The 141,025-nt window shown below is 42.1% G+C and overlaps 1 protein-coding gene across 1 annotated transcript; it reads left to right on the forward strand.

The window, feature by feature from the left end:
• Positions 1-62,400: 62,400 nt before the first annotated feature.
• On the forward strand, positions 62,401-107,393 carry LOC142947661 (PDZ domain-containing RING finger protein 4). The gene is made up of 8 exons (XM_076089402.1): positions 62,401-62,469; positions 90,728-90,981; positions 93,840-93,942; positions 99,787-99,885; positions 102,069-102,131; positions 103,843-103,944; positions 104,770-104,909; positions 105,929-107,393. Exons 1-8 carry the CDS (start codon positions 62,401-62,403, stop codon positions 107,391-107,393), a joined length of 2,295 nt encoding a protein of 764 aa, XP_075945517.1.
• The last annotated feature ends 33,632 nt before the right edge of the window (positions 107,394-141,025 follow it).

Below are 141,025 nucleotides of genomic sequence, written 5' to 3' on the forward strand. Positions count from 1 at the left end.
GAGAGGATTCTAGAGAGAGTATTAAACTGACAAAAGGAATCTCACTCATTCAAGGTCAGAAATGGTGCTGCAGTCCAGAGCATGGTGAGGATCTGATAGCATCACTGGTGGCAGTGGCGACATGTTTGGTTGTTTGCTGGACGTTCAGTGCTTCGCTGGACTTGTGAGGGATGAAACTGGAACCTCTCATTGGCTGGACAAGATACAATAAAAGTGTAGTTAACTATTAAAGTGCTCTGGTGTTTCTTTTTTTTTGCTGTAACTTTTCTGACATGAGTGCTCAACACTGAGTTTACTGTGAGTGTGAGAGCAGCTAAACACTGACAGTGTCTGTCTGAGGTTTACAGTCCATGGTGGAAGAAGTAGCAAAACAACAATGTAGAAATATTCCATTACATTGACAAGATTAAAGTTAAAGTGTATAATTATCAGGAAAATGTAATAATTAGAAGTACTGGTTAAACTTAAATGGCTCCTCTCTCTATTTAAAGTCTTAATTGATATGATACAACTTGTCATCTCTTTATAAAGAATGCATTAATATAAATCTGTACCCGGTACTTTAATGTTGGAGCTGGTTGCGGTACCAACATTGTTTACATACAAGGAATACCTAACCGTATGCTAATAAGAAACAACCATATAGTAAAAATTGTAACTTATCTCTTCTCAAAACAATTGTGTTGTAATAAATGTCATATGAAGAAAAAAAACATTACTTTTATTTTAGGAAAGTTACAGGAAATTTCCATACTGTGTAAAGTGAAAATATACAGAGCTGCAGTTGAGCACTTTTGGGCCTTTAATACATTTGTATTTTTAAAAAGCACAAATTAAAGGTACAGAAAGATAGAAAACAATGATATGAAGTCATTGGGAACAAGTTGATTGACACGGTGATGAGAAATTGGAATGAAAGAGTAAAACACCTGTGAGATCCACAACAGTTCATAAGGAAACACTCCACCATAAGCAAAAGGTTGTCGTCACTGTTCAGGATAAAGATGTCTCAAATATGACTTTGACTCTCAATCTGAAATTTTAATTTGAACACAGTATGTTACACCAACCATAAATGCCATTTTTATTGTTATAATGAACAAGAATATACAGATGAGGAGCTTAAACAGATGCATGATGCTTATGATAGACCTCTGAAGAACAATATTAGTCGTGGAAACACAATCTCACCACTATTTAGTTTAGCAGCTTTCGTTCATATCACATGATCTTCAACAGCAGATGGAGTTGAGGTCCAAAGTGAATTCTTGAGCAGTTGAGAAGAGAAGATCTCACCACCGGGTCCATTGAGTAGCCCGTCTTGAGCTTTGCATCACGTCACATGATCTTTATCATATTGATTTGCACTGAATAAAGTTTGTGGATTTGTGAAGGACGGATGACTGAAAATGTCATGAGAAAGTCCCAGTTAAAGGTTTTAGCTCGCAGCGAGTCAGCCTGAATGAATTATGAATTGAGTCTGAAATAGTGATGTTACTTCTACATCGAAAGTCCGTCCATGAAAGCCAAAGCAATGCAGACACCCCGGGAGAATATTTCCAGACAGTTTCACTTTAAACACACACACACCGAAAAGCAAATGTGTCAAAGGTTGTAAGAAGTGTTATCAAATCCAGACAGATTCTCCACTGGGGTCGGACAACTGGTGGTCTCAGGTGCTTTTCCCTCTGCTCTTAGATGTGCCCACACTCCTGAGGTGGATTTAAATTTAAAAAAAAATCTGCAAAAAGGAAGCTTTGTTGAAAAAAAAAACAACCCCCACCAGTCATTAGTGCTTTGGGATTAAAGTATTGTATGACTGTAACTTTAGACTGGACGTGTGACACATTCAGTGCTTCAGCTCTCACGTAGCAAAAACACGAGACTAGAGCTCCATTTATAATCTATGAGTATGTCTTCCGTTATCAACTCAAGCATTTGCAACAAGTGTTGAATTTATGAGTCGATTTTTCCTTTTCATTAGAACCATATCTGTCTCCAGGAGACGGCTATTATTTACCGGTACCAAACATGTCAGAGAAAGCCTTTCAATCTGTCCTCCATTACAGATAAGGCCAACTCTGTCAATGTCTGGCTTTTCAGGCAGAAACAGCTGTTGGAGTTGTGTGCAGATGAAAAGTAGATTGATATCACTTCTCTTCATGGATTAGGTCAGGCCAAATCAATCCCATTTCTGATTGTTTTTGAGCTTTAGGCCATCTCTCCGTTTCAATCAGGGCTCTTAATGGTAATTCACTGAAGTCAGCTCACAAAGAAAACAAACGACAGAGATAACTTCTCAGTGTCGGTGGCTTATCGGTCCCAGCATACGGCCTGTGTGATAGCTCTGATCCCAGGTGGCTGAGTAACAATTTACCCCAAAAACACCCTCGCAATCACTGTTACCCTGGCAGCTGCTTGGTTGAGTCTGACTGCTCCTCCAGATCCCATCCTCCACACTATAAACTGTTCTGGAAATATAGCTACTTGCTGACAGCCGACTTAAAAATAATTTAATTTAATATCAAATCATAAATACAAGAGCTACTATTTCATCTGCAGTGATTGCCATGAGGAAAAACATGCTCCTCTTTGTGCGTGTCTTTTGGCAGACAGGTGTGCAGTCCCAGGACAGATTGTGCTATTGTCTTTGTAATTCTACACCTGTTCTTTGACAGCTCAGACAACACAAAACATACTTTAAAGTGGTGCACAGCAGACTAGAACCAGACTGCTGCTCTGGGAGAGCTGAAACGTGACGCCCTCTCTGAGAGGCCTGCAGTATGTCATGCTGTGTCAGGCAGCGAGGCCGGCCCAGACTCATGCAGGAAGGCTTTATTAGTGAAGGTCTCCGTGCAGATATTGTGTTTCAAGCCGAGGGTTTAACCACCGAAGGACCATCATCCCCCTGAGACAAGTTCCCCTGACATGTCATCACTGCAGAACCTGTAACAGAGGCAGACTGAATTCATTTAACGGGGTTAAGATGAGGCACAATAAAACCCCACTGATAACGCCAATCATGATGGGGACTGTTACATTTGAGGGATCTGTTGCTAAGTAACCCCTTTGAGAGTATATAAGGGAATAAGCGACCTCTGCTGGAGAGGTTTTAGAACACACATCAAGTGCACAGCGCCAATCTCTGCGCACAAAGATTGATGTCTTTAATAAATTGCACGAAAAACACCACTAGAGCGTAAAGATGCCTTTACACCTGACGTCAAACTAAAGTCAAACACATGATATCAGTTTATGTGAACAGCAGGAAAAACACACTGACCAGAGAGAGAGAGAGAGAGAGAGCGAGAGAGAGAGCGAGAGAGAGAGAGAGAGAGAGAGAAGGAGTGCGTCAGCGGGGAGAAGTTTTCTCCTCAGAGCAACATCTCATCATATGTGTGAGAAGTGGCGCTGCCCCTCTCAGCTCAGCGCGAGCGGCGCAGACAAACTTTTAGCGCACGCTTCCATGCGTTCACACTTGTAACGCAACTCCCCCCCCCCCCCCCCCCGTCTCCTTGTGGCGCACGGTAAAAGTTGCCTAGCGCAAACTATGTGCGCTGATTGCCAAAACTTCTTTCAAGTTTCGAACCACAGGCGCGATGGAGTCACACACCGAGCCGGAGACGGGTCACCGTGCTGAAGGTGTTTGCCAGAGAGGATGCAGGCTCCTGCTGTCCGGCGAGGACTTCGACAAAGGGGACCACCGTTGTGTGGACGCGCTCCGCGCGGTCACCGACGCGCTGGAGGAAAGGAGCACCGCTCTGGAGCACGAAACCCGGATGGCGAGGCTCAGGTGGAACAGGAGGGAGCAGTCCTTGCTGGCCCAGGTGTCGACTCTGCAGAACGAGGCCCAGCTGTCGGCTCTGAGGTACCAACGCAGGCTGCACCAATACATGCTGCACATCAACAGCATCGCAGAGCAGGTCGCCGGGTACTACAAGGTGAGAGGGATGTGTTTTACGCGAGCATGGGGTGCAACAACCGTATGCTAATTGGGATGGAAAAGTGTGATTGGTGTTTTTTTTAAAACTTTGAGTCAAGACTGGATGTCGTACTCGTACACAGCAAAAACACGGCAGATAAACTTAACACACTTCTGTGTTTTGTTGGCTGGTTTTAGAGAGATGCGAAGACAACTGATGGCACGCAGAGCCAGATATCAGACACAGCAACACGTGCAGAGGAAGAGCCACAGGAGCAGCTCCAAGCACCTGAGGTAAGAAGAGAAACACACTCTCACAGCTCATCTGTACTCTTTACTGCTGGAAACACTGACATTTATCATGGCTCATTCATAAAGCTGTCAGATCACAAGCTCGGTTGTGCTCATCCAAAAAGCAGCAGCAGTCAGAATCCCTGTTGGTGAAACACTTCCCAAATGTTGTTGATATTAGGATTTGGATTTGGGTGTTTTTTTAAAAAAGCACAGCGATAATGTGTGTTTATTGAATTGGATTTGTAAATATTTTAGCTTATATATATATATATTTGTAGTCGGTGTATATGTTTGCAAGTAATATACGTGATAACCTCTGTGCTGTGATTGCAGCTTTTGCCACAGACCTCTGTGGAGCAATCCGTCCTGAATTTCAACTTGTTTTGTGTCCGTCCTGTGTGACTTGAGAAATCCTTCTAAAGTGGTCTTTGTCCTTTTCTTCGTCTTCTTCGGGTCCCAGCTGATCTGATGTCCTTGTCTGTGTAGTGTTGAGGTCACAACACCGTATCACATTTCACTTAGTATCACTGCATCCTCACTGGCAAAAGAAAAAACGGACCAAAACTTCTTCGGAGACAATTCAATGACATTAAATGCAACTTATGGATTGTAGTTTATTCAAACAGGATGTGAGTGAGCATCTTCTCGAGGTGCTCTTTGCCTCGAGCCCCATATGGACACTTTGCACATGCCTGCTGTAGTCACGCCAGAATGAAAAATGACTAAAGAACAAAAAAAAACTGTCTTTTGGTGTTAACAGCTTGTGTTAAATGTTAAACATCATTTGCTTCTGTGCTTTTGCGTAATGTGTTTGGTGCATGTAATGATGATGGGCTGAACTACGTGGACACGGCTTTCTAACTGCTCCACAATCTTTGTTATTGCAGGGAATCGTTTATTAAACCTCTCCCATGTGGCTGGCAAATCTAAATCTAGCTGTTTCAGAAAGCTCAGAAGGTATAGCCTGAACGTTTGTGTAAATCACCCTCCAGCCACAGAGTGTGTTGTGTTTGGGCTGCTGCTGAGGGTGGATGGGTTTAACCGAGGGGACGGTCACGTAAAGGATCTCTCCAATTGCCTACAGCATGCTGTGAGTGCAACAGACTCACTTTTGATGAATGTGGAAAACGGTTCACTCTCCTCTGCTTGTGCTGGGCAGAAACACAGCAAGCATCTATTTTCAGCTCCTTTTTTTAATCTCTTTGGTCCAACGTCTCCACTGTAATGCCTCTTTAATAGTCTTCTCACTGTGCCTTTTTCTTCTTTCGTTTTCCAAATGGGTTTTCCAACACTTTGGGAGAGCTGGGGTTTGCAGTTCATCAAACGGAGTTTTACAGTTTAGCAGAATTCCACTTTGTTAAAAGATTAATGGGCTTTCTGTCTGTAACGGACAACAGAGTTGGATGACGAGTAAACACCCCCGGTAGCAGTTATGGATCGTCCCGTTCAAGGTCCCTTTGTGTGGCTGGAAACTCTAATTGGCCCTTTAGCTGCTGTTACGTCGGTCACGCCCTCCGTACTGGCATGGCACACATGCAATGTTAAAGGGAAATGTGATTTCCGGCAGGTAGATAAAAAAACAGGTTTCTCAACTATAGCCAGCAGATTTCACAATTGTGCCAGTTCTACCGCACAAACCAATGTAGTAGCGTTAAAGATATGCTCCTTGACTTCTGAGGTACACTTGCTTGCTGCTGTGTGTGTGTGTATGTATGTAAGCTGGGAATGCGGAAGTTTGCAGCTTACGAACAAGCAGAGAGACATTTTTATTCCATTCCTAACAATTGCTACTTGTGTTTTGGTTTTGGGAAAGCTAAAAAAACACCCTCCAAACTCTATAAATGCTGAGTATCGGTCTTACTACAGATCCATTCACGCCCCTCCACCATTAGGGGAAATCCTTTTACAGCTTTACAGGCCTGCCGTGTCCAGTTACCGTTGCTAAGTTATGATTAGTTATGAGGACAATCGTTGTTCAGGGGACGCGTTTAGCAAACCGTCCATTGATGTTCCGATTGGCTTAATTAATTGAGTTACATCTTGCCTGATGGGTTTGTGGACAATGACATTATTGTGAAAAAAATGAACAAAGAAGCCTTTGAGTGTATTGTTGAAGTGGCTCCAACAACTTACGCAGTTCCACAGATGCCAGTTGTTCTTTATTGTCAATGAACCTGATGGCTGCTGCAGGAAACAGCTTGCTGAGAGCTGCTTCAGTAACGTGTGTGAAAGGAGAGAAACACAGAGACTGTCACTGAGTGCCAATCGCAGCATGTGTTCCCATGCACCTTTTTAGAGATGTACTGCTCTAGATCCAGCTGATCTGTTCACTGGGCCCGACAGTTGAACACAGTCGCCGGCCGTGTGTGAGTCAGCCTGTTCTGCTACGTTGAAAAGGGATAATGGAAGCACAACATTGAAACGGTAACAGGATTAGTCACCTTTGCAAAAACATACAGTTGTCTCCCGTATGTTTGATTCAAACCAGATGAATACACAAATGAAACCGCAGTTGAGGTAAAACAGTCCCACTTTCCCTCTTGTCTGCAGCAAACATCCTCCCAATCCTAAACTTGAAGTCAGTCCGGAAACTAAGGAAACGGATCGTTCGTTTCATCGTCCATTACCAGAGCTGTAGAAAGTGTCTACTGCACAGGAGGGTAAAAAAAAAAATCTATTTTACTGACCCGAACTGTGCCTGTGACATTTGAACGAAGGGCAGAAACACCAAGGCCTTTTTCCCCCTCTGTGTGAGAGTGAGCTCAGCAGCTTCAGGTAATTCTGCTTTTTGTTCAGATCAAGAGAAAAGAAAGGGGGAAAGCAAGGAGCAAATAGTACACAGCTCGAGTATCGGTCTCATCAAAATCCAATCTTGCGTGACAGTCGGGGATGAAAGCAGGCCAGTTTGTTTGCTTCCATAACAAAAGATGGCAAGAAAAGATTGCTTGGCGACAAGAGGAAAGATGGATTTATGACCTCGGCTTTTATGTCAGTTGATTTGATTCTTTTCTTGCACCGACTGAGCCCCGAAATAAAATGCTAAACTCGTGAATATACATTTTTTTTTTTCTCATTGAAGTTGGACATTTGTGTGGTTGAGGGGGGGGGATCAAGTTTAACTACTTGAGAAATATGGAAAAAACATTTTTATACGTTGCTGCAAACAAAGGCAGATGTCTAACGGCCAAATCAGTTGGGCGCACTGTTGTACACATCTTTTTACTGCTCGTCTAGACAGCTTTATAGTCCTTGTGCTCCAATTCTCCAAAGCACTCTGCCGAAAATGGAAGAAATGGAACGCTTGTATCCAGATAAAATGGCATAAAGTCATTGGTTTACTGCTTGCTGTCTGTTTCCCTCACAGCTGACGGATCAAGAAAATGGGATTGGTGGATATGGAAATTGAGTCGATCCAACAGTCCCTTTCAGCTTCAGCTTGAATACATGGTGGTCATGTCCTGTGTGCTTTAACCCTCTGGAGGTGTTTTCTCTACCTGTTCTGCTCTGTTTGGGACGTCATTTGCCCCGGAATTTACACGGCAGCTGTTTATCCTTTGCCTGCTAGACAGGGACCGCCCTGATCACCATTTCCTATTTCCTCTCCAATTCCACACACACTAAGCTAAGCGAAAACAAACTTCAGCTTGCATTAATTTAGATTTATATCAGTTAAAATGAATTCAATTTAGATAAGCACGTCATTACTCAATGCCTCTTTAGCAGCATTTAGACTTCTTGTTTAATGTCTTGCTCTTTCTTATCTCCATGCATTTTTATAGGAATTAATTTAGTTCAAGTTTCAGGTGTCGTTTTGCCAAACAATATGTTTTTCCAAAGTTCTTGACATGTGCCTGTGTTTGCTAATAAGGCAGATGTTGAGATTAGGATATTCCAGATTCCAAGGCTGTGGATTTGTGCCAACCAAGAGCAGTGTCTGTGGAGTAAATCATGCACCGTTTGTGGGTTTTGTCCTTAGCTGTGAACATCTGTTTGTGTGTGTTTTCATGTATTTACTTAAATAGCCCAGGTCTGTTGTTTTAGGCAGGAGGTGTGAAAAAGAAAACCGTTCCGCTAAAGACCACCACGCTCGTAGAAGAGGAGCACTCTGGGTAAATTTGTCCCTACCTGCTGAAAGGCCCCCTTTTGAATGTCAGTGGGATGTTGGTTAGTTTGGTCTGTGGGAGTTTGGACAGTAAATCATCAAAACCTGAGCTCGGATGAACCGATTTTATTTTCACACTTTTATGTCAAACAAGATGGCTTCATTGAAAACATCTGCTGAGTGAAATATACAACCATAGTACACAGCAGCCCCTTTGTGTTGCTGGTTTATTAGATACACCGAGCTAATATTAATGCAGCCAGCAGTACATACTTTCTTTATGAAGGTTATAACGGTCAGTTTTTGTTGAGGTGTTTCTTGTATTTACTCTTACCTCATTCATGTAAATGGGGTGGACAAACTTCATTTGTGTGCTTGTGTGTGTGTGTGTGTGTACGCATGTGCCTGCTTCTCTGTTACAATGTGGTCCCAGTATCGACCTTTCTATCTGAGTATCTGCGGACAGTTTCTATGCGTGTTTTCCCAGGAACAAGGCTTGAGCAGATGTTCATGTATTGCAGCTCAGTCTTATATTGTGGCTCCGGGTCTCGGGTGTACTGCAGGAAGCACTCGGTGACGGGAGCGATTCATCATTTCGGTTATCCAGGAGGAGAACGCTTGGCTTTATTCACACCTTAATGACTGTAGCCCACCGCCCTCTGCTGCGTTTCTATAGTGAGAGCCACGAGTTCAGGATTCATCAGCCGACATCTGGGGAAAAAAAAAAAGAAGCCTCGTGTCAAAGAGGCCGTAAACTGGGAGGTTGAATAGAAACTGATGAACTTTCCAGGTCACTTCCTTGTGTGGTAGGAATCCCACTGCGTACATGTAGCTGCTTATTTATACTCGGGCAAAAGAAACAGAAATTTGTGATATATATATATATATATATATATGCACTGTTCTGATACACACACACTTATTATGCACAGCTGGCACACATGATGTATACCTCTTATAAATGACGTCACGGAAAGCTCCACTGTACACAAAAGGGCTCTCGTGCAACCAAACGCTCCCGTCTGTCTCTTTGTGTGATGAGAAAATGGCTTGTTGTGAAGTTGATTCACCAACTAAATACCTGCGGTCCAGTCTAAATCGCCCCCTCTGTTCCCATCTTTACCACCACTGGGGGGGGTTTGGTTAGTCAGTGACCTGATGCCTTTTGAACTCTCACGGACCTACTGGTTTCCCCTCTAGTCTTGATAAACATGTGGTGGCTTTAACCTACAGCTGTTACAGGGAGATTACAGCAAAAGCCTTGAGTCAGCATGTGCACACATGTACACAACCAGCTGCACGTGTACACACACACACACACACACAGCAGTGGCCACTCATCACTCATCATCAGGGTTCTCCGCACAGCTTGTAATGAGTGTGTAAATGAGGTGAAGTTGTGGCTAGACCTTCCACAGGGCGACTACCAAGATCAACTCAACATGGCCAGTGCGTGTCTCACGGGACAGTTATTCGTGATCAAGTATTCTAATAATCAGTTTGATAGTTAATCAATAAAAATCTCAAGTATATTTTTTTAAAGAACCAGGGTAAATATGACCAAGTCTCTTTAAAGCTCCTTTAAGTAGATATTTTATGTATTTATGTATTACTTCCACCAAGGTTTGTTGTTTGTTTGGCAGCAGGATTACGGAAAAACGACCGGCTTTATTTCGGGCTAGGCAATATATTCAAATCATATTGATATTGTGACATGAGACAAGATATCATCTTTGATTTTGCATATCATAATATGGCGCAAGTGTTACAGCATTACAGTGAAGTGATTTAATTCTCTGAACCTATCAGACTGCTTTAGCTCTTCTATTATTTTCCGTTTCCCTCTTAGTCATAATATCCACTTTACTCATGTTAAGGAGAAAATCAAAAATATTGTGAGATTTGATTTTCTCCATGTCACCCAGCCCTTGCTTGATTTTCATGGAGCTTGGTGGAAGGGTCAGCACATTCTTGCTCCCAACTTGTCAATTACCAACGTTTGGTCAAACATGGTACCTCTCTAGCTCAATACATGCATAGTGTCTCTTCACAATAAACCTCCGTCTTCACAGGAAGTTGGGTTTAGGAAATCAAACCACGTAGTTGGGTTTAGGAATAGAGTGGGGTTGAAATTAACGTGAATGAATTCAGGTGTCTAATGACTCGCGTGACTAACGACTTCCTTGACATTTACGTTTAGATTGGCACAGGACACAAACAGCTGTCTCCTGTATTAGTTTGACCCATCCAGCTCCCCTCCATCTCGCGCCGTGTGGACTATCTGGCTCTTTATACTACGTCAGCTGCTTTGACCGTCTAATGTTGATGCAGGTGGGTTTACAGTGGAGTTAATTGAAAGTGCTGTGCTTTTGGTATCAAACACAGAGGGTCGCTTAACAACTGTTGGCATTCTACGAGTTGAGTGTGAGACCGTGTGAGAAGGTTGTAGCATGGGCCAAGGAAGAACGGATCTCAATTAGTTATTTTTCCCTTTTGTTAACATTGCGAGATAAGGCATGTATTATTACTGTACTGTCATATCATTATATAACAGTCAACGAATCAAAGACTTTCATTAGTCGTGGTCACTATTACATAAAACAAGCTGGAGTAGCAGCCAGAGCTGTCCGCACGTTTATTGTAGTTAAGCCTGAACCCATAAAAAACTGGGGCCTCACACTGTTGAATCCATTACACATAATCTGGAGAGTTTGAAATGCCTCTGTGGATCATGTTGGGCTGCACATCATGGCCTTTGTCAGAGAGGACCGTGACATTACCTTTGGCCTTTTTTTTACTGTAAGCGCAGTGTCATCAAAGCACCATGCCTGCAGACTGTATTTACTGCACATTCATCTGCAAACTGAATTAAGGCTCTGCCTCTGCTTTTGTCGACAGGAGGATTAGGATTTAATTACATCTGGGCAGAGGCTGCCATATAGTCGGGGAGACAACTGTACAGTGGGAGACCGGTGCAGTACATTAGGGAGGTGTTGAGGAGAGGGATAAGCCTGTGTAATATGCCAGGTGCGTCCAGGGTATTAGCAAACACTGGCACGGCACTGTGCGCATGCCAAGACAAGGGATCAAAACAAGCCTACCCCTTTTGAATCCTCGCTCCGATGTCCTCGAGAAGGCCAACACTCGCCTGTGTCGGGCATTGTTGGGTGGAAAAAAACAGTACAAAAAAAAAACCCGGTATCTGAACCAACTCTTTAGAAGTTGCATCTTTCATCAGGTGAATCATTTATGAACAAGACTAAGAGTCTATAGCTGCGCTAGAAGCTCTGTGAGGCTGCACTTAGCCACAGTGGTGCTTTGAGCTAAATGATAGCATTAGCATACAATCATGCTCACAGTGAGATAAAGTGGATGTTTAGCTGGTGTAATGTTTACATGACATGTTTGCTAATTAGCAAATCTTAGCATGCTAACATTAGCTAATTAGCTCTGGACACACAGCTGAGTCTGATGGTATTGTCAGTGGTTTAGCAGGTTTTTATTTTGTCAAACCAAAGTATTAAAACTTTGATTCTGATGGTGCTCAATTCCAAATGTAAACCTCATGATGGCGACAGATTAAAAAGTCTCAAAATCACCAAAGTTGTTGTGATTCATCCTCTGGGCACCATGAATGTTGGGACAGAATTTCGTGGCAATGAGATATTTCAATACCAAAGTGACACACTGACCAACCAGCATTGCCATCTCTAGAGCCGCAGTCAGCATGGCTAAACATGTTACAATACAGTGATTTCAATATTTCCATTGCATGCCGTACAAAGTGAAATTCTTTCCTATAAAGATAGTTATTGCATATTTTACCACCTGTCTTGCTTGTCCTAACAAACAGTCTTTTGTTTGATCCCCTGTCAGACAAAATAACAAGCGCCACTCCTCAATTTCTACCTCGTGAAAACATAGGCTTCCTCTTTCAGAGACGCTACCTCGTGAATATTACTTTTGTTCTGTTATTTTCGGACCGTTATTTCTGTTTTAAAGACTCATTCCATGATAATAATATTATTATTACCAGCAGCATTAAATCTCAAGTCTCCATCACAGTGAATGAGCGGGCTCCCTCGCGGAGTGGTGTTTGCCTGTTGTAGCGTGACCTCTTAGGAGCTAGTTAGTGACGGGCTCAGAGTATTATTTTTACAGCCTGATGGAGCTCTTTAATTCTATTCCAATCATCGCCGTCGTGTTATTGCTGGAATTGAGACGGGAAGCTCTGACGGATGTTTTTTAATCAGCTATAAGGGCTCGCAGAGAAGTATGAATATTCATGGTGATCACTGTTCTCATACAGATGGAGCTTAGTTTTAATCATAATAGTTTAGATATCTTAAGAGGAATTGTTTCAAATAAACATATTAAATTATATTTTTTTCCAGTCAAGCACATAAATGAAATCGTAGGCAGCATGTAGTCCTTTCATCACCATTGACTATATTATTTACAGAATTTAAAGTCTCAGAAATAATCATGTGGGCTTATTGATTGCACTGTTAATTTACAGGCACTTAAATCAAGTCTCAAATCTTCTAATAACAAGTGTCAATTAGAGTCTCAAGTCTAACAGGAAAAGCCATAAGTCACGAGTCACTGAATGCACTGGAACATTCTTCTTTCAAAGCTCTGTTACATATTGTTACAGAAGTGAGACTGAGACCTTTCATTGCATGAGCCCTAATGATTAGTTCTCAGAAATCATGGCACGTTTTAACACCCACAATTCAATGGCAACGGAGAAAACTCCAGCTTTTAATGAGGACTGTGTGACACTATTAAAAGCTCCAGAGCAAGTTGACCTTTAGATGAAATGGTTTTGCCAATTAGATGCCACTAATTAGTTTGATCACTTTGGGAGTTTATCAGGTTGAAGCTTGACGCTTGAATATTTTCGCTTTCAAGTCTCACAGCATTTTTTTTTGTCTCCAGTTCATAGTTCTGCTCACAAGTGCATGATATATTGTTTTTTTATACCACTTAGTAGAAGCTCATTGTCAAGCTTCCTGCAACATGCGGCGTCAAAGTTTCATCCCAGTTGTAATCACTGTGAATCCTGTTTAGTTTTCTTGCAAAGTTATATTCACATTCAGTATTTAAAGCCGATTGGAAGTGTTCCTGAGGTCCAAAAATAGTGTTAAAAGCATTTCCTTTCTCGTAAAACGTTTTTTACTAGTACTTGCTTTTGCATTGCTGCATTTCTTGGCGTGTAACTACCGCCAGTTGTGGAATAGAACAAAACATTTAGCAAGAGTGTGTCTTGTGTTGCTGCATACTGGTGCACACACATGACATGAAAAAGAAAACGGGGATCCACTCGTAAAAACATAGCTCCTTAGCGCTGCCGGTGGCCAAACTCCAAGTGAGAGCAAAGACTTTTCATTACAAGAAAGTCATTTTTTTTGGTTCTCTATAAGCAGCACCTGTGCAAATGCTTTAAGAGAAACTAATGTTGGTGTGTTCCCTCAAAGGGAATATCACTGCAAAAATCACGTTTCTTCATCAGTAAGGGAGCACGTGAGAGTGTGGCAGCCTGGAAATGCGTATCTGAGTGTGAATTTGCAGCGTTTTCACAGGGCAGGGCACATACGTCGGTTTTTACTCTGCTTCATTTCCTGCTAATTGATCTCCAGCATGCAGAGCAGGAGGCCGATGGCAATCTGCATGTGTGTGTGTGTGTGTGTGTGTGTGTGCGTGTGTTGTGTAACTACCGCCAACAGTGAGCCAGATCTATTGGACCACAGTACAGCTGGTGGTGTTGAGTCAGCATGTTGAGGTCACAGTACTGGTGTTGGTACCAGCCCTCCATCTGGTCGTGCCAGCACAGAGCGACGCCAATCTCTCACCGAATCTGATTCCATCTCCGCGCTCCAGATTGGGTCTGGCTTCGCTGCAGCCTCCCCACTTTGAGAACACATTGTTTTTGCACGTCATGTGTTTCTCATTAAGTGCTGTTTGTTTGGCAGAATAGAAAGAAACTGAGTAAAGCAAGTGCAATGGTGGATATTTCTCCTGTGCACTGACTTGAGATCACTATCTACTACTCAAAAACTAACCTGTACGTCTGAATGCACGTGGGAGGTGTAACAGCGGTATCTCGCCAGCAGATGGCAGAAAGCACATGTGTGCAGTCTTTATGTGCGGCCTGCTACAGATGTTGGCAGGCTGTTGATTTGTAGTTGCTGAACTAATTAGGAGGGATGGGAATAGATTGCATCATGAGAACTTGTTTGGATGTTTTTCTACACATCTGACAGCTGTGTGCATTTGCTGTGTTTTTGCCTTTTTGCTGCAAGTGTGGTCCTCAGTGACAACTTATCATTCGGAGTTGAATATATAAATAGGTTTGAATATTAAAAATGGGTAAAATCCAGCTAAAATATTTATTTAAACAGACTTTTAAAAGTCAAAATTTAAAAATATACTATTAGCGGGGCTGAGGTTTAACCATTTATTTTGTATAAACTGCTGATAAGGACCATGTGATGCAGTCAAAAGCTCCAGAACAGCCTTGAGTTGAGACAGTTTTCAAGAGAAACCTGTCAAAATTAAGGATTTCTTTTTCTGCATCATGAAGGAACATTTAGATGCATAAAGACATACAAATCAATCCAAAAGTGGTGTAACTAATCTGCTCTTTTCCATGTATTTTGTGAGAATTGATAAAAATTAGAATTGAAAAACAGCACACGTACATAAATAAACCTGTGTCTGTTTGCACATGTTTGTGAAACGTACTCCCTCTGAGCATTGAATTGTGCGTCTTTGCTCCTGGTTTCCTCTGTACAGGAAAACCTCTTCAAGACAACCGAACACAGAAGAGCACCATCTCTCCAATAACTTGAAAGGATTTGGTGCCGATGTGCTGCTCTGCTCTCCCTCATCTCCCGTCTTCTCTCGCAGTGTGACTCATCTAAGCTATGCACTCTGCTTCTGTTCTGTGCGTTTGTATGAAGGGGATCGTATAGCGCTCGCAGAGCGGCACGCCATGCCTTTCATGTTATACATTTCACAGAAAGAGGGTGTATATGCGGTGTTGCATCGCTTTGATCAGCACAAATAAACTACCTAATAGATTATTGATAGAAAACACGCTGGAGTGTTGATTTCTAGTTGTTTAACAGCTTCCACCGGCCTGATTGACCCGCTGGGAGAACCAAGACAAACTCGCCTGTTGTTCTCCCCATTAACCTCCACCAGTTGTTGATTAAGTTTCAATAGACTTTCACTTGCTGGTTTCCTCCGCTTAGCCTCCTAATAAATGCCAGGGACAATTTGGCTGCGATTGTCTTCCCTCATCACTGCAAATGACCGCTGAGTGCTGCTGCACTGTGAAATCAATAGCCTTGGACTATCAGAGCCTCAAACCCTGGCAGATTACTAATGAGAGTGATTTTGTTTTAGGTGTTTAGTTGTGAATGTGAGTATATGTGTGTGTGTGTGTGTGTGTGTGTGTGTGTGTGTGTGTGTGTGTGTGTGTGTGTTTTGGCTGGAGATAAAGATACTGATTGTGTGCAAGAAAGAGCTTGACACAAAAGAAAGAGAAAATGAGAAATAACGATGGTATGCATTTTATTTGCACGCTTTCTTTTTGTTTACATGCATGATTGTTTTCCTCCATGATAATGATTTGGCTTCTCTTTGGAAATCTCCTTCCATACAAATGACAGCAACGTCCTCCTCCCTACAGAGCATGGGCGAAAATCGATGTCAGCGAGCAGTCGGTGGCTAATCAAAGTGAGTAGTTGGCCCCCAGTTGCAGAAGGCAGCTTTGCTCCTTATTGTTTTTAGGGCTGTGTAATTGGCTTGAGCCGATACGCGCTGGAAAGAACACAGAGACAATGCTGTTTTTTTTGTCCATAATTCTGTGTTGTTTTGTGGTGCATGCAATTCACCAGGCCGGTAGCAGATGAGGATGTCAGTGGAGAGAATAAGATGATATTTCTCACCCTCATTCAGTGCGTGATATTGAGCGATTCTATAATGTGCTATTCTCTTTGTCTTGAGTCAGCTGCTCGTGGACGGAGAACTTGCCTTGCGAGGCTGAGGCAGCGTGATTCATCATTTTAGTCGCATACTCATAGAATTTTCATTCCAGTTTCACCGTCTATCTCTCTTATTTTTTTTTTTTTCTGCATTAAGAAGCCACATTATTTCAAATATTTTTTCCCATCTTATCAATGTGTGTGTTTGTACACAACAAAAGGCCATAAATCAGACCTGCATTTGCACTCTGCATAATGTATCCCGTGTTTGAATGAGGACATGTGGGTGATCTTATGAATAATACAAGCTGCTCAGTCGTCGATGCCAGTGCAGATAATAATAAAGCAAGCTTCTATCAACATGGGCCAACCAGGAGAGCCAGAGAGCCCGGTACATTAGCTGTGGATGGCTGGTGATAAATCAGGCATTCACAGAGAGGATTGCTTGGCACATGGAGCTCCCTCCGGAGGCCTCCCGGAGCGCTGCCATACGGTGAGGCAAGGCATTCAGAATGCCCTCCTTACCCGCTACCACAGGTCTCCAGGGTGGCTTTTAATCGCCACAAATGGGTGGTGATAACAACTGGCCGTATTTCACGCGCTGTCCGATAGTTACGGCCTCCTGTAGCTTTTACGACAAGGGGATGTCAGGTTCCTGGCATAATTGGCTCCTCTATGGGGATTTTATGAGTCTGTTTACTCTGTGAGGAGTACTTGTCTCTTGGATGCGAAGCTCTCCTAAGGGCCCACTGGGTTGGCTGCTTGATATACTTTCAGCTTGTGTCTGTGCTGGGGGAGGGTGTCTAATGATCAGCTACTGTATCGCCTACTGATTGATGTGCCTAGGGCCAAAGCTCGGGGTGGTTAGAGTTATCTGAGCCCAAAATCTGGCCGTCTTCATTCACACGCTCAGAGTGGGGGGACAATGGAGTGGAGACTCTCCTCTGTCACTGTGCTGATGGATGGCTGCTGTCTGGGCCAATCCAGGGCTATTTTTCATGCATTTCCATACAGCAGTAGCGGTTGTGGGAGGAGTTTGCCTCACTGCCTTGGAGTGAAGCATCCTGGTAGAGTGAGTGAAGCGTAAGTAACCTCTTTTCTTGTCTTTAACCAGGCAAGCTGGTAGTTTATCCTCCCAGCACATGTTTCTGTCACAATGCAAAGCTCCTACAACCCACGTCGATGTATACACTCATCTCTCTGGGGCGAGTTGTAATAATTCATAAGCTCAGCGTTGACCGGCCGCGCACAGAAACATCATGAGCAGATCAGGAAACATTAAACCATAATCTGCGTCTGCGAAGAAAATTGCGACGCATCTTTCAACTCAACGAGCCGTGGCAGAATTAGCATTTCTCGTTTGATGTTTAAGTACGATGATGTGATGAAAGAGCTCGTCTTCAAATGTTTGTCTGTGAAGTCAGCCAAGTTATTATCTCATATTTCCTTTAATCTCCTTTCTTACTGTCAGTAAGAGTGTTCCGGGCCGGTCACTATTGGCTAATCACCGACGCAATGAAAGGACTGCAGTGGGCCACGGGGGAAGCCAGTGATGGTGAAAGTGTTCGGACTGGCAACATTATGGCCCTGTTAATAATCATCCTATGAGCAGAAAATCACAAATAGGCAGAAACAATTACTTGCAGAACTAATTAAAAAAGGTCCTTGGAACAACAGAAGAGTGCAGAAACAATACACACTGTTGCTCCATGACCTGATACATTCTCTACACGTTGAAGTCAGGCATTTTCAAGTTCTGCACATAGCGGGTTTAATGCACACTGTTTCCAGTTTATTAGGTACAGGTATAGCGAAAACTAATGCCATCGAATGCAACAGTCCTGCAATTAATCCTACCTTTATGAAGGTTCTAATGCTCAGTTTTTGTTCATTAGTTGTTGATTAGAGAGATGTTGAGTCAACTTTATGGTCATTTTGGAGGCTTTAGTTTGTGGTGCCGTTAAATTATATATATATTATATCAGTATAACACAACACGGTTCAACGGCACAAAAGCTACAGCCTTCAAAATGACCATAAAGTTGAATCAGCACCTCTCTAATCATCAAATCACGTTTAGCTAATTGTGCTTTGTAAACTGGGAACAGTTTATATAGTGTATATATATATTAAAAAGGCTCCTATCCAATTACTGGTTTATCTGTCACAGTCATCATTGCTTGATGATGAAAGTATTTGATAGTTGCAGACGTAGTGATAGTACCTAAAGCGGGACTGGTTGAAGTGTCCTGCTGCTGTCCTCTGACCACTTCTTCTGATGAATTGTGTAAATGTGCATAAATAAAGAGTGTGGTTGGTTCAACACACATTCACAAGTCATTTCCTTTTTGGTTCCTTTTCCTTCTTTTTCTTTTTTTTTAACGGTGTTGTTGTTTTGCCTTCACCAAAACACGTCTCTGCACTCCCCTCTAATCTCCAGCATGGTAGTGCTTTGGTAACCGCACAGTCCCAGCACACCTCATTTATTATTTATGGTGATAAATTTCTATGATGTTGGAAGAAAGGAGTGCGTGTGTGTTTGAGTGTACCCGTGTGTTTGTGCAGATGTCTATATATCTGTTTGAAGGTGACGGGATGTTCTCGGCTTGTCAACTGCGATCACTGGAGACCCTGGCTGATGCCACAGAGCAGACAGCAGAAAGACGGCACATTGTTGTGTGTGTGTGTGTGTGTGTGTGTGTGTGTGTGTGTGAGAGCCCCAGTGCTCCAACAGCAGTCACCCTATTGTCTTCTTATTTCCTCACACCCCTTCCCTGCATGACACCATCAAACTGATACACTCCCCTGTGCTTTGTAAGACACAGTTGTCTATCGGTGACACGTGCATGTGCATTTGTTTACCCTACTGTGTGTATGTGTGTGTGTGTGTGTCTGATTGTGTCTGTGTGTGTGTGGTCACATGCTGTGCTGGGGCGCCGCTGCACCTGTTTCATGTGTCTTAACGTGCTCATCATTTCAGGAAGCCTTTACAGGTCCCAGTGCCCCAGAAATAAATACACACACACACACACACACACACACACACACACACACACACACACACACACACCTTGATGAATAATTAAGAAGGCAGCCACGTAGATAAGAGGCCAGTGTACCTGAAGGAGCATCTCACTCACAGCCGTCATGTCGAACACGCTTGGATTAAACGTTCTTTGTTTCCGCAGTCATACGTTTGGCTTCTCGTCTGTCAGTCGTGTCGAGGTTCAGGAAAAGACGCATTTTTTTTTAATGGGCGTGCACTCACACACGCACACACTGCATGTGACTACATACACTAACCAGTTAGTTGGCAGTTATTCATTTAATAGTTAGTCGTTAGTTAATAGTTGCTTAATAGTTATTTAGTTAGTTAATACATCTCTGAGATTTCTTCTTTCACCCCAATTCAATGGGGGTGAATACTTGTTTGTGGTACAGACGGCATTGAACCAACATCTCTTGCCAAAAACTGGTTTCTCTGGATAATTGACAGACCTCACTGTCAACCGTTTTCACTGTCGAAACTCACACTATCCAAAAACTGTGAGCACAAATACAAGTGTGTGTGGTGTGGTGGCAGAAATCTATCTATATATAACAAAACTATCTGCATTAGATACCATAGCAGCAAGTGAAGAAACAGGGTTTTGTTGTAGTTTTTCTATTTTATCAAAACTAATTGCTATTCCCCCAAATCCCACGCCATTAAAATGCATAATTACGATAACTAATAAATGCAAAGCTGCCGTGCTGAGACTGCAAACATTTCAAAGGAGATAGCGGTGTGTTTGCATATCTAGTTGTAGCATGTCGTCAGTGTGTAATTGAGGATGCTGTTATCATGGCAGTCAGAGCACTGAGAGCCATTAACAGGGCCAGTCTTTTATGACATTCTGTATTATGGATGCCTTGTGCGTGCAGTTTCATCAGAGGCCATAAACATTGGCCCAGTCAGCAAACTCCACTCATTAAGAGACATTTAAATGTAATTATTTATTGATGCCTCTTATGATCTATTGTCCTGGCTGCACTAGTGTGGGTTTTTATTTTTCATGTCATGAGGCCTGGTTGCTCAGATTACAGAGGTTAACAGCTGTCTTAACTGTTGCAGAGCTAATTAACGTGCCCTTTCGGCGATGTTCGAAAGGGCAACAGAAGAGTATTGTCTGTGAAACAAAAAATGAAGAAAAACATTTTTTTTTTTTGGTCTTGATGATAATATTTGAGGTACTCTAACAAGCTGCAGTCTGTTATGGAAAAAACTCTCCAGTGGCTGTCGTTTGTCCATGTTTTTGGGAAGGTTTGTGCCCTCCAACACCACAGATCCAATGAAAGATTCGGAAAATCACTTGCGATTACTAACTTAAGCGTGTGAGCTAAGATTTAAATAATTTCTACAAACTGTATTGCTCAGTAATTCCTGAAGGGTTTAAGAAATCAACACAGATTTGACTAGTGTAACTACATCCGTAATAAATAGATGATTTCATGGATCATGTAAAGCTTTATTGGCCATTTTACGAGAGACTTTGATAGAGTGCCAATGAAACTCTCCCGTTTGACATTTGCTACAGCCAGGAAGATAAAGCTGTTGAACCGACACATTTTATGAAAGACATTTTTGCTCACTTAAGGTTTTATTAGAGTACAGAAAGACAAGAGACCAGCTCACACAGCCACGAAGGGCCGTGTGAACTGGAGCTCAGGAAAAGTCATTAAGAGTTCAAGAGGTATCAAGGCCATAAATAAAACCGTTTTCTGAGAACAAGAGCTCATATTCCCACTCGCTGTGGATCCTTTGTGTGGACATGTCTGCAGACAGCACCGTGGTGCCCTGTAGCTAATGAGATGTATATGGTCTCACTTGTGTAGTTTGAAGAACCTAATTCAAATAATCAATGAAGTCCAAACTATTGGTGTAGGGTCTACAGCCATGCCAGCTGTTCTGTCAGGGCACTGTGGTGACCTCACCTAAATTCTAATGTCAGCAAGTTTGTCATTTTAGTTTAGTGTGTTAACATGCTAGAATTGTATTACCAGCACTAAAAACAAAGCACAGCTAAGGCTGATGGGAATGCCATTAGTATGACCAAATACCTGCAAAAGTGTTGGACAAATTGAAATTGTGTCTTGATGACTGTGCTAGATGAGAAGTTAAGAGTTTTTACGATTCATCCCGAGGGGAACACGAGTGTCTGTACCAAATTTCCTGGCAATCCATCCAATAGTTGCTGTGATATTTCAATCTGGACCAAAGTAAAAGATTTAGTGCCACGCCGCCAACACGGCTATAACCAACATGAATTAATGCAAAGGATGGAAAAAACATGTGAACTTTTGTTGGGGTCGACTTCCTCCCACTTGATTCATCTGTAGCTACTTAATTCCAGTATCACCAGTGGTAGTCATGGCCTATTTCTGCCAGAGCAAGCCTCCTACTGTTCCTTCAGGTGCTGGAGGTTTAGATCACCAAAGACCAGAAGGCACCTGCTGGATCTAAAATTAGATAAGGTCCTGCAGGGACATGCATGCCCTAATCTCCATTCCCACTGCTCACAGCTTGCAATGCCTCCAGATGTATTACCACATTGTGTTATCACAGGAAACTGAAGCAAAGGTAATCACAAACACAATAGGGGTGTTGGCATCTCGGTGTGTATAAATGCTTGGTAGTGGAATGTGTTAAGCAAAGTGCATGCTCGGCCTTCTTGAGGAGTGTTTTGAGCTCATGTTGCACCTCAAGACGACACATTAGCACCCATGATTTCATATCTCCCACACACTCCCTGCCCCTCCTCCTCTCGCTACTACATGTCAAACTGGTCACCAACAGTAGCAAGTCTATTTTCAGTCTCTTCTGGCCCACTATTGCTGTGCCGTCTCTATCAAGGTTAACTAAGCAATCAAATCAATCAAAAAAACGGCAGAGAAATACACTAAACCGGGTTGAAGACCTGTCATTTTTCAAAAAGAGCTCCCCATACACGGGCTATATGTTACACAAACAATTTCTTATCTGACATTTAGCATGAATAGATGTGAAGTTGGGGTCTAGCTGATTATAAACGGATCCAGAGGGATTGGCCTGCCTCAGCAGATAAAAGAGGCTAGCAGTACAGAGACGGGCTCCATCCATCAGACACAGAGGTGGCACGTCAGCCACTTTCTCACAGTACTGCAGGCTGACGGATGGCTCTGTCGCTGACATGAAGACATCTGAGGGGCTGTCATTACCAACGTTCCCCTGTAGCCAACTGGGGGGGGACAGTGGCTAATCAAAATCAATGGGAGCGGGTAGCCAGGGAGAAGCTGGACAGACAGGCACTGAAGTTAACCTTGGCATGCCAGGAAGTTATTCTAAAGTTTGTAGCTGCAGTTGTCTTTGCACACTGCTGGGAAGAGTACTAGCTCAGTACATTCCCTTAACAGCCTGCCAATGCAGACAAATTGAAACTGTAAGAGACCCTCTCCGTACGCTGCTAAAGAATCAGTGGGTTATCACGATTGTATTGATGCTGTTGTGCATGCTTAGCTGCATGGAAGCAAAATAATGGAAAATAATATCGATGTGATGTTAGAATTCTTTTTAATTAGGCAATCAGTGGTAGTGCATGCCCATTTACCATCTGTAGAGTGTGTGGATCATTACATTACTGTGCCAGGTTTTGTCATAATTCTGAATGGAGACGTGCAAAATACCTCACATGCGATGGTCCTAATGCACTGCATAATTGAGATGGATATGTTTTTAATGATTGGCATCGTTTGCTTGCCGGCTCGAGTGATATTATGTGGAAAGAGAGGAGAGTGAATGCAGCGCTAATAAGGATGCTGTGGCCGAAGGTTAGCGGTAAAGCTCATATTTGTGTTTCATTTGATTTCTGCGGCTGAGACGGACCATTTTTAACGGGGGATGGCAGTAATTGCGAGTCTAATGGAGGTTCACTAGCTGCCGAGCTAGTTGGCTCGGCAGCAGTGGCTTGCTGCTCATTTATAGAGCTAAGAGAGGGCAAGGGGTGTTCATAGTTAGAAATTGACATTAAGAGATAATTTCACTGTACGCTGTTTGACAGAGAGCTAAACCCTCCTTGTTATCGACAGAACTGGGAGCCCAGGAGTTTATTGCTCCTGCTCCTTTAGGGGCATGCACACAGTTCCATTTGAGGATTAAAAGATAAACATAATTAATCCTCTTCGGTTCGATAAATTGCAATATTAATGTTGATAGTATCTCGCCCAGTCCGAGGCGCCAACAATCCGCCGTCATTAAACAGTCTGAACCGTTGTATAATCAATCTGTTGTGCCGAGCTGTTTGCTGTTTTGCCACAATTTATTTCATTTTTTTGTTGTTGTGGGGCGCCTTAATTGTGACCTGCAGAGAAATGGTGGACCCACAACATATGGCTGTGCTCTGACCGATGGACCAGAGCGTTGAGTATGTCACAGGGCCTCATGTACCACAAGAGATATGGGAGTGTGACGGCTGCAGATCATTAGGGTCCCACAGCTAGGAGAATAGCCTTCAGTCAAACATTTATCTCTGCTCGTAGGCACCAGAAGTCTTTGTTCGCCCTCAGTACCACTGATGGAAGCCATTCCTTTTCCATGTCCTCTGAAATCAATGTAAAGAATGATTCTGTCAACCTCTTTTTCACCTCATTCCACGTGAGGAGAAAGGAAAAGAAAGTACCGTCCCATTTTTAAGATAATCCAATTTTCCCTAAAAACGTTCCACCTCAGCCTCGTCACGGATGCACATGTCCTGTCACTTCATTTTCCGAGCCATCAGATCTTCCTGCGCTCCGTCACAAACTACCCTTCAATTAGCTGCGTCATCAGGAGTCCGAGGCCTAACCTGAGATAGCGACCAGACCTTGTTGCATTCGAGGATACCCCTCCCCTCTCCGCCCTGACAGAAGTGACACAGGGAAACGTTAGATTTAATTTAAGAAGGGATCGTATTATTTTTGAGTCCTTGGAGAAATAACACTTGTCGGCAATGGAAATGTCATTGGTTTGCCCTTTATGTTTATGGATGGGAGGCCGTGTAGTGAAGGTCTGTAACAGGGATACTGTCACTTGGAGTTATTAGATGTAAGAGACTGCAAATAACAAGTGCTTTGTCCTCTGGAGGCTACACTGGAAATATGCATCATTATGTAGTATGAATGGTGCTTTAAAAAATGACTTTGAAAGGTGCTCTTCACATGACAGAAATCAACACAGTATGTGTCCAAAGTGTAATTGCATTCTGTATATTATTGTATTACCGCATGTACAAGGCTTTGCAGCTTCCTTTTAAAAGTTGAATACGACTCAGTGAGTCCGTATTTTACTCCCCGAGTGCCTGTTTGTCTATTTGTCTTTAGCTGAGAACCGTTTAGACGAAAACTTCCAGATTTGTTTTCGTTTTGGACCGTCTACCGACAACAAAACATGAGCCAGAACAACTTTGATGAACACCATTTGGGCTGGCCAATAGTGGGGCCTGTGCTTAAGCTAGCGGCCGATGCCGACTGGAGTCGAGTCAGAGACGATGTGCTTCCAGCCAGCCTTCAATTTCTTTCAGCATCACTTCTTTTAAACACACACACACCAGCACCACATTTTATGTTACAGAGTGACCATAGCCTGGACACCGATGAGTCATTAAGAAGTGGGCACTTTTTTTTGGTCTGTGAATCAGTGCTTGGTCAGCATTGTTTCCAAGTCTGAAGCGGCCAAACCTTTAGTGTAATGAGAGAAAAAGAGACGATAATAAAGAGTTTTTATTGACTTATCATAGTCAATGATTCTGTTGAAATATTCTCCATGCAAAATTGCAGAATCTGCATCCACGGTCCACCTGCCCGTCATTCGTTTAATTTCAAATCTCATTTTCATGAGCGAGTAGGGCGGCTTGGAGGGTGGCTGTCATTACATATAAATTAGATTGCTGGGGGTTGCCATGGAGGAGACCTCTCTGTGGTGTTACCAGGCAGGGGAAGGGAGGGGAAGGTGTGTGATGGTGCCGGGTGGGTGGATGAGCGGGAAGGTTAGGAGATATGGAGTTGATTACTTTGGGTTGCCATGGCTGAGGAGACTAGTACAGCAGCGATATCCAGCTGGGCTTCCTTGGCTGCAGTACTCCATGAATGGGAGAGTGACCAGGATCTTAAAATGAGGATTAGATTGCTTTCATTTTCCAATAGTGCAAAGCCATCTGCTAGCATTTGATGGCAAGTGAGCTTTTTGTCTGGTTTGTTTTGGTGTTCCTTCTTGATTTTCAATTGACCCCCTAGTTAGATGCATATTTGTACAGTAATCTATTCGGCTAAATGAGATTCTCTCCCAGTCGCTCATTTTCTCCTTTTTTGATTACCTCTCTATTCTTACTCTCGTTCAAACACTTAATTTCATGCTGTTCCCCCCCCCCACGCCTTTTCCCCCTGCCTCTTCATGTTTACCTGCGGTGTCGTTGCCTCTGATTGTCTCTCCCAGCGGCTGATGAGAGCACTGATTGGCTGGAGGTGATCTCTGGGGTGGGGTCAGGAGAGCTGGCACTGAGCCGTCCCGTCTCGCTGTGTCACAGCAGTCTGCAATCAGGCGAGCAGGATGAGACGGTGCCTTCTTACTTGCTCACCACTGTTTAAGGACCCCCAAACACACACACACACTCACACTCTCTTTTTCATTACGGTGGTGCTCGAACTCACGGAGAAAAGTGGGATTGAGGTGGAAAGAGGGGACGAGGAGTGAAAAGAGTCAGACACAGCAAGACGGGCAGAAAAATACATCGTAAACAAGCACTTCAACAGAACATGATAGCCCTGGAAAACAGTCTGACAATGGGGGAAAAAAGAGAATGGATGAAAATGAGAAATATAAAAGGAAGTTCGGAGTATATGAAATATTTTCCCGTTCTTTGAATAATATCCTAACTCATTGATGTCCAGCGAGATAGTAGCTGCTAGGCAGGTGCAGCAAAAATACAGACGATAACGTCTCATGTCCACAGCGGTGTAATTAAGCAATATCACTGACAGATATGTATATATGTAATAATATTACCGATGCCATCAAAGGCGGAGGCTTCATGTCCCTGATGCTCAGAGGAAGAGAAACAAACAGCCAGCCGTTTGATTTCCTCTCCTTTCTCCTGATCGACTGTGATCCTATCGCAGAAAGGAAAGGGAGAGATGGAGCTCTTTATTATCCATCAGCCTCGGGAGCGCATTAACATGAAAAAACACAGGGTTATCTTCCAGAGCTTGGTTAATTGAAGTTTAATCAGAGGCAGTGTTTCCGCATGTCGCAGTCGTTGCCGGGGTGGATTGGTCTTTGTTCCCTCCAAACACCTTTAAGGTTCTTAATTAACCATCCTGACACTCTGACATGGGACCTCTCCTCCAGATCGGTCTTGACAGTTAATTACAGTCAGAGGGAGGGAAGTGTACTACACTGACCTGATCTGATCACACACCTCCGGAAGAATGGAAATACTGTAGCAGGCCTGTGTTTGTTCTTACCCTCTTTGAGGAACTCGAGTGAAGTCTTACAAGCAGAATATGAGAATATGAGTACAAGCATCCTGCAGCACGCCTCACTGTCGGTGCTTTTTCAGATTTTGCCACAAGACTACATCACTTGGTTAGGGCTGCTTCATTATGACAAAAATCATAATCACGATTGTTTTGGTCAGTAATGACATCACGATAATAAGCCGCAGAACACTCACGGGTCACTCAACCCCGGGCCGTCCCTGACCCGGGTAACAGCGCACTGCTGTAAAGGAAAGGGGCATCGAATTGAAAATAAAATGTGTTAATCACCCAGCCCTACTCGGTTGCTTTATGCAGGGCGGCCGCTGTATTGATTAACCCTAAATTGGTTGCATCTAAATCATTTCAGAACTGGGTCGAATTTCTGGCAGATTGGTTGTTGACAACAGAAATCTTGATTGGCTGTCTCGGAGTTTGAATTGTTTCGCGGTCTTATTTCCCTCATGGCTACTTTAAAAAGTTATAAACTGCATTGAGCTTGTTTTAATATCACCGTAGCAGTATTTTACATGTTGCGGCTAAAGACTTTACTGTAGACAGACCTCATTGTCTGCATTTTCCCAACCATCCGGATACATATTATTCTTTTTAACTTCTTGCTTTCTGTTTCTAATAGAATTACATGTAGTAAGGCTGACTTCCTCTATTTAGTCAACGTTGTTAAGGACACGGTCGTTTTGTTTGAATAAACTTTATTGGAAGTGTTTCTGGACAAAACTGTTCAGATGTTCTCAGTTTACATTTATTGTGAGCACCACATGACCGGTCGATTGAACATTTGACTGTGCAGAAAGACTGATCCGAACATGTAGTGGGAGTTAACGCCATGCAAGATTAATGAATACACACACACACACACACACACACACACACACACACACACACACACACACACATATAGAGTGTCTACAGTGCTGCAGGCCTTGCTACAGATGTATTCCCGTGTTTCGTCTTACAGGACACAAACACGTTGGTCTCGCAATAAAGTTCTCCGTTACAACAAGAGGTGCTGGGATTTTAGTTTTTGAAGATCGTTTTAAAATGTCTTGTAGCCGATAACAAAATGTACAGAATGTAAACAAATACTATTTATAAAAGGTATTGGAACACTAATGTGGTGAATCTGTTCATTTACAGCTCGATTACTTTTTGTTGATCAAAGTTTCTCTTCATCCTGAATTTGTTTCACATTCATTTCATGTTTTATACTACATTGTCTTAACAGTGCTCCAAAGCAGTGCATTGGTAATGAAAAGAAAAACAAACAAGACCTCTATTCCCTTTTGTGTCTTTTCTGAGAGCAACATAAACCAGCAACCACTCCAACCCTCAGGTCATGGAAGCGCTCCGACTCACGTTTTAAGTTATATACTTGGACATTTAGGCCCCAGTTGGACTTCTGACTGTCTACAAGAATAAAACACGATTCATTATCTCTGTTTTCTCACGAAAAAAGGAATAAAGTCTCTCTGAGCGGAATTTGATGTTTGTACAATGAGTCCAGAATCCTTTACTAATCCTACAGTTTATTCAGCAAATGTTGTTAAATCTGCGTTTCATGCTTAATAAACCACGGATGCCATATTTTATTACTACGCGTTAGATCTGCAGGTCAGCAAATAGACCTAATGGTGCAAAAAAAATCAACAAAAAACAGGGTCCATATGCAGTGTCCTGTGCCTGGATGTTTATGAGCCCTGAGCTGGTGATACAGTAAATCACCCCTTATAATCAGGGCCATTGCCATTGGTCGTGTGCAATATGAGTTATATGAGCTATATTCCTCATATCGCTTGGCTGTCATCCCCTTCATTCAGCCTCTTCTCACAAACCAATGCGAGGCTATCAGCGGCGACCTTGCCATTGCACCCCGGCTCCAGGTGGAAGTGATAGATACTCGCTCCCCATGACACCCGGGCCTTTTTGTATAAGAAAAGCCATATTGATTCATGAGCCAATAAATACAGACACAAGAGCTTTTGCCTCAGTTACTCCTCCCCCGCTATTTGGGTGCCTCTTCTCTATCTTTTTTTTTTTTTGTTGCTGCCTTTTTATCCAATCACAGTGAAAAACAGCAGTAAAGTTCTCGTCCTTATCGGAGGATCAGCACTGTGCCAGGGCTGATGGCAGAAACAATGGAGGGTCAGTGTGGAGGTGGTGCATCAGCCACCGATGTCGCTGTCTTATCGTGGCGTGCTCCATCAGTGGCTGCCAATCAGGCGGCTCTCAGGCCACCCCGCAGAAAGACAAGGCCTCAGCGCTGTGTTTCTGAGATAACCAGACGACTCGTCGTCTCCATCCTGAACGCTCCCTCTGCTCAATGGATTGAATATCGATCACAACAATCCTGAAAATGGAGTTATTATTTTCCACCATGTGTCATTATAGAGCTCTCTGCTCCCTCTGCTGTGTGGTGGATGGACCCTTGTGTCAAATTTATATTAGTGTCATAAGTCACAATGGAGAAAAAAAAAAATCGTTTTACCTGCAGGCTTTCTGCGTTTATATGAAAGTCTCATTTATTTGAACTCAAAGTCGTTTATTGATGATGTGAAATACAGCCAGTATTTGCCATCATCAAACCGACCCTTCATCCCTCCGATCTTATTTAAACTTACAATGTAACACAAGTGGCATAAAGGGCTTGGCAATCATTGTAGGGGAGCATTTGAGCTCACGTAAAGGACGGAATGGCTCATGTCCTTCATCCACCGGTCCTCTGTCCACTGGTACACCAGTTACAGGGTGACCGTGCAACTGAATGCATACTCGCATCCAGCACTTCCAGTTGCTTTTAATGCTTGTCATGGTTCATCTCACCTATTTGTGTAATGTCATGAACCAACATCCTGTTTTCAACCAGAAATTAACAAAATTATAGAAAATATGGAATTGAAAGCTCTGAATAATGACCGTAAGTGGCCTTTGAGTACATATGAACCCGAGTGCAAGAGACTGCATTTATTGCATTTATTCCCAAGTATGCTGTACAACTAGCGATCTCCAATGCAGTCCTGCGTGTATCTGATACATGTCATTGTTTCAGCTCTAGTCATTTCTTCCTTCAATTATCCACTTCCTGTCAACCTCCCTCGTCTTTTACTTCTTCAGCCATCGATTTCCTACATTTCCTAGAATGCCAATCCAAGAAATTTGCGTCAACCTGTCGTATTTAAGCTGTTTTCTGTGCCGTTACTTGTATAAATTATAAATTGATAATCCGTCCACAAACGTACACAAAGTGGCACATTAACCGTGGCTGGACATGCTCTCCTTCTGTTGTCTGGAGCAACAGAGGACCACATGTGACTAGATGTGACGAGGTGTGAAGTGAGGTGGCTGCATGTTCTTCAGGCTTGTATGGTGTCATTTGGTTCCACCACTTCACCAATTTGTACATACACGCCATTACCACAGCAACCAATACAGATTCACCGGGTTAATCATGCAAGATACGGCAATTCAAGGTGTACAGCCGCTCCTCAACAACAACTTTGACGAACGAGCAGAGATGGAGATTTCCGTCATACATTTTTTTAAATATCATGAATCTTGATTTGGAATATTCTGACTAATTTACAGTACGGATGCCTTATAACCAAGCAGAAAGATGGAAAATTCCATTTTCCTGTTTAGCATAAAATCTCCCAGGTGGAGTTTCAGGGTGCTTTAGTAATAGCTCCATGGTCCCAGACACACTATTGATTTCTAGAGCATTCCTCATCAAATAATAAAATATACGCCTGGTGTGTGTCATACAATGCATTACATTTGTCATGTCCTTACAGTGACCTTTGATTGCAAACACGATAGCTGAGAGTAGCTGTACCTGAATGTCACTTTGATTAGGATTGGATGCTGTCGTTTAGCATGTTTCGCCCGGTGAGACTTATTGGTGAAATAAGGTGGTGTCACAGCCTTCTGTCATGATTAGGATTGTTGCAGTTTCATCACAAAGGAATGGAAGCATGTTAAGCATGTATATATATAAATATATATGAACATGCCAAGAGTTTATTCCATTATGTAAAATATGCCTTCCATGACTGAATGTGTTTCCCTAATATGTGATTTATTTATTGCCAGTGATTTGTGAGTTTTTATTTAAGGAACAGTAGATCTGCGGTTGATCACATTTAGCTGCCATTCATGCATATGTTTTTTTCTTTTATTGGTCCTGCTGCACACTGCAATACATGAAGTCAAGATGTGGATTTAATCTAGAATATTAAAAAGCCATCCATTTGTCTTTTCAATAGGGAAAAAAGAGGAATCATTTTTCACCAATCGTTCACCAATCTATCTTAATGATATCGCTTGACATTATCTTAACCAGGTGACTGTAACGTTCCATATCTGTGGTAGTTTCAAAATCGAATTATGGCTTAACTGCAGCTAACCCCAACACAACAGGAGCATATCCAATCACATTTGTGTGAAAAATGAGACGGGCCATATTTTCAATTACATTTCAGCATAAAGGGATTGTTAATCCTGTCTCCTGTGCCGGCAGAAGCCGTTAATGAATTTGCTTATCCTCCAAGATACTGATGTGACTTTCCTCCGTGTAGGGGAAGAAAAATAGAAAGAAGTCTTTTTCTTTGTCCTCCTCACACAATACGGTGTCTGACTGTAATGGATGCAAATCTATTCACAGCAAGGTTAAACAGTTTGTTTTGCTGAAGCTGCCCCCTGTTTATGTACAAAGTTGAATCGGATGATCTCATGAAGCCTCGAGCCATGATTTGCAGAACATCGTAGCCTCATCTGCCGGCTTTGTCTGCTTACTGATTTATTGGATTGAAGATATTTTACCAGCTTTTACAACAAAGAGCACAAGAGCTGGGGCGAGTGGATGAAGGCTTTTTCTTTTGTTGTTATGAGTTAAGAAACTTTCTTAAAACTTTAGAGAATCTCCCACAGGTTGAAAATGTATTGGTCGAGTCATGTGCAGGTTATAAGCTTCAAAGTCGGCAAAACTGTTTTGCATTCTTTTATCATAAAAATAAAATCTTAAGTGCTGCAACTAATGAATATTTTGGTCTAGAAAATATGAAAGACATATTGACATTTTCAAATTCCTTGTTTTGTCCATCCAGCAATACAAATCCACAAAATATTCTGTTCAAAATGATTCAAAACCGAGAAAAAGCAGCAATTTGTCATATTTATTTTCTTAATTTAACAACGAAATGAATAATCAAAACTGTGAACTATGGTGATGTACAAAATGATAAAAAAAAAAAAAAAAAAGTTTTACTACTTTCAGACTGTCCAATCAGGCAGCACTTTCAGAATCAGAACCGTTTATTGCTATGGTATGTTGAACATACAAGGAATTTGACATGACGGGTGGTGCATAACATTTAACAATCAACAACCATCAACACAGTGCAAAGTAGAAACATATTCAAATGTACAGAAAAATATAAAATAAAGTGCACAAACAAACAGATAACAGGACTATAAACAAGTGAGATGTAAGTTTAGTGTAAAAGTGTATTTAAATAAGAACCTAGAAGGGATGTGCAGGGGAGTGGCCGGTAGGAAATTGTCCTGGGGATGACAGAGTCAGTGGGGGTCCCGCGCTCTGTTAATGAGCCCGACTGCGAAAGGGAAGAAACTGTTCATGTGTCGTGAGGTCTTGGTCCTGATGGACCTCAGCCTCCTGCCAGATGGAAGGGGCACGAACAGTTTCTGTCCAGGGTTTCGTCTACATTTTCTCTAAGACTTCAAAATACAGAACGCATTTGCATGGTGGGCAAATCTATTTGGTTTTAGACCATAAATCTATCCTATAAAAACAAGGACGTAACAGCCAAATGGACAATAAAACAGCTGTTTTAGTCTTTAATTTGAGTCGGAGACAGCTGATGCACCGAGTGCTCGGAGGCACCAGGTCTGGTTCACATTAGGAAGCAGGTCTGATCCGTCTGCGGACTGAACCACTCAACAGTTAGCTTGATGATGGATGGTGTATTAATGCTCTCAGTCTTTTCTGTTGTCACTGTGCATTACACAAATTAGGGCAAACAAATGCACCCCCCCCCCCCAGCCTGCCCACCTCCCACACACAGTCGCACGCCACCTTTCTCTGCCCGTGCTAATAATGTGTGTGTGTGTGTGTGTGTGTGTGTGTGTGTGTGTGTGTGTGTGTGTGTGTGTGTGTGTGTGTGTGTGTGTGTGTGTGTGTGTGTGTGTGTGTGTGTGGGGTACCTTGCTGTTACCTTGATGGTGAGCTAAGTTACATTGACTTAACTCAGATGGATCTACAGATGCATTGCATCATCACATCTGGCTTACATCACATTTGTCCTAAATGACAAACGGGATTTCCATCGCTAATCTTGTCCGCTGTATTTTCCCCTTTGTTCTCCTCTCATCTACATCAGAGTGAACAATTTTGAGGTCTGTGAAATGGATGGATAAGATGACTCGTATGTATGCTAAATGTTCTCTACTGTGGGCGTTCTTTCAGTCTGGTGTGTAGTATGTGTGGGCATCATGCATGTGCATATAGACACACACACATACACACACACATACACACACACAGAGGTGACACGGTCACCGTCATTAGACCTTCACAGGCATCTGCTCATGCCTGCAACGTGATGTGATCCTTCACCTTCTACATGACAGTCGACCATTTAGCACTAAATTTATGCCGCCCATGCCCTTTATCAATGCATTCTGAGGGGGGAGCAGATAGAGGGCGTCACTCAGCGTCCTATGCTTTGATTTGTGTTGCTGCTTTTACTCAACCGGACATTGTAATGACACATTGGGCTTTTGAGAGGCTCTGATGGATGCCCAAATAATGCAGATGTACGTACATAAACACACACGCATTGGTAACATCTGCATACATACTAGTAGTGGAAGGGGAACTCTTTCCACGACATGAAGGCTAGTTACCAGTTCCTCTAAAATAAATAATGGGATATCTCCAAACCAAACATTTTGGGAAATGTTTCGCATTCACTTTCTTAAGTCTGTGCTGTAAATGACTGCTAGCCTGGCTCTGACCAAAGTTCATAGATATGCCTTTGGAGAGAGCCGGGCTATCAATTTATTTAAAGTAAAGAGGGGTTCAGATAACTGAGAGAAAAGTAAGTACTATCCAGAGGGCCAGTTAGAGCAATAGATTTAAGGCTTATCTGATGCCGAAGCACTGGGCACAGTGGTTTATAATTATAGATTTCTAATTATATCAGACTTCGAAATGTTATCATGGTGAAGATCATTTTATCCTCTCCCTTCACATGATTTCAAGGTCTTCTGCATTGTGATGGCACTCAAAGAAAGGACTGCACTGCTAGTGTCGGCGTGAACACAGCCTAAGTTGATGGAGAAGTTCAACAGAGGTTCAGAGTCGCTATGCGATTGTCGCTCATTTCTTTTCCTGCTGTTTTTTTCTGTGTTATATATTTGCTTATCCAGTGTTTAACTGGGATGAGACGCACGATGACAGCAGTTATCCCTCCGGATGAGTTTGTACGGATTTGTGTTACTTCTTCGGGAATTAAAGTCTGATCATTATTCAGGGTAAGTGCTGGTTTGATAGGATTCAGAGATGACATAGTAAAAGAAACAAACACCTAATGAGGCTGTATTATTTGTGTTATCAGTCTTTCGAGACAAAGGAGAGACTTCGATCTCTGAACAGACACTTTTTAAATTTCCCTGGTGGCTGGAGTGACTTCCAATCATCCAGAAGAAGCCTGTGAATAATATCGTAGGCTGCCTATGTAGAGAAGGTCATACCTCTAGTTTGATGCCCTCTGAACTCTTCACTTCTTCACCTTCAAGGGTCAGAAATACCAAATCACGACACAATCTGTTCCCACCTGACCCTCGTGGTATCTAAACATGTAGATAAGTCAGTGTTGGAGGAAGTATTCAGATCCTTTACTGAAGTAGAAGTACTTTACCTCACTGTGAAAATGAACATGTTAAATAGGGCTGCAACCAACAATTATCTAAATTGTGGTTTAATCTGCTGATTACTTTCTCGATAAATCCATTAATTGTTTGGTTTGTAAAACATAAGAAAATAGTGAGAAATGCCCAGACCTCAACTTGACACCGACAACAACAAATAGTCTACAGTGTCTCCATTACACTCTGAAATATATTCGGCTTTTCTTTGACCAGTTATCTCTTGAGCCACTACAGCAGAATCCCACGCATAAAATCAAACAATTTAAAAAATATTATCTTTTCTTAAATATGCTTAGTTTCAAGGTGATCGACAGTAGAAAAAAAAAAAGGCACATGCTGTCCTCCAACGTTATTGTTAGTAGCTTTCTCTTTGCATGAATTAAGTCCTTAAATATCAGATTTATAATGCTATGATAATGTGCTCTAATTAGCCAAGCCACATAAAAGCTGTACCATTCTATGGTAATGAGCTCCATCTCGTGTCTTTTATGCCACATAAATGGATAAAATTGAACTGGAGAGGACCTAAACACTAAACACTTTAAAGGCGTTACCTGTTATGTTCCTGTTAAGTTTCAACCAGCGCATGTTGAAAACCGTTCACAGCTTTCAAAGGCAGACTTTAAAGGCGGCAATGTCAGGTAAACCTGTCCTTCCTTTTTCTTTTCCTCCACCCTGTCTGTTTGGAGCCCTCTTCACCTCTCATGTCTCATCTGAGGGGAAGAAAGTGTGAATGGTAATAGAGACTGACTATCATTGCAGGCCAACGCTGCCATTACCCAACCTCTGATAGATGAAGCCATTGGAGGGTGTTATCAGAGCCAGCTGTGAGGGCAGAGGTATGCATTATACATGGGCAGTAACCCTGACACTGTGCAGGCACACACAGGATTACAGATAGCTGTGCCATAGTCTGGTGGGTGACATGATTATCTTAATTGTATTGTTGTAGGATGGAATAGTTTTGACTGGTCAAATGAAAAAGGTAATAAAACATGTAGGATTAGAGGAATCTATGGAATTATCCTGCTACACTGCTACCAGCAGTCGAATAGTGCAGGCAATTATTTGTGTAACACAAGTACAAAATATTACATTTTTGGGAAAGAAAATAACTTTCATTTAGTTATTAAAGGTCCTACAAACACTTGTGACACTCACACAGGTGTTTTCACTTATTGTGCCTGATTAGAGCTCTTCTGAGGACTGTGAGGGGGGTACAGACTGCCTGATTGACACTAGACACAAGAGTAGAACTGAGCAATCGTTAATGTTATTAGTGACACCTGCTTTTCCTGCTATGTCAATTCAATTCGTCTGCTTGGAAAAAGGCTAACCATGAAGATATCTATACAGAGCAGGAGAACGTTGGTACTCTCAATTTTACATTTCCGATTTTCTTTCTCAGAACTGATGATTGAAAGCTACCAATGCCCCCCAAAACTCTTGGCATTAGTAGTCAATGCGATCTCCATTCAATGTCTACGATTATTCTGAACAGCATGCACGGTCGGCAACTAATTGCAATATAACAAGTGTCTGATTAAGTTAGTTGTTTCCGAATGTTTTTAAGGTCGTTCCTTTTTGTCTTGCAGTTTTGACAAATTGCAAACTTTATTTCTTTGTCATTCGCGCTGAAGACGACACTTTGTGTGCGTGTGACTCCGACGTTACCGTCTTTGCCGCTGTGTGCCGACGCATGTGTAAATGTGACTGTCAAAATATCCGAAATATGATACTAACTTTTGATGATCGATCGGTGCATCTTCATAATAAACTCATGCAATTAAATATTGTTGTCAAAAATGAAGGGAAATCAGTTTTCATGGAGGTATCTTTCTTCTAAAGCACTCAATTTAACAGGTGGAATGTCAGAATTGCAGAAGTGTAAAAAATGTACACACTCGGTTCTCCATCTCCACGTTTTGAGTACTCCCCACTGAGAGCCCTCAACCTCCAATCCTGCTTCTAAAGGCTGGAGTGGTGAACTGGGAAGAGTGATATTCAAATATAAGCTGCCTGAGCGTAATATGGAAATGAGGTCTAGTCATTGACAGGAATTCATAACCAGGCTGACGTTTCACACACTCGGTGATATCCAGCACATCTTGCAGCATGGGAACACATGGGCAGCGGATGATTAGGAATAGTTGATGAAATGTAACAATATGCCTCCAGTAAGTGCATGTGTTGATATAATTGAACGTGATGCAATGGTTTGCTTGTGTTTTCTAAGAAAAAGCAATTAGGCATAGGCTAATGTAACCATAATGAGAAACAAATAAATCTGATCACTATCCTGTGCTGGCAAAAAGCGTCAGTAGTAGTAGTGTGAAGAATTTTAAAAGGGAGCTTGAGAAAAGAAGTTCAAACTGGGCTTTCTGTCTCATCTCCGCTGACCTCCGCATGAAGTGGGCGGGATTGTTGGGTTGTCGGTTTTGGAAATTGCTGAACACATCCCACCCTATTCAGCCGTTGGAAAGGTGTTGGGGAAGGGGTTTCAGACACTGTTCGACCATCCGACACTTTAAGGTCTGCCGCAGTGAGATCTGCCCTTGTTTCGATATATCTGCTTTAATGGATGATGAGAGAGACAGACAGGAAAGGCAAGAGGGTAATGGTACATGATCTGTTTTATATGCTGCAGTTTTCAATCGTTTCTTTTGCGGTTATTTTGACTATTTCCAAATTGTTTCTCACAGGGTGTCAACAGCAATTACCAGACGTTTTACAGTGCATTTCAAGCTGTCCTTGATCTGCAGCCTTTGGATGGATGAATGGACACTTTTAGTACAGCTAGTTCACTAGTTCAAAAAGCTTTGTAGGAGGTGTTCTATCTTTCATTTTGACCCTCTTTTTCTGCGGCTGTGATCCAGTGCCAGCGCCCCTGACATCAAGCCATCTGACCTGTTAATTCTCAAGCGTGATTCTCGGCATGCCAGCGCAGTTGAGGAATTCTGCAGCAGGACCCTTACCTTGACATCCTATTGAGCTTGCAGAGACACGTCTGCAAGCTGTCGCCTCAAAGACTTCCAAGTCTGCTTTATGGTAAAGAATATGTCCTAGAACGTTGTACTCGATGTACCAAAAGCACTGCAAGCCTTGGCTATACTGTGGTTCACTTCCTAGTCGGTGTTCACTTGTCTGTAAAGCATACCAGCAGCATAGATGAATGTTACAACAGCACCGAGAGTGTCTTCACTGACAGTAATGCCCGGGTTCATAAAAGGTTTTCCTCAAGCAGGATGCTATATAACGGCAGGTTTTAGCAGGACTCGGGGTGAATTTCTTATCGTTATTGCCCATTGTGAAAATGAGTCTCTCACTGAAGCCTGGCACATTTAGGTTCATTCAGGGAAACCATTCAACAGTGAAACTGTGCAACGGACTGAAGAATAAGACTCTTTAAAAGGAAATGTCACCTGAAATGAGCAAGGATCTACTTTAAAGAAGAGAGAGAGAGAGAGAGAGAGAGAGATTGAAAGAGAACAATGAATGTTGTTTGTGAGATGCTTGCATTGCTCAGTGCTCCAAGCACCCAGAGGCCAGGGTCATGCGTCGCTAGATAAGAGGGTCATGTGTGGTTGAAGTTAACCCTGGGATGAAATGGTCCAGATGGAGTCCCCCAAAACCCCTCTATCCTTCTTGTATCAATTAGCTGGCATTACCACTTCAGTGACCGCCCTAACGACAAGTCTGGTGGAGGTTTTACAGAGCTTCTCCACACTGATTGAACCCAGACTTTTACTCGACAACGCTTATTTGCTTCTCTATTGCGGTACATTCAAGATTTCCTATAGGTCAAGGCGACTTCTTCAAATTGCTTGTTTTGTCCAGCCAACAGTCCAAAATCCAAAGATGTTCACTGATAGGAATCAGAGAACATCCTCACATCTGAGATACCGGAACCAGCGAATGCATTTTTTGTTGAGAAATTACAGGTGATCATCCAGATTGTTGTCCATTTTTCATAATCGATCCAGAGTGGATCGATCCACCAATAGATGTTGGGTTTGCTGGAACGTTTGTAGACATGCACATGGAAGCAAACACTTCCAACGTTCTTGTACCTTTGTCAGTCAATTTGAGATTGAAAAATATAAGCGTCTCTGTTGTATTAACACTTGGTGAATTTGCAACATCTGAGTTCTTTAGCAATAGACCATCGTCTACAAGCTCAGATCTACAATACAAAATCTTAATTGAGCTGACACATTTTATTTACATCAATAATTTATAGCTCTGCCTGTTATTGAGGAATGTGACGGAACGGACGCAAAGTGGACCCAGTCACCATGGAAGGTCATCAGATTGAGGAAAACGACCCAGAATGGCTGCAGCCTGTAATCATCTGTATTAATTCTGTGTGAGCTATTACCAGAAAAAAACATATCTGTCCAAAGTGACTTATTGATTTCATAAGACCGCCTGTAAAGCCAGCGTAAAGCTGCAGGTCCTGTGTCCGAGACGAGCCGTCGTCTAGAAGAAAAGGACCGGAGTAGAAGCGTGAAACCTTTCAACGATTCTCAATCCCCTAATGCTCCAAGGAAATCCAATTTCACATTGCCGTAATTGAAATTTATTTTGTCACCACAATGACGAGTCGACATCATTTATTGAGCCCCGTCTTCCCTGAGCCTCGGGATGTGTCTCACACTTCTACGGTGTTGAAGCTGTAACTTGTGTTGGTAAACAGATAATCAAAAAAAACGAAAAGAGGTATTTTAACATGTTTTCATGAAATTGCAGATGAATTATTCAGATTGCAACAAATACTTTAGACTACAAGATATCTGCAGCCACAATAGATTCATTAAGGTTTGCTCTGCTGTATGATGTGGAACTTGCAATGCAAATGATTTCTAACGTGTTCTACTCCACCTCTTTACCATAGACCCATTTTTTTTAAGGGGGGGGGGCAGGAGATCTTCAGGGGAAGATAGCAGGTCTGCAGTGTCTGCCACATTAGGGTTGTATATTGGCAAGCACCTCGCGATATGATACAAATTACGATACACGTGTCACGATACGATATATTGCGAAAAGATACGATACATATTGCAATACTCTCTTTTAAAAAAATGTAAAAATAAAGCTTAAAACACAACTTACTGTATACCCCCTGGATAGTCTAATACATTTTGAAGTAGTATGTATGTATTTGTATTGCACATACAGCAGAAGTCGCTCTCCCTCTGTATGTTGTTGTCCGAGCTTCTCCTTGCTTTGTTTACGTAGCCGGGCCTGCAGCGCAGAGATCACAGTGAACTGAAATGCGCTTGCCATAAAAAATTGTATGAGAATAAAGTGCATATTGTATTCCCATTATGTCACTGAACCCTTTTTTTTTATTTTTTACTAAAATGCCCTTGCCACAACTTCATTTGAAAATAAAATACAGACTGTATTTTCTTATTATGTCACTGACCACCCTTAACTTGCATGTAGATGCCATACACATCATATAAGTACATTAGGTAAAGTTGTCTGTCACTATGGCTGGGTCTTTCCCATTTATGTCCCATTCCTCCAACACTTCTTCCAAGACTGTTTATGGACTCCAGTATGCAGAAACCATTTTAAGAATAGGCAAAAAATCACACATTAACACTGCATGCAATAAACAGCTTGGTTATTGCCTCAAACTGCATGAGATTAGCATAAAGTGGCCATGTTTGTAAAGAGGAGGCCTGTGGGTCCCCATAGAACCCATTTTCATTCACATATCTTGAGGCGATAGGTCAAGGAACCCCTGTGATTCAATAGCGATGACATGGTTGGCACCAATGTTTCCTTACGCTATCAGTACCTTCAGCTCTACAACCTGCTACAGCCTCTGAAAGACTGTAAAGTCTGTAAAGACTGTAAAGTCGACCGAGAACGCTGGCGTCCTCAAGGAGTAGAAGAGATTCATCAATAAATACTTTGATTCATATGTTGTAAACCATTGGCATACAAAAGTTCAAGCCCCAGTCTAATGCAGCCATCACAGTCCATCTTGATAAATCAACATTAACATTCCTACAGCTGCCTTGCTCTCCACAGATCCCGGAGTGTGATGTAGAGGCAGCCATAGGATCGCCCTTCATACCTCGCAGCTATGCTTGGAACGCACAGCATGAAGAGGTCCATTACCTCTACACCGTCCCTTCCCCTCCTCCCCCTCCTCCCCCCTTTCACACAGCTCCGAAACACACCAGCAGAAATAACACGGAAAACCCGACCAGCGTTCAGCCTCTCTGAAACCAAACCCAGACTCGCAGGGCTGCGTTTGAATAATGCTGCAGATTAAAAACAGTGAACGAGTCAGTCAGAGCGTATGGTGGCTAAGCAGAAGCGATCAATCATATTAGGGGTGAGATGCTTTTCAGAGGGGTTATTACATATTCTAATATGGTTATTTCCAGACAGTAATTGGATGGCGTTGTTAGCAAGCATAGCATGAGAGAAATCTTATTTGTGTGTATGGATGTGTGTGTATCAACCGGTTCATCTAAATAGTTTAGACCTTCTTCAACTTATGACAGCTTTTGCACCTTACGATTTCAATTTCTGATTTTGTTTTCAACCTTGTTGTTTAATTAGGTTGGTTTTATTAAGGGTTTGACGCCAGTGTTATCTCAAAAAGCTCTTTTTTTCCCCTTCAGACTAATTGAGAGTTACTGCTCCTGCGTGCATCCGATGAAACCGTGGAAAGGCTTGTGGGTACTTGACAGGTGGGCTCATAATGTCTGGCCCCTGGGGGATAGAGAGACATGTGAAGTTGTTGCTGTAATTGCTCATGCAGCGAGGTGGCCTTCTCTTTGTCTTCACAGGTCCATCAGCGACAGTGAGGGGGGGGGGCTTCTCTTCATCGTCTGTGCCGATAACTTCATGGTGAAGTCATTGCGCTTTGTTTTCCCCCTCTCTTATTCTGCATGTGGGGTTTGGAGCATTTAAAAGTGTCCCGTTTCTGTTTCCAGCAGACTTGTTCTCTCATGAATCTTGAGGATATTTCCTGGAATTTAGAGTTGATGAATTTCCTCTTCAAAGTGTCCTCAATGTCTTTGTGAATGGAAAAACACAATATACAAGAAATGATTCTCATGCATCGGTGTATACATTGTGAATAACAATGGCATACTTCTGCATGTCTTTGATTGTCAGGTTGTTTGTTTGTGTGTGTGATTTATGTTTGTTTGTGTGTGTGTGTGGGGGGGGGGGGATGTGTGCAGTGCTTCGGCTGTAACATCTGGCACTAGTGTGATTGGTGTGGTGAGCCCTCAGGCCTTTTCATAGGTGATAGATGACACCTATCACAACCCGTCAGCAGGGACCCAGCCTGCCAACTAGCCAACCAACCAGAAGCCTGGTCTCCTTTATCTTCACCCCAGTTTTTAGTGCTGAGAGAGATGGAGCGATGGCGGCAGCAAAGAGAGTGACTCATTGCCTTTTATGAATATAAAGATGCATGCAACATTGTGTAACTTCGCAGCATTAAGACCCAAACATGGTATAAAAAATGTGCCTCGTCTCTCAAGCAGGATGTCTGCAGATCATACGGTTGAATTAATAAATAAAAGTTACATTGGAGCAAGAAAATGAAACGATGTTTGAGCGGTTTAAACAGTGGTTAGTCTTCAGCGGTTTGCATGCTCCCTGAAGCTGCTGCATGTAAATCAACATCACAGTGAATGTGAATGAGGAATCCAGATGAAGAACTGTCTTCGTTCTTCAGCTGTTTCATTGGTGTCCAGGAACAGGCTGTGTTCTGTGTTTTAGCGCAGACAGAAAAGCTGCCAAGCAGCTTCTCTCCTGCTTCTGTAGGCTGAGACAACAATTAGAACCCATCTGTTGTACTGTTTTCCTTGTTTTATCTTGTATTCAGAGTCTCAGTGGCACTGATACTGCCGGCCAGGAATCCAACCGCCTTGTGTAATCATCTGCCTCCTGTCAATGAGTGTGATGATGATTATTGGGACTTAAGATGGATTTATAGTTACGTGTGACGGGGTAACACCGTAGCTGCCATAGCTGACGTGCGACTCTTAGACATTAAATGAATCTTACTATAGACTCACAAGGTGAAAACAATACCAGCATCGCTGTTGTGGCTGGTAACGATGAAAAAAATGGTTAATAATCTTTTCCTTTTTTGACATCAAGAAAAGCCATCTCCACTGCAAAATCGTGGCTCCCCTGTGATTGCATCTCTCTATCAAAGTGACTGAAAGAAGGAAAACACCATTACTTTTAACATTCCTATTAATGATTGCACAGCAAAAGTCTCCTATTCACTAAGTGAGACCACTGATTGATTTCCAACGTGATGCAGAAGTATAGTTCCACTTTTTTAAAAAGGAGGGTGGGTTGCCACGCTTTCACGACGTCTGTCAGGACGGCGTTATCAGCTGTAACCGCCATATGAGCGCAGTGCAGAGCGACGGCCGTGAGCCAACCAGTGGGGCACTCTCGCATGCACAATCATGCACTAAAATCAAGCACGTAAGGCCCGCCCCGGCTACATAAACAAAGCAGGGAGAAGCTCTGATAACAACACACAGAGGGAGGTTGAGACTACTCCACTATATCTTTACATAGCTGCTAGTTGTTTGCTGCTACAGTATATTAATGCTCTGAATATCGAGTCAAGCACCTTTTTAAAGCAACAAACTCACAAGCAGATATCCACGGTACACAGACAACCACACCTACTGCTAAAGCTCACACATGTTAATGGATTAACCAGGGAGCCCTGGATGAGGTTTGACAAAGTGCCGGCTCAGGGCTGTAGTGGCTTTTCCTGTGCCTGATAATAATTGATGGATGACTGTGGTGCAGGACACTGACAGCCTGGTTGCCTGGCCTTTACCCTCTGCCAGCTCAACCCTTACATGTGTGAAATAGCCAATTACTCCGATGCCTATTGAAAGTAATAGGCTGATGAGCAAATGGCTACTGTGGGACATTGGGGAGCCTTGTAGAGGGAGGAAGAGAAAGATAAAGTTCTACCAGGAACAGCTGCCACCACCCCTGCTGGGCCTGCTGGATACCGAGCAGTCAGGAGAGGGAAAAGGTTAGTTAGGTATTTTCTCCCTCGAACCACGATATCCCCATGCTGTATTGACTTAAAGTTTATGATCCATGATACAATCATGTTATACAGGAGCTAATTTACAGAAATAAATCCTCCTTTTAGAGGCTGTTAAATGGATAATGGAAACAGCAGAAGCCATACATTCTCAAGGAAGCATTAAACACCATTTCTTTCCTGGGGAATGGAAAGTCATATGCCGCGTGGCGAGCTAACGCTAGCCAGCCATAGGATATTGACAGAACAATCCATCTTCATAAAAGACAGTGAACAATTCCAATCTATTTTCTGGAATCACATTATCAGAGGCAATATATGGCTGCATCTAGATGTATACAGGAGATGTACATATGAGGAAAGAGAGGCGGAATCAGACGGGGTGTACAGTAAAGCATCCCTGATAGAAAGGCGAACAGTCTCTCTTCATAATTGGACAGGTTATTTTTATACAATGCTGACGTCTCGGCATGCTTGCTGACATGTGTCGCCATATTTCTCTCAAATATTCTCTCTAATTCTTTTTCACTCTCTCCACGCTCTCTCCCCTGGCGTGTCTTCTGCCCCCCCCCCCCGCCACACACACACACACACACACGCACTCATTCATCCTCACTCTCTCTTCCGTTCACGTTTACTCCCTCCATCTTCCCTCCAGTTCACCCTCATCTGCTTGTTTTTTTCCATTTTCCAGTGTCCTGCTATTCATGCAAAGCGTAATTGACTGATGTTTGTTTTAGTGCGTCTTACTTGGACAAGAGACACTGATTGGACAGAGCTTGTTCTTCATGTAGCCAAAGCCATTCATTTTGTGCTAATCTAATTCCAGCTAGACTCCCACCCTAATCTATTGGTGCTTCAGTTGGAGGCAGAAGAAAATTGAAACCGGACATTGATATAATGTAACCTTTTTTTAGGTTCCTTGTTTACTTGTGTCGCAATTAATTCATCATCAACGCATTACTGTGAATATCTCAGGGCAACATTTCCATAGTTTTTCTTTGTCTCATTATCTCTCAGGGCTGAATAAGGCATTGCTTTTTTAACAAAACAAGCTTTTTGACTTCATTTCCCATGTGTACAAACTCCTGAAGGCATTTCAAGACTAATTCAATCATGCCAAAATGAGCCTTGTTAAGAGTTCAAAGAAGAACCACGTCTAGCCTTGGCGTATGTCTGACACATGGGTGTATCGGGCCCTCCCCTGGCTCTCGCCAGCCAATGGTGATGGATGACCTTTAATACATCACTGAGCTGGAGCTGGGTGGGTGATGGACCTCATGTCAGACTCTCCTCAATTATTGGCCCCTCCATAAGCAATTAGAGTATTAAATATATGAGCTCATCACTGATGCATCAACTTAACTAACTGTGATGCTACTTCATATTGCTTTATTGAATGAAAGTGCTTTTCTTCATGTAAGTGAAGGAATACTATGCAATATAATGTGTCATCAAAAATAACACAATAAATTGTCTAACAATTACCAATAAATGTAATGACACAGTATTAATTGTTACGGGCAGCGGAATAATCTGTAAAGAACACACGGCAGAAGCTAACTGTCTAGCTACTTTACTCGCTAGCGGAGAAGTTGGCTTGCTCATTAATTCACCACAGTAAAGTACAAGACATGCACGCCTAATAACAAACAAGTACACGATAACCGAGGCACAAACAGATTGAATCCGTCATTAACCGCCAGCTGCATTGTTTGCGCAAAACAGGCGACTGGCCCCGACTGTGTGATGATGAGTATGAAGTTAGCAGTGAGGTTATCGCTGTGGACGTCACAGTGCAGCGTGTCTACAGTTTATTTGTCGGTTAACAAATGCTACAAATCCTGAAGAACCAAGTCAAGCAGCCATGTCTTGCATGCTACATGCTGATTAAAGTGAAGAGGGTTAGCCCAGAAGTTACAACAACCCCGGCTCCAGCTCTTTTGGCGGATCAGCTATTCTCTTTTACGTGATAAGCAGCTACTCTGGGTTTTTTTCAAGTCTTTTCCTGACTTTTGATTATTTTTTCGTTGCCTGTGTCTGACCATCACCTGACCAATGTATACTTTTTCATAAAAAAAAACCCAGTGAAGCTTTCATAGCAGTACTACTTCTGTTTGGTTGTTTAGGGCAACAGAACAAGCTATAAACACATCATTGACATATTATCACGTTTATAAAGATTTGTCAATTATGTCAGTAAGCAATTGCCTATTTAGATAACAAGCCGATAAGGAGCAACATTAACATCGATTTTAATTGTGTGTCTTGCACGTAAGTTCATAGTCACTACATTTCACATTACATGTAGCCATTTGACCCATTGTTAATGCAAACATATTGATTACTCCAGCTTAACTTGACTTCGGACCGAACTTTGGGCTGAACGATTGGTTTAACATCTGATTAGATTTAATTGGTTCTTGTAGTTTTTCTCAATTTAATTACACTAGATATATATTATTATTGCAACTGGCGATAAGAGTAGATTTAAATCAGAGATTCACTCTGTCGTTGCTCTCAGCTCGTAGTCTTGCCACCCTAGTCTGTGGTATCAAGACTAATATCTGCAGTCTGATCGTAAAGGGAACAAACATGACACAGTGTATTATGTGACGCATGATTTCACTGTCCAGAGTTCTGTATATTTTGATGGCTTGTAGGCCTCCTGGCAGTACCGCCATCTATTACTGATGGTGTGATTGACACAGGCAATGGAGCCTGGGATTGGAGATGGCTGTGCAGGGTATTGGTGTGAGGGAGAGTTGTGTTCCCTTCATTAGACAAGCCGGGGGAATGCCCTGTTGACCCCACACTGACCCCTCCAACGCAATTACGAACCACAGGCCTGGCGCTTGTTATTGATGCCCATCACTGACATGAGCAGCTGCACAGGGTTGTGGTCTCAATCACTAATATGAGCCAAACTCTGTCAGACTCACCGAACTATGAAAACATTAAAAAGGAAAATAATGCACATTCGGTGTGACTCATTGATTTGGATTCTGTTACTAAAGGGATTTGGGAAACAAGGACACATGTCATAGTGTACATTAACACATTATTGTAAGGCAGACAACTGTTTCAAATATAGAGACTGAAATCTACTTGATTTTGCTGTATACTTTACACTGTATATCTGATACTATATTTGATACTGTATATCTGTGACTAGCTGAAATCATCTAAGAATCCTTGACCAAGGCAATATGTTGGGCTCAGGAAGATTGCACATCACAATTCCTTTCGCTTAGTAATTGTTAAACTTGTCATGTACTGTACAAACAAAATCAGTGGTGCCTTTGGAAATTGGACCGTTCTAAACCGTAAGAAAGGTGGATATTGCAGCATAATTGGAAAGACGCATGCGATTTGGCAAAGGATTCTCTAAAACAAGAAAAAAAGAGCCATTTGTTGGATCTAGCACCTCTGATATGTGCCCCTCCACCAGCTATAAATGTGTGTGTGTGTGTGTGTGTGTTGGAGCGCAGCTCAACTGGACATTGTTGTTGGTGCTTGTGATGTAATATCCTGGGCTGTGAGTGTGGTGTAAGGGGGGGGAAGAAAACAACCTGGCTGCTGCTGCTGTGTTTTCCTCTCATTTTTCCTTCAGCAAGTTGGCAATAAGCCAACAGTCAGCCTATCGATTTTCACCACCTCCTCTTGCAAAATGAAACTTGAAATTGTCCCTCTCCCTTTCCTCTCTCACTTTGCAGGTTGTAGCTCTCGACAAACTTCGCAGCCTCCCATTTATATAATGCATCTCTTTTTGAGCCTCGGGAAAGCAGGTGGTCTATTTTCACCACACAGTCTTGTTTCATATTGTAGTGCGTTTGGCTTGGTGCCATTATACGTGCCTAGCTTGCACCGTTGGCAGTACCTCTGCATATCTTATGGCTCTTGATTCTAAAGTGACCTGAGGAATCCCGATTTTCTACCTCTCGGGGGCAATGGTGGGGAGGCCCCATTAACGAGCCTTTGTCCCTGCTCACTGATGGAGGGCGCACGGCTCTGGGAAAGTGGCCTATGTGATTAGTAAATTGTGGCTAATTAGATAGATGGAAGGGTCACCGGCAGTGATAAAGTCAAGGGAACCACTGAATGATGGGGGGTGTCAGCTGATGCTAATAAAGGGAAAGTGCTCAGAATAGCATGGCGTCTGTTGTAGCCTTTAATAGATGGTCATTAAGAGCTATTAAAAATGATCCAGACAAAGGCAAAACTGTGCTTGGCTGTCGGTTAATCCGCAGAACCACTCCAGTCTGTGGAGTAAATGGTGAGGAGTGGACTGATCTGTTAACTCTTTAGCACCAATAAGAGGAGGCAATGAGGTGGACAGCTAGATGTAATAATACCTGCGTGATCTGCTTGAAATGTTAATGCCAGAGGAGGATTGAGTGGCAGACTGGCTCGGGTGTGCATGTTTCCACGGTCGGAGCGTCGGTCGATTCCCTCCAATCAAAAGGAGATTGGTGGGAGGTTACGTAGGAAGACGGCAGGCTGACGATATGGGTGGAGGAGAAGGAGACGATGAATAACAAATATGATCCAAAGTGAGAAGATTAGATCCATATCAAAGAGAGCTTGCAGCGGATCTCCACTATCACACATCCGCCTCTTATCTGACTTTGATTTATGTTCCAGCAGCACACAGTCGGTGGGAAAAGAATGATTTGGCAGTTGTTTATCTCTATACAATAGAGCACAGTGCGAGAGATTGCATCTGACGGACCTTATTCCAGACAACTCAAGAGACTCCTGGTGTGGTGTGTCCTGCTGTTTGAGGAGTCTGCTCTCTGCCTGTAGCAGGTGTGTGAGCTGGCTCCCCGTGTTGGCTATGGCTGACCTCCCTGCTCTAGGACTGGGCAATTAGTCCACAAAATGGCTGACTGTAAATCTCCCGCAGGAAGGGTTTGGCAGGGGCACCCTGAGGTGAGCTCCACAACGAGGAATTAAACACACAGTATTAGCCAACAGCAGTTTTATGATGTGAGGAGCAGAGCAGGGTGAGAACGGGGCAAGGATGCTCCTCTGCAGACTCAACGAGGGAGCTGCGTAGTGTACCGCTGTTGTGCTTCACAGGATCAGAGTCCATGTGTTGTATACAGGAAATGTACATTATAATGGAGTTTATTATAAAAGACTGAACACAGAACTGGATAGGGTTCATGAGCCAATGCAAGTAAACTGCGGTGAAAATAACATGAACTATTTGGATGTGAAAAATTACTGTTTGGTTCAACAATGTTGCTGTTAGAATGCCAGTAGTATAAGACACTGATCATCATTTCACATTCCGTTGTACTTGATTGTACATTTGTTACTCAACACACATACTTGTAGAAACCCATATAGGGCTGCAACCAACAATTGTTTTTTGTTATCCATTAATATGTTCATTATTTTCCTGGTTCAGTTATTTCGTCCAGGGGTTGGCAACCTTTTTAATATGCCATTAATGTGCCATTTTCACATTTTCTTTATTAATCAGTGTACCATATTAACATTAAGGTTAACGTTACGTTTAATTATGACACTGCATTAAAATTGTAACACCCAACAGATCTGTAATTTTAGGGCGGAGTAGGGCGGTTCCTTGCAGGAAGCGGATGGGGGACTACCCTCAATAACAGGCCTCGCAACAGCCAATGGCTGTGAAAGTGATAATTCGGCATGAAAGCAAGAGGGCACTTTAATTTTTCCAAAAAAACTTCCTTGTACACTGAGCACCTTGTTGAGTTCCTTGTCTGCCACCGGTTTAGTCTATTAAATCAAAGAAAATAGTGAAAAATAGCTGTCGTAATTATCCAAAATCCTGGTAAATGTCTTTCAAGTGCTTGTTTTGTCCGACCAACAGTCCAAAGTTCAAAGATATTTCATTTGCTAATATCCAAAACAGAGAAAAGCAGAAATCCTCACCTTTTAAGAAGCTGGAACCTGAGAGCGTTTGGCACTTTTCCTCGACAACTGACTTAATCCATTAGTCAGTCAACAGAAAATGAATCAGCAACTTTTTTGATAATGAAGTTATCGTTTAATCTACACATTTTTTCAGCTCTACACACACTAATTAACCTGCTTTTGGTGGAAACACAACTTAAACAATTTAATTTTTCCCCCTCTCAAAGAGAATCAGCTCTACTTCGGGAACTCAGGTAATAAGCTAGCCCCAGTCCTGATCGGCTCACTGCTTGATGCGGCAGCGTTTTGGTTAGCGACTTAGTCCTGCCCATTGTTGGATGTGAGGAAATTTACCTGAAATACATATGTTGTGAGCCTGTTTTATCATAAAAACATAGCATTTTTTATACTTAATTTAACACTTTAATTCTACCTGTGCAGCTTGTTCAGGTTTTTAGTGCGACTGGTGAGATTAATTCCTGGTTTTTCCTCCTTTTCTTCCTGTCACATTGTCATTCTCCCGTCAGTTTCTTGCAGGTTTTCAGAAAGGTTTTTCTCTGATTGTCAGCATCTCTCAAACTGTCTCTGCGAGCTCATCACCGGCTAATATGGCATTCAGTGGCACCATATTTCTCGGCAGCTTGACAGATGAATGTCCGTCTCTCCGTCCTGTTCTCTGCTCGTCTTTGTCTGCGGAAAGACGTCGGTCGAACCTTCACACTCGGGCAGAAACATGACAAATTATGAGCCATCAGAAATAATTCTGCAGATTAAACTTGGGCTGACTAACTATAGCAGAGACAGAAAAGTTGGACAGAAAGATGTTTGAACAACCCACACTGTAATGCAACACCATCCTTATAAAACAGTCTCACTACCACCAACTCTCTTCATTGAAAAAAAAGCATCTGCTCTTTGGAATATGTTAATGTGTAAATAAAATACACCCCAATGCTTTGAAATGTAGTCAGAAATAAAACATTTTCCGATATTTGCGACCAAACAAACAAACAATGGTCTTAAATTCAAAATGATGCTACTGTAATCAATAGGCGGCAAATACACATTACATTAATTTAATGGGCATGTGTAGGAGCAATATATTTTCACAGGAACACTTCCGTGTTATTAGTGTGATTTGGTAGCTTAGGGATCCTTCGCGCCTGCCTTGTCACAAGCATAATGTCTCCTGAAAGAAGAATTGGGGCCCTCCCAGCAACATCTAGAATCTAGATGGTGGTGTTTTCTGAGAATCAGAGAGATTGCTGGGAGCTCATTGAGGAGGGGTTAGAGAGGACGGAGAGCCCCCTGACGGATAGTGTTGCTGCTTTCCTCATAACCATTGGCTGATTTGTGAATATTGTTCCCCTTTGGTTTAATCTGCGGTGTGCTGTGAGGCGGAAACTATTCCCAGTAGGCTGCCGGAGGGGGTTGTTAATTTATCTCCTGCATATAAACAGTGTCTTTGGTGCGGAGAGTGCACCTCGACCTTCTCTTCACCAACGTAAACGGGGGGGGGGGGGACGTTGACCTGTGATGACCCAAAGCCTTGGGATGGACTCTTTTAAACGACGAACTGGGCGATCTGAGGTCCAGTTTGAGTTTTTATGATCCCCCCCCGCAGACATTTATCGAGGGACACACAGCCAGTTACCCCCTTGTGTGTCGCTGCAGACCTGATAGGGTCACTTCCTGTAGGTTCGATACTGCAGTATCTCATCAACAACACGCTGAGCTGATTTCTCCACCGGACAGAAGACATATTTGTATGAGGACGGGAAGTCCTGTGATGCTTCAGTTCAGGGTCACAGCAGATGTGCTGTCCCACGTGAGTGTTGAGGATGCCCTGCAGCAAATCGAGGTCCTTCAAGCATAACAGACGAATCAATAAAACACCACGTCCAAGACGTAGGATCTCATTAGATGGCCACTACAAAGAAATATGGCCTCATTTGATTATGTAGTAGCTTTTGTCCGCAGTTTAGATGTAGAGCCCAGAGTTTTATTGCTGGTTGACCCTGGTTTGTCCGTCCTGATCGATGTTTTTGCGTGAAATGTTTTGATGCATCAGCTGTTGTACCAAATGTATAACTGCAAATCTTGTCCAAGGATTTCAAATTCTGTTGATATGAAGTTTTCTTGGACCAACTGATTACAGGTCCAGTCATTCAGAGAGTCAGAGCCTCTCTGAAAGGTGTGTGTGTGTGTGTGTGTGTGTGTGTGTGTGTGTGTGTGTGTGTGTGTGTGTGTGTGTGTGTGTGTGTGTGTGTGTGTGTGTGTGTGTGTGTGTGTGTGTGTGTGTGTGTGTGTGTGTGTGTGTGTGTGTGTGTGTGTGTGTGTGTGTGTGTGTGTGTGTGTGTGTGTGTGCGCGCGCGTGCGTGCCAGGACTCTGCCTCCAGCTGAAAGAGGTTTTTAAGATGAATCTGTGCAGAAGAGTTATTTGTCATAAGCTCTGTCAAACAGGCGGGGTTGCCAGGGTGATACGACCAGGTTCAGAAAACTCATCGTGGAGAAGTGCCCGTGGACCCCAACACTTTGTCATCTGACGTTCAATAGTTTTGGTGTTGATTGTAACTGGAAAATCAATGGCTGTCCTTTGGGGTATAGAGCGCTGGAGAGAGTGACGGCGGTGGAGGAGTGAGGAGTCAACCCTGTGTATTTATTTATTTCTGCAGCCAGGTGTGCAAATCAACGGGGACGTTTATAGTCTAATGGAAAACATCCACGATCAGCTGTAATTAAATGCAAAAAGTTTTAATTGACACGATATAATATAGTGTTTTGAGGGTCTTTGAGTTTGAGTAGTTCTTTGATATTCTGATCGTGAATCATATGACCGTGTGGATTATTTTCTGCAGAAGAACGCATTCTTAGATCAAGATAAAAGTCCGTATAGACTTGGATTACTCTTTGTTCTGTCGGAGATGACAGAAGGGGAAACAATCAGACATTTCAATGGTTTGTGAAATCGTGTTGTTTTTTTTGCCTCGTCTTTTGTGGACATCCTCTTTAAAAAGAATTCATAGACTCATTTTTTTTTTTTATCAAATTGTCTCTTTCCTCAAACAGAGATGAACCACAATGACTTTGTTCAAAGCACAAAGAATGGACGTGTGTGTGCGCGTGTGTGTGTGTGCGCGTGTGTGTTCTTCAAACATTGTTGTTAAGGGAAAAGAATGCCAATTGAAGTTCCCAGAGGCCAAAGCGCTATCTTCAAATTGCGTGTTTCATCAATCCAACAGTCCAAAACCCCAAAGCTATTCAATATACAAACTACAAGATGCAGCAGGACACACTGAAAGCCGGAAACTGAATGTTTTTGCTCGATAAATGACGATTTAATCTTTCCGTCTATCAATTGACCCGTTGTTTTAGCAAAAGGTTGTTTTCTTTGAAAATCCTGACCGATCTTTATTTGGAACACGTAAGGATCCAGCACCAGGCAGCTACATGAGCAGCCAAGTTTTTTGTATAAATAACATCTACCACTGAAAGTGAGACACAGGATTGACATAAAATACACTCTCATTGCCATTTTTAATAATATCATCTGGCTGTATTTAATTTGAAATTGGATCTTATAACCGATGTAAAACCCAGGACGTCAAAGCTAACCCCAACAATGGCAACAAGGAGAAGAGGTTGTAAAAGAACATTGTGGTAAAACATTGACCTTGGTAGTTTTTAGGCTTTGAACAACAAAGGAATATGTGTGAGGTTTAATCAACTGATGCTACTCACACTTATCCAGATGTGTTGTGTATGTTTTGAGTTAACAGCACATGTAATTAGACATGCTTTTATGAAGTGCAAAATGGATGCAAACACCACAGACACTATTGTGCCACAGGACATGATGCTGTATTAGCTAACATTGAAGCATTACCTGTCAGACACTATCTGATCCAGTCCACTACTGTAAATTGGAGTGCCAACACACCAGCATGTGGCACAGCATGTTAAATCACACATCTCCCTCTCTTTCCTTTTGGTTTTCGTCCGCTCTTGTTTTCTTATCAGGAGGACAGAAAATAAGATTCCTGCCCCCTGGGTATCATCATAATTCCAGACGAATCTGTGTGCAGAAAAACAAGCGTGCGACCCATCTGCAGGTCTGTTATTACCACCGGATCTGTCGCCATTCTCATTCTGGAGCGTTGCAGTTTTGGTGAAGGTTTTAAGCTGGTCCTCAGGCGCACAGATGACTTTCTCCCACCCGTTATGACAAGAAATGGAAGTCACCAAAAAAAAAAGAAAAAAACAGCGTATTCGAAATGGAGGTGTGTTTGTGCACCCACTGTGTGCCCGTCGGTGGCCCGCTGCTGCACTGATGTAGAGCAAACACAAATTACTCTGCTGCCATGTCTGACAAGATTGAGATGTACTTTGTTTGTTTTTTCAACTTTTCTAAATCACATTATTTTTGCCTCGATGTTTTGGTGCAACTGCGAAAATTGCATCAGTTGATTTTTTAGTAAACCTTAAAACCAAGGTCATATTACTAATGCGCACTGCAGATTGCGCAATTACTCTAAAGCTACAGATTGAAAGTAAAATGACAGTTTAGAGGAAAAATGTCAGCATCAAATTTCTTTATAAAATCTTTTCCATCAACACGTAATATTACGGATTCAATCTTGCTGCCAGAGGCTCACGAAACACAGATTTAAATTTGAGTTTATTTTTCCCTTTGATTGTCGCCCTCAAAATATACATAATATACATTTATAAAGACCTGACTGGATATATGTTAAAGCTGCATTAATCGTTGTTTTTTTGGGCAACTTGGGAGCAGCAAAAACGTAACGTGTCATTTTATCACTGTATAATGTTTATACGTTGTGTTCTTAGCCCCCTGATGCATGTAGGTCCAATATTCACTCATTTTTAGCTCTAATTTGGGCTCCACCAACTCCTGAGAAAGATATATAGCTTCATGGGAGTCTGCAAACTGTGAAACCAAAAGAACAAAAAGTAAAAGTAGAGTTGGATAATAAAAGAGCTGCAGAGTCAGATAATAATATAAAGCCCCATAGAGCTGCAGTCATTTTCTGTGAATTTGTCTTTCACACCTCGAATGTCATTCGCTCCATTGTTGATATAAGAATATTTGATTGTGTAGCTTTAAGATTGCTCAAATGCATGCTTGACAGTGTTTGACCCACCCTTTGCTGCATGTGCTTCATGTCACCTTGTCTCAACATGACATTGAAAGAACATGAAGACGGCGGTATTGTGTTGGCGAAATGAGATGACCCGTTTGTGACATTGCCTCAAAAGGCCTTTGCGCATAGGACACAATAAGAGATTGCAGGTGTTCTGTTTGTGCTAGAATCAGCATAAGAGTTGAATAGAGCGAGCAGAACAGGTTGGTATGGAGTCTAACCCGTTTGCTCTCTAAGCTGATTGTCTCCATAGATCTGCTTTCTCTCTTCAGGAACACAAAACTCTCATCCACAATCAAAGGTGTATTGAGTTTGTATTGACAAGTACTCAGCCAGCAATGGGCACAGTCTGAAATCAATGGCATGCCTGTTGTACATGTTCGCTTCTTGTTGTCAGTGAGAATTGCCACCTTGAGCTTCCATGACAATACACAAATTGATTAACTCTCTTTACTTGCTCTGAAACAAATGTGTTTTAAATGTTAGAACATGAAACATGAAATATTTACAGTTTTAATTTCTGGATCCGTCGGTTTTTTAAAATTTTCTAAACAGAAAAATCCACTAATACGTACGTTGAGTGTGCGTTGAATGTAAAATACCTGCACCACCATCTGCTACTCTGCCCTCCTTTAAAAATGGAAACACAAGATTGGATTTCCTACAGGCACAGTGCTATCTGAAACACCATGGAACCCTGAATGTATCACCGTATGTCCTCAGTATTTATTGTAGTTTAAGACATTCTTTCTGTTCTTACTCGGTGTTGTCTCAATCGGGTGGCTATGTAATCCTTTTAATGCCCAGTGGAGGTTCATACGGCGGGGAACCTCTCTGGTCTTGTTACTGCATGTCAGATGTCAGATAATATAATAAAAAGGGTGGAGCCCAGCATACAGAGGGGCTCTGTATCTGGCCACAAATATCATTTAACACCTCAGGCAACAAGAGCAGGCAGACCTATGGCCCTCTAATGTGTCTCTGTTAGATCTAGAGATATACGGCGCATGCTTCACAGCTATGCTCGAGTGCTTTATGCATCTGAAACGATTACTATTCATCACAGGGTGGCAGGGGGAATTTTAAGAACCATCAAGGCTAAACATAAGGGGAGCCAACGTTTTCACCTTTTGTTTCCCCAGAACTGCAGGGAGGCTGGTGCAGCAGTAGAGCAGGATGTCCTGAGGGTGTCCTGCTACACGGGTGATGTCGGGGTCACGGGTGTCACGTGGTTTGTGAGCGTTTTCATGGCAGAAGCTGGTGCAGGCTGCACACGCTTTAGCCTGGGGATGAATGAATATGAAAGCAGACAGAAGCATCCAGCAGAGGAAGTAGTAGTCTTGTCTTTCACTCACCGCTCCACTTATTCCCCTCTTCTCCTGCAGCTGTAAGCGTCAAACTGTTTCCTCTCTGAAAAGGTCACTGCTCTAACATGTTTAAACCGATGTAGTGTTTATTGCTCATTCGCCAAAAAACACACCCGGTTCACACATGATAGGCACTTCTGACATGCCGGGAGAAATTCTATGGCCGCCGAGAAAAGCGCACCGCTAAACCTGATAAGAGTGATGAAAGAATATTATTCCAATCAAGGGTGGGCGATGTGGATGAAATCTTTGATGCTGCTAAATGTAATTTTATTTTGGGATATTGATGCATCTACTGGAGTATTGGATTAAAGAGGCGGGTAACACTCAAAGGGCATTTACCAGGCAGGGAGGGTCTAATGAAAATATGTTATTGTTGCATTATTGGCAAGGGAAAGGAGAAAACTCATGTGTTCCACTCCTTGTTCAGTGATGGGCCCTCTCTCTGTCTCTTCTTCTACCTACACCTGGGTTGAATCAGGTCTAGAGACGGAGCTTCTTGCTCACATTTTGAGATTTGTTACCTGATGAAGACGACGTTATTGCATAGGTCCTTTATTGATTCATAGCATTACCTGAAATGGCCTAAAACCACCAGAGAGATAAAAGTAATAGTTACGATATAAACGTTATTGAAAAATGTTTCTATCATCTCACGGTGTATACAGGTATACTGTACAAAACTAATCCGGATCATGCATGTTCCACCCAGACACAGAGACAATGTCTGGTCTGATACTGTCGGTGTAGGTAACACTCCAGACTAAATCAAATGCTTGGCATATGTCACTTCTTCAGCAATGTGTAAAGCGAGAGCTTCCTGTCTGATGTGCACTTTGTTTCATCTTCATGCAGACAGAGGCATCAGGGTTAACCAGATTTCATGTAGGGTGTCTGCGTTGCGTGCAGTGTGTGTGTGTCATGTGCTGCTTTGAGTGGGGAAAGTTTCGAAGGTGGTGTGATGTCTCTCGGTGAATAGGCTCATTAGCGGCAAATCAAGTGTGAATTTAAAGAGAAAGTTAAGCAAGATGAGCTTTGGTAGAATTTACCTTTACATGTCACCGTATTATGAGAAACGAGAAAAGGGTTTTTGATCTTTGCTCCTCAAAAGTGTCTCTGCCATACTGATATCCTTCAGCAGATTATTAGCGGAGTAGATACGTACTGTAAAGTCAGTCAGTTTATTAGCTAAATGTGCTAATCAGAGGGTCAAATAACCCAGTAATTCATAATTAAACAGTGTAATTTGCATGATTTGAAACTAATGCCATAGACACTTTGGGTGGGCAGAAATCTGAGTTTAAATTACTTTTCAGGACATGAATTAGACGGCCATTATGTTGATTGCCTGAAAAGCAACATTGCACTTGTTATCATGCAGGGCAGCCTACATCCTGCTATCTTTGTCCACGATCACGTTCCCACATGAATAAAAAATTCATGCCTTTTTAATAATTTATTGCCGTTTGAGGAAGATGTTTTGGTCGGCTTCCCACGGTCTGGCCACGCCGGCTTTGAAGCACCCACCTGTGCATTGATGTGTGCACGGTGGACCAACTCCCATCAAAGCTCTCATCAGAGGAGCGGGGCTGCTACGATGATTCATTCACAAAAGGGCCTCATTTAATTACTCCCAAATCGGGTCACATGGATACCCAGGAGGGAGCGGCTGCTTTACGGCAGCGGTGGGCGATCAGATCTGAGCCACGCGTCACATCACAAACCACTTTCAGATCCCCACAGCTCTCCTTTCACGTGAACAGGATTTCAATCTTTAGTGCTCACACCAAAGAGATTTACACCCACCTGGTGTGTCAGCGCTGGCCCAATAAACCTGTTTATGTATTAAACACTGTGGGGACTCTTGATATTCCTGACAGACATTGCCATAGACAAGTAATCACAGCAATAACAGCCTCTTATTAAATCTCCAGCCATTTTAAGATGCTCTCTTGTTTGTTGTCGAGGTTACCATAAGCTTACACAAGTGTTGGAATACAGACGTCTCTTCGACTGATCCCCCACTTTCCTGTCCCGAACCTAAGCTTTATTTCTATTAGATTTAATAACACTCATCTCATATTTGCGGTATGTGAAATATCAGCTTCTCAAAATGACGAGCGTCTTCTTTCCCCTAAGCTGCTGCCGAGAGCTTCGCTGACAATAGCAGTGATTAGCAGCCACGATCGTCTGGAAATGTTTCTGTCAGAGCGGAAATGAAGAATTTTACGCGTTTTACCTATTTTAATAGGCAGTCAGATGGGATGCATGTCAGGTTGTTGAACCAGATGCAGTGGAAATATTGAATTGATCCAACTTCAGTGCTCTGCGGAGGGACAGACGGCGGTATTTGTCCCGGGACAAGAAATCGATGCAAATACAGTTTGAGGGTACTGATCGTGACTTCATATTACACACTGGTAGCGTCATGATCAGTTGAGTTTGTGTTGTTGTTGTTGTTGTTGTTGTTGTTGTTGTTGTGTGTGTGCTTGTTAGTACTGTGCATATGTGTGACAAGACGCAAAGAGAAAAAGACTGTGTGGCTGTGTGAGCATTAGGCGGGGATGTCTGAGGCCACGAAGGTTTACAACCCAGCCGTATACCTGCATTACACACTTGGCTGAAGGTTATACCTCCAGCTTTAAGGTGAGCTCAAATATCAGTTTGTCAGAAATGCAATTGAAGAAACCTCAAAATACACCCATCACGGTGAGGACAAATCGCTTCTCCATGCCCAGCGATGTGAGGCCCATTAACTGAGAGAATGAACACGATTGAGGGCCTGTTTCTACCCGAGCAGGCAAAGGGCAGACTGGATGATGAACGACCGCTGGACAGTAGGAAAGGACAGCGAGGAAGTGGAAAGGACATGAGAGGGAGACGGAATCAGTGGTCATCTTATAATATACAGACTTAACACACAATAGCTACCTTCATTTTCCCATATAAATGTTAAACAATAAAATGTATTGAGTAAGTTTCTCATACTGCCACTTAAAAAGGTCTACCAGGGACAGGCACAAAGACAAATCACACATCCAGTACTGCTTCACCTTGTCCGAAAGTAAATGGTTTTACTAAATGTATCTATAATGTGCCAATCTTGCCCTCGGGTCGCGTTGGAAATGCAGTCTCGGGTAAATTCACCCCGTCACAATGTAAAACTCTCGGCCATAAAGCACCTCGGGAGAGCTTTTATCAGTCTTAATGCACTCTTCAAAGAGCATCCTTCACTCTGCATGTCCCATCGAGAGGTGCTGCTTGACCGCAGGCAGAAGCTACTGTATCAGTCTCGCGGTACAGATGACGAGAAAGACCATTTAGGTGACCGATGAGCATCTTAACCTTAAGGGGTCAGCGAGAGCCAACATCACAGAGCGATGGTCATCCAGACCTGAGTACACTTCTTTACGTGCGCTAATGTCGGATACCGTCAGCACATTCTGGGTCTAATATTTGTCCTTCTATGCAGGGAGGACATTGTCTTTGACCCTTGATGGTTTCACATATTCCATCGGTGCTGACTATAGACAACTAGACAAGTAGTCCTTCTCGCTCACAAGCACTTCATAGCTTTCAGTCCTCAATATACAATTTCAGAAGACTGCCTCTGAGTCACATTTCTTTCACAGTCCATTGTACCGCAAGCAAACACGGCACCCCTGTTCATCAAATGCAATATTCTATCCCCGCTCCCTAGTCTCCCAACAAGACCCTTTGATGTCAAATTGACACTTTAGTGAACAGCACTTGGTGGATTGGATATTGCCTGGCAACTGCAGAAAACACACTCGTTGTGGCTTCTTCAGGATGAGGAGCGGATGGTAGCGGGGACGGTTTGGGTGGCGCAGACGAAGAGGGAGGATGGTGGAAGGTATTAACCGTAATGGTGCGCTTCTATGATGAACGTGTGTGTGTGTGTGTTTGGCTTGCCTCCAGGCAGTGGAGCAAAATTAAAGCCCAGAAAATCGGATTACGGAGTCCCCCGGGGTGGGATGCCCAGTAGCCAGCTGATGAGCGCTCATCTAGTCTTAGCTGTATTCTGCACAGCGAGCCCCGCTGTTGGCTCGGAGGCCAATTTGTTAATAATTATTGCTCGTTAGTGAAACTTCCTGCTAGCGAACGGGGGGTTCCGTGGTGGAGACAATAGTCGAGGTCTATTGTCCTACAATTATCGCAGTTTGAGGGAAAGCAGTGGTTGAGTTATTGTCTCTGAAGTCTCTGGCTTTGCTGATTGCCAATTTGCTGTGAGGACTCCCGTTATGAGTGACACCTGTAGTGCCTACTCACTTATAAATATGCAATAGATTGTTTCCTCTTATATCACGCAGGTCTGTGTCGATTCATATTTCTCTTGTAAGATAGTTTGGCACTGCAATGTTGAGGTCCATTAAGTGTTAGCACGCCTGAAGTACTTTGCATTTTATTGTGATGATTTATGATGCTGAAGCTCACATCTCTTCATTGTAACATTATAAATGAATCTGCAGATTATTTTCTTGATTAAACGATCGGTTTGGTCGTTTGGTCTATACAATATATGAAAATAGTAAAAAAAAAGGCCCAAGATGATGTCATTAGATTGCTTATCCAACATTTCCAGATGAAGGATATTAGGTTTATCATCATGCAAATCACACGAAAAGCAGCAAAATCATGACAGAATATACAATTTTGCTAAAGAAAAATACCTAACCAATTAAACAATCGTCAAAATAGTTGTTGATTAGTTTATGTCGAACTATTCATCGATTAATCGACTTTTCCAGTTTCATCTCGTGTATCAAATAAGAAATGAGGAGCCCACATAAGGTCAAAACTTAATTAATGAATGATCTGGTAATTATTTTTCTTGCAATTTCTGACCTACAGTCCAAAGTGATGTAAAGCAGATGAACACAGCAAATCCTCACATTTGGGAAGCTGGAAAGCAACAACTGTGAACGTTGCTTTGCCTGTCAAATGCCTGTGAGCTGTGATTAGGGCTGCACTATATATTGTCATCGAAGTGCACAAAAGAGTGGGATTTTGCACTCAGTTTTTTTTTTTTTTTTAGTTAGTAGAAAGAGAGTGTCAGTAGAAAACTGCACTTCAAAATGTAACAACCTTTCTTTTTATGGGTGCTTGTTGTGTTCAGTTCAATAAAATACATTATTTTGTCAGTATACTGACAGCAGCAGAAAGGCAGAACTGAGTACACTTCAACATTTTGAACACTTTAACAAGAAGTTATATCTTCATCATCAGTGACCACATAGTTTCCTCATATCGTGCAGCCCTGGCTGTGATGGTATTCACCGCTCTCCTTAACCGGTGTGCTTCCTTATTTCCTTCAGAAATAAAACACAACACATCCTCAACTCATGAAGCAGATAAATACTCCGAATAACCTCAGATGCAGGTAGATTACCCATAACCCTTAGAAAACCTCCTCTGCCCACAGTGTGTGTGTGTGTGTCCGTGTGTCCATCGTCTCGGCACAGTCGGCCCCGTCTATGCTCCTCACGGGAGCTGCACACACAAAGGAGCTTATTGTATAACTGTGCCTCAGTTTTAATGAACCAGCGCTCCTGCTCTCACTCACTCCTCCCTCTTCAGTCCGTGCCCTCCCCCTGCTCCCGCCTCCCCCATGAATATCACAGTGCTCTCCCTCATTATTCATGAGCTGGTATCAGCGTCGTCATGCGAGCCCACACCGAGCAGGAAAAAGGGGGGAGTGTCTCAGCGAGCGAGAGTCACAACTCCGGCGTGCGAGTGTGTGCATGTGTGTGTGTGTGTGTGTGTTTGAGTCTGTGAAATAGAGGGAGAGAGGAGACACGCCGGCTGATGCTGCTACTTGTACCACTGCTGAAGCGGCTGCCACACTGTTCACATCTGAACCTTCGTCCGTCAGACTCAGCTGGAGCTCTCTGTTCCTTTTGAACTGGGGTTTGTTTCTGTCCGCCTGTGTGTGTGAATGGGATGGCTGAAAGAGATGCTTGCTTAAGGAGTGACTGATGAGAACCAGCGCTCCGGTGTGGAGGGTGACCCCCCGTGTCCGTACCACCACCACTACTCGGGGAGAATTGGACGCCTGGCGTTTCCACGACGACTATAATGGGCTGCAATCTGTGCACTTTACAGAAGCGAGAGGAACACTACAAGCTGCTGTATGAGATTGCACAGGTGAGCAGCGGCACGGCCGACTCTGGCATCGATGTTGTGTGTGTGTGTTGTTGTATGTGGTTCATTGTGCGAGCTGTGCTGAGAGCAGTTCTAGGCTGCTGCTGCTGCTGCTGCTTGTTTTTGGAAAGAGGTGCCTCGTAGCCAGCGTTTTGGGGATAAACACTTAAAATGAAAGTGAGGCAGCATTATGGAGAAAGATGCTTTTTGCTCACCAACAGATGTGTTTCGAGTAATTAGCACTTGCTTAGAGAGTAGGTAGTGTTCAGTCCATTTATCCGTCATACCCTAGTACACAGGAAATATTTCACATGATGTATTTTTGCCAACTTTTAGAGTCCTCAACAGAATTTGTCATTGAACATATTTCCATTCAAAGTTTTCTTTCGGCACTTCTGGTGTCGCTGTGAGACGGGTCAGTGTCGTGTCAGCAGATTTGTTTTAACTTCTCTGAGAACACTTGGTCTTATTGGTCTTGATCTCATCTCTCAAACGCATCATGCATTTATGCAACTCTTTACAGTTTCAGAATCATTCATGATTTGTTTGACGTCTGCAGAATAATTCTGCATTTTACTGAGAGGCAGATGAACAGGCAAAGGGCAATATCTCAGGTTGTGTGTAAGCAGATAAACAAGCATTCACCTCACCACCTCCACTCTCTCCCTTCAGCCCCCTTCCTGTGATAGGCGAATAATTGTGAAGCTTAGTGTCTCCTGGAAGTGAGATAGTGCTCACCCTCCTTTCCAGAATGCGCCTGCCTTCACGCCACTGTGATCACAGCCTCATTAGCCGTTTTCTACAACCATCCTGTAATTAGACGTGAAATGTGTCTCTTTACCCTTGTGAAAAGACGGGATGAGATGAAGTTGGGGAGGTAAACTAGCTTGGGTTAACCACTGCCTGTAGCGTTCACCTCGTGTGCAACTTGAGACTCTGCCAAATTCTGCCGCTGGACATTGTCCATCAGATTTAGAGCTACATGAATGGTCGGAGAAAGCCGTGCTGCAAGCTCCTAGATCAGCAGTGAAGAAGGTTGCATTCACTAATGGTCTGTTTAATATTAGCAGACAGACAGCATTGTCCAGGGACCATGCAGGATGAATAGGTAGCCACCGAAGTGCCTGCCTCTCCTCAGGAGGACCATAAAAATAGTGCTGTCTTGGTGCTTATCTTGGCTTTGTGGCTCTCTCCGCACCAGTTGTTAAGAAATAGCGTCGACTCCTTTTTCTCGTGGTTTAGCTGGGGGGGGGGCTCAGTGTCCGCCAAGTGGGCCAGTCTCCAGGGCACACTCACTGTTGACAGGAGGCTCTCTGGCATGTCTGTCCACCCACTGATATACTGAGCCGGTTCAGGCGGGAGCTGCAATATCAGCACCTACTTTCTGATCACCGCTGTGGGAGGTAAGGCAGGAAGGATATAGAGCGTGGAAGATAAAGACTGGGATGGGAATAGAGAGTGAGCCGTTAAAGATACAGTTGTTAAAGAAAGTGCTCGGGAAAAGGGAAATGAAGGAAAGGGGCAAAGGTGAAATCCCACCAATGCTGGGAGAAGACTAAAGAGGGAGGAAGGGAAGTAATTAAGTAGACTTTTTGGTTTGAAATACTGTTTCATCAATAAAAAAAACAACACGTACATCACAGACAAACCACCTCTCCTCACTCTCATATTCGTGCACACGCTCACACATGTCCGCAGAGACAACAAAACAAGCAGTACACCCTCAGCAACAGCACAGCAAACGCATACAAACAGCAACACAACTGGCAGAAATGAACAGGGATGGAAGACAGACAGGGAGAAGAATCTTCTCCAGGGAGCAGAGCTCTCCCTGCAGCTATAAAAGTGTGTCGCCATGTCTTTGTGGTCAGGAGAAGTGTGTTGTGACAGCAGGAAGCCGCGCTCACACCGCCGGCATCCTAATCCTCTTTCCTACATATTGTCTCATCTGTCCGGCTTGCTCAGCTCTCACCCTCTCGTTTTTTTTCCCCGTCCTTGCTCAATCTTTTTTCTCCATCTGTCTGCTGTTCAGAAACACACACTCACCTAGACATAGATACACACACACACACACGCACTCGGCACGCTACTCTTTGATTATGCAGAGATGCTGAATGTGTGTATGCAAATGAGGTAGAAGTGGATTCCTGGTGTCACAGCGTGACTGACCGGCCTTGCAGCAGGTTGATTCGAGGAGTCGGAGTCATTCACAGTGGTTGGTTAGCCACCTTCCTCCCCTTCCCTTCACACTCAGGAACAATTTTGACACTCTCTCCGTCTGCCTGACCCCACTCGCTGTGGGAGATTTATGACTAGCTGGCTCCCTCACTCTCTCTCCATTCCCGCTTTCTCTCTGTTCTCACGGCTGCGAGTGTTCTGCATGGAAATGTGCTCACCTTTCTCAGCTGGCCTGCGAAGCTATCTCACCAGGTTGACATTTTTTATTTATTGTGTGAGCTTTCTTGCCTGGACACAGGAATCTTCCTGTAGCTTTGCACTTTTTTCCACCCCAACTCCCACTTTCTTATTGTTATACTTACTGATCATCCCTTGTGCATGATTTTCTTTCTCTTTTTTTGATTCCTCTGATCTCTCTGATTATATTTGTTTGAACCTTTGCTCGAGCCTGCTCTCTGCTGGATTCCACTCCGCTTAACCTTCCAATGATTGGTCACTGTGTGGAGGAGAAGAAGTTTGAAGGTCTTTCAAATTTTTGGTCAACAAGGATGAAACCTTGTTGAACCTATTGACTCGAGATCCAGCGGCTCTTACCAGACTCGTATAGCTTGCATTATCAACCAGGCTGCTGCTCGGGCCATTTTTGCAGACAATGGCATGCTGTAGTAGATTCGCTCTGTGATCTGGCAGAGCTTTGTTATTCCCATTGTGTCCGTGAGCTCCCCTCGTGAGTGTCACACGTTGTCTGTGCACCGCTGAAACCCAGTGATGTGTGGCTTTTTTGGGGGGCTAATTAGCAGGATGGCAGATGTTGATGAGCGGAGCAACGCAGCGTAGCTCAGAGTTATGTGGGTCGTATGAGATTTCTGCAGTGTGCAAGTGTGTTTATGCATTAATGGTCCGCATTGTCTTTTGACAAAAGCCTTTTTTGCAAATAGCGTTGCAATCAAAACAAAGGGACTCAGAAAGACTAGCAAATTCTCAATCAATTCTCAATCAATGGTGGAACTTTAAAGAGAACTGTACTAAAGTACAATTTTGATGCTACTTTTGTACTCAACTACATTTCAGAGAGAAATATTGTACTTTTTAGAATGCATTGCAACAGTAGATGAAGCCACCCAACAGTATTAAAATGATTGCTGCCCGCTGCAACATTACATTGCATTGCATGTTTCTGCATCAATAATACTTTTTCGATATATATACTTACATTCTTTTACTTAAAGCCACTACAAGGAACTTTCATTTTGTGTGGACTTTGGTGGTCCCTGTGGACGAAAGTGGTAGTGTTTCTGAACACCCTTTAGAAAACCCCTCGTTTTACTGCAACAGGTCATACAGTCTTCCCCAATCAGTCCTGGTTCAGGTTCTCTGTGCCTCCCTTCCCTCGACCTGGGCCTCCAGCAGTGTTGTTGTTGTTGGCTCCCAGCGGAGACCGGCAGAGCGGCGAGGCGAGGCTGTGCTCCTGGTCGGAGGAGGAGACGTGGCAGAATTTGTGCTCCGCATGTATAAATGCTGTCCCGTAAGCACGGGGCTGTGACGAGCGTGAGCATGGGGGGGGGGGGGGAATAGACAGTAGCTTTTGTCTCTGCTCCGACAGGGGCACCAATGATAATGATTATCAAGCACTCGCATGAATGCGAAAACATGAAATTTCAACTTGCACACTGATCGCATATGTGACCATTTGTGTCACACTCCAGGAGCATTTTCTCTGAGCGTCTAATAATGAGGCGATGGGTTTAGAATGTAGTAACTTGAAAGCCCGGTGCGTCTCATAGAGACGATAACGGTTGCCTTGTGCGCCGGTATCAGATGCCGAGGGGCGTGACGGAGCCTCTTATTTGACGCCCTGGGAATGAGAACGAGCTGAAAAGACTCCTCTAGGTGTCAGCGGTTAGCCCTGATGATGAGCCACCACTAGGTAACAGTAGCAGCCAGCCACTCTTAATGCTGCTGTGTGATATATTGAACACAGACCCTCTACATTTCATTATCCTGTTTAGTAATTTTCCAATGATCCTGGCTTTCCTTTTTGATACTAAGCTTTGAAAGCACCACAGCCAGTTTTATAAGTTGTATTAAACAGGACCAGAATCACTTTCCGCTGCATTTGAGAAATGAATGGAAAGCTGCTTTCCAGCTCAATGAGGCACAGCAGTCCCTGATAACTTGCTGATGCATATGAATGAGAATGTGAGACACACACACACGCACACGCACACACACACACACATCTCTCTACAGGAAACAAAAACACTGTCTTGGTAAATATTCTAACTATAAAACCAGAAAGCTGTGTTTGTGAATTTTAGAGTGTGACAGCGCCCATTAGTGCACTGTAATGGAATCTCAGAATTTAGGGATGTCATGTTGAGCAGTGTCACCAGGTTGACGGGACGGGACAGACAGACGTGAAGTGAAGTGAAGCAAATCTGAAATTCATTTGTTCTTTTGGGTGAAGCCCGATTCCCTGGAGTCCGGTCCTGCAGCGGGGGTGGATATGCTCTTCCATGTGGTGGCACCACATGTGAAACCTGTGGACCGGAGAAGGTCTAAGGAGGACACATCTGACTTGCTGCTGCTTCTGCGACACCACCGGCCATGTGTGTAATGAATATGCATGCAATAAAAGGTTGAGCAGCTATCACAAGGGCCAGGCGTTCTGAGAAAAGGGTTGTCAAGCTTCACCGGGCTGCACGGATCATCACATACAAAAGCCAGCAGAGTGTATATTTGTGTTATCTGTGTAAGCAAGGGCATTAGTTTAGCATTTAGTCTAAAGAGTTGTAATGTGGGAGAGGAGTAATCTTGAACGTCTAGGGATCCGACAATAATAGTTCATTTTCTGCTCAGACAATGTAAGTTGACTTCCAGTTAGAGCACTCCCAAAGCCTGAACGGTCGACGAGCTCTCGCTGTTGAATCAATCAAGAAAGTCAGGTGATTTTGTGTTGATAGTAATTATGGGGTTCCATTAACCCCATCCTCTTTTCTATATACATGCTCCCTCTTTTTGTCTTCAGGTAACATGTTTTAAGAAGCACTTTGAACTGTATCTTTGCATTAAAGGTGCTGTACAAAAAAAGGTATTATTACAAAAGGTATATAAAACTCCCATGGAGTATTTTTATGATAAACAGTCAAATCATCAAGCCAATTAAGACTGTTTGTTGGTCATTTTAGACATCTCCGGGTATCTCTGTGGACTTCAGGAATTAGTGAGGGGCGTTTCTCACTATTTTCTGGAAATCTGTCGGATCAATTAATAATGAAAAAGTGTTAGTTGAAGCGCTATTTTGAAATTGGAATCTACACTGGAGATAATATTTCTGGAACCAGCAGCCCTCCCACTTCACCTCCATGAGCATGCCTGTGATGGCTTTGATGGTACATTAATGCTGTCGAACCTTGCTCTCATCCCCCACCACATCTTCAGCACTATCTCCAGACAGTTAGCCACAAATGCTCCCATCCATCTTATTTTTCCATTATGCTTTTTTGAAGGATGTCTCTTAACCATTAAAACTGATAGGAGTGAAGAAAGAGGAGGGGGAGGGGGGGTAGGGGGGGCGGTGCTGCTTGATTGATCTTGTGTCCACCTGGGAAAGATTAGCCCCAAATATAATCTGACCTTTCAGGGCTGCTTTTGCAATTCCCATGCAATACAAAGGTCCATGTTTTTCAAGCTCTCTTCAGGTGCATAGGCAGACAGATGGACAGATGCATATCAATCCTTTTCATGCCTTGCTAATATAAAGAACCATATTTCTGAGTCAGCCCCATTACCCACCATCAGTTCCAGTGCTCTTTCTTTGCTTCATTTTACAGCTTCTAGCCATAAGCCTGATCTGTCAGCCAACCATGTTTGATGACAACACAAATGGATGTCTGCGAGCTGCACCGCTGTCTGTCCCGGGGTTCCCGGCATCTGAAATTGAGATATAAATATGCTGAGATGATCTTTTTCCACTCAGGCTGTTTATAAAGGATTAGTATTTACGTCCTCGCTCTATAGCTCCCCTCTCAGCTTCTAATGCTATTCCCATACTTCTCAGGTTGAAGACGCTGCAGACAGCGTTGCGTAACCACAACCTCACACTGGCTGTGTAACTGGAGATTTTCACAGTCTAATTTTGTGTGAATCACACATTCAATCGCTTGGCTGCTTCTCTATAACGGATAGCGAATATATACATGTATATATTTCATTTTTTTAAAACACAATGTTGTTTTAGATGAGAAAAAGTGAAAAGGAAGTAAAAATCCAGGTCACACATCTTGGATATGTGCACTGTACTTCTCGGATACTGATGATGCCACTTTTGCCACAAGACATGAAGTCAATAAGTTTTATCAGTCAGTCCACTAAATCTCACCGTGGAGGAGCAGCAGGGATTTAGGAGGGAGATGATAGATTGACCTTTTCATCTGTTCCTTATCTTAATAAGAACCCAGCTGACCTTTTCAGCCCTCAAATCAAGTCTCCAGGCCTCCTCGTCTCCTTCCGCATGAACATAGCTCTTGAGAATTAGTCTTATCTCCTGTGCTTCCGTCCGTGCTGACTTAGTTCACTCGCAGCTACCGCCAAGTAAGAGCTGCACAAACAAACCGTGACACATCATTGACCTGAGGGAACTAAAGCTGTTCATCAGAGAACACATTTCTGCAACATATCGCTGCTGGGAGTCGGTTGTAGAAGTGCTTGTTTGCTGTCCTAAGGTGTTCAGACAAGGGCTGTGATAGAAGGTTATCGTAATATACCTGCACAGAAACAAGAAACCAATTATAGAAGCAAAGAAAGTCCTGGAGGTCATTATAGCTACTCATTCACCTTCCTTTTTTAAAATTTCCATCACCTCATTAATTCATTGGGATAAAAGTAATCTCACTTTGGGTAAATCTCACTTAAGCGGATGAGGATGACATCAGCGCGGCGTCATCCATGAGTAACACCGAGCCTTATATGTCTTAGTGCATGTTTTACTTTCACATGCTAATCAAGATCAAAGGCCGTCAACTTCAATCAGACTGGAGGAGCGACGGAGAAAATGAACTACATGCCCGAGTGTCTCAATGCCAATCCCCGGTGAACCAGAGCGTCTATTTAATGAATTGAACCCGGCGTAAGATGACTCAGGTGTGTGTGTGTATGTGTGCGTGTGCGTGCGTGCGTGTGCGTGCATGTTTCAAAAGCTGGGAAACGGCATGCTACTGTGGCTGGGGGGGTGTAAAATATTTTCTGTCCTCTTCTTTTTGTTTTTTTACAGTACCTTTGCCGGTAAACAAAGGACAAAGGAGCCATATTTTTCTGCCCCCATTATTATTAGCCATGACTTGTGGCCCTCTGTATAACTCAAAACATGACATAATGCATTTCAAAGCAGCTAGTTATTCCCTTTACACACACACATCACTGGTGTGTGCAAGCATGCTTGTTTATTGGAAATATGAGTATGCATGTGTGAATAGATGTGTGTGTACACTCATGACTATCTGCGTCCCTGTCTAAATTGTCTGTCTTAGTGTGATTGCTATGTGTGTCTGTCTATGTGGTCGCTTTTATGGGAAACTCTGCTCTCAACTTCTGTCCGTGTGTGTTTGAGAGAGTGTGTATTTATGTATGTGTGTGTGTGTTTCTCATGAGTAGAGTGAGAAAAGACCTGACAGCTTGTGCTTTTCCACTACAAACATTGGTGAAAAACAAAGAGCTCTGGGACGCACACGGGGGGTTGTGCATCTGCATCCAGGGTGCCTCTTAGCTGATTATCTGAGTTTAAGCAGACAGAAGGGCCCTCATTAATTTATTGCAATTCACGAGAACACATCTTCCCTTTTCCTCCCAATTACTGGGGATTGTATGCTGGGAAAGAAAATTCAGCTAGAAACAGACATGAGAAGCTTAACAACTGTGAAGCGCTGGGTAACCTAAAGCTATGAGAACACCAGTGATGGGGTCCAACACACAATTTTCTACCAAAGTTTGTGTCATTTTGCATGCGAAATGTATGTATTTGTACTTTTTCTGTGTCTGAAAAAAAAAATGTCCAGTATTTTCGTGCAACAATCAGAATTAAGCAATTAACAAACTGGAATCCTGTTAGTTGTGTTTTTATTGTTTTGTTTTGCCAGTGTCACAGAATAGCTAGTATTGGAAAAGTCTTCCACTACTATGCAGCAGGCCAACTTTCTTGGAATTAATTTTTTCCCCTTCTCTCTCAGCGTTGGATATTCATCTTTTTTGTCAAGGAGGAGCTGATTCGAATTTGGTGGTCAAAGCTCAATGTCACACACATGTCGCACACAAGAACTACAGCTGCTTTAGTTAGTTTTTAATCAGAATGAGCTTAGAAATTAAATCGCATCATTTCAGAAGGTGATAACAAACGTGTTCGTTTTCAGGATACAATACCACTGAGAGTTGTTACAGGATAAGTAACAGCTGAGCTGCAGAAGGCCTCATCAAAAAAAAATATACAATATATTGTCTTCATTTACGCGTGAGTCAGAGATGTGCATTTTTGCAGGTGCTTCTGGATGGTGATAAAAACAAGGTCCTCTTTTCGCTGTGAAATGAGGGAGGACCTGACAGAATACACAGGCTTTCTCTTATCTGTTCCATTCAATGTGTTCACCGTCCAGTCCCCCCCCCCCCCCCCCCCCCCCCCGCCAGCCGCAAGATATCAGCTCCAACATCACCGCTGACATTTGGAGAAATAGGATGGTGTCAGCACCGGGGCTGCCTGTGTGATCTATAGTCGATAGACAGAGGTGACAAAGCCTTGAGTTCTTGTGGTGGCTACCCTCAGTGACGGCCCTTTTTTACTCTTTTGTCTGTCTTTTACACAACCTCCATTTCTTTTTCTTTTTTTACATTGCTCTTACTTTTATGCTATAACCTCCTGTGCGGTGGCTCACAAGGTGTGGATTGTCTCTGACAGGCCTGTGTGTGAGAGGGCGACTGATTCTGTAGCAGGTCAGGAGATCAGTCTGTGTGTGTGTTGGAGGGGGTGGAGGAGGAGGGGTGGCGCTGGGGGTGTCAGGGTGACACAAACCCCCCCCCCCCCCCCCCCCCACGGGTGAGGCAGCTATGCTGGGTGTCACTCCACAGGTCAGCGGGCACCCCCTGCGGCTCCCATGATAAGCCCGGCCTGACAGCGGTTTGATGGGAAGGGTGACACACACTCACACGTCCATGCACCCCAGCTCATAGAGCCCGGCTCTGGGGGGGAAAGCGATAAGAAGCTCCATGAATGCAGCCGCTACAGTGACAAATCCTAAGAAAACACGAGGAGCCATATCAGGTATTATTAGCCAGAGTACAAAATCCAGACAACAAGCCCATAGCTGTGGAAATAAAGCTTGAGGGTTTGTGTTCTCAGTTTGCAATGTGGCTGAGTGTTTAAGTCTACAGTGGCGTGCTGAGCCGGGGCTTTAATGTTGCCGCTGCCGTCACACTGACACACTGACACAGTTCCAAAGGCCTCGCTTCTAATGAGCTGCATTTGCAATGAGAGCATCACAATGGCTTTTTAAAAACTCTAACCTCGCTCAAATGAAATCAATGGCGCATCAATGTAGGGTGAGTTTCAGTTGACATCTCGGTGTAAATGTAATTCAATTGGATTGCAAAATCAATTCAAAAGTCCAGTTGCATTAGAACTTGAAATAAGCAGGTCTTTGGGTTAAATGGATTTGCACGAAGTGTTTCACATAGTTTGTTAAATGCTAATCTCCATATGATAAATCATGTTTGTTGCAGAATAATGCAAAAATGAAAGTGCCGTTTTTTTAATTGAGGCACACTTCATTTTATATGTATCAATATGAACATGTGAGAGAAATAAACTATTTTTACAAGACAACACATTGTTGTGGAAAAAGCAGCTCGCAGAAGTTCACAGCAGGAAGAAGATGCAATCTTTGTGAGGTTGGAATGGTGACCGTGTTTTCTCCCCTGCAGCACTGCAGTCAACCCAGCACCTCCCACACAACCCAGATCCTCTCACAGTCAGACCTCCTTCCTCACAGCCTCAACACTAGCAGGCAGACTGGCACACTGAGGAGGGGGCCACCTGCCTTATTCGGCCCCCTGTTTTGTGGCAACGTGAAGTTGTGTCGAGAGATTTAGTTGGAGAAGTTTAAAAATGTGTTGCTTTTGACTTAAGGCATCGTCATTTCACCGCAAAGTCTTAAAATGCGTTGGTTTCATCCAAACAATACGATTCTGTCTCCATTCTTACGGAATTGCTTGCCAAGAACATTTTTTTACCGGCCAGAATAATTTATAAACACACTTCATACCAGAATACATTTTTTTATAATGTATCTCTGGTGAACCGTAACACAGTCCACTGGTTCAGGACAACCCACCTGGGAGCTCCAATCAATAGTCTGCCTTAGGGCCTTTGTTTCCTTATGGGTGAAGTTGGTCGTTTCTATCTTGGTCAAATCATAGTTTGAGTCGTTCACATGGGACTAATATGCCCTCCACCATGAAATAAAGTTGCAATTCATGATTCACATTCTGTCCCAAGGGAAGGAGTTTTGTGTATCTCTGGGTCCATTTACAACACAGTGCTGGTTGAGGTTGTTTAGTATAACATCTGCTGTGATTTTTTATTTTTTTTTGCACTGGTCTGGAACCTCCATCTGGGTGGAGACAGCCGGTAGACCCAGAACATGCTGGAGCGATTACTGCACTTATCCTATCTGGCTTGGGAAGCACTCCATGTTAGCCCAGAAAGAACTACAGGATGAGGCTGCAGAGAAGGATGTCTAGCCACCTCAGCCTGGATAAGTAGCAGAGAAGTGGATGGATGTGCAAGCCTAAATAAATGCAATGCACTTGAACTTAGACATTTTTGACATATATATATATAACTTGCTCTTTCTTCAAAAGTCAAAACTGTGGCTGTCACTTGGCAAAAGCCAAGCTAACTGTTAATGAATGTACAGTATCTGAGCCTAAGTGGATATGCGGACTTCCTTTTCCTCGATCCGGCTTTCCTCCGGGGTGATATGTGAGCGAGAGAGACGCAGATCGAGAAAAACGAGACTGGATAATGTCAGGGGAGCGCTGAGTAGTAGTCTATTAGTGTCATTGGCGTATCACCAACTGTGAGTGTCATCGTTCCATGTCAGTTTCTCTCCATCGCTTGTCAAATGTGGAAAAGGATTGGCTGCTGTCATCACACAGACACGCTGAGAGCGCCCTAAAAAAAACAGCAGACAGTGACTGATCAGTGCCAAAGGACCACAGTGAAGCCCCAAAGCTTGCTTCAGCCAAACATACTCGGCAGCAAATTATGCTTTATTTAACCGTAAACAAGGTCTGTGATTTATGCAAGTTACATACACTGTGTATGTTTGCATAAAAGGTCTGATACCGCCATCATTTTGACAGTAACCAGCAGTTTAAGTGAATTTGATTTGGAAACTGTGTTTTCCTCGGAGGCGTCGGGCGTGCCTTTGGAACTGAGGGAATAGCACAGAGGTAATCGATACAGGAATGTCTGTTTTTAGACACTGAGTGCATTTTAGACTGTTTGTGAATTAATCAATAGCGGAACATGTTTTGCGATGGAGAGAGAAGGGGGTGGGATATCACGATGGGATGCTTCCTCTACCTGAAGGCTGCGATTCATCAGGGAACTGACACTGTAAAAAAAAAAAGGTTGAGGAACCAACTGATAGCTAGCTCCCACTTCCCATTATGCTTCTCTGTGTTTGTGTGTCTGTATGGTGTGTGTGTCTGTGTGTGTGTGTGTGTGTGTGCATCACATAATGCTCTTTCAGCTCTCCACTAAATTTTCCTGCTCTGGGGAGAGAGTTGTATTTCAGGAAACATACAGTCTGGAAATATCCTGGATGCTTGGGGGAAAAGCTATCACACTTGGCGTGTTCTTTGTACAGGAATGAATTTGGCAGTCACACCACTGAGGGAGTTCTGTTTTCCTCCCCGTCTTTGTCTGACAAGTCTACACGACCACAGCCCAAACCTCAGCGAGGGCCCCAGGTGAATCTGAGATTTATAGGTCTCCTTATGCCAGAAAATGGCCACTCAAGGCTGAAGCCTAGAGGACAAGTCCTCCCTCTCAATATGAAACATTATATAAATACAGATGGCATATAAAAAGGTGACTTTAAATGTTGATGGTGGGTGAGAGAACAAGATCTGTGAAGTGACTGTAGCATGTGTTGGCAAAATTGCAAAAGCAGCATATTTATTAATGAATGCTGTATCTGCTGGGTGAACAGGTGCGTTCATTTGAAAGTCAATTAGATACAGTTCTTTTTTTTGAATCTCCTATGTCATAACAAAACAAAAAATGACCACAAGAGGAGGTACAGTTTTCTATTACTTTGCAGTAATAAACACCTTTTATTTATACATATTTTTCGAAAAAATTAAATTTGCCTGTTAAGCAAATCAGCTGCATTTTGGAAAGTAAGTTAGTTAAGATACCACTCTGTATGTAAACAATGAAGCAAAAACCATAGACGATTAGCTTAGCTTAGCATACGGGCTGGAATCAGGAAAAATCAGCAAGACTGGTTTATACAAAGTAAAAAGAACAAATCTGCCTACCAACACCTCACCAGTTAACACATCACATCTTCTTTGTTGCATCCATTCACAAGCAGAAATGGGAAACTAAAAGTTGTGCTGCATTATTTCTTGAGCGGAGACTCCTGGAAGTCATTTCGCCAAGAGATTGTTCCAGCACATAACTCCTCATAACATGATGGACAGATACTGTATGAGCGTGGTACCTAACCTCTTGTCTAACTTTTGGCAAGAGAAGGAATAGGCATATGTCCCAAAATGTAAAAAGTTATTTCACAGCTTAAAGATGTTAGTTTGAAATATTTAAACCACAGTGAAAGTTAGGGTACGGTAGTTTGTGCGGTGGATGTGCATACACGATATACGACTGCGACTTGGGTTCACGGCCCCTCTTCAACCCACAGTCTGTTTTAATCATGACAGCAATCTTTCCATAAACAAACCATGACCACAATATTTCCCTGTTCTGAACTAAGTACTTTTAGGAGTTTAATCTTAGCCATACCTTTTAACTATAGAGCTGCCAGTGTTACAAAACTCACATGGGCCATTTTGTGTTGGTTGTGGGGTGGCTTTATGATGCAATTGCATCTTTGTAGATAAAATGCAAATTTAAAACCAACACAGTATGTGCTAGTCAGTGCAGCTGACCTAATTTACAACAGACATTTTGATACATTGAACGCAGGTGTAATTGATAACATGAATAATGGTCGCACTCCATTCAGGTGTTCCAGTTGTAGGGCCCTGGTGGTGTGCAGGCGGACTCTCGAGAATGATTTACTGGCACACTTAAATTGGACCGAGCCGTTATTAATTGATGTTACAGTTACACCTGTGCTTTTTCTGCAGTAACAAGTCAAACTGTCTGCTGACGGAAAGGTCTGATTATCCTAAAAATACATTTTGTGTGACTTAAGTATTTCCATGAACCGGTGGGGAGGCTCTTTGTTGAGCATCATGCTGTCTTCACATGGACATATTTCTGCACCCACTGAGCTGTTATCCTCCTGTGCTAAATGTTGGTGTTTGGCAGAGCATTAAATGTGCAAAACAGAAGAGAGAGAGAGAGAGAGAGAGATGGGAAACCAAAAGTGCCAGATGTGAGCGGGCTTTAACAGGTTGCCTTACTGCTGCTTGGGAACAATTAGCATTTGTCATGACCAACTTCCACCCCAGCACCAGTCTGTATGTTTTGAACACAGATTTCATTTCACTTGCAATATGGTTCATATTTTATTAGCTTCACTAATTGTCTCCATCTACAGCCCTCCTCCGCCTGTTTCCAAGTCATACAATTGTTATCAGAAAATCACGGTGGAACAGACGCTTTGCTCCCGAGCAGTTGCGCTCATCTAATTATAAAACACTAGGTAAATGTTGAGCAGATGCCCTCCACCAATACACACACCCACCCCCCTCCCTGCCTTCCAATTGAGAGAGACATTTGGTCTCATTCTAGTGTTACATTGGCTCCACATGGAGTGGTGATCCTTGCCAAGTGGCTGCCGTGGTATAAATGAACCTAATCGCTCGCCAGCTCTACACACCGTCCGGCAGATGAGAACAAAATAAAAACTTCCCCTTCAGCTAAAGTGGTGCGCTACACCCTGCCGCGGTGGCTCACTTCTAAAGCTCGTATTGTGGAGTTTAGAAGTCTGCAGTGAGTGTGACAGTGTCAAGAGGATGCTGCACTACAGTCTAATGAATAATCACTTCAGTGTCCTTGCACCTTCCATTTGGCAGGGACGTGCCACAATCAGGCAGCTATTAGTGGTGGAAGACAAATACGGAAAATAGACAATAGGGGAAGACGGGGAAGCCAGATCTGGTTCCAGCTCCCTTCACTTCCCACATGCTTGTCATCGCTTGGTTGTCATTGTTAGTCCATATTCAACTTGTGTCCCTTTTGATAAAATATGTCTCTTGCTGTTGCAGATGCTCTCCTTAATTGCACATTTTGCTTGACCAGTTATGATGAACAGCTTTGCTGGCAATGCCTAATTGTACCTGGAATCTAGATAAGAGTATCAACTTCCAAGTAGTGCCAGGATTCAGTTCCAGGAATGTCTTGCCAAAGCGTGCAGAGAACAATGGAAATACAATCCCATGGAGATGGCTACGTGTTACATTACTTAAGTTCCTGTAGTGGAAAAGTGCGATTTGTTTGTTAGGCTGCTACTTCCCCTTCGGTGTTCACATCTTTCTCCTGGCCTCATTACCCCTCATACCAAACACCCTGTTCTGGGGAGGCAGAGCAGCTGTCATTTCTATGTGGCAGGAGAGTCTCTCCTCTCCACCACAGCCACAAGTGACCTGTTCTTGTCTCTGAGCCAGGACAGATGACATTCCCGCTGCAGCCTGTACGGCCCCGGTGTGGGTTCCGGGTATAAGCTTCATTGGGATCCAAATCATGGCTGTGATTGCACTTAATAGCTGATTAAAATTTAATCTTGGCCTCGCAGTGGTAGGGATAAAACCTTGTAAAACAATAAAGACTTTGTGCACAGGTAGGATGAGTTTGTACGCGCACACACACAGAAACAATCACATGCTCGTGCACACGGAGCATCCATTACACAGCCGGACGATAAATCTGCCTTGGAATTAACCAGTGAGTAGTGGCTGATTGCTGTAGCGGTCCCCTCTCACTCTCAGGAATGAGAATAAATGAGCGGACGCTGCCATGAACAATCCTTTATTACACCCATTAAGCGGAGGAGCCCGAGCCTTATGAAACAGGGGACACCAAACGCGCAGCCCAGTCGTCACATACGTGGCCTACTTATGGTTCCCATGACAGTGTGAACACCCCCACTACCCCCATCATCACCACCACCACCACCACACATGCATACCATTACCACATTACCAACCGCCCCCAATCTCCCATCCGTTTGCACAATCAGTGGATGCAGTGCAGCCGTCTGCGTACTCCTTGTAATGTCAAAATATTACTGAAGTGCCGGCTAATAAGTGCAGCTCTGGAGTGCCTCCACGAGCTCAATATGTTCATCAACACATTTTTTTTTTCTTCTTTTGGAGTAACTTCAAGCGATGGCAGAATCATTAATCAGGAACTTTGCTGTGTATTGCCTGTAAATCATTCCAGTCATTCCTGGATGCACCCTTCAAACAACAACAGCGCCAGGTGTTGTTAATCAAGATTGGTTTGTTTGCTTGTTTTTTTTGCATACATTAAAATTGCCAGGTGGACTACTTTTCCATTAATGTATTCTCCATCAAGAGCAGGGTAATGTTACAGCTCATTTACTGTGCAAAGCTTCAGGTCATATAAACATGTTTTGACAGGTGTTTCATTACATTCTGAATATGGCCGACATTGTTTGTTGCATTTTTTCTATCAGAGGTTACTTGATCTCTGCTGTTAGACAGCGATGTCGCGACTTTCCTTTGAAGCACTGGACTGTGTCAGGACATCTTAAGTATAGCAGTTGGCCTGTAGAGCTCTAATGCCATTTAATTGATTATAATACTCCATGACACAGCTTTATTTGGTCATTTCTGTCTTCACTTGTCACTTACAAGTAAACTTGCTTACAGTGTTTTATAATACATTTTGCTAATGGGAATCAAAATGTGATGCTTGGCTCTGAAGAACGGGAGATAAAATGTTGTGCCAAGTCCGGCACAGGGCCAACAAAATGTTATACAAAGAAAAGTATAAAAGCTTTGTTCCTAAGCCAATATTTAACCATCATCATAATGTGTCCATCATGATGAAGTAACATTGGTAATTCAGATCTCAACTAAACATTTGTGAGACAGCCAGAACTCCAAGCAAAGACTTGCTTAATAACACAAAAATGACTCGCCACTTCTTAGGATTGACAATGACAAACAGCCAAACGTTCTCCAAATCTTTGCCAGACAGCTGGGGGCAAAATTTAACAAAACTCCCAGGTACATTAGCATTTCACATTCAACCTTCATCAGTTATATTTATACGTCTGCAACAGGCGTAAACCTCCTTGTCTGAAAAGTGAAGCCAATGTGAAAGTGCCTTAAACTTGCATTCTTTCTAATGGTCAGCAGGGGGCGACTCCATAAAGCAGGGTATGCTTTAGGGCGTGGCTATCTTGTGACATGTCGCTACCACGCCGTTGTTCGGTCTCGGAGTTGTCAGTGTTTTTGTCTTAGAACTTGAACTCTTTCACAGTGTGTTTTCAGTTTATCAAAGTTACTTGTAATGTTTTGTTTGCCGATAACTGTCTTAGTCAGAGGTCTGTTTTTTTCCCTCCTTGTTTCAAAAATGGCATGGTGACTAAGTCCACTTCTTATGTACAGCTAATGGTCTTCTCCTGAAGTAGGCTATACTGCAGCTAAATATGCCTAAATGGGTCCAATCGGACCGAGTTGCACAACATAATTTGTTTCGACATAATTCCAAGTTTATATTTCTTAGAGGAAATAAATAAATTGATTGAAATGTCATTGAAAATTTCAGATGTGTTCTTTGTTTAGAATATCCAAAACCCCATTATGAACAGTAACTAAAATTGAAAAAGTAATTAAATTGAGTCGTATTAGTGAAGGCCCTAAAAAGACCTGCCTTGTCTTACAGTACTGTACTTGTATTTACCACTAGGAGGCTGACTTGAATGTAGTTTTTGTGGGTTGTGGCCTGATCATGGCATTTGTTTAGCCATCCATGAGAAAATGAGGCCAATGTGAGTGGTAAGGATGTCATGTCCTTCTCTGGTCTGATGTACACACGTACAGTATTTTTGATCAAGTATACTGTAGCTCTTCTGAGCATCATTTCTGCTTTCACCGTCCCCACTGTGTAATCAGGACACAGTAGGAAGCACTGAATTGCTTCCAATTTCCTCTCACTTCCCTTTGTTTATTGACTCAGGGACCTGACAAGGAGTGAGACTCGAGTGGGTCGAGAGAAAACCGCAGACATCGACTTCTCCTAACCTCTCGCTGGCACTTTCCCTGTGCCGTGAACAACACGGCGGGGAGCCTTGAAGTAGATTGATTACACTTGTGATCACTCTTCGAAGATAATGTCCTTCCTTTTAATCATGCTTTGTGCCGCTGCTCTTTACAAGGATAAGATTATCATCAGCAACTTCATCACTGTCTCATTGTAAAATGCCGTCCTAATTGGACAGCTCCGCTTTCCATTGGAAGTTTTGATCTTATTTACCGCTGTTTGTCCTTCAACTAAAATGGGATCACTTTTGGATGCCTACGTTTTGCCGTCTTCTGGTCGATGTTCTGTCTTCTACATCACACAGAGAAGTCAAATATAATGGCTTCACTTTCTAAGAACTACATTTAAGGATCGTTACTGCTGGAGTGTATACATTGTTAGTTATTAGTTGAATGTAATTACTCCATAGGACTTCTAAAACGTCTCTTTGCAGAATCAAAACGTTAGCGCTGTTTGCAGTATGTTAGCTTGATCCCTGTGGTGTTGAGCTTTGCTGAGTGCTCAGAAGTCAATAATCTTGTGTTTACTCATTGGGCACCGGAGAGGCCTTACAGTATATCTCTGCGACTCCATAAACCTGTCATTTCATCAAAACACACCAGCCATTTACTTGCCAGACATCCCCTCCAGCTTTGCTTTCACTGAAAAGTTTCCAGTGTTTGAATTAGGATTTGAGGATGAGTTAGGTGCAAAGAAAGCTTGAATGAGAGTTCAGCCCTCGCAGCCTCAGGCTATCATCTGTAATCCTGTCCTTTTGTTGTCTTTGACATTGGCAGCATTGACCAAACCTGCTCGCTTGTCGGTCCATGAGGCACTCTTGATTTTTACCGGTCCGCTCTATTGTCAAGTCCTTTGTGGTGGTTGACATTTGTGATGGGACACTAATGACTCTATATGTCTCGGGGGGAAAGTGTTAAAAACAGCGGCCTCAGGCTCAATATACTCGCAATCACACACATTATGTGCAAAACTGAATTGTTTAGTGGAGGGACATCTTGTTTTCTTCCGCAGGAAGGCTAGAATTGGAGACACCTTGTAGTTTAGGTTTGTTTTTTCCTCCATCTTCTCACCTTGCCTATTTCATCCTTTCTTTCTCTCTTTCTTTCCTTTTTTCCTTGACACCCCACCTGAACTGGCTCCCAGTTAATGGCTAACGGGCAGATCAGTGGCCAGCCGCAGGGGTCCTGAATGACCTTTCAAACCCTCCCAGTTTAGTATTTGCGCTGTCAAAGCTCCACGTGCCACCGTCTGACCTCAACTCTCATTTTCAAACCAGCGACCGTGCGATGGCCTCACAGACAAAGAGCCGGTAGGAGAGGGGCGAGACGGGGAAGTCAGACGAGTTGCCTTTGTTGTGATCACGAGTGTGTCTGGCATTATGTAAATAGTGCTTATCCGGTGTTAATTGCCTCTGCTGCTAGGATGAGCATATTAAACGTGAAGGAAACAATTTACCGCTTTCAAAGTCTCCCCAGGCCACCGTGAATAAGACCGGCCCTGCATTTGTAGACATTGCTAGCACCATCTGCTACCTGTGTCATCTCATCTGCACTCTAAAACTTAATGGGAAATGGCTGATAATTAAAGAATAAATCTGGTTCATTACAACTTGGGTTTTATTTTTCTAGTTTTTACCATTATCTGTCTCTAGAATAAGAACATTGTACGTCAGGTTGATTGCTGAGATCTGGGAATGTGGCGAACAACCAAGGAGAACAGCAAAATGACCACACAAAGTGTTCATTGTAAACATCTATTGTATAGATTGTCCATTTCCCTGTGCAATAAGAGGTTATAACTGTCATGTCACGCCTTCCGTTTCAAGTCAAAATATAATATGATCAAAGCAGTATTTATAGTAGAGATTTTGACGAAGACAGTTACTGAGAGTTGGACAATAAGATTGATCGGTTGCAGTGACTTCCTTGATTTTTGTTGTCACCACGAAGTTGCCAGGCAACTGGGAGAGACTGGCTGTAGCTTCACATTTAAAGAGAAAGATATGAGAGTGGTGTCGATCTTCTCATCGAACTCGCAGCCAGATAGCAAATTAATCCTATTTCCCAAAATGGCTTATTTACAACCTGTGCTGCATCCCTAGATATCAGCAATTACTTTGGTGCCGATGTTTTCATTGCTGATGAAGATGATGGTCACAACTAAAACTAAAAACCAAGTTGTTGTAAACCAGAACGTTCCTTTAAAAGCTAGGTCGTCTTCTCTTGGTATTTTTCACAGGAAGACGACCGAAATGGGGTCCAGACAAAGTGAGGAAAGAGCAGTGGTTGCACTTTTGTATGATCGGTGTGTACTTTGTGTCTTTTTTAGTGTAGAAAATACTCCTACTAGTCCCCTTCATTTATCCTACCTCCTTTCTGCCTCACTCCAGCACGTTTAGAGCTTTTCCATGACAGTTCCCACTTGACTTTCTTCAGTCAGCACATGGATGGCACCATTACTCCTTACAACATCTTTTCACGCCAGCCAGGCCATTTTGCTGATCTGCACAGTACATAGCATCATCCGACTACCCATCTCCTGCCCCCCCCCCCCCCCCCCCCCCCCAAACCAATTACCAGTTATCACCAAGGAGGAGGAGGCTGTTCATCCATTAGTTATTCATCCACCCAAGTGCCGCTTTTACTCTAATTCGATTTTCTCCCTCCATTTTACATTAAAACTCACTCCAAGATGGCAAGATCTTGGAAGTTAAGCACAGAGATTAACTGCAGATCTCTAAATCTCTTCAACAAATATACTCATGCATGTACCATTAACCTTGAACAAGCTGATTAACCTAGCACTCAGTTTCACTCACCAGTCCCAAATCATATTTTGCAGAATTTCATAATCCAGCCAAAATAGGATAGTACAATTATCTATTAATGATGAAGATGGAACGTCGTATTGATCTAATTTCGTGGGAAAGTGATCCTAAGCAGAACAGGAGGATATCGTGGAAATTATTACACTGAGCATCTGACAAAAAGGGCAAAGCACAATATGAAATCTGATGAAATTTTTACCCAACAGTCTTTTGTGTGCAGCATTGTGAGCACCACTGGATGCTTGTGAGTCTTTTCCTTTCTGCCTGTCCTATCTGTGAGCACACTTCAGTGTGTGTGCGTGTGTGTGCGTGTGTGTGCGTGTGTGTGTGTGTGTGTGTGTGTGTGTGTGTGTGTGTGTGTGTGTGTGTGTGTGTGTGTGTGTGTGTGTGTGTGTGTGTGTGTGTGTGTGTGTGTGTGTGTGTGTGTGTGTGTGTGTGTGTGTGTGTGTGTGTGTGTGTGTGTGTGTGTGTGTGTGTGTGCGCGTGCGTGTGTGTGCGCGTTATGGCCATGCTGTGAGTATCAGATGCTCTGGAGAAGCTGTTGCAGGTTTCGACAGCAGCTTTTAATTAATGCAATAACAGTGACCTACAATCAGTGTTTGGCAAGTTACTTGACAATGTTGTTGAATTACATTATTAGGTAATGTTTTACTGCCCACAGCAGACAAGGCCAAGTGCAAAGGAGGAAGTGGTGGCGGTGGCAGTGGTAGTAGAGCTTAGAGCTTTCTTCACTGACACTGCTACTCAACACTTTTGACATTGAGTGTTGGGAGAGTTCATCATAAGATCTCATCTCCCTTTGTCCAGTTGTCCTTGCGCTGAGCGATTGCGGAACGAGATTGGATAATAAAAGCGTGTAAAAAAAGGCAGACCGTGAATGTTAGAGCGGATAGAATGAGCTGATACACTTAGAACGGGTTGCGCAATAAAGGGAGTACTCCACACACGATTGGTGCTCAGAGAAGAAAATTGGCAGAATTCATCAAATGTTCTGCGGGCATAAAACCTCAGCGGCAGCGTGTAGAGCCTTTAATGTGAAAAATAACCCAGGGGGCCGTGTGGAGTGTGTTTTATATGGTTGGAGGGGTTAAAGGAGGCCTGTACATTGGTTCATGTAAAGATGTTGAGGGATTGTCAGATTTCCCCAGTGGTATTCTCTTTCTCTTTCTCTTTCTCTTTCTCTCTCTCTCTTTCGCTCTCTCTCTGTCACTCTCACTCTGTCCCGTGTCATTGGAGCGTTGCTTGAGTCGCTCAGACAGTAGTAGCGCTGGCTGTCTGGGAGTGATTTATGCCGTCATAAGGGCTGCACTGTAGTGGACCTTAGCCCGTATTTTATTCTGACACTTATTATTGAAATGAGACATTTGGGTGTAAAGAGGAACCCAAGCCGTTTTTTTCACAGAGAGGTAGTCATGCTCATATGAACACTCAGCCTTCCAGCATTTGGAATTACATCAGGGAGTATTTAATTCCACGTCTCTACTGAATGCTCCCTTTCTCACTTGTGTACAGTTTTTTTATCTTTGAAAATGCAAATTGAGTTTCACCGGTTTAAAGACGGAATTGCAACGCATTGATGTTGAGCTGCTGTGTGGCGGCTGCTGTTCAGGTGCTTAGAGCTGCAGAAGAGGCAACAGTCAGGCAGCAGTGTCTCAGCTCTATTGTTTTATAGACTCAGTTGAGAAAATCAACAAACAATAGAGTAGCAAAGTGAGAGCAGTCGGTTTTTTTGCCACTCAGGGTCCCGAAGTCAAGTTCATGTTCCGCATAGACAATGTTGCATTAGTGGTAGTTGAAGGATTTCTGAGGCTTGTGTGGACATAAATTATCAGTACAAAAGATGAGCCTCTGTGTACCAAAATATCTGGTTCTTTGATAAAAAGCCAAAGCTGCAGGCTTGTATACATAAACACTTAAGGAGAGAAGTCAGCTATGACTTCCTAGATGCGCTCTGGTGGCCGAGGGGTTTAGGGCATGAACCATGACCTGCAAAATCCTCCGTTCAAGTCCGGCCAGAGACCTTTGTTGCATAGTGTTCCCTATCTCTTTCTTCCCTTATTTGCTGTCACCTCTCTTCTGTTGTCTCACAAATTGAGGCATAAAATGCTCCCCAAAAAAAACTAAGACTTCAAAGGAGAATTTTAGTATGAATCCAATCAGAAATGCAAAATGTTATGACTGCAGCTACTTTGTTAGGGAAATATGCTCATCTATGGATAATATGGATACCACTCTCATGTCTCTACGCTAATTATGATGATGTAGCCAACCGCCAAGTAGCTTAGCTTAGCAAAAAGACTGGATGCAGGAGGAAGCCGCTTGCCTGGCTCTGTCCAAAGGTAACAAAATCCGCACAACTTCATTATCTTAGAGACTCGTGTTGTTCGTGTTAAGAGTTACTAATGATTGAGAAAAACTTTGAAATGGGTCATTCTAGGAGCGAAAAATACTACTGCCCCCTCCAACTTCCCAACTCTATTTGCCTGTGTGAGCAGGTGTATCCCACTATGACTTGTCATGTCTCACCCAGAGTGGGTTGACCTATCCACATTTCATGAGTTCTATCATAACTCTATCAGCCCTCAGTTCAGTGGCAGTAGTCCCTCTTCTGTGTCCAGAGCACAGCTCTAGTGACCATGCTCTCCAACGCTGACAGGTTGCTTCTCCTCTAAAGATGAGGAGCGAGAACAGCCGTGTAATCGACGGTTGTAAGCGCTACACTCCTGGGGCTGGATGACCTACATGTTACACTTTCTCCATCTGCCTGCATACACTTAACACCCCACAGGCTGCCACTCAAACCAGCAGGTGACGGCACACAGGAGATATAGACTGTGTGTAACGGAGGCTCACTGCATGTACAGATGTTAAGCACAACACCCAAGGTTACACACGCTGGTTAAATAGCCTCCGATGCTCTTTCTGAAAGCCTTGTTTACTTGTCTGTGTAGCTGAAGCAGAAAGGATGACCTTCTTTCAATTCAGTGCTTTTCCAGTTCAACCAGGATACGTGTGAAGACGCGTTCTCCTTGTGCACAGCCTAAACTCTATAAAATTAAAAACAAAAACATTTCATTAAGATTCAAAGTGCCACATGCACGCCATAAAGCAATGTATGCAGTTAATTCGAAGGCATAAAAAAGCTAATGGACTATTAGAGTCTACTGCCTGGGGCTGCCGTTTCTCCTCGCAGAAGAAGTACATCAATCACTTCTATCAGTAATCCCCCTGCAAGCTGCCGGCGGTGTCTGTGCCTCCTGCCGTAGAAATGGTCCCTCGGCAGAAGCAGCATCAGATGTGGCTGAAGTTGACATCTTAACAGATAAACTGGCCCCACTTTACTACCACTGTCACTACATTCTGCCCTCGGTCTTTGGAGATATTGATGGAAGGCAGCAGTCGACGAGACAAAGGCACTGACAAAGGAGACGCCTGAGGAGTCCAGCTAAGCTGCTCCTTGTTTGTTCTTTCTTGCTTGTCCTCATAACCTGGAGGATGCTCGATAAGATGGGACACAGATGAGGGAACCTTCAGGATTGTGCTTTGCTGTAGGCGACTACAGGCTCATAGTTGTACCAACAGTGACTTTCTGGTGAAGTTTCCCAGTGAGTCCGTTTGTTGCGCTCAACAGCTCAGAACAGCTTAAAGTGACGCGTGATATTTACTGAAGCGCAGACTTAATGCACTCGGCTGTGTCAGAAGTGCACAATTTTTGGATGTCTTTGTCAATACGGGCCACTGAGAAAAAGAAAGAGAAGGTTTCATGCATTCGTTACACTCCACTAAGCTGGTTTACTGCATTTGTTGTGGGAAGGCTGGTGGTCGTCTCAGGGGGCTTTGAGTGAAAACACATTTCTCGTCTGGCTACAGCTGCTGCAAAGCCATGTGCAAACAGCCAGCAGATGTGTCTTGGTCCAGTTACTCCATCCCAACACACAGTTCTATCCAACTTCACTTTTTCCTGATCATCACCTGGCCCAGTTGTACAGCAAATGATCCCTCGTGAATAATCACCATTTTTTTTTTTTTTTGTTCCAGACCAAGAAGGTGATTCATGTTGACTCTGTGCATAACGGAGCAGTTTTGGCCTTGAAGCACTTGCGGAGCTGCATTGGACTTGATAAACACAACAGCTGCTAAATCATTTGTTGCAAAGAGATTTTGTTTACCAGCAAGTGTTTATGAATGAATATGTATTTGCATACTTTGCATGCACACTTGTGTTAGTGTGACTACATCAAAATATGTGTGATGAAACTTTTAAGAGGCTAAAGCGTGTGCTGAGTGTTAGGGAGTGAATGTGGAAAGAAATGGTGTTTTAAATTTGACAAGATTAAGGATACTTGGGAAATAAGCCAATTCCAAAAAATGATTCCCATCGAAATTCTGCTGTGTAGTCACCTTCGGTAACTTTAGGCATGCTAGCTGATGATGCACTTTGCAGAGCTGTCGCAAGACTTCTCGAGGACTGTGCTGAAGACAGATCATCACTCTGAGAATATCTGCGAGTTTCTAGGAAGCTGCAGCCAGGCCTATAGAAACCCTTCCCATCTGTCAGATAGGACTACAGATCCTACACAGCAAACGGAGGCAGTTTGTTTAGCTGGAAAGACATCAGCCAACGGGACACCACAAGGATGGAAAAGTCCCTCATGCAGTAGTTAAGGCTACTTTATATTCTTGTGTTGATTGGGGATTCATTGTTCCATCTGGCTCTTATGAAAACCATTCAAGAGAATTAAAAAAAAAAAAAACACTCCCTCTTCTTTTTCCTGACGTGTTTCCTCTTGTTTCATTATGTTCATGGAGTATGGCGAGCAAGCACCGAGGCTTGGTAGGAGGAGCCTGGACCGGACAGGGTGTACCAGAGGGAGAGCTGGGAAATTTGATCATTTTTTTTCGGGACTGTCATACGCCATAGGCTGCCTCATTTGTCTGCTCCAACTCCTTTGTTTCCACCAGGCTCCCTGTTCTAGGATTAGCCCGTGGAGCGAGACAAAAGCAGGAAAATAAGACCGAGAGAGAGACAGAGTACTATAGGAAATATATAAGCTAATTATTATATTATAATGTATTCTTATAGTGCTCCATGTTTCTTTAATACAGTGCTTAACTCTAATGTACATGCTGCTGTGCTTAATACCTGCTGACTGGGCAAAAAACTGAATGAAAGCCGGTTTGGAGTATAAGGGAACGAGGGATGAGGGAGGCTGTGCAACTGCACTTTTCCTCTAAATTGCCCTGCAGCTCCATTGGGGTGGTGTTGACCCACTTTATCTCCCACTCAGGTGATTAATGCAATATCGCTACAAACAAAGGTCACATCAGGATGCAGGGGAGCACAGCAAGAGCTCAGGGATTTGTTTGCGGCTACTGTCGGGGCTGAGAAGAACACGTTGTTTGTGGTTTTGTAGGATATAACTCTTAAGACACACATTGAGAAGTGAAAGTCAAAAATAATAAAACACACACATGCATGTTTGAATATACGAATGACCCATTATTATTACCATTATTACATCATACATATTTTTTTCATGTCTTTCGAGAAATAGAGACACATTTTGGTATATGTTGTCTTTGCTTTTCTTTTGTTCACTTAATGAAGTGGTTCCTAAATTGGGGGTTGGGCATGATCAATAGAGAAGGTAATGTTTGCCACAATTGTTTTTCTTGGCTTTTCTTCAGTCTTTTTAATACTGGGTGGTTTAATATTTGCTGTTTTTCAAAAAAACAACAATCTGAGAGTTATAAATGCTTACAGAGATATGCATCCGATAATGAGGGATACCAAATTGGTATGGAGATGTTTTCAAGTAGAGCTGAAGCAAAAAGCTGACTGAAATTGATCGGAGGAAAAATAATTTTGACTTTAATAATCAAGTCATTTTTCAATCAAAGAATATTGAAAAGGGGTGATTATTGTTTGGTTCCAGCTTCTCAAATTGGAGGATTTGTTACTTTTCTTTGTCATACATGGTATATTTTTAGTCTTTGGGCAAAATAAGACACTTGAAGATGTCACCCTGGAGTCTAGGAAATAATATCACTAATAATTTTATTCAAAAATGAAGTAGATCAATTTATGTAGAAAATAATAAAATGCAGCCCGAGTCACAAACCAAAACAGTTGGGAAACACAGACATAGTGCTGTATAACCACATACTGATCTGTTACTGTAAGTCAAAGGAAATCTGTGCAAAGACACAAGAAACAGACATATTTATTATACAAAAGATCTCCGCTGAGCCTGGCTTTCTGCTAGCATTTATGCTGTCAGCGTCTGTCAATACTTTAATGCTGCTTGAAACATGTCGAGTTATTTTTCAAAATGTACTCTGTCGAATCCAGTGAGATGTGTCATAGCACATGCACGAGTGAAGAGTAAGTGGTGGAACATCTATAGTGTTGAAAATGAACGCTCTCTCTGTAGGCGTTCCCCCATGACTTCTGTATCGTTTCATTTAGAGACACCAAATATACAAACTGTTGACTGCTCCTGAATTTAGGCTTGCTGTATACCTTGCTGTATTCTTCCACGGTTATCATTTAAAGTGATTTCAGTTTGCAGTGCGAGCAAAATGCCCCACTTTAAAACTGTATTTCAATACAAAAGCCAGTGTAATTATGCTCTCTGCCTTCTTTTTTCTTTTTGCTGTTATCTATATTATAATCTCTTGTTTCAGTGTTTATACTAAAGCGCACTCTCTAAGGTATTCCACCATCATGGTTTCTCTTCCAGAGAAATTACTGGTGTTAAATGAAGCAATGATTTTCTTTATATGTGCCAGCTGTAGTGCAAATGGGTTTCAGCCTGCCAGGAAATCCAGTTAATTTTGTGAAGATGAGGTTGAAGATGGACAGAGTTAACCAGAAGCCATTTGGGCTTTGAACCAACATTCAGATAATGTTGCAATCAAACTGTGCTTTTGTGTGTATGTTTTCCAATGTTCTATTTCTACAGATTTCATTTTTAAAATCATTTAAGAAGACATTCAGGAACAAACGTACATCTCGATCTAAATGCATTCACCCTGAACACAACTGTAGAGCTGCAGAAGCAATATGGCGAAATAGCCCTGAGCGCACAATGTTGTCTTCGTACAGTTTGTTGCATATTCATTCAGAGACTATGGAGGGCCTTTGTTGGGATCTGATGCTAAAGTTTCCCAGTAAAGGTTGAGGCTGGCAGAGGCTATTAAATGAACATCAACACATTAAAATAAACATCCAGAAGTCATATATGAGTACGTGCTGATGAAGGAGGCTGGGGAGGTGGACGGAGATACATTCCTGAAAGCAGGCAGCTGTGTAGTACCGAGAATGTAGAGCGCCGTGTTTCTGTATGCAGACTGAATGAGCACCAAATGTTTATACAGACTAACGGACATGGATGTATGTGGGGGTGTATGCCCGAGGCTTTTACATCCATTCCTCAGACCTGCATCTTTTACTTGAGCAGGAATAGAAGTAATATGAGCTCCATCTAAGTCTTCCCTCTTGGATTTTTCATTGGCTTTTAGTTTAATGTCACTCAGCCAGAAAACTCTGGTTCTTTGGCTGTGCATACTGAGATCAGCTGAACCAATAATCACAACAACAGCTCTGCTTTCATCAAATGTTTCTATAGCAACAGTCAACAAAAAAGCACACAGTTTTAATATCACAGACAAAATACATATATATGTATGTGTGTATAATATTTCCTTCTCCTCTAAAGGTGAATGGTAAGGAGTTGTCCAAGTCCAGCCATGAGGAGACTGTGGAGGCCTTTCGCGATGCCAAGGACCCCGTCGTGGTGCAGGTCATCAGGCGGACCCCTAGCGGCCGCCCCCACGGACCCCCTCAGGAAATCCATGTGGTGGATGTGTGCACTCAGACCGACATCACCTTTGAACACATCATGGCGCTGGCAAAGCTCCGGCCTTCGACCCCTCCTGTGCCTGACGTCTGTCCCTTCCTGCTCTCTGACAGGTACGCACAATCGGAAATGCATTTTGTTTTCATTTCATTTGACATCTCTGTCAACCAGGGCTTCTCAACTTTTGTAACTTAAGGCGTCCCAAAAATTCTGGAGGTCCACCGTCCCAAATAAATGAGGACAAAAACAACGTGTCGTTGCAAAAAGAAAAGAAGAAAAAAATAAACTGGGCTGTTAATTTCTGTCATGCCACTGTCAGCTGTAATGACCAAAATAAATTACCCTCACCCATCACTGCCTTCCATTATGAATCCATATTTAATGTATTCTGTCATATTTCCTCACCACAGGCTTTGGAGCTTTTACTGGCGCAGTGTTTTCTCTATTTTGTGGCACTGCATCCAAGGGAAGATTAGCGAGCTAACGGCGGCAAAACACTTTAGTATCTACCTCATGATGTTGCAAATTTGCGATATCTCGGTGATATCCAAACGTAACTCGTCATTAAAATGATGATGTTTAGTTTAACATATTTTATTTATGTGAATTGTTGAGCACATTTAGATACAATAATAACTAGCTTTTGTGTTTTTGCCGACTAGATGGCGCTCCGAGGCTCACCCATGGGTGGTCAAATACATTGTGATTCAAAACAGCAATTATAGTTTGAAGGATATCAGTGATTTGATATAATTCATCTTATTCTTATTTAATTCAATACAATTACAAATTATTTCTGTTCAATGCCTCAGGAGTTTGTTGTTGTGTCCTTGCTTTGACTTTGGCTGTGACTTGAGGTAATTAAGGGGGGGGGGGGGGGGGGGGTAGTTAGACATGTTGAGCTATGAAGCAGAAATATCAGCGTTTGCAGGATTAGCATTACAAGTATGCAAGACGCCTGTAAAATATAAATGAATTATCTAACCATCTGTATAGTCTGACAAATCTAGATTTGTTTGATGAATGAGCCTCTCGATGTCCTTCAAGTCTTCTCACCAATAGGACACTAAATTACAAAAAAGAGAAATAAAGGACAGGGCTAATTGTTCCCAATTAAACATTAACACAGAATGCATGTGTGTAGTGTGCGGGCCTTTTTGATGTTTAGCATTTATTTAAATGTATCACTAAGTATGATAAAGTTGAGAATATCATAAGCAATTCATGTCCACTAAAATGTTGTCATTTATGACAGCCTGAAGTGACTTTAATATTCAGTTTGACTTCTATAATCTGGTTTCCCCTGTCACTATATAGCACATCTATAAAATAAATGTCACCCTCTTTATGATACTGTACTATTTTTTTAGAAGCTGATCATGCAAAGAAACATAACTCAGCTGTAAAATTAATTATGTTTGTTGAGCGTATATGTCTATAAATATAGAAGAGATGAAAGGACACACGTGGGTTACTTTGTGTGCAAAGTGACTCAAAACAACAGTGTGTGTGTGGTATCACTTGAAGTCTAATCACACCTCATCTGGATGCTGGGAAGTGAAATACCTCAAAGACATGCTTTTATTGTTTATGTGGGAGGAAGGCATAAAAATATGCACAAAAGTGATCTTGAGAGTTTTAAGTATCAGCTAGAGGTTTTCCTGGAGAACAACAAAAGGAACAGGGTTCATTATTTCCTCTTCTGGCATTTTAGTTTATATTCTCTTCATCTCAAAGGAGGAGTAAACTGAGAACAAGAAAAGTTTAGCATAAAGGAATATCTGGGTTTCACCTCTTGGGAATGAGACGATGGCAATGCAGGAGCTTCAGAGCACAGAACAGGGAAGTCAAGAAGGTCTCCACAATCATAAACATCTTGTATTCTTTAAGTATCTGTTGCCATTTGTTATTGTAGACTTGCTTTGATTATTGCTTGCCTAGACGATCATTATAAAAAACATAAAAAAACGTGTTATTGTCAGTGTTACACGCTGGATTTGAAGTACTGTATACATGACCTGATCAAAATCATCGCCACACCTATATATCTCACTCAATATCACCATACAATCCCCCACGGGGCCTTCCTGCCATAATTGGAGCTGCTTGGCGTATCCATTTTGACTCATTGAGGGTTTACAAGGTGATTAAAGCAAATGGGCTAATAAAAAGCTAGGCAACACGTGCATCGTGTGCTCGCAGGCTACTCACAGCCCCAGGCCGAGCCCAAATGTAATCAATGTGTCCCATAAAACTCACATTTTCTTCTCCTCATCTGAGATCAGGTGCACAATCCAATATACAGCAGCTTTTATTGATGTAACAAATGTTTGTCACTCCTATTTTTGAGGCTAGATTGTAAATTTGTAATTATATTCTTTGCACCTTCTGCCAAATGTTGTTGTATTTGTAATATCGAAGCATCACAGTATGAAGCAATCTGACGTTTACCAGTCTGGTTTTGTGACTGCAAGATTGTTTGAGACAGTTTTACAGTGCTGGGTAATCTGAGAGTCAGACAGCCCCTGAACACATCACTCGACGTGTTCAACAGAGTCTCTTTCTGAAGTTTTTTTTTGTCCACCGTGATTATCTTGTGTGGCACTGAAGCTGCTCATCGTGTTAGGCCCTCACAATGCTGTCTTGTTCAGTGACTCAGGGAAGCATAATAGAGTTACATTGTACAATGTGGGGGGTTTTGTCTGTCAAGAGTAGGAAGCAAATTATGTGGATATGCTGTTATTAACAAGGGGCTGTATTTTCATCACACACACACTCCAGCGGCACTGAAAGCCCTTGACAAATCCTTTATTCGTCCAATTCCAGCAAAGACGAAGGCGAAGGGAATCCTGTCACTTAGAGGTATTGAATGCATTTGAAAGTAACGCCCACCTCACCTCCTCTTTTCTGCCTCACTCCCCGTCTGTCTTTCCCTCTTTTTCTTCCTCTGCCTGTCTCTCCCCCCCGACAGCTGTCATTCTCTTCATACAATGGACCAGGATTACTATGAAGGGACGGGCTACCTCTCCCCCGTTCCAGCTGACGGAGAGAGGACAGAGGAGTTTGAGTACGAGGTAGGAATCACACTTGAGACCACTGATTACTAAAAACCTCACAGACTCATTAGCATGGCTTATATTATCGGTTCATTTAATCTATTGGTACAAACGTTGCAGTACCGAAATACCAAAGATGGAAAGAGAAATAGTGTTGCCATTATATAGTTTGTACACCAGAAAGCACGGAGAAGTTTATATTTCGACTGTAAATGTAAGCTTTACTGCATATCATCAATGAAAACACCTACTGCACTGGAGTGGCTTAATGGTTCTGGGTTAAGGTTACAAAATGAGTAGTGGCCAATAATATTGTTATTGTTATGGATATTGGACTCAAAAGTCCAGTATAAGTTGGGCTTTACTGCTAACAAACAAGTTCAGTGATGAATTGCTGAAATTTAGCACCGAGTTGCACCCTTGTGTACAAAAGCAAACACACATATGACTTCTCCAGTACGTGGACACACACTCCCTGAACACTCCATATTTAATGATGCTTAGCAATTGGTGGAAGGTCCCAAACACTAATTGACTCCACAGGCAGATCCCAGGGGGACAGTAGTGGCAGATGATGAGGCACATTGCAGGCAGCTTGAAAAAAAAAAAGCCTCTGCTTCCATTGGAAATGATGAGACGCCTCCATGTTTTCACTTTTTGTCTACAAGTCAAACAGAGAAAGTTGAAAGCCTTCAAAGAGCGACGTCGTTACCTGAGACTCACTAATTGTTTTCACAACTCTGGAAGGAAACAGCTAACTGTGACTGTGAGCTTGATCAGATCCAATTAAAGTGAGGTGTGTATGTTAGGTGCTAGAAAAAAACAAATATAGAAACACATTTCTTTGCTTCTGTATCCTTACCGGAGTGTAAGTAACAGGAGCAGTTGGGTAGGTGATGGTTCGAAGGCTGTTGATCTCTGACACGTACAGATGGATACTGATGAACAGATTCAGGTGTGACGGGAAGAGATAAACAGACTTTGTCTCCGCTCTCTACTTGGTCCAATATCCTTTTATTTCCGAGTCATTGAGGTGCAAGCATATCGCCAGCGAGGGCCCCCGACTGGTCTGATGTATGATGATTGCTCACCCCTCCCTCATCATATTTGCTTCATTTGAATTTGTTCTGAATGCTTCCACCCACTGAGCTTAAGCTGTTTCTTCGCATCCTAAAGAGATTTGTGCACCCGCTTGAATCCCGGTGTCAAATCGGAACAAATATAATATATTAAAGCCTCTCTTTATGCCTCATTGCCATTAACAAATCCTATTATTTTGTGTATGCTTTGTGGCCTGCACCGTTCTTTTATTTCATGCTCTGCGAGTTAGATATTGAGCTAATGCGGCCCTACTTACTGTATGTCAACTGAAAACGCTGCGAGGGGGATGTAGGCAAAAGCTGAAAAGCCACTTTCAGAGTCGACCTGATCCCTCACTCCCCGCTGAAGGAGACGAAAGAGAATAAAGGAAAGACATTTCTTTAAATTACCTTTTGTTTGAGATGAAAACGCACAGTGGGTGAGAGCAGTTTGCCACCACATCACAGAGAAACCATCTAAATCGAGTTCACCTTTCTAAAACACCAGGACGTTGATGTTTCTGTTTAGGGTAATCAACATGTGAGAGTCGTAGTTGATGAGGTGGAGATAATGCCAGATGCCACCACAGAAAAACACATTCATACTACACTGTATATTTTAAAGCTGTTTTTGGCTCCTGATAACTCTTATTTTTCTTGTACTTAATAGATTAACGGCCACAGGATACACCACGGCTGTTTTCAGCTAAACCGGTTTGATAGATCCTCTGGATGCCACCTGCAGAACACCAAAACGCAGTCAGACAAAGTTAGCAACTAGCTGATGAAAAGTGGAGCATTTAGCAGTTAAAGAAGCAGATATGTTGTTGTTTACAGCTTGTTGTGCTGTCCCTACTTGGCAAAAAAGTGAATGCAGGTTTATGGAGCAGGGTTACTGGTGGTGCTCTACGGCTAGTGATTAAAATGTAACTGGAGTACAAGATTAAAGAAACTCAGTTAGTGCAGCTAGACCCGTGTACTCGTACAGTAACATAAATGAGTTAACTAGGTTTTTACAAGAGCACATGTTCATGAAAGACTGCAGACGGGGAGAGTATCGCTGTCCTTTCTATGTAGCTAGATGAAAGGAAGCACCACATTTGCATCCAAAGTAATTAAATCCAACCAACTCCGAGTCGAACTGAAATGACAATAGACGTATCTGTAAAGGTACATTTCCACAGTTTGAACATTTGACTACCTGTGAAAGTCAGACATTTTCAATTTAAGTCTGTGGCTACAGAATCGTATACACGGTCAGTAAGGCTGCATAGATTTAAAATATGTTCACGGGTAGTGGGTCAAGAAATCTCATTAGGGACTGGTTTTACATTGACCAAGTTGCCTCAGTTCATATAAATCATTCTCCAATTTCCCACCATATGCTGATTTCTTTCTTTTTCCTCGGGACTGACCGTCGTATTCCACCATAACATTTTCCAAGTGCATCTCCCTACCGCACTACGTCTCCCTCTATCTCAAAAACCTCTTTAAAATAAGTCCTACTGCACTTATCAAGCCAGGCGAGGAGGATTTGAGTGGATTTGTAAAGTACATTGTATCTCAGTTAATTCAATTGTTCATTCTAGGCAATGGAGAATTTCTCTGCCACCCCAAAAACTGAACAAACCATAAACTCTCTGTCCTTTCTGATGGTTGGCTTATTTGGATTCATAAAACACAGGCCGTGTCTGAATTTCACACAGAAACATCACACATTTTCTACAAACCCTTGATGTGAATGCAGCCACAACACCACGTTAGTAACCATTCCTTTGATTAGTTTCGGTGAGTTCTGAAGAAGCAAAGTACTCCAAGCTCAGAGATAGTCTCCCCTCTTTTCCTGCCAGTGGAAGCCATCCATGCATTTGTGACTGCTTTTTCAATTACTGGTAATCAAAGGCGGGATTATTATGACAGCATCCAATGTGCTTTGATGGTGGGCGGCAATCTTCCCCTAATCACGCCATCGCAGTCCTTAATTTACCGTCAGCCCTCGTCCCCGTGCCATGCTGCAATCACCTGCCTCAGAGGAAGGGAGCTCGCCTGGAAAATGGACGGAAAAAAATCAAAAGGAAAGAGGAGAGATGGAGATTGGTGAAAGACAACCTCCTTTTACTGAGGCATCCGAGTGTGAGTGGGTGTTTTTTTTACACGATATCGTCTTTAAAACAAGAAAGCAAAGGGAACATCTGGTGAAGAAAAAGGGTGAAATAAGTGTGCTGCACATAGTTAAACAAACGCACAGGGTTGATGTTTCATCCAACATGCTGTAATTGTAGCAATCTATCTTCTCTGATCATTTAGCCACAGGTCTACTGCACTATATCTAGCCATTAATTAGTCAGAAGTAACTTTAGGCTTGTTCCACAGAGCCACATAGAGATGATGTACTACCTCACACCTCTGCTATGCCTCCACCTCAGCAATTAATTTGTGTGGTTTATTTTTAGACAGATGTCTCCAAGACATTGCTAGGGATTTCAATATTTCTCACGGTTATCCGACAACTTCTCACATCATATTAGCATGCAAGATGTGCGCCGTCTCTGTAGCTCCCATTACCTCCATGACTGCTTCGTTGCATCAGATGTGCCGCTTTAAAATCTCCACCAACAAAAATGGTGGTAGCTCATCATTAGTAATATTTTTAATGTAGCTACAATCAGTGATTTCTTTTCAGCTCGCTTTGTTCAGGTAGTCGGCACCAGAACTTCTCACCCTTTTCACGTTGTATCCTTACTTAGCAGCGGGGATTTGAAGTTGTCATCGTCGCTTCTGAGACAGTCCATTAAAGATCTGAGCTCCCCGTCAGGTGTAGGCTGTCGGGAAAGATAAAACGACAAAGCTCAGATGATGTCGTTTTACTTCAGCTCTTTTTCACTGTGTCTGTGTGAATATGTGTGCTCTGCTGAACACACTTGTGTGTAAGCATGAGGATTGCATAGGGATGGAGGAACTACTTTTTTTGTGTATGAGTGAGTATGGAAGTGTGTGTAGCCCAGCCACAGCAGCTCCCTGGTCCAAAAACACCTCAACAGTCTCTCAATATGTGAGAAAAGCAGAGGCAGAGAAGTGTAGAATGAAAGTAGTGACAAGGGAGAAGGAGGAAACGGGAATTGAGCCAAAAGATGTTTGTGTGTGTGAGAGGAAGTGGGGGGTTATAAACAGCTTTGGAGGGGTAGCCAGAGGCAGCAGGTGGCGACTCTCTGGCAGCGGTATTGGCCTTTTCTCCATCTTCCCCTCATCTATCCCTGGTCAGACTTCACCGCCCTGCTTGTCCCATTCCCAAAGCCACATCTGACACGTGTAACCAGCCAACCCACACTTGTCACAGAGGAAATTAATCTCTCTGTTTCTATGTGAGGCCCCTCTGAGCCCCACCAGAACCATCACAGCCGCCTACATCCTCCTCTCCGCTCAACCACCTCGCTCCTGCTGCTGAGCGTTGGTGTGTTTCTGCTCTAATGAAGACTTTGGGAGGCGAGGCCATTTCACACTTGATTCCCTCCAACACCCTTGATATGTTTCAGCATTTAGAGATGGGGCACAGGCTTGTGCCGTTTGGTGTTTGGCTGCACCTCTGTTGTGGGAAACCTAGAGTGAAAAGTGCTTTATGTACATTAACTGTCTTGCAAGCTTGGGGAAAGTTGGACCTTATGTTTGGTTCCATCTTCACGACATACTTTAGATATTAGATGAGCGGGGGGGGGGGGGGGGCTGTGCCACTCACTCAAGTTCCAGCAATCTCACTTTCTGTTGTGAACTTAAATGAAGAATTCATGTTGACGCCGGGGTACTTTGCTGTGTTCCAAGAGGCTCGTGGGAAATTTTACGACCACTGATTTGTAAGTCAATAGTTTGTTGATTTCCACCCGAGGGAAGATGAGGAATACTTTAGCACTGCAGCAAATATGTATATTCCGTAGCATTAGCATAATTACAGTTTATTTATAGTCTAATATTCGACAACTTGGCAAAGGCTTGAAAGAAAAACACTTGAGGTCCTCTGGCATTTATCAAAGCCCCCACTGATCAAACTCTGAGCTGAGAATGTCTTTCATGATCAAACACTTTCAGACTCAAAAACCTCAGACGGGAGTTGGCAATCCAGACTCAATAAGCATCTTAAAAACAAGTCAGATTGTGTGCTGAAAGTTGAAGAACATTGTTATCTGATCTTCAGTGGAGCAGAAACGTAGTCTTTGTGTAGCCATTGTTGTGCGTCAAGATTCATGATAAGCGTATAGAATATATTTCAAGTGTCCGATCAGTTTCTGCTTCTTCATTAAAGGTTACAGAGGTCCTCTATGTTAGCAAAACAATATCATAAAATGGACATTGAAAAACTGGGCAACCCCCATCTCCTAAGGAAGATTGTGTGATGTGATCAACAACCCCTGAACAGCTGCTAAATGGACCTTGTGGTTGCCTTTGCTTCAGGGTCAGTCGGTGCACCTCTAGTTCAGACTGAAATGTCTCGACAAATAGATGGATTGCCATGAAATTTGGCAAAGACATTCATGCCCCCTTCAACTAATGACATCCCCATCAGCTTCAGGTATACTTTGTTTAGTGCTAGCTGGTACATTTTAGCATGCTGGCGTGCTAAAATACAATGTTGAACATGGTCAACCTTACACCTGGTAAACATCAGCATGTTAGCATCCCCATAGTTGGCATCAGACAATATTATTTAGCTCAAAGCACTGCCAGTCTGTAGACTCTTAGTTTTGTTAGTGTTGATGTTACATGTCCTGTGTTTTCCCTCTTATCTACATAGGAAGTGGAATTGTGTCGACTCAACAGCCAAGAGAAGTTGGGACTAACTCTGTGCTACAGAACAGATGAAGAGGAGGATGTAGCCATCTATGTCAGTGAGGTGAGTAGATAACGTCCCCTTCGAGATTGTAGACTCGAATGACTTGTATCTCCAACTTGGTTTGGCACGAAGAAGCATTAACTTTTCACTCAAGTTTTTCATTTGAGAACTCTCTAAACACAGAATCGTCTCTGTTTCATCTTTCCCTGCTATGCTTTGCTGCTGGAGATACTGTGAATAAACATGCAACATAAATGTATCCATCTCCTGCTAGCTATTGTTTTTGCCAACCACCACAGTTACGACTGCCAGCTGAATGAAATGAAATATGAATACTCTTGGGGCCAAAGGTATATGCATATTCTACAGACTTCTTCAGATTTCAGTTCTTTGAAGTCTCACATTTACATATCATACACTGTTGTAGAAACAGAGAGTTATCTTGGCTAGATTAGATTGCTTCAGTATGCCTAAACAACTGAGAAAGCTACACTTCCGAGACTAAATCAATTATGACATTTAATATTCATCTTCCAATGTATGATTTACTTAAGTATTCATGCCAGCAAAGCAGGTTTTTTCTATTGGTTACAGCAATTAAAATTCAACCCTTTCATCAAGTACAAATGACATTATTGGACAGTTTGGCGATGTTCTAACTGCAGGACGGCACTGTCAGTTCTAAATATGAAATGACTGCCATGACAGATAAAAAACAAACACTTTCAGGTCTTGTTGTTGTTGTGATGTGCATGTTAGCTAAATTTACTCTTGCATCCATTTATCTCCCACTTGTTGGAAGCATAAAAAAAAATACTGTATTCCATTCTGCTCAACTTTCTCTCCGGTTCGTTTGAAGTTGAGTCGGACCCTGCAAGGTGTTCGCTTTGAGAGCTGAGCAGAATATAAATCACTGTGGTCCGTGGCTCCTGGCAGCATCCTTAAGCGTTCGTTCTGCAAAAAAAAGTAGGGTAAGAGGTGTGTGCTGCATTTAGATGAGGTGGCTGAATGTCACTGTATACAGGATGTGTTCGAGAAGGTGTTGCTCTGATCTCGCATAAGTAGAGAGAGCACGTCAACATGGAGTTAAGAACAATGCAAGGTCATTTTACAACAAGCTTCATTTCCCAACTTTGTAGCGCTTGATGAATGGCCACATTGTCTTTTACGCCATGTTGTTAGTTAAATTGATCTCCCTTTGTTTCCATTGTACCTCACAGCACAGTGGTTAAATAATTCAGAAGAACAAGAGCTGAAAGGTACATTTCCTTAGGTTCATCCATTTTCTATACCTGTTTAATTCTGTTTTCGGGGCACAGGGGGCTGCAGTCTATCCCAGCATGTATAGGGCAAAAAGGCAGAGTCTATCCTGGACAGGTCACCAGTCCTGTCTACCACAGGGCCAACAGACAATTCAGAGTGCTCTGTTCATCCTCACCCTCTTTTTCTTTAGTTGTCCTCCAGATTGTTTTAAACTAAACAGAAAGGACCAAAGCTGAGAGTCGGACAAAAATGTAACCAAAGCCGTTTTGCCACTCACAATGACATCTTCAACAATAAATAGATTCCTTAATTTATCTCTATTTCAGTTTCCAGTTTGTTGTAGGTCTCTCAGGGTTTGGGTTCTCTCCCCATAACTGCAGAAAGATTACATTCAATTTCCTCAGTTCCCTCCATTTCTGTCCAGTGACTTTCCTCCCAGTTTAATGAGTGTCCCTCTGTGTAGGAGTGGACTATCATGAAGATGGAGTACCACAGCACCTCACCATCTCCAGAAATCCCGCCCGTTAGGATAGAATGAAACCAATGGCCCCAGACACCGATTGATTGGCCGATGAAAGAGTGTCCTGCCCTCCTGTCCACAGGCATTATTTACAGGAGAAGCATGTACATCATGTGTTGAGGCGCAGTTACAGGCTGTAAATGCTGTATACAGAGTTTGGTGCTATATTACAACTAAGGCGGGGAACAATGGAGGTTTTAAGTGATAAAGGTGATGCTCAGAGTTAATGGCTTTGAAAACTGACCAGGCAGCTGCAGGAACGCTATTTGACATCTAAGATCTTCCCATGTTGGCATACCTATTGTTTGCTGCTCACATAAATAATAACAGTCCCGACATGTCTAGCTGGGTGATATCTACATAATGAGTTGAACCGTTTTCTTTTCAGGCGCTCCTTGATTCTCTTTAATGAAGGCTAAAAGTGTTTAAGAGGCATATTTTGTTCCTTCTACCGTCACAGATCAGTCCAAACAGCATCGCTGCCAGAGATGGACGCATCCGAGAGGGGGATCGCATTTTACAGGTACAGCAGGGCGCTCTCTCTCTCTCTCTCTCTCTCGCTCTCACTGGCCCCCTTCCACACCAGCTTTCATTAGATTCAATATAAAAAAAACCTGCTTTTATTTTGTCGCACTCAACCACTGTCTCCCAGCACGAGTGCCCATTCATTTTTAATGGCAGCACATTAAAGGGGGAACTCTGCCCCGCTGTGACTGTTAGAGGGGGAGAACTGCCCCCCTGGCTGTTTTAGTTACCGACTCAGCACCAACAGGGGTTTTTAAGAGTTCTGGTTCAGGACGGCGCTGTGCTGCAGCTCACTGCCTCCGGTGGGATAGCTGAGAGGCTATGACTGTTATTAGCCCCTAACTTCATCTTCAGGCCTGAGATTAAGAGGAATTCTGCGACCAAGAAGGAGCAGCAGTTGTCAGGGTTGACTGCTGTATAGTGGTTGACTGCTGTATAGTGTTGCCTCTGTGTGTAAGGTGGGTAATTATTGTTTTTTAATACCCTCTAATTGTAATGGCATTTATATCGTTATTAAATTGTTATGACAAACAATTGCCCATTCTGGAGACAGAGCAACATTAGCATTTATTTGGAGCAGTGTGTTTAGCCACCTGACGAATACAAGTCTAATATTCACTGTATTTTAAGCTATGTTTTGGTCACCACCATCTCTTGAAGGAAATATAGGGCCATTTAGCTTGCTAGATGCTAACAATTTTCGACACGTAGCATAGCACTCTTCCCTACCTTCCCAGGTTCATTAGAGCCTTTTCAGCGCACACAGTTGCCTGCTGCTGCTGCTGGAAACATGAGTGATGAGAGTGGAGTTTGCAGGTCCAGAAAACCAGTAGAGCTTGGTGGAACAGCAGAGTTGGGTGATGAGGGTCTGTGGGTTTGTCACTACAACATCCTTCAGATTACACATCATTTGATCTATTGCTAATATAAAGACTATTGATTAGTGTAGCTTTAGCTGCAGATTAGCAATTGAAAGTAGCGTACCGGGATTGGTGATTTTATCAACACAAAGAGGCAATGAACTATTCTAACAGAAGTGAAGATCTATACATTGAGGAACACAGTAGTATGCTATGGAGAGAATGTATTTTAATCAATACAGTAGAACAAGAGGGGAAACAGGATGTGCAAGTGATTATTTGATGCGTGGGGCAGATGCATAAGCACTGTTTAATTCTAATTGTCTACCGGTGTCTACCATGTGTTGTGTGACTGATTTGAGCCAGAGGAGGGAGTGTGTGTGTGTGTGTTTGTGAGGCAGACCAGTACTCTGGCACTATTATCCACCAGTGACAGGGCCATTACTCTGCCTGCAAAAAGATGGACGCCCCCTGTCAGTGGGCAGTTAATTGTACGGCGAGATGCATGTGCGCTGCCGGATACTTTGGTGAACACAACAGCTCTGTCGGCCCTCGGCCACTGTCCCATTCATAATCACTGCTGGGTCCTGCTTCATATTAGAGAGCATCACAGAGTGTTTACAATTTCCCCAGGAAAAAAAGGCATTATTGTGCTGTGCCACTTTTATTGTGGTACTTTGTTTTTCTTTAGGGTCTTTGTATTGGAGAGAATTAATTCTGCCCCTGTGTGTGTGTGGATATATATGTGCCTGTGTTCAAATATTTTCATTTGTGTATACAATACATGTTTGCTCGCTTGTATCCGACTTAATAGTGAGTGTGCTAATCGCGTTTGTATGTCATCCTCAGATTAATGGCCAGGACGTACAAGACAGAGAGGAAGCAATGGCTGCACTCTCCAATGACGAGAGTAGGAACATCGTACTGCTGGTTGCCAGACCTGAGATGCAGGTTAGAAATGACCACGCTGATATACTGCATCTTTCTTTGCCATTGACTAAAACACCTACTGTTGGCCTAGCACGGGTAAAGAAAGAACAGGAAGCATAGATTACAGCCCTGAATGTTTGTCATTTACATTATATTTGCTCAGAGTAAACCTTTGCAATCTGGGGGAGCCAACCCTCCCCTCCACCAAAAACCACTCCAAGTGGAAGCCACCACTGAGACACCTCATCATGTTTTATTTTTATGTAGCGCCACTGTAATTGACTTCCAACGGTAAGCCATAAAAGCTAATGGCATGCTAATGTGGAGTGAGTTCAGGCCCAAGGCCGATGGCGAATAAGTGAAGGGACTCTGCCGCAGTGCAGATGAGCTAGGAGCAGTAGTAGACTCTTTGTAATTAAATGTGTCCCTCAGTAGTAAATTTGATGTCTTCAGATATGGATCCCATTTGGCTCACATCGAGCAGACAAACAGATGATGGATGGTTTGGAGCAGATAGGTCAAAGGTGGCAGTCTTATGTCCATTAAATTGTATTGGCTTGATTTTAAGATCAGAATGTATGTTTTAAAGATGAGGGGTGAGGTTTTGTTGGTTAAGACATGGGGAGCAGCATATCAGTCAAACGCCACATCATATCGATGCTAGCTGTGCCTTATTTCAAAACCATGCCTGCTGGGTCCCATTTGGAACACCTAACTAAAGTATTTTTTTTTGAGACATCATGTAGCCCCAAGCTTTAGCTCTTGACAAATAACACCAGCCTCTCTCTCTTTTTTTTATATATATATATATAAATATATATGCTTTCCTTCTTCATTCACCATTAGCTGGAGGAAGCCTGGCTGGATGATGAGCACAGCGAGTTCCTGGAGCAGCTGAAGATGGAAATGTTAGAGGAACAACAGAGAGAGGAGATGGAATTGGCTGCCCGAGAGGAGGAGCAGCAGGAGAATGAGCAGGTCAGACAGCAGCAAAACATGCTTTGCCTAAGTGGATTAGCGAGTCGATAGCAAAGCATTGTTATCTGGCTTTAAGAGCTCTATTTACTCTGTTCAGTAAGAATAGAGCCCCTAAAAGCTAATGAGTCAGAAAGCAATATATGTAAGGTAACCTTTCCTCTGATTGACAGAACATAGTACCCAGTGTGTTATGAATACCATGCCGTCAGACTGAACAATAATTGCTTTCACAGTCAATATTAAGCTTAAAATGACTACAGATCCAGCCGGTGGCAGTGATGGAATCAAACTCTTCATATACTTTTTTGAAAAGCGGTGAAAGCAAGCTTTGCCCTTTTGAATTGATTACTGCCAAAGCTCCAGAGCCCATGAATGGTATTGGGGACAGCCCTAAAAATAATAATTATGAATATTTATGGAAGGGGACTGTTGAACCATTTAAATTCCAAACATCAGCAATCAGAACTTTAAATTCTGTTTTGTCGGGAGAATGGCGAGCTACAAAAATCCACATCCATGGAACTTCAAAGACAGGGCGGGGAGGAAACGATCCCTGAAGTGAAAGAGCTGTATAATAGAGTGACGCACAACGGCATATGTAATCCTTCAGGAGAATGCAGAGCAGGGTTGCACTTCGTGAACTCTTAAATGCTGTAGTTCTGGGGACTTTTTGTTGTTTTCTGTCCTCATTTCATAAAAAGGATGCCAAAACAGAAAACACCGGAGTGCCATTCAAAGTTCATTACCATATATAACATTTGTAAATATGTTTGATTAATTAAAACAAATTTGCAAGCATACTTGCAAATTGCATATGATTTGAAATACTCGAAACAGGCTTAACGTACAGATAACAAGTTTCCAGCGTTTCCAGCGTCTATCTAATAAATTCAAACAGCCACCGAAAATAATCTTTAAAAGTGTCCTTATGTGGATCATTATAAGAAAGAAATCATAATTATGCATGTGTTGAGTGTTCTATACGTCAATAACTATTTCAGGATGGTCTTGTTCATTATTTTCAGAGAGCAGAAGATGACAAGCCCACCTGCTCCACACTCCCCCATCATAAGGATAGCGTACTGAGAATAAAAGACAGAATGGAGAGCTCCGAGCATAATGTCCTGGCACACATCCAGAGACGTTTGTCCCAGTGCCTGAGAGACAATCTGGACACACACCATATCACCGGCTCCACGCGGCTGGAGGACAAAGAGGATGAGGACGATGATGAGACGGAGGGTGATCGATTCCAGCAGCTCTTGGAGCTGAAGTGTCAGATACGCAACAGCGGCGAGTACGACCTGTTCTACAGCCACCGCAGCACCATCGAGTGCAGCATTGGGGAGCAGGGCGGCGTCCAGCATGAGCTACGAATGCTCAACGAGGAGCTGCGCAGCATCGAACTAGAATGTCAGAACATCATGCAGGCCCATAACCTTCGTAAAGGCCAGCAGTCTCCGTCCGCGGGCCACACTGCACCCTCAACCAAAAACCAAAGCCTCCATCGAAGTGACCCCGCGAGGGGTAAGCTGACTGACATTAATGGGAGGCTGGAGAAATCTGACAAGGACAGCTCCAGTGCCTATAACACGGCGGAAAGTTCACGAAGCACCCCTCTGGCAATGGACCGCTCCCCGGAGCACTCACTCCAGAGAATGGTCAGCCTTACCAACCAGAGGAACCTGTGCAGCGGCCTTGCCACTGGCCCTTCTCTTAGCCCAAGCCCCATCCCGGCATGCCGTGCTCCAGTCCCAGGGAAAAGAAGCAGCCCCGACCACAGCAATCCTTCTGAGTCAACAACTCAGGCTGAGGAGGAGAGCAGAGGGGAATTAAAGCCACTTGCCTCCCATATTCCTTACTTCTCTCCATCGCACAGTTCCCAGCAGAGGCAGGTCAACATCCCAGCACATGCCCGCCACTACCAGAGCTACATGCAGCTGATCCAGCAGCGCTCAGCTGTGGAGTACGCTCAGAGCCAGCTCAGCCTGCTCAGTGTCTGTAAAGAGCCTCAGAGGCCCATTGATGAGCCCAAGATGGAGTGGAAGGTCAAGATCCGCAGCGACGGCACGCGTTACATCACCAAGAGGCCTGTGAGAGACAAGATCCTGAGAGAGCGAGCCCTAAAGATTAAAGAAGAGCGTAGTGGGGGTATGACCACGGATGATGATGCAATGAGTGAAATGAAGATGGGGAGGTACTGGAGTAAAGAGGAAAGGAAGCAGCACCTGGTCAGAGCAAAAGAACAGAGGAAAAGGCGAGAGTTCATGCAGCGTAGTCGGCTGGAAAGCTTAAAGGAGAACCCTCAGAGCAGCAGTGAGGGACGCAAGGAGGTCAGCATTATAGAGCTCAGTCAGAAGAAGATGATGAAGAAACGCAACAAGAAGATCCTGGACAACTGGATGACCATCCAGGAGCTGATGACTCATGGTACTAAGGCCCCTGAGGGAGCCAAAGTGCACAACGCCTTCCTATCAGTCACTACTGTATAAAAGAAAAACACACACATTCTACCCACCTTGCGGTATAATATACTTGCCTCGTTCAATGTGGCGTTTTTATGAGGACAATAGGAATATTTTTCACACTTTGTAACCCAAAAAGCATTTTGTAAAGAATTTATCAGTGGTGTCATGGCATTTTCTTCATGTTTTTCAGTATGGTTTTTCACATCACTCTGCCGGGGGAAAAAAGCATTTTTCTATGAAATTATGACTATATAATTATTTTATTACTTCGCTCTTAACATTTTTATCTTTTCAATTCTATTTTCATATTTATGTTGTAACCATATACTCAAATGGTTGTATGAGCATATTAAGAAAAGTATTTTCTTTTATGTATTATGTACACTTGCCAATTGCGACACAACAGGAATCGGAGGGTTCTCCTGCCTTTCACTTGCTTTTGAATGCTCCTTACATCTGCAGATCGACTTCTCCTTTAAAGCTGAAATCAGTAAATCTCTCAATGTTGTCGAGAGGCAGGTGATGTAATGTTTCAGACTATTGGTGCTTAGAGTCCACTATTCACAAAGTATAACAGTTAACCATACACATAACAGCACATTATAATAGATTAGGTACATTTTACTTCAACAAAGTTAAATAAATAGGTAAGTTAAAATAAGGTACAAATTCCAGCTTTAAAAAGGGACAAATGTCTTACATTCCAAATCATAGTACTGTATAACTTGTTTATGGTTAAAGATTGATCGTAACTACAGCAAGAATGTGTTTAATCCTGAAAGGAATTTGAAATTCATCCAATCACCTGAAAGAGATCAAATCCAGTGCGTCACCATACTGCCATGTCTCTTTTGGGGGAAAGAAATCCTTGAGGTTTTAGATTACTGAGCATTGTAAATGTTAATATGAGCAAAAGGTTCTGGTCAATAACTCAAATAGCTTTTGCTTACGTCTTCTTTTCTTTTTTTCTTTTTTTTTAATCGGCAATTTTATAAAAGCATCTGTTAAAAGTTCAATACCTCATGTTACGGTTAAACTCTTCTATGTTGTTTCTGTAATTTGTGAACTTGAGCCACTTCTCTTACAAAGTTACAATAAAACAATAACTAAGTAAACAATACTTCAGAAGCTGCTCCACTGACATGTCAATGGAAAGACAACTGTGTGGCCACAGGATTCATGTACTAGGGATTCAAGGACCTGCTCATAGCGTTTACATACCAGTATTTTTACATCATCAACATACACCTTTGCTCAGCCTTAACAGCAACAACTGGATCGATGATACGTTTGTGTAGCAAACTGATTTCATACACAAACAAACTGTCTCTGGATATCTCTGTGCAACAGTGAGGTATTATTCAGCCTTATTCATACATTGTATAATTTGAGTTTTTAAGCAACTGGAAGATATCATAAATAACGTATAGTCGTTACTGAATTACGTTTGCAGTTACATTAAACATGTGTTGGGATGATTGCCACTGAGCAGGACTCAGAAACACATACGAGATCATTGAAAAACTGAACTGGTGAAATGAATGGGTTGCATTTATCAACAGACTTCATAGTCCAGTTACATGTACAGAATACTCATTCTAAATGCCCCATTTTTAACTGAAATATTGTACATTTTAAATTTTAAACCGATCCCTGTGTTTGTTTTGAGTCAATGTCGATGGTCTAATTTCGAGTAATGCGTAGTTGGCACATTTGTAGCCGGGTAAAATGTGTGATGATGGTGATCTTTGCAAAAGAAAATAATAAATTATTGTTTTTTGGTAAAACATCGCTCAGGATCATGGTTTTTTTATTTTTTTATTTAGACATTTGTGGAAAACCAGAATCTGCAGTTGTTACGAGGTGCTTGAACTGTGTAGGGAAGCTTTCAGCCGGGGAATGATGAACCATGTCCATAAACTTTACACGATACTAAACTCAGCAGATTTCAGCACATAAATATTGTAATTAAATTAAGTTATTTTTCTTAGTTTTCTTGCGGCTGGTGTGAACAGTGTGACATTTAGCAACAGCAACAGTCTGTGCTGTTCCTTTGAGAGACAATGGATAAAGAAGAGAGGTGGTGTTAGGAAATAGTGGCGTCGAAAAAGTGAACAGTGCAAAACGACAGTAACACAACTACATCAAGTCACTGACCAGTCTGGTGAAATAACACAAAATGACTTGTTCACTGAGCACACGTTCACCACAGATATCTCCTTAAGAGTGACATTTTTTTTCTCCCCTCTGTGAGTATGTTAAGTGATTCAACAGAAGGAGATTTCAATTAAAAAGCACCTTCCACTTGGATGGCTTTGTGTTCATTAAAATGTACCAACCACTTAATCATTGCTATGGCCTTGTCATATGCAGGGGAGAGCTTCTGGGATGCTCTAGTCTCCGTATTATCTGAAGTTGTCAGTGTGCTATAGCTGAAATTGGAGTGTCACGGATACGCCACCGCCTGAAGACTCTTCTGTACTTCTGTGTTTCCATTTCACTGAAAACTTGGTTTCTTTAATGAAACAAGTCTTTCTCCTGTTTTCTTTTGAGTAGAAATTGTTCTTAGTTTCCCATCGGCATTATGTCTTGTGTTTTTGTAGCCAAGCATTTATTTTCACTCTTCTATGTATGTCATATTTTCACATTTTCAAACTGGCCTTTGAAGGACTCCATACAAGACAAAAAGGCCATTGTTCAGGCTGTGTTATATAACTATGAAAGCACTTTCTACCAACACACACTACTTCATTTACAGACAATACTGTTTTATAATTCCAAGGAATCACATCTAGTGTGACTCTAAGGTTGTGCTCTATGTCAATGCCTTCCATTTCCATAAAAGTCTGTGGCACTTAAAAGCATCTCCAATTATACAGCGACCAAACATTAACAGCCAAGTTGGTATTGAAAAGTAGACTCTTGCCGTCCCCCGAGCCCATTTGCTGTCCCCTCATTTATTAATTCTCTCACTCTGTATAGACCGAGACCATTTAAATGCCAATGAAAAGCCACAGAAGAAAAAAGCGGTGCGAGTGGTACCAACTAACGCCTGAACTAGCCCGAGTACTCGCTAACTAATTAAGTTCATCCCTGAGCCCCTGATAGACCCAGTCAGGTGTAATTAAAATCGAGCCTGTGACAGCCATGGCATTTGTCAGAGCTACCCAGCAGTTCAAATACCAGCACTGACAGAAATGTCAAACAGATATCAGTTGCTCATCTCCTCTTCAGCGCTCCACACAAGCACAGCACATTGCCTCGGTTATAAATGTTTGCCGATAACCTTTAGGATTCCCTGAACAGCAAAAACTACAAATTCTCTCCCATTATTCATCCACGGAGGCCCATATTTATTGACATGCTGATCCACTTGACATGTGATGGTGCTATCTACTTCATAGTGCCTCCTCTCCCTCCTAATCTCAGAGGCTTGTAACAAACTGGTAATTGCCTCGGATCATGCGTCTCTCGATGTCACTTTAGAAATTGATGGCAGCTTTGATCTTTGATATCGTAACTGCTGTGTTGTAATAATTGGCCCTATCGTGCCAGATGTAGCGGTGTGTGTATGCGGGTGATGTGGACAGACTGCTTCTGCTGAGCCAGCTGTTCTGAATTTATATGCCTTAATCAAGCAGAAGACCATAACGAGTCCGTTGATAGGGAATTATGGGGCATGGAATCACTTAACACCTCCCAAAGTCACTATGCTTCATCCTTAAGGGAATAGGGGATGAAATTCCACTGCTATCCATCCAATAGGTGAGATATTTCAGTCTGGACCAAAGTAGGGGAGCAACCAACTAACCAAAAGGCCGACTGCCATTCTTCCAGCCAATGCTACTTCCATGGCTAAAAAAAGAACAATGTTAAAAACGTGTCTGTGAGAGAGACCTTTGGACTTAAATGTTAAACACATTAAAAATGCACAGTGGTGACATTTTTGTTCAGATATTCTTTCTTTACATGTACTATGAACTTTGGAGGCTGCAGAAAAGTGGAAAGCGACGGCGTGTGTTGATCACTTCAGACTCCTCATATTGCAGTGCTTGAAAACTTTCACTAATGCCTACAGTGGTTGGTGGTGCAGGAAAACTCATGAAAACACTTCGAGGGCCTCTGCACTTTTAGTTATGCTTAGTTCACTCTTCATTTCCAGCATCACAAAACTGTGCTGCAAAACCTGGTTCATAGCCAAGTGTTTACAGCCGACTGTGAACATAACACGAAAGTTATACAAGTTAATAGTTTTAAGGATTAGTTTAAAAGTCTAATCTTCTGTTGTCTCACTATTTGCTTCATCAAAACTCTGTGAACACAAACTCTCTCTGCTGGATATGTTTGTGTGTCATTATTGGCAGAGATCTTTTATTGCTTCTGTGAACCATTTGGACCTTTTTTTTCTTTTCACACCCCCTGCTTTATGTGTCATTTGTTGTTTCATTTTCACCCCCACCAAATGCATTAGGGGACCTATTCAGCAAAAACCTGTGAATATTTCAGAGCATAATTAGAGCTCTAATTACAATTCATTATTCATAAAATGGGTAAACCAAACTGCAATACTACTGCAAAGGTTCCAAACGTGTACTATTTGGATCACAATTTGAATATATATATATATGATGTTCCCAAAATCATATTGTGTTACTGTTAGCCCAAAACGGGGATAGGCTCGCTAGTATAATATTTTAGATATAGCAGATTTTAAGAGCTGTGTAACACCCGCTGGTGGATACATAATCTTTCTGCAACATTCAGCTCAGAATATTACTTCAGTTATAACAGGTTTACTGCAGTGTATTCAAACAACCAAACAAAAATGTAGCACCGCTTCAAACGACTACTACTTCACTATTCAGTGCAAGTCCTCAGGTCTTAGACAAAATGTAAATGTTGACTGTCGCTGCCCACTCGGCCCTACACACGTATTACCTGTCACAGTTCTTAGATGCCAGTATTTACTGAGAACCCAAAATCATATTCACCGAAATGTTTTTAACAATTCTGCAGGAATTACGCCTCCCCAATTGGAACTGGTAAAGCGACTCTCACCCTGGTGTTTTTACTAACCTCCCAGGTGGAAATGATTGACAAGTTTAGTCAACCATGCAAAAAATGTTGGATACAAATGTAGCACTTGCCCCTTTGCACATTCATTTTCTATGAATCCCATTAACTTTCCCATAAAGTTTCTATTTTCCTTATTCATGAGCTGTGGATCAGAGTCCGTATCCAATAGAAATTACAAATGTGATTCTGAGTCTGTGATTGCCTCGCTGAGCTTGAGAGTTAATAAATAACGTCTGGCAGTCAGTGCATAGGCTCTGTTTCACTTTTATTACACAATGTAAACACTGATCCCCCCCCTCCTCCTTCCCATGTTATTTCAGTGTCAGCAAAGTTTCTGAGAAGAGGCCTCTTTCGTTAGTCAAGGTAAACTCATCAGTTTCAATTTCATATTCATGTGTATTACACTATGGAGTCCTGTCATGAAGAAATTAACTGGACCTATCTTCACATTGATTTAATTGGCTCCTAGTGTGCTTCCTAATGAAATTGTAGCTTGTAGAGTGTGAAACTCATTTCTGCCCTCCTGCTATTTTAAAAGTTGATGCAGTGCAGCGTCAAGCGGCAGGATATTTAGCTTGTTCCGTTGCATTATGGGTAGCAGGAACACCTGCTCTGTGAGTAATGAGAATCTTGCTGATCAGAGCTCAGCTCTTCACTGCTTCCAGGCTTTGCCACAGGCGAGTCAAGCTGGGTAAGTTCCACACAGTGCGTCTGCCGAGAGCGCGCCACTGAATAATGACCTCACTATATGTAGACAGCGCTTCTATTGGATCATCCACATGTTGCAAGTAAGTAAAGTTGCATTGACGAACTTTGCACATGCACAGCTCCCCAAATGAGTGAATCCGTTCAAAGATTCAAACCTCAATGTCCCCACATTACATAATGTGACATCAGTAAACTGCACACAGCAGCATTTTATCAGGCCAACTGGTGTGTGATCATGTATTAAAACAAAGGTTAGGGTAATTTCCCTGTCACATTTACAGGGGGTGATATGCTCTTCTCTACTGTAGCCCCAGTTTGTCATCAAGGCTAAGTGTGTTCATTTTTCACAGATCAAAGAATTCAAACCCAGTGCAGCTTGATTTAAATGTTATTGTGATTAAGAGTACATTTTGTCTTTAGTATGGCCAATATTGCCCCACATTGAGGGATAGCCTTTAGTTATGCGGGAATGGTAATGGCCCCATCTCATCTTGTGCTTTGTTTGGAGAAAGAATGGGAAAATTGCACACATCAAAGCTAAAAAGTGCCTTTGCTCAATTAGCCACCACAATTGTGCAACTCAAAACTTCCTCATTATATTATATGCACCTTTCTCCTCCATTATAAAGTGCATTTACTATTTCATCATTTGAAATCCTTTGTCCTTATTGAGACGATGGTGTCAACTCCTGTACGTGATTATCTGCATTGCCTTTGAAGTGAGCTGAACAAGGTGTGCTGCTGTCCAAAGGAGGGACTAAGTGAATGCAAAAGGGAGGCTGATGCACTCGACTGCACGACAGTGAGTCTTTACACAGTGACTGACCTAGAGGCTGGAGTGCACCATTATACTTTATTACATTAGGTTACAGAAGTCTGCGCAGGCTTAATGATTCATGGCTACTGATTTTATAGTGCTTTGCAGACCATTTAACACTGCTGAGTTTTAAAATGAAAAAAAGTCTACGACGGAGGAGTGGCTATAGCCACTGAGGGTAAATGCTTTGGTTTCAAATGGCATTTGTTGTCAAGAAGTAAAGTTAAGATGTGACAATGGCCCACAGCAATACTGACAGAATGAGTCAGAATCCCACAGCACGGCGTGCTAAAACTACATCCGTGCCCCCTCTTGGCCCCGTCTTTACTTTCTTAAGAGAAGGTCACATTTTGAGTGAATGTGGAGCAACGCATACATCACAGATGCTATTAGTTTTAATATCAACACTTGCAGTCTCACTAACAGTGCAGATACAAAAAGTGGAGCAGTAGAATACTCATTGGGAGCAACATACACCACACAATGTATTGATGCTCCCAATGGCAAATAGGCTCTACATCATTGTCACCTCTATGCTCTTTTTTTGGAATATCCCATCTGCATGGCACACTGGTTGTGAAGGATTCGTCTCCTGTGGTACCTTCAGTATGCATGGATTCCAATAGATGTGACTTTGCTGATAATTCTGTTTGTCTGTTAAACTATGGTTAAGGAGACACAATTCATACATTTGAGTTGGATAATTATACAATGTTGTAATGAAAAATGTGTTGTCATCAGTGAGAGACTACAGCTTTTGTTTGTGCATGAGCAATAGCTTTTGGGGATTTCAATCTATTTTTAATGCAATATTGAATCTCATTTTGAATCGTTGGCTGGATACATTCTGCCGCAGTGGTTCTGTTTTTACTCTGAGAATAACTATCTTGGATAGCCTTGAGCTCAAAACTCCTCAGGTGTGCCCTCTGCTCTTTACCCAATTGGGGATATGAGCAAAAAGAGAAAAAGATATCTCATCATAAAGTATGTAAAGTTATGAGCATAACTCTTGTGCTGCAGTGCGATCAATTAAAATAGCTTGTGGAGGGTATGTTTTAAGGAGATTGGTGTACACAGCCATTGTAGAGTAGGCATTTCCATTATCTTAAGTGACTGTGATTTTGTTTAGGCCAGCATTTTTAGGAAACAAGAAACATCTATTAATTAAAAATCTGCCTGTATGAGCATCTGAAAACCCGAGCTCTGATTAGACACCATTATCCATATCCCTGGATGGATTTTCCCGCCAGTCTTCAAGCTCTGCCTTCCCCGTGGAGAACATGTTGGTCGGGTTCACGATTTCTACGGCTCCACAATATCCCCAGTCCAGGGCTCTCATTTATAAACGTTACGTACGCACAAAACGGGGTCTGAAAGAGGCGTACGCCACTTCCCACGCAAACGTTGTGTATTAACTTGCCAGGAGAATGTGCGCACCTGTACGGAAACTCTGACCCATGGGTACGGAGATTTAGGAGACGCAGGGAAACTGGTGACACAAATGGTGAGGTGGTCAATTGAAGCCGGATTGTAGAAATTAAATGTGAGAGGCATCATTACACGTATAGTGATGCCTCTCACGTTCAATTTCACTTCAAATCACACGTTAACTTTGCACTTATTTATTCTCTTTATCATTAACAGTCAAACCAGCAGTGCTATGTGTGCTTGTACTCGTGTAGATAACTGTAAGCTCATTTAAATCATAAAGATTTAAACCAACTCAAACCTCAAATCACATTTTGCTCAATAGTTCATCAGCGCTGTCTGCACTCCGGAGCTCAGAGAAGAGAGCGAATCACCAACATTAATGGTCAGCTGTGGAGCAGCTGATGAAATTATCATCATCAGCTGTAAAATACCGTCAACTAGTGTAAAAGAACTGCTGAACAGAGCGTCATTAGTTTTCAATAATCTTCTAATACTGTGCATGAATCACCAAGTAGGCCTACGATATGAGTTTTCATTTGGTGTTTTTGAGTAAAATCGCTGCACTGAACACAACTTTATTTATTAATTTATGTTTTATTCCATAGTGACAGATTCAGCATACTGTACACAGACAAACTGTACACAGCTATCCGATGTAAGCATCACAGCTCACTGGAGCAGAGGAGTAACCAAGGTGATGTCACACACCTTCTCCAGTCACCTCACCTGGCAAATCTTCACCACCTGCACATAAGGATTGTGTAAATTAGCAAAGTCTGGGAACAAAGCCAGTGACAGCTCTAATACGATCACTCCATATCCTCATTATCAGTCCTAACCATTATGCCGTAAGAAAACATAAGTAAATAAATAAATCGTGCTCACCTATCAATCTTCTTCCTTTTTTTCAAATGAGTGGTGGATGTGATTGTCGCAATCATTTTGGAAGCAATCAGTCTGACTGCTGTAAACATAAATACTGCGGTGACAATCGTGATGTGTGGAGTGAAGGAGTGTTCTTCCTCTCGGTAGGTGCCGTGATTCACCGTAAAGACCCACTGATCAGCAGCTCATTTCTATGCATAAACCTTCATGAGGTGCTTTGCATTGAATGTGGGCATGTAGAGAGGGCGGGACGTGAGGCTGAACCAGCTGCACACATTTACAGGTTGATTTGGGATTTATCAAAGGAAATTGCGCACTGGCAGACGTATGCAAGATTTTGGCGTATTTTGCACGTACGCAAACATTCAATGTGGATCCTACCCACTGTTTTATAAATGAGACCCCAGGTCCGCAGTTACCTGTTTTCCCTTTCTGAGTCGGTTTGCCAGAACTTTCTTGAGGCCAACCGAAAGTCCTTCTCCATAGTCTACCGGCTTTTTGCTTTGGCAACCGCAGCTTGCAGCCCTTCTAGCCAACCGGTACCTGTTTGTTGTTACCGTAGACCGCTGGACAAGCCAAGCCTGAAAGGCGCCCTTCTTCAGCTTGACAACCTCCTTCTTAGGTTGCCGCCATGACAGGCTCCGATGACCTTCTCCACAACTCTTAGGCCACAGATCTGATGATACGAACACAACATGAATCATCGGTCTCTGGGCTTGTGAGTATCCCCAGACCCGCAACTCTCCAAGAGTGTGATTTCAGAACCAATACTATGCATGCACTATACCATAAATAGTCGGTACCGCTCCTGCTCTGGTTCTTTCCCCACCAGAGAGGTGACATTCCACGTCTCTGGAGCCAGTCTACAATGCGAGGGGTCAGTCCCCGCCTTTGCCTGCCGCCCGGCTCACGATGCACCCAATTCCTATCACCTATGAGTGGTAGGCCCACACTATGTCGATTTTTCGGGCTGTGCCCCACCTTGCCCCATGTGTCAAGGTTTAAACAGAATGAATAAACATGCAAAAAAAGATGCACGGTTTAAATGCAGGATCTTCAAAGCCTGTCACATTTGACAGCTCTGAAAAAAATGGATGTAATATATCAGTAACCAGGCAGCATTATTGCAACACTTTACATTAAAATACCTCCTCCTCGGATTCTAGGAACTCTTAAAAAGAAAAAAGAGCAGTTGTCCTCAACATGAAGGTCCTATACTGTCAAGATGTCAGACACTTTAATAGATTCCTTTAGCAACCCTCCTTTGATCTGCCCTTTGACCAGCTGGTTTCTTAATCAAAACAAGTTCTTCCCCACCGCCACTACCTCCCTTTCAGACCAGGAATCAGTTTGCTTTGCAAAAAAATCAGTAATCAGTAAAAGAGAACTGGTTGGCAGCTGCTAGAGAGTGAGTTGGCAAGTCACACTGAAAGAATAAGCATGAGTTTAGACTGCATGGTGGTGCGCACCTAAAATATTGCTATCAGGGGTTGCCTTTTTATTTGGTTTGAACGTGTGCTAAGATAACACACAGACACGGGAATATGTTAGGCTGCCCAACCTGTGATGAAAATGGGTCAATGTTCAAAATACTTTTAACTCTAAATTGTGGTGACATCACTTTAAAAATGTACATAAAATGAACAAAAAAACAGCCAAAAAAATGTCCTGTTTCCTGTCTTTTATAAATTTACTCACATCTGGGTGCTGAAGTCTAAACCTACTGCAGAAGTTATCAGTTTGATTCAAAACATGAATCATACTCATTCGGTTTTCTGTTTATATTGTAAGCACAATGAACAGTTACTGTACTGGATATTTACATCTATTGTGGCTTTAAGCAAAATTGTATTACATTAAATACAATTTTGTTATTCTATTATTTGCCAGGCATTCAACATTGACACAACATGCTGCTGCTCAGACAAAAGACAAGTGGGTGTGCCACAGATTGGCTCTGTTTGTCTTATTATTTGATCAAATAAGCACAGTGTATTGTAGGGTGCAACTCTAGTATTCTCTCTGCCTAGTCCTCTTTCGCACACATGCACATGCTCACCTCATTCTATTAAAAAAAAGGGTCTTGTAGGCATATTGTAAATTAGATTCCATTCAACAGGGAGAGTGAATTGAATAGCTTGGCTAATATTTCTTTTGATGATCAGAGGGACCTGCTAGCCATTCATTTGAGTCATATTGTTGGACTAATGCATTGCATTAATTCTACCAATGATCCATCCTGTTTAATTTCCCATCTCTTTGGAGTTTTTTTTATGAGAATCAGAAAACGGTGCACACACAATATATAGGTACTGGTAAAGGGTTTGGTCAGATAAACATCTTGATGTTAATACAAGAAATATTAAATATAAGGTATAACAAATGTACAGATGTTTGAGTTTATAGATCTGCATTTGAATGAATGTAGGCAATGCAAGGTGTCTAAGATGGTGCATCATTGATTTGCCATGTTGTATTTTTGACATAAATACAGGTTTAACTTTCTATAAATGTACATTTCCAAGGATGTACCATAGCAGGTGCATAATGAGTAATTATTGTAAAGTGCCATCATGAGAGCAGAATCATGATTTTAATCCATCACAAAGATCTCGTTGCAGTTCATCTCCCGTCCTCTGTCCTTTCCCCTGCAGCTGTCCCTCTGTAACTTCTAAAATACATCAAGTATTGATTGGTTGATGTAATTTATTTCTATATGCCTCTCAATCACAAAATGCTTGTGTTACTTATCTTACCTATTGTTACTTACTCCTCAACCTCTTGTCTTTCTCCTTTGTTCCAACCTTTCTGTGCTGTAGACACTGAAACGCATTTTATTGGTACCGCTTATCTATGACACAAAGTAAAAAGAAATCACAATGCAATTCATGGGCTTTGATCTACAAACATAAATTTGTCAAATACACCCGAGAGTTTACCGACAGCCATATCAGTGAAACCTCATGATGTGCAAATCTGAAATATAGCTATGTAGATAAGCACATCTCAGGCAATTCCCAAAGTGGGGCGTGGGTGTAATGAGAGCAATATGGTGATAAACAGGTGCGATAAGGCCTATGAAGCCTACTACAATAAGACATTATTCGGCTTCCACAGCCTCTAGACATGCATTGGCAGACAACTTGACATCCACCAGTGTCTTTTAAGAGAATGATGGACATCATTACATCTCATGCCCCATTCACTCTAATGTTGCTATTAATCTCCAACAGGCCTTGAAAATAATGTGACCTGGCATACACTAAAAAAGGTCAAATTGGAAATGTGTTCACTTAATGCAAATATTAGTTTGTATCATATAAATTGAAAGCCTTTTAATCTCAGACAGACAGGTTAACGGTTAACCAATGTTAAGAAGATGGCTTTTAACTATTGATCTTGAAGTCAGTGGTGATAACAGAGGTGATTCTGTTGGTTAGTAAAGTAAAGCTATCACACAGCACATTTCCTGTTAATCATTGGCGCTTCTTGTATGGTGCAATAATACTTAACACTGACGTATCTCATCTGCAGTATGATTCTGCGTTGCTGGATGCATTATGGGGTTCATACTGTGGTGAAATGAAATGGATTTGGCAAATAAAAAGCAATGAATTCTATCTCCATTTTAACAACACGAACATGGCAGGTGATGAACAATTCTTCCAAAGCTGAATGACCTTCGGCTACACTGAGATGGAGCCTGACATAACTGTGGATCACCACCAATCACCTATTTACATCAGGCTTCACGTTGAAATACCAGGGATGCTATGCAACCTTAACGCCCTGTCATCTGCAAAAGAGGCAATTATTTTTCCGTAGTGATTGTTTAGCCCGGTATGCCGATACAGTATGTCAAACAAACATCCTGTCCCCGAACACTGCTCTAGCATGACACCTTTGGGGCTTTGCTTAAGCAAACACACTGTCTGTTTTAGAAAGAAAAAAAAAAAAACTGGTCTATGAGATGTCTATCAGCAGTGACTTCCCCACCTCCTGGGAGGGGTGGAATAGGGAGGGAAAGCTGATGCGTCTGTCAAAATCAACACCCTAAATGAGGGGGGGGAAAATTGCAAATTAAATTCACCTGTCAATCCACATCTGTGTGATCCTGTCTCACTGTCAGTCTACATCAAGATTCCTCACAACGTTATTTGAAGACTAGATAACATGCATGCTAAGTGTATTCACACGTGTTAGTCCAGATGTTGCTGCCTTGCTTCCTTCCTTTGGAAAACCTGGTGTCCCATGTGATTCACAAAACCAGAGGTTTGTACCCTTTGTATCCTACATTAATTATTTCATACTCTCCCCATTTAAGGTACAGTCACAATCACACATAATATAAAGCGAGAATGACAAGTGGCACATACTTCCAACAAAACCACCTCAGTTTTGCCGATATAAATTCAACCACGTTGTGAATAGCGGGATCCCTCGTTGCGGGCTTTGATGGAAGGCCATAAAATATTAATGTCACAACAGCGGTCTGGGGCACACCTTTATTTGACGTGAGCTGTCATCCTTCTAATAATCTTCCTGGGTTTTGTCTCGTTTGTGTGTCCCTATCGAGGTGCCTGTAATCTCCTTCATTATTAACTCACAGAGCAGAAATGTCATGCCGGCAGCCTCGGTGCACACTCGGCATCATTTAATTCTTGTTTACCAGCCTTCCTCTTTCGCCCCAGTGAAGCCGCCCGCTACCGCCACAGCAGCATGCTTTCCCTAAAGAATAGTCTTTTCATTCCGTCAGGAGACAGAGAATTTGCATTGAGATCTATAGTCTTCTTCCTGCCACACGCCCCTCTTATCCATCCCCTAATGGATCACAACAGCCATTGTGCCTTGCATCTGTTTGCGTGAGCGTGTGTGCGGCAACTGTTTGTGTGAAGATACCTTTAGAGCGCCTTGAGGAAATTTTCTAAGCTGATTTTACCCTCTTGTTTCATGTCCTACTTCCTGATCCCCTATGTCTTTTGCAGATCCCCAGACTCTCGCTGCTTTAATGTGACATCACAGGGTTGTGTACCTGGCCGGGACCCCCGGTTTGAGTGAATACAGATGGTGCTTGGCTAGTTCTCTGTGGTTTTTGTTTCATTGATCTGGGTATTACAGATTGAGGCTGAGAAAAACTGGAGCAGAAGGTGATTGATGGAGATATAAGGTTTAAACAAGGAATAATGCTGGTTTTGAGCCTAGTTTTAGCCTGCATTCATTTTTTATTATTTTTTTCCACCTATCTTGTGTGTATTTGGATGTTGATGTAAACAGGGTTTATCGTGTGTCAGTGACATCTATTGTCGGCCTTATTTAAAGCTTGACTAATCAATATTAAAGTCCCAGCTAAACAGAAGTTAGCGTCTTTAGCTTCTGTCCTGTGGCGTATTCCCCAGTGAAATAGAATATTTGAGCGGCATGCGGTCACAAGAGGGATTTAAATCAAATCTGTTGCATTTGATTGGTGATCTGGTGAGTCTACAGGGGGAAAGAAATCTGTTTTGGCCACATGGCGTCATGTGACTCGAAAAATTGTAATTCCGCTGTCTACAATTTGCTCCACACACACCTCCCTTGGCAGATTGATTTATGGATAGATCTCATGATATTATTGGTTTACATTTGTTGATACTACTTTACGTAACACAAAGGAATCTTTTTCTATATATTAGTTAATGGGTGCACAATATGATCGGGATGTGATCTAAGAAGGGCTATGTTACTTAAAAAGGCATTTTCTTTATTTTATCTCAAACTTAATGGTTCAAATGATTATGTTATGCAAAAGGTTTAGCAAGCTACAGAAAACTGTCAACCAACCCTTATGTTCCCCTCAGCTTTAACAAAGTGTTTCAGCATATTTCAGCTTTTGGTTTTGGTTTCACAGCCCTCAACTGTATTGTTTTGATTCACTCTCACAACTATCAATTTCCAATGGCAGCTGTTTTTCATGAAAAAGTTCTAAACGCCCACACTGTGCTACTGGACCAGCACCAAATAGCAGACAAAGTTAGTGACTAGCTAATGAACACAGTAAAGCATTTGCTTCATAGCCAGATATTTTGCTCAGGAGATCGTTGAGATCATACCAGAACGAGAAAGAGAGTGAATTGTGGACTTCGATTGTATTAGGATGCCAGTAACACACAGCTGCGAATGAATGCTAATGTGTGTGCTGGATTTCTAAATAAGTAATACAAATATTATTAATTTATACAGTGACAATATGTTAATGTTGTTTACACACGTGTCCCACTGCATTTACTGTTTTACTGCCATACAACAGTAAGTGCTCTATGATAATGCACCCTTTAAGCAACTCAACTATCTTCTTCAAATATCTGATCCCACTGTGTGTCCATGGCCCCTACAAACTTCATCATGTCTTTTTCCAATTACATGCCAGCTGTGCCTGTGTGTTTGGCCTAAATCGGCCTTTGGATGAAAGTATGGCAACACAGCTGTCGGAGGTATGAACCTAGATTTAAGATTAAGACAGCAGGCCTGTCTGGAGGTCCTGGAGGGGCTGAAATCTGAGGTTGAGCATGTCGCTGAGAGTACATGTGTGTACCACAGAGACCCTGGCAGTTCAGTGGGCCTGTATATTAGCACTCACCAGCTGTTCTTTCTAATACGCCAACTCCTCTTTGTTTGCTGACAGACTCATTGGCAGCTGCATGTGGGATGGGGAAAGGCACCTGTCAGAATTATACATGGGGCATCAGAAGCTCCACAAACAACCTAACAACAGATGGAGAATGCTGAAAATGTGGCCTGTGTGTTTCGAATCTCTTATTTTGAAATGTATTCTGCACACACAGCATTGGCACGTGCCACATGGATCTGGGAAATTAAGTTTGCAGAGAGGCTCAATGAGGTTGATATTTAGAGTCAAGCATCTGTTACTTGGTATACTGACTCTACTGTAAGCCATTACTGATACTCAAGAACTTCCCCCAGATCCTTTTGTTTTATGCCGACAGTGCTAAAGCTCAAACGTGTGATGCCACTCTTGCCCCAAAAAGTACACTCAAACATTGTATGAGCACAAAAAGTGACAAAAATATGTTTTCCCAACATGAAATAAAACATTTGCATGTTAATAAAATAGCATACATGGTTGAAAGGACAGGGAGAGTGGAAAAGAAGGTTTCATTTCCTGTATTATGTCAAGAAGATTATGTGAAGCTTTTATCTTTTAACTCCCGTTATTCTTGATTTAACCATGCAAGTCATGCACACCACATCAGGTCACCATTAACTACAGTCATGTTTGACTCGTTTCATTTAGAATTAAATATTCTTCTTGCGTCTACATTGCAACATGCTGTTGCTTAGTGCTGTACATCCACACACTGTGCTTACTGTTTATGCTGCTTAGTCCCATATACAGCTTGTAGTTTGTAATTGTGTTTTTTTCTCTCTCTCTACAACCAGCCTCCCCTGTCTGGTTTCTTATTACCCATACTATCGCAGCATCTCCTCTGCATGTATATTCCATATCTCAATGATATGTGTACTGCAGTGCTTTGTCTGAAAATCTCTGGGGAATCCAGTCTTCTTCACTCACAGTCTTCAATGAATCTCTGAATGCTGCTTGGCTTGATATTGGGAGCAATACAGAGAACAGAAGCTGTACCACCAAATGAAACTGTATTGACGTCCATACTTTATTTTGATTTCATTTTGACAGGGCTGTTCTTGACTGACAGTTTTCTTTCAATTTGGTTTAGCATTTTAAATCCAGTTAAATTCAATAATGCAGATCAGATTTTTAATTTGAAACAAACAAAATGGGTAATTTGTGCACTTAGCTTTATAATTTGTTGTAACAGATTATTAACACATGCCCATAATTGAATGAATTATTTTTGAAGCATGGCCTTGATTTAAACAGCATATTTCAGAATGATTTCAACCACCAGTTGATTTTTCCTCATTGCATTAATTCATTTTGTTTATAATTAGCCTGCTATTTTGTGGAATAAATGCATGATTAAATGAGCCTTTTTGAAAAGGTATAATGGATCCGGATTTGTTAATCAATCATTACTTTAGGTAAAAAGCTCAGGGAGGAGTTATTAAGACATTACCTGCTGACACGGCTTGTGATGCTAAATGCTCCTGTTAGTACAAAACAGTACACAAGGATAATCAGCACTCCCATCAATATGCAGATTTGAGTGATGTTACAGACTTAGAACCTCTCCAACACTCAGATAGATTGAACTGACTCTCCAATTAATATATTAAATACATGCAACGTGCATGTTGTATAAGTGTATGCATTGCATACACACAATTATGTGTAGGGTCAGGGTGTGCAAATTGATGCTTCGTTTCCACTAAATGGTTCATAAACCTCTGTCATAAAGACAAATACCAGAGGAGCTTTAATGTAATTAACTTGTGATTTATAACATGTAATTACTATCATAGTAAATGCTTTCTATTCTTACTGTTTACATCATAAATATCTAGACCGGGCATATTCAAATGGCGGTCCATTGGCCACATCCGGTTCCAAGTGGCCCAGCAACACATAAATCCCATATAGGACAAAATATTTAAGCTACAGAGTTTCACATTCCCAGTACCGATCGGGCGGGATGTATGGATCGGATAACGACACCGCCAATCATATACAAATCAACATGTTCTCATGTGACGCAGTTCCGACGACTTAGTAGCTTTTCAAAAAATCTGACTATTGACAGTCACAAGTAGAGAAACGTTTTACTGTAAGTGTGTGTGTGGGGGTTGCTAGTTTTTACGACATACATTTACATTTGTTTCAAATCCGTCATCACCAAAAGCAAAAAAATAGTTTTAAAATAGGTTACTGAAAATGTCTGGCCCACCTTAATTCGTAAACAAACACAGCAGTGTTGTAGCTGCAGAGAACATTTAATGGCCAGTTATCCATTACTATCTTCTATTACTGAATTAATTTGCAGATATTGCAAAGAATGTGCTTTTATGCGTATTTAACACACAACTATATTCCTCTTCATGTGCACCTCAAAGCTCAATAAGAGCATCTATACACATTTGGGCTTTTACAGATAAATATGCCTTGCATGGAGCAGTGATAATGAACTTCTCATAGATACTTACTCCTCACGTTGTTATTCAATCTCTGTGAGAATGATGCGGAGAAACTACTCTGTAGAGCCTATTACAACACCATTATCCCATTAGAAGCCTCTGAACTGGGTTTGTTGACTGTGGATGAAAGAGAAATATTAAAGGCCCTCATGATTAGGTCTGACACTATTTTAGCTGACTGCAAGACAGCCGAACGATATCCCTTACAACAAGGAATAAGTGAGGGAATGAAAATACGCTGCAAATAATGAATGTACTGAAATTGTCTGGAATAATGAGCCTTTTGATGAGGGGACGCGGTATCATTTGTTGTCAGCTGTGGCTCTCAGACAGAGGCACTATTCAAAGATATCATCATTTCATTCAACCTGTCTATTCATATTCAGAAAACCCAGGAGGCGAAAAGAGCAGGGAACACATGTCTGAAGTAGAATATGCAGGAACACCATTGTCTGTAAGAAGCAAATCTTTTTCAAATACATTCTCTGTCAAATTACTCCGATAGCAGTATGTAATGAGACAGATAGGCGGTGCAATAAAGCTCAGACAATAACACAGTCACATCTGACATCTAGGTAGGCGTGCTTAAGTAAATATGGTAATATGAAGGATTTGATCATCTGAAACCCGCACGACAACAAACTCTCTCTGCTTTGATATCTGTGTGCATTGAAAGAGGCCTGATGCATCAGATAAAATGAGCAAAGTGTTAGAGTGGAAATCCTTTGAAAGGTATAGCAATGATGATTCCACTGTGGGCCTCACAGATGGTCTGCTCCTCTCCAGCCCCGTGAAGCCCGCAGATAATGAAAATGAATGGCGAGGTCTATGTGACTTGATTGCCAGAGCTGCTTTGATCGATGCATCTAATAAAAGAGTCCCACCTCCGAGTGGGACTGAATAGAACCCGTGATATAGAAGCAATGAAAGAGTTTTTATCTTATCTGCAGCACAAGTCTAGTCCTGTTTTCAGACACGGTGAAGCAGTCGATCTAGAATGAAGAAGCATTATGAGTCATACGGGAGTAAAGCAGCTCAACATGAGTTGTAGAGTGAATTGAGTTATATCAATCTGAAATATCCTACCATACCACATTTAATCTCTCAACTGCAGTTAAAAGATAGCGATTGTTTGTTTTGAATTAATATCCAGTAGTTGACCTTAATAAATATGCATTGAGTTCATTTAAATTCTGTGGTAAAGTATTTAAATCAAGTCCTTCAGGCCTTGGATCAACTGAACATTTACTTGTGTGTTTACAACTGGAGGGTCTGCCAGCAGAGAGGCCTGCTTCCATGGCCTTCCACAGAGATCGTAGCTGAAACATAGAGGCTGGATTAGCTCTTTCCATGGCAAGCTCATTCACATACTTTTATGAAAGCACAATCTAACTGCAAATTGCTAGCTGATTTTGTTGTACCTCTCTTCTTGGGCATTAAGAGGTTAAAGGTAGTTTTATTGCAGAGGAGTAATTGGAGTCTTATACCTGTTGTTCTGATATGTCAGCCAAGTCAAAAGCAAGCATCTAAAGAATCATTGAGCCCTTCTTATGTGGTCTAAGGGATAATTGGTGCGATCAACCAACAATGGGAAAGCACAGCTGCTGTGATGCAATTCTTAGCCCTGAGTGTTTTTGGGCAGAATATACTATAACAAAAGTCATTAAATGCCCACACTATACACAGCCGCATAACTGGCCATTTGGTGGACATTGTTATATTTTGGAAGTAGGAAATATACCGGACATATAACTGTAGTGTGACAGGCCTCAAATGGACAACTTGCTCCACTCATAAGGATGTTCAGGCCCTCATTACGTTAAATACTGACACAAATGTCAAACTGTCTGCAAACATCAGCTGGATTCTTTTACTGACCAAATCGTAATTCTCTTACCAGATGTAATAATGAGGAATAGTGGTGATTGAGAGGTACACTTCACATCATTGTTACTGCATTCAGTATGACAACTACAGAAAACTACATTTGTCCATCTTATTTTGAAAGTCAGTCTCATCATATTGAAATCAGAACTGAAATGTTATTTTAAGAACATGGACTGGTGTGTAATTAATGATCAATTTTCTCAATGAAACTTGGGTGGATTTAAAATGTTTTTTTATTTCTGAATTCAAATGTGATTAAATATTATCTCAGTCAAAAGTTGGCCATAGTTCATCCATGAAGGTAGTTATATCTCCGTATCTTTTCTAATTATTTTTCCAAAAAAGGGACTTGCAGTTTGAGAGCACCGACACTCAGTTTCCAGTTTATTAGATACAACTAGCAAAAACCAATGCAGTCTACCACTAGTTTGTGGTGCTGTTGAACTGTTATGCAGAGAGGTGCTTCTATTATTTAGCCCCACCCCTCACTGATATAAATGGAGAGGACAACATAGTAGAAACACCAAAGAATAACTCAAGACAATTCACCAGCTTCACAAACAACATCCTGCAAAAACAGCTGAATCAACACCTCCTTAAAAACAGTTTCAGCAAAAACTGAACATCATAGCCTCCATGACGGTAGGATTTATTGCACAACTGTTGTATTAGACTGCATTAGTCTTAGCTAGGTGTACCTGATTAACTGACAAAAAGTGCACATCTGTACACCTTTCTGACATTAATTCTGTATGCCAGCTTTGAAATTAGTAACAACTGAAATCAGTCATTTCTGAGACCTTACTTCAAACCACCAAAAAAAAATCCAGAAACTTATTTTTGGTGACAGACAATTTACTGCTGAGATGAATTGCTATGTGAAGAGGTTTGATTGGGACTTTGAGCCTGCATGCTTGTAGCTCAAAAGGACTTGGTGTCAAAGGGAAAAGATTGTGATTACTGGGTATTCATGTTTGCCCATCTGTCTGTCCATCATCCACAGCTTCCTTTCATTTTCTGGTAACTGGCTTTATAAAATGAGTTCACTGTCTCATCTGAGCATGACTGATGCTGGTTAAGGTACTTGTCATGACTCATTCAAGTTAATTACTTTTCTAATCAATAATAGACTTTAACCTCTTGTGACCTCTATGTTGTTGTGATTCCATTCAAGTTAAACTCTGGGGAATATAAACGTATTTAAGGAGAAGTAATTACAATTATCAATATTGAGAAAATTGATTTCCTCGAATGCTGAAATGTCTAATTATCCACAACCTATGCAAAAAGCTTAATATTCATTCATAATTGTAGTTTATTTGCTGATGAACCAACCAGCCTCTAAACTTCCTTAGTGTTTAAAACCCCGTGTAAACCACAGGCCCGCAAGTTAAACTAAAACTAAGTGCTCAGTGGACTGCTTCATAAACCCGTCAAGTCTAAGAGGTAACTGATCATAAATGCACGACTTATACAATTTATTCTAAGCATACAAAATATATAACATCACCACAAAGCCTATACGCTAATACCAGTACAGAGATCAGTACATAATAAAAGTTTATGTAAACAGTATCAATGCATGTATCAAATACATGACTTACACACTCGTATGCTTAAAAAGGATAACCTATGACACAGTGTTGTAGTTAGCTAATGACTCACTATACAGCTTAAAAACAGAACAAGCATCCAGCCAGACCTTCTGCAGAGGCTCATGCACAAATACCACACAATCAACATGTGACTGAACAACCAACTATTACACAATCCCACAAAATTCCAGCAAGCTATGTCCCTGCAACTGTGTCTGTGTACTGAAGACAGTAACTTATGACATAGAACAACAGCTTCAGTGGCAAACAAGATACGATTCAGATGACTTCCATAGCACCAACAAGAGGGCAGCATGAACAGCACACTGACCGACACAGTAAGGCAGGGAGACATTCAGGTTGGGTATCGGAGAAGAAACCAGCCAGCAGAGAGACATAGGCATGCAGACAGACAGAATGTATCTGACTCACAGGATTGGACGTCGAGGCCCATTTCTTTCCTGTTGAAATAAAGTCCATATCCATGTCATGTAAGTCCCTCTGCACTTGCTGCTGTAACGGTTATTTTTTTTTTTTTTTTGGCAGAACTCCTCTTCACCTCTGCTAAACCAGCGTTAGTCAAAGCACACGGTATGATATCATTAGCAACACTGGAAAACACATTAGATAACTCGGGTTGTCATTTAAATGATGTTAACTTTCTATTGGGGGAAATGGGGAGGATGTGACGACGACCACATAATAATACTCACAGTGGTTGCTATTTTTGAATTGTTTCAGTGTTTACAGGCAAGACACAGACATGGGCAGACAAGCGGCAACTAGCCAATCAGAAGGCAGCTAATGAACGGCAGGTGTTCGCCATCAACTCATCAAGGAGCTGGAAGGTGCTTTCCAAGAGTTCGTCAGCTACAGATAAGTGCGGTAAAACAATGTCTGACTGATTATACAAACAGTAGGCCTAAAGTGCAATCACATATAGACTCAGTGGCTCATAGCCCACAATAATAAGTCTACTTTTATAATGCCCATAATGTGTTTTTTTGTGTGGTGTTAATTCCATCATATGTATGCATTGAGGTCATGTTTAGTGGTGGTGTTGTAATATATATATATATAGTAAGACCATAAACAGTATATATGGGGAAATCAATCCAATTCTGAAATGTATTAAGTTAATAAAATACTTTTCTCTTAATTATTCTTTTGCGTGTAAAATGTTATACGTGCTGGTAAATATTTAACTATTGCAAGTGTGGTCATTAAGCCAGTACATTAGATGCAAAATGAATATTTCAGAACTCAATTTTAAATCAGATTAAAGTCTGGTGATGATTCAAAATATTATTCATTCAGTAGCTTTCTTTGCGCTCTAGTAGGAATGTGGTCTGTAGGACTTCCAGTAGCTCAGTTTGCTGCAGCACTCATTGCCGTGGGTATTTAAAGTCAGTGTTTCAGGTTGAAGAGGAGACTGCTGAGCTCCCACCTTGAGTATTATACTCAAGCTCCTCTGCACGATGTACCCTTTTTCAAGAGAGCCATTTGCTCGCGGCTTCATTGTTTTATGCACATTCTCCCCCAGATTTTCCACGCAGCCGTTAAATGGTTCCGTCTTTAATATGTCAGTTTTGTCTCCTGTTGAGATTTTTTTTCAAATTCATTCACCATGCTTCTATCCCCATTGGAGCATGACTGAGAGAGAGCAACAGTGAGAGTACAAAAGGTTTCCTGCCTTGAAGGCATTTGTACAGAGATAACCATATCTCTACTCTGAATTTGTAGCATTTGCTGCACACATGTACCAGAGAAAAAAGAAAGAAAAAAAAGGCATTTTATAGAGCAAATCAGAAGTTTAGTGCTTGACTTTGCTTACTGCTACAAGGCAGTATTTCTTTTGATTAATAGTGGGATAAATAGATGAGGAGAAATGACTTTATTGCAGCAAAAGGTCTGTTGTTGAAACCTTGGGCATTTCAGTTGAGGGTGAAGAGCTACAGCAGGTTAAATATAGAGGATATGAACAATTTCCAATTATAAAAGTTGCATCCACACAATAATGTCTCTTTTACTGGTATTGCAACTAATAATCAGTGATTAGAATTATCCCCTTGCTGTCATAAAAACCCTCCTGTGTTTGATTGAACCTTTCTTTGCAGGTTGCATCTCTTCGTGTGGATGCCATCTCAAAGCCCAAACACGTGCAGGTCAGCTGCATCGCAGACTCTACATTTCCCACAGATATTAAGTGTGTTTGTCTGCCAAATGGTGTTAGCTCTTTGATGTGTGGGTCACCTGTCCTATGTGTTTCCCCTACCTTCCACATGCATTTGGGGATATGCGTAATTTAATTTGTAAATATGGTCTTTTTTTTTTGTTTTTGCCACAAACCTCATGAAAATAGCACAGCCAACAGTGAATTTAAACTTTTACCAAGTATTGTCTGTGTTCCCAAAACCTGATGAAGTGCATTCCGCAATTCACATCTGATATATAGCGTATTGCCACATTGTTGCATTGGAATCCATGATCATTCATTACCAGGACGTATGGGCGTCGTCATTTATTTTGAGTCAAAGCCACAGAAACCGACCTGCTGCTGTAAAAAACTCACCGGAGTACCGAATGGTTATTGATCTGCAGATGAAAATTGTTTGATGGACGTATGCTAAAACCAACAATGCCTCAGCTGTTTTATGAAAGTATTTAACCCTTTTAAAGTATTTAGTTGGGACTTGTTTTTTAAAGATTCACCTCTTCAGCATGGAAAGAATGGCCTGAGGGTCACAGGCAGGCAGGAGACGTTGAAAAGTATTGAGAGATGAATTAGCACAATGATTTTAGTCTTTTTATGGAATTAGTTGACAGTAAGAAATATATACAACATCACCAACCTTTACTTATACCTTGACATTTACTAACTTTTTTGTTATAGTGAAAAGTAAGTGAGGGTTAGTAAGAGTGTATAGATTTGAGTTTCTTTTCGTTCTATAGCAGCTTTTCCAGTAAACTTTTTCAAGTTTTCAAGAAGAGAAAAACTACATCAGGGTTGTCAGTCAAAGCCACCAGTGCTGTGTGACACCATCACATCGGATATTATATTCACATTTGTGTTATATGGTCAGTCAATGGTATTTTCTCTGCATACTAACAGGGAGATGAAGCAGCTACTCAATACTGTCGTATTGCATTGACATTTTTGAATATGCATGTAAACGTGGCCGAGGACTTTACACGTGTGGGAAACAACCTTACGGCATCATCCTCAAGCTGATGACATGCGCTGTGAACACAACGACGCGCTGAAAAAGATCTGCCGTGCTACCCCAGGTGCTGTCGTTTCACAATAATAGAGGAGAGTTTCTATTCAGCCACTATGCGTGTTGTTGTCACAGACTGCACGAGTGGCCAGAAGCAAAACAGAGAGAGAGAGATAGTGTTTGTTATTTGTATTCACTGTATATAATGGAGGAGTATGTAGAAAAACAGGAGATGTAGCCTCCGATGGGAGGATTTCTCCTGAGACACCAACACCTTAATAATATTGACACGCACTGACAGTTGAGAGCAGAGGAGAGGTTTCTGTGAACCAGCCCCGTCACAACAGAGCCAAAGACAACAGTATTTTAAGTAGAAGGGATTATAGCTTTTAGTCATTGTGGTAAATTCCCAGAAGGCAACATGGGTAGAATAGAGGTCTTACAATTTGTGGATCCTCTTTTCCTCCACAACATAATTGCACAAAGTGAGTGGACAAAGGGCCACAGCTGGAGGTATATAGTCAAGAGAATGCAACTGCTAAGAGTTTTACATTATCAGTTAATTCTAACCTTAAATCCATATTAAACTCTATTTCCTTACGGGCATATATCTCCTCTCTTTATGTGAGATTGTGTGCTCAAGCTAGTCATTTGCGGTTTCATGAATAATGCAAGTCCAAGAAATCAAAATGCAACGAAAGATAGAAATATGTGTCACACAAGGTTTAAAATAATATTAAATCCTCCGCTGTTGATTATCATCCAACTCTGTCCATCGCTGGCTTCACCTCAGCTGAATCTTCTCTGCATTTCACACCTTTAGTCGATCTGATGGAGAGAACAATCGTATGAATGATTGCTCTTAACATGTGAAGTAGCATTACAGCCTTCACTTGGAGTCAGGGAAATAGACTAATATTAATCACTAAGTGCTGCGGAAGATTACATTGGACAGTGCTCTTTGTGGACAAGCCATATAAATGCCAGACTGTATAATTATGATGAGGAAATGTTAATTAAATTAGGAATATGGATAGGGTCCTGAATAGCTCGAGATGAATGCGTGATGATTTAGACCTCTATCTATCGCTGAGCAAGGCATGTGCTGATTTTAATTTGATAAAAACCATGCGGACGTCAACTAGATAGTTCTGCAGAGTTTTTCCTTTACATTTCCTTTCCTGTTGCATTCACACATTTTCTAATGAAATTAAAGGAAAGTGCAGTGGAATGAAAGGTTGCTCAAAGTGGTTGCATGAAGCCAAATGATGCTTTTATGACTTTCTGCTCCAGTGCTCAAAAGTGCTGTTCATTAGAAAGCAGAGCAGGAAAGACTGCAGCGGAAAGCATGTGAGGAAAACGCTGCTATACATAATCAGAGAGAGTGCCGTCATGTCATAACGCATGACAAGCCCGCTCAGGCTGACACCTGGAAGGTGATGTGTACATCTTTAATCTGTATTTCAATGAATTTGCATTTAATTTATGAAGGACCGGTCAGGTTTCCTCTTCTAATTACAACTAGAGAATGAGAACTATTTTTCACCTGCATGCGTGATCATATCCATCAAGCGCTGCTCTTTCTTTGCCCCTATCCAGATTCATCCTGCCAAACATTTTATCCAACATTTCTAATATTTTTTTATTACTATTATTTATTTATTGGTATAGTTGGTCGCTTGGATGTGTAATAACCACATACCTACACACATTTAACCTTGGAAACTTTAGATTATGTGCTGAGGGAATGATGCTGCTTTTTGCTTCTGTGGTTCATCGGCCGTTTAGTGAGACATTAATTATGATGTATCTGTTATTCTAACAGTACATGAGTTAAACACCTTCATATACAGTAAATCCAGCCAAAATAACGGCACAAAAGATTATCACATCAACGTTTGTGTGTTGTAGAGATAATCATTTGAGAAGCCTCCTGGATTAAAGCTGATGTCACACGGTAGACCTTGGTGATCTGACAACAGGCTTAGAACTTAATCTTCTTATTAAATTGTCATTCACATGTTATAAAAAGTTGCAAGCCTTTTTGCAAATGAAATCCAATCTATATTTAAAATGTCAAATATTACCTTCATGCTGCATGGAATTGTTCATGGATTGTGAATTGCTTCGTCCTTTATGTCTAGAATGAGGCCAAGCACAAGTAATTGATCTTAAATTGTTGGTTTTGTGTCAAATAGTGACCCATTGATATCTTAGGTATGGGGTCAAACAATCTCCCAGCTGCTATTATAATTTCCACACTTGAACACTTTGAGACTAGAGTGAAGGGTGTTACTGCAATAACAGTAATCAATTTATAAAAACTCAGAGCACCAAGTGTAAATGTTTCACTGTGAATTGACTCCACGTCACCGCTCTTCTATTGATTTCTCTTGAACACTTCTATAGGTAGAACTATTGAGTGAGCGGGACATTGAATGGCTGCCGGGTAAAGGTAAAAGGAAATCCATGCAGGCAGGAGGGAGATAATGAAATAGAGTGAAGTCAGACACTTAAGACACATACCAGTGACTCGCTCTGGGTCCCATGACAATCAACATTTTCCCCTTTAATTGAAATCGGATTATTCTCTAGCCATGATGGACAACTTCTTAAATAAAGGCAGCGTTTCTTCTCTTCTTGTCAGTTGCACTAATGGCTGCTCCATTTTGAAGTACTCTGACTTTTCTGTAATGTCTTTTTATCTGTTGAAACTCATGTTTTACTATTCATATAACAATTGATTCGATTGTTCCGGCTATAACACTGTGACACCAGAACATGGTTGGGAGAAAACGTGTTGCTCAGAACAAGATGTCGGTGATAAATGAATTTATCGGTAGTCATAACGGCGTTCCTTGAGGTGAGGCAAGTTGGCACTGAGTCCTGACAGATGGTGGAAAGTTCGACTCCACTAAATTAGTTTGACTGATAGTTATTAGTTATACTTTTCTGATGTAGAAAGTGTACAAAGAAACATATAATAAGCTTAGAAAATATAATTAATTTCTAAAGATTAAACCAGTGGACTCTCCCCCTTTTTGCTTTGACATTTAAAAAAAGAGACTCTCCGAGGATTTCTTTAACTTAAGGCTTGGACTAAGGTCCAAAGAGGGCAAATTAGCCAATAATTCAGAACTTTTTCTCTTTGTTTTGTTGTTTTCTTTCCTTCTTCCCTACTCCAATCATCTCATGACCCCTCTGATTTATTGTGTGACGCTTTGGAGGTTGGGAACCACTCGACTAAAAATGTCTGAACATTAATACTAGCTCCACCTCAGCCAACTACAACAGTCCAATTTAATTATTAACAGTTTGATAATGATATATATAATAATGCTTCAGTCACAGGGGCCATTTTCTATAGAACCATTTCTTTGATAGTTAGTACATTTTGCTGAATATACTTCTGTACATTAACTTAAGTAGAGGACTTTGATTTGTACTTGTACACAGGAGGGGTACTTCACTACAGGATCTGAGTACAATCTGGGAGTGGCTGCTTTGGCCCATGGGGACCACTTTTCTCCGGGTGCCGCTCTGTAAGACCACAGAATATCTTTGAAAGTGAGAATGCTGCTTGTTTACGGGCTCAGAAATACAAAAGAAGCTTCTGTAAAATCCACAATCCAATTTAAAAGTACTCCTTAAAAGAAATAAGGATTTCAAGGTTGAAAAATGACATCTGCTTCATTCAAAATGATTTTTTGTGTAATCGACACTCACCTACTATCCGTCATATCACTGAAGAATTAGGCCCCCAGTTGCTCCATGCATGCATAAATAATGATAATGACTTACAGGAGCTGTGATGAGGAAGCATCTCTGGGTTTTGGTGGTCAAAGTGACCTTGGAAATAATAAAGGGGTCTGAAAAATGGCTTTCTCAGAGCAATTTGTGCTACATTCCTTCATTGAAACCATACAGCTTATTATGCATTTTGCAGCTTGGTATACCTTAAATTGCATTGTTGCTTTAATGTGTCTGATTAATCTATTTCAGTGTTACAAATGCTTTAGAGTGCAAGAAATAGAATGCTAAATTAGTTTGAGATTAGGTTTTTATAATAGGTTTCACATGAGGGGCATGTCGATGGGTTATTTTCTTTTCCAGAAACCGCAGCTCATTTAACACTTCCATCACAGCCAACAGTTCATGAGGTAGAGAGAGACTTGTGGTAAATTGTGGAGTTTGTGGAACAGCCCATTTAGCCCTGGGGATTTCCTTTGAATATACTTTCAACTCCAAATGAGAAACACTTCTCCCCTCTAAAACCAAGCTTGGAAATCCACCCATTAAAAAATCTGTTTGTATTAGCCGCATTTTGCAGAAGTTCTCATTTGACCATGAATGTTTTCAAGGTATACAAGGATTGTCCTTTTCCGTGTCAGAGATAAATTGTGTGGCAAATCCATCATGTGTCGACGGCTGTCAGACTCTGGGAAAAAACAATTAAAGGTTCCACACACACGGGTCGAGCTGCTCCAATAGTCAATGAAGCAACCTCTGTGTGTGGGCCCAGGGACGATACATTCATTAGGAAATGCCAGTGAGGGAGGGATGTGGAAGACAATTAAATGACCTACAATATGTGAGGTCGAGGACTCATGGGACGGAAAAATATGAAAGGGAAAAGAAAACTGACATGAAAAACAAGAGTACAGAACAAAGTTTACTCAGTTCGCTGTAATTATTAAGCAATTAAAGCAACTTGGATCAAAACAGGAAATGATAAATAGTAAAATTGAAGTCATTGTGGTGAGAGGACGTCATATAGGCTACAGGAGGTCCAGGAGGGTTCCAGTAAACAAACCAAAACTGTGAGCCAAAGCCCTGTGTCTTTGGTATGCCTTCCAAAAGTCAACAGTCACCCACAAAGAGATAACCATGCATTAATCTGCATGCAAGCTGACGAGACACACATTCTTGGCATTTGGCCAAGTCACAGACAATTTACGGCCACTGATGCTGCTGTCATGCTGGTGCATGAAAGTGGATGCCCGTAATAGCCTGTGCAGTCAATCAGTTACCATGAATCACATGCTCGGCCCATTAATGCTGCTTGTCGGTGGTGTCTACAATGCAATCAAGAAAGTACGGAATATTGAATCATGGGGCATATTGTTCACTAACAATACTTGACATTGCATTGATTTCAACCAATCGTCCTTTAGCCCTCAGGCACTGGGATGTGGCTCATTGATGAGACACTTTATCAGGGGGAAAAAAAGGTCAGTTCAAGTGATTGATGCCCTCTTTTATGAGTGGTAATACAGATGGTATTACTTGTGCATTTTGAATGCTCAATCTCAATGACATTTGCTCCAACTGTGTCATAAAAAGCCAATATAAGAGTGAGACTGAGTAATAACGTCCTTATTTTTGTGTGTTTGAATGTTATGCATCTATAAAACATGCCACGCTATCTTGTATGTGACGGCGGCGGAGGCAAGAGCCCTTGGGGTCAATGTGGAAGCTCTTTGAGCTGTTGTTTATGACTGTTGAGTGAGAGGAGTGGAGGCGCCACCCGCGGGTGCCCGGGGTATGGATTATTTGTTGAAACATTGATCCACACAGTGTAGCTGTAAGGCTGTATGTCATTAATCTAGTTTACCTTCTGTTCTTTGAGGAAGAGGTAACAAATAATTAGCTCGGATAGGATTTGACTTGCAAGTTTAGAAAAGTAGATCCAGGATTGCCCTGAAAATGTAGCAGAGAAATCCATGTCCCCCATCAGGACGAATTGTAATACCTTGATCTTGATACTTTGACTTGTCTTCTAGCATGATTGTTATTTGTCCAACGCCCGTATCAAGGTAATACACTATCACGTCGGTAGATGGCGCTTTGGTGCGGCTGTGGATCCATTAGGGAGAACATCGCTACAGGCTAATGTGACACGCAGGTCAGAATTAAGCAAGCTTTGGCATGAGCATGACGGGAACCTTTGCTGCCGGTCCAGGTTTCCCCTTAGGTCTGGTGCCGCTAACGTAAACATTAACATACTAGTATTGAGATTTTTTTGTATTTTGCCCTGCTTACTAAAGCATTGCTGTGCCTAGCAGGACTGTATTCTCTTCATCTTGTTCCAACAAAGTAAGACTGAAATTAGGTTTACATTACAGTCTATCAATAATTGCAAAGTGACAGGATGATATCCATACTTTACCATTGGCACTAAACTAACGATTTAATTTCATTTCCATATGCATATTTCTTATCTGGTTCTGCTTACAGTGGCAAATTCACTTCTCCATGCATGGCTAATGCCTAGCGGTAAATTACATTAATTTTTATTAACCCCTGACATATCAGCACAAAATACCTGTCTCAGCAGTGCAGGCAAGTGTATTATTGATCAAAATGTTCACTAGTTAAATGATATCATTCTGCAGCAGGAGAGGCAGAGGGCAGAGAGATGGATGCTCTCGGGGGAAACAGATCGTACCTGGTCTATTCATCTGGGATTAACTTCTTACTTAATTCTCATCCCCGCTCTGTTGTGTCACTTTGCTCAGTTAATCAAACCAACACGATACATGACTCACCGCAGGTTCATGTCTTGACTACTTGGACTCAAGGCCGAACTGATTAGAATCGGTGGTAAAAGGTCAAAGGTCGCGGTCACTGTGACCTCACAAAACATTTTTTGACCTTAGGTAAAGAATACCGATGATAATTATGACAATTTCACACGAATATCTGAATATCTGAAGTGACAACATTTTGGACGAACATGGATGTAAACTACAAATTGACTTGTTGGTTGAGGTGATAATTCTAGTTTATGACATAGTTTACTTTGACTTTTTAGACCCGTAACGATATTATCACTTTTTAGTTGCACTAATGGCAGCATGTTCTGACATACTATAAGATTTTAAATGTAAAATATATTTATGATTCACTATACAATTACTTTTTTGTGATGTACTATACAATGAACATTTTCACTTTTTATGACAAACTATTCTATGACACTTTTGACTTTTTTATGACATCCTATACAGTGAAATTTTATGACATACTATACTATGACTTTTTTCTTTGGACATACTATAGTGTGACTCTTTATTAGGTTGTTTTTGATATACTGTATCTTGACTTCTTATGACTTTTTTCAACAAACTTTACTGTGACTTTTCTTGACATACTATACTGTAACATTTTATGATGTTATTTCAACATTTTAAAATTGTATGACTTTTTCCGACAGACTATACCATGATTTTTTAAAAATACAATACAATGAATTATTGTACATACTATACAATCACTATTTATGATGTGTTTTGGACATTCTATACTATGACTTTTTACTACTTTTTTCAACAAACTATACTATGACTTTTTTCAACATACTGTATTTTGACTTTTTATAACTTTTTTTTTGTTTCTATGAAAACCCAGTGAAGTAGAATGGGGGACTCAGTAGATCTTAGTGCAGATCTCAGCAAGCTGTGTCTGCATGACATCTGCTGTATTGTGTGATAGAATGAACAAAATCCTCAATGGGTTAACCCCGTCTAGACCGCAAGTGTGTCAGATGTGTTTTTCACACAAAAGATAGGCACTCATCTTGATCTATGCAGATGTCTGCACCGGCTCTATGCAGGGGCTGTCTCAGCTCCGTCTCACAGGCGTTACCGAGACTTGAAGCGTTTATTCAGGCTTCAAGTCTATTTTTTGACAATAGGTGTGTAAATGTGAAGTTGATGCCCAAGAAAAAGTCCAGGAATAACTGCCTCTGGCCGCAATAAAGTCAACTGCACGTGCAGTCCGGTAGCTGCTAGCTGATAGCCGAACACATCGTCCAAAACAATAGAAGGCTAACAGTTTTCCACTACGACATACAGCAGAGATTCTGTTAACCAAATATTCTCCCTCCTTTTTAAATTCTTTTTTTAACAATGTCGTAAAATCCAAAAGTCTTCTGTCATTTTGAAGGACTGCAGGCCGTGGAGAGCATCTGTGACCACTCCTGGCTTTCCCCTACTGTGTCTCAGAGTAGCGGCTGGGGCTATAGCTGTTATCACTGACAGAGTAGTGAGTAAGGAGTCAGCAGGCAGTCGATGGCAGTATCACACAGGCAATAAAAGGTGTTTTGGGAAAGTGTGAGTCACTGCAAGAGGTCCTTGAGCATGCAGTTTGGTGGAGCATTATGCAAGATTAGCAGTGGACAGACACAAACGCATGCACACAAGAGCAATCTCACAAAATAGAGCTAAAAGAAGAGTGAATGTTAGACTTACATACTCCCCTCAGTTTTACAAAGCTTTGTTTCAAGTTTCAGCTCATTGTTTGGCTCTCCAGCTGTTTTGGTTCACTCGCACCACTCGCATGATGTCAGTTTCACTTGCAGCAGGCTGCAGTTCATAAAAATAAAAAGCTCTAAAAACCTACTGTGCACTGCCTGCTCACCATCACACATCAGATGGTCACAGAGCTGGTGAACATAGTGGAACCAGAACCAGATACTTCTTCCAGGAGATGGTAGAGACTAACAACAGAGCTGAAAGTGGAGAGAATATTTCACTTGCATTCAGGAGGTGGCCAGAAACACGACTCTAAATTATTGATAATGTTGTGTAAGTGCTGGATGTGTATACTGGAAACGGTTTGCTACTTAAAAGGTGATATGTCAATGTTGTGATCACTTTTTGTTTCTGCTGCCCCAAAAGCTGTAAAAATGTAATTATTGCAGGTTTTTCCCCTATAAGTCATCTCTTGTAGAAAACTGTGTATGCATGGTCAGACACATTCTCAGTGGACTCAATTCCAGTTTATGAATGGGACATGGTGTATGCATCGTTTTTGTCATTTCTACATCTGGTCCCAGTTGTAATGCAATCTGCCAAACATGTTAAGAGGATGTTGATGACTTGCACGGCCTGATATTGCATAATCCTTACTTCGTGGCCCTTTTTACTT

This window comes from Anarhichas minor, unplaced genomic scaffold (genome assembly GCF_050575085.1).
Source record: "Anarhichas minor isolate MPS153535 unplaced genomic scaffold, ASM5057508v1 ptg000011l, whole genome shotgun sequence".
Taxonomy (NCBI): Eukaryota; Metazoa; Chordata; class Actinopteri; order Perciformes; family Anarhichadidae; genus Anarhichas; species Anarhichas minor.

Coding starts and splice junctions, on each gene's coding strand:
- LOC142947661 (XM_076089402.1), top strand. CDS start 62,401: ATGGGCTGCAATCTGTGCACTTTACAGAAGCGAGAGGAACACTACAAG. Junction 90,982..93,839: donor CCCTTCCTGCTCTCTGACAG/GTACGCACAATC, acceptor CCCCCCCGACAG/CTGTCATTCTCTTCATACAA. Junction 93,943..99,786: donor CAGAGGAGTTTGAGTACGAG/GTAGGAATCACA, acceptor TTATCTACATAG/GAAGTGGAATTGTGTCGACT.